The sequence below is a fragment of the Triticum aestivum genome, chromosome 7D (assembly GCF_018294505.1).
Source record: "Triticum aestivum cultivar Chinese Spring chromosome 7D, IWGSC CS RefSeq v2.1, whole genome shotgun sequence".
Classification (NCBI taxonomy): Eukaryota; Viridiplantae; Streptophyta; class Magnoliopsida; order Poales; family Poaceae; genus Triticum; species Triticum aestivum.
Genome location: NC_057814.1, coordinates 10,157,726 through 10,301,904, shown reverse-complemented (window position 1 = coordinate 10,301,904; position 144,179 = coordinate 10,157,726). Strand labels below are relative to the sequence as shown.

At 44.9% G+C, this 144,179-nt stretch overlaps 1 protein-coding gene, 2 long non-coding RNA genes and 2 pseudogenes across 3 annotated transcripts; 3 read left to right on the top strand and 2 right to left on the bottom strand.

Annotated features, from left to right (window-relative positions):
* Positions 1 to 6,834: 6,834 nt before the first annotated feature.
* LOC123166365 (uncharacterized) lies at positions 6,835 to 7,561 on the top strand. The gene is made up of 2 exons (XR_006483454.1): positions 6,835 to 7,170; positions 7,269 to 7,561. It is a non-coding gene; the product is annotated as an uncharacterized lncRNA (long non-coding RNA).
* A 4,248-nt stretch (positions 7,562 to 11,809) lies between these two features.
* On the top strand, positions 11,810 to 12,626 carry LOC123166485 (uncharacterized). The gene is made up of 2 exons (XR_006483564.1): positions 11,810 to 12,235; positions 12,334 to 12,626. It is a non-coding gene; the product is annotated as an uncharacterized lncRNA (long non-coding RNA).
* Positions 12,627 to 49,437: 36,811 nt separating this feature from the next.
* LOC123170604 (brassinosteroid-responsive RING protein 1-like) lies at positions 49,438 to 49,924 on the bottom strand (annotated as a pseudogene).
* Positions 49,925 to 55,243: 5,319 nt separating this feature from the next.
* On the bottom strand, positions 55,244 to 112,662 carry LOC123170603 (F-box/kelch-repeat protein SKIP11-like). The gene is made up of 3 exons (XM_044588445.1): positions 112,585 to 112,662; positions 112,219 to 112,489; positions 55,244 to 56,451 (listed from the first exon to the last, which is right to left on the bottom strand). The coding sequence occupies exons 1-3, from the start codon at positions 112,660 to 112,662 to the stop codon at positions 55,244 to 55,246; spliced, it is 1,557 nt and encodes a 518-aa protein (XP_044444380.1).
* Positions 112,663 to 115,056: 2,394 nt separating this feature from the next.
* On the top strand, positions 115,057 to 116,456 carry LOC123164037 (tryptamine hydroxycinnamoyltransferase 1-like; annotated as a pseudogene).
* The last annotated feature ends 27,723 nt before the right edge of the window (positions 116,457 to 144,179 follow it).

Sequence of the window (144,179 nt, the reverse complement as noted above, 5' to 3'; positions counted from 1 at the left end):
TCCTATTTCAGATCTGGAAGCAAAAGTAATTGCTTCTAGAAACGAGTCCTTTCTCGAGGAAAAGTTTCTCTCGAAAGAATTGAGTGGGAGGATGGTGGAGACTTGATAAGGTTATTGAACCGTCGCTTCAACTAGTGTGTAGCAGGGCACAGGAAGTTGTTCCTGTGGCACCTACACCAATTGAAGTGGAAGCTTATGATAGTGATCATGAAACTTCGGATCAAGTCACTACCAAACCTCGTAGGATGACGAGGATGCGCACTACTTCAGAGTAATGCGTGATCCTGTCTTGGAAGTCATGTTGCTAGACAACAATGAACCTACGAGCTATGGAGAAGCGATGGTAGGCCCATATTCCGACGAATGGCTCGAGGCCATGAAATCCGAGATAGAATCCATGTATCAGAACAAAGCATGGACTTTGGTGAACTTGCCCGATGATCGGCAAGCCATTGAGATAAATGGATCTTTAAGAAGAAGACGGACATGGACGGTAATGTTACCGTCTATGAAGCTCGACTTGTGGCAAAGAGTATTTTCACAAGTTCAAGGAGTTGACTACGATGAGTTTTTCTCATCCGTAGCGATGCTTAGGTCCGTCGGAATCATGTTAGCATTAGCTACATTTATGAAATCTGGCAGATGGATGTCAAAACAAGTTTCCTTACCAGTTTTCGTAAGGAAAGGTTGTATGTGATACAATCAGAAAGGTTTTGTCGATCCTAAGGATGCTAAAAGGTATGCTAGCTCCAGCGATCCTTCCATGGATTAGAGCAAGCATCTCGGAGTCAGAATATACGCTTTGATGGGGTGATCAAAGTTTTTGGGTTTATACAAAGTTTGTTAGAAACTTGTATTTACAATAAAGTGAGTGGGAGCGCTACAACATTTCTGATAAGTATATGTGAATGACATATTGATGATCCGAAATGATGTAAAATTTCTGGAAAGCATAAAGGGTTGTTTGAAAGGAGTTTTTCAAAGGAAGACCTGGATAAAGCTGCTTACATATTGGGCATCAAGATCCATAGAGATAGATCAAGACGCCTGATGATACTTTCAAAAGACAGCACACCTTGACATGATTTTGAAAGAGTTCAAAATAGATCAGCAAAGAAGGAGTTCTTGGCTGTGTTACAAGGTGTGAGTATTGAGTGAGACTCAAGACCTGACCACAGCAGAAGATAGAGAAAGGACGAAGGTCGTCCCCTATGCTTTAGACATAGGCTCTATAGTATGCTATGCTGTGTACCGCACATGTAGTGTGCCTTGCCATGAGTTGGTCAAGAGGGTACAATGGTGATCCGGGAAAGGATCTCATGACAGCGGTCGAACTTATCCTTAGCACCTAGTGGATTAAGGAATTTTCTCGATTATGGAGGTGGAAAGGAGTTCGTCGTAAAGGGTTACGTCGATGCGAACTTTGACACTAATCCGGATGACTCTGAGTAGTAAACCGGATTCGTATAGTAGAGCAATTATTTGAAATGGCTCCAAATAGCGCGTGGTAGCATCCACAAGATGACATAGATATTCGTAAAGCACACGGTTCTGAAAGGTTCAGACCCGTTGACTAATAACCTCTCTCACAAGCATAACATGACCAAACCAGAACACATTGAGTGATAATCACATAGTGATGTGAACTAGATCGTTGACTCTAGTAAACTCTTTAGATGTTGGTCACATGGTGATGTGACCAGTGAGTGTTAATCACATGGTGATGTGAACTAGATTATTGACTCTAGTGCAAGTGGGAGACTGTTGGAAATATGCCCTAGAGGCAATAATAAATGGTTATTATTATATTTCTTTGTTCATGGTAATTGTCTATTATTCATGCTATAATTGTATTGTCCGGAAATCGTAATACATGTGTGAATACATAGACCACAACCTGTCCCTAGTAAGCCTCTAGTTGACTAGCTCGTTGATCAACAGATAGTCATGGTTTCCTGACTATGGACATTGGATGTCATTGATAACGGGATCACATCATTAGGAGAATGATGTGATGGACAAGACCCAACTTAAGCATAGCATAAAAGATCGTGTAGTTTCGTTTGCTAGAGCTTTTCCAATGTCAAGTATCTTTTCCTTAGACCATGAGATCGTGCAACTCCCGGATACCGTAGGAGTGCTTTGGGTGTGCCAAACGTCACAACGTAACTGGGTGACTATAAAGGTGCATTACGGGTATCTCCGAAAGTGTCTGTTGGGTTGGCACGGATCGAGACTGGGATTTGTCACTCCGTGTGACGGAGAGGTATCTCTGGGCCCACTCGGTAATGCATCATCATAATGAGCTCAATGTGACTAAGGCGTTAGTCACGGGATCATGCATTGCGGTACGAGTAAAGAGACTTGCCGGTAACGAGATTGAACAAGGTATTGGGATACCGACGATCGAATCTCGGGCAAGTAACATACCGATTGACAAAGGGAATTGCATACGGATTGATTGAATCCTCGACACCGTGGTTCATCCGATGATATCATCGTGGAACATGTGGGAGCCAACATGGGTATCCAGATCCCGCTGTTGGTTATTGACCGGAGAGGCGTCTCGGTCATGTCTGCATGTCTCCCGAACCCGTAGGGTCTACACACTTAAGGTCCGGTGACGCTAGGGTTGTAGAGATATATGTATGCGGAAACCCGAAAGTTGTTCGGAGTCCCGGATGAGATCCCGGACGTCACGAGAGGTTCCGGAATGGTCCGGAGGTAAAGATTTATATATGGGAAGTCTTATTTTGGTCGCCGGAAAAGTTTCGCACTTTATCGGTATTGTACCGGGAGTGCCGAAAGGGGTCCGGGGGTCCACCAAGGGGGTCCACCAGCCCCGGGGGGCCACATGGGCTGTAAGGGGTGCGCCTTGGCCTATATGGGCCAAGGGCACCAGCCCCAAGAGGCCCATGCGCAAGAGATAAGAAAAAAGGGAGAGTCCTAAAGGGGGAAGGCACCTCCGAGGTGCCTTGGGGGGGAAGGACTCCCCCCTGGCCGCACCCTTCCTTGGAGGGGCGGGCAAGGCTGCGCCCCCCCTCTCCCTTGGCCCTATATATAGTGGGGGGAAGGGAGGGCAGAAACATCTAAGCCTTGGGCGCCTCCCTCCTCCCCTGCAACACCTCTCTCTCTCTCGCAGAAGCTTGGCGAAGCCCTGCTGGAGACCCGCTACATCCACCACCACGCCGTCGTGCTGTTGGATCTCCATCAACCTCTCCTTCCCCCTTGCTGGATCAAGAAGGAGGAGACGTCGCTGCACCGTACGTGTGTTGAACGCGGAGGTGCCGTCCGTTCGGCACTCGGTCATCGGTGATTTGGATCACGGCGAGTACGACTCCGTCATCCACGTTCATTGGAACGCTTCCGCTCGCGATCTACAAGGGTATGTAGATCCACTCCTTTCCCCTCGTTGCTAGTAGACTCCATAGATGCATCTTGGTGAGCGTAGGAAAATTTTAAATTATGCTACGATTCCCAACAGACACGAGATGTCACATGTGCTACTCGTCCTCGCCGGAGTCCACTGTGTGGACATCGCCGGTTGAGGTGAGGTTCACGAACGGCACGTGCAGGGCGAACAAAGTGGTACTGCTGTCGTTCTTGTCGGCGATCACCTTCGTGTCCACCACTGCCTCGATCACGTTGTCGCCGACACGAACACTGTGTGCGGCCTCGTAGAGCGCCCCTGCTGGTCAACGAAGTTCGGGTCCTCCGTGCCCCTAGCCAACACGGCCTCCTCGCTCACGAACTCGCCGTAGATTTGGCTCTCCACCAACCGGTGATGCATGAGGAGGGTGAGGTTTGTAGCGTTGGTCCTCCTGCGCTAGCCGAAACGCCAACACCGGTGGTGCCAGCTGCTCCTTCGCCATGACGACGTTGAAGTGTGAACTACGCCCACTCCATGGTGAAGACGGCATGGACCGGCGTGGGCCCAGGCACCGGCTCATCGTCGGACGCCTTCTCCATCATAGGGTCATTGCCGCTCACCTCAGACGAACTCGCCGGCAAGACGGCTGCAAGACCAGCTAACTCGTACTTCTGCTCTGTAGAGCTCACCGTCATGGCGGAGGTGGTGCACAGAGGAGGAACAAAAGCGACCGTGGAGTGCGCGATCACGTCCAGGGTGTTGTTTCAATGTGGGCGTCAGAGTGGGTTTCCCAATCTCCGCGACAGTTTAATGTCGGTGGGCCACTACAAGAAAATTGAGATACTGTGACGAAAATCCTCATGACGGTGGTTGACAATGTCATGTATGTATCTAATGTGTGACGGTCTAGAGGTTGTGTCACTGATTTTTGTAAATTAGTGACGATTAATGTCATTGAATCGACTCGAACGCTGAGCACCACCTAGCTACCAATTTCTATGACGTTTTGGTAATTTTCATGACGAACTTGCTACAGCACAGACTTACAAATGTAACTGCTAGTAGCGGGACCTGCCATATCTGCTTCACTGGTTATTGAGTGGTAGAACCAACACGTCGTGTTTTTTATGGGACCCATGTGTCAATTTTGGTAGTTGAACGCACCATAATTTCTTCATAGGTTATTGTGTGATGCTATTATTTTGTTCAATCTAATATAAATATGTGGTGGCCAGAAAAAAGTTCATTAGTGGGGTCGTGAGCTAATGAATATGACGTTGCAGTTGTTTCGCTCCATCTCAAAAAGGTAAATACGAGATTGGCTGGGAAAGATTTGGTAGGAGGATTTTTCTACGGGACCTATGCTTCAGTGTTTCTCTATGGGGTCCACACGTAGGACCCATGAGAATTTCTTTACGGCGTATTGAGTAGTGTAAATATTTTCGGAGTCTAATATAAATAAGTAGTGGCCGAAAAAAAATGCTCATTGGTTGCGCTGGTGAGCTGATGGGTATGGCAGTATAGTGCAACAGTTATTTCGTCCTAACCAAAAAAAAGCACTCCTTCCCACATGGTCTTTCCTGTAGGGATTTCCAACAGGGTAGAGTTCATGCGAAACTATGCGAATATATCTTTATCATGTCATTGTACTACACGACCTATCCCCTGGTGCCTTTTTACTTTTTTTATTAGCAGATTATACACAAACATGGTACGTGCCTTTCTAATTTTTCTGATCAAATTATAGACGTTCATGGTACGTGTCAAACCCTCATTTTTTACCTCTAAAAAAACCCACATTTTTTCACGTGAGCATGTCAAACCCACAATTTTTTCTAGTTTAAGCATATAATTTATTCGCCCCTGCGCGCCGAGAATTAAAATTTTAAGTTAATTAGGCTCGATGGCAAAAGTTTCTCAATGAAGCCCATTTAACTACCCACAGTTCCACCCTAATCCCCATTATCTCATCTGGCGTCGCCCCGATCCAATCTTGCGCCGTCTCCTTCCTTTCACCGTCTCGATCCAATCTGCTAGCATCCCCCCTCCGCCGCTCCTCTCCAGCAGCCCCCACGCTCCCACTCCCGCCCCGTCCACCTCCGCCGCCCCCACCATCGACGCAACAACCACCGCCACCGCCGCCATCGAGACCGCGGAGGAAGCCGTTGCAGCACCGGTGGTGGAAGAGGCGCCGCCGACGCCGCAGGCAGCCGCGCTCGGTAGGAGCAGCCTCTGCACGGGACAATTCTCCACATGATCTGGTGACGCAAGCCGTCGACCCCTCGGAAGTACTCCGTGTCGTGCGGCTGCTCTTCTGGACGCTCTCGGCGCTGCTCGTCCATGGCGTGATCTCCGCTACCGCTGCCTCCAACCACGCTGACCTCTTGCTCCAGTTCTTCCACTTGGCTTACAGCTGGGCGGGTTCTGGGCTTCTGGCCGGAGCCAGCCACCGTGGCGCTCCTCTAGCACGCCCGCTGCATCCTCCTCAAGACCATGCCGCCCTTCTCTGTTTCCCTGACGAGGCCACTGTCGCAGGCATTTTGCAGCGCTGCTCCCATCCAGATGCTTTGTTGTGGCGCTCCTCCTGTCATTCTCTCCATTTAAATGTTTGAGCGAGAAATCAATGGCGCTTTCTGGCTGTGCGGGAGTGGACATGTTCAGCGTGTGTGGGATTTCTCAAGTTCAAAGCTGACATCGTCGATGAGAAGACTGAACCCAAGGTGAGCAAAATGTTTCTTCTTGTATTTTTGACGTGTTTACCCATGCTTCTATTAGTATGTGTATACTCTGGAAATAATGGCTAACGTTGGCACCTGCAGCTTATCAACACTTAGATAGCAATTGATGTTTTTCAACTGAAATATGCAATCGCTAGGAGTTTTATACTTTTAATTTTCAATTACATGAGTGCAGCGAGCATGAGCAGGACGGACTATTGGGGATATGATAGGCAAACAATTTGCTAACACAGAACATATATCTGAACAATGATAGCCTGATTAGCTGAAATCTTTTTGAGCAGGCTGAAGGTGGAGGAGGGCATGGACGGGATTTGGTCCCAGCATTGCACTCAGAGATGCTCTAATATTTAAGGAGTCCTTGTTTCTTATATTATATTTTATCACATTGCCATCAAATTAAATTGCTTGATTGAGTAAATAGCTTCATAATGTACTAGTAAATCTTTGCTACCATTATTGGCAAGTTTTTGTAAGTAATCTTTCTAGTCAAGCACTTATGTATCATCTATAGTAATCTTAAGTTTTTCCATTTTTCTCTTCTAAATTTTCTCATCTTGTTTTCATAGGCTTACTGGCTGCGTCTTCTATGCTACTTGGTACACTCGTTAGACCCCAAAGCGATGAAATATTCATTTTTTGTTAATACAATATTACGTGAAATGCTTATTAATAGTGCTGCTTATTTAAAGTACTATGTTACAGAATCTGTTTTGTTAATTTTACCATCAATGCAAAGACAAACATGTATTTGCGTGCTAATTTTGCTACTTTATTACATTCATGTTTGTTTTAGGAAAGTACATATGCGCATGAAAAATTGTTGCATTGTCTAAGGTCCAATTCCAAACTAGTTGAAGTGGAATTCATTTAGTTAGTTTTATGACACATGCTAGTAAGTATTTTGCAATTCATTTAGTTCCACTCTTTTTCATCTTGCATGTTCTGGTACTACAATCATGCCACTAGTTCGGGAGAGTGAGAGGGAAAGGAGGGCATTCCTCGCGGAACATAAACGCATGGGTGATGTGTATGCTAAGCTAAGGGGTGCATTGATTACATGTACTTTAACCATTATACCTCTAGCTCAAGGTTATGCATGTTATCTTGTCAATTTTCATCTCATTATGATGCAACGTTGTTGTGTTTGTCATTTATAGGCATCGGGAGGAGTTAGCCGCAAGACTTGAAGCACAAGAGAGAGCATTTGAAGAGATACAAAAGAAGCAGCAAGAAGAATTGGAAGCTCTAAAGAAGATCCAACAAGAGAAGAATGAAGCCTAGGCAAAGAAGCAAAAGGAGATGGATAATCTGCTTGATTTTCTCTTGAGGGCTCAAGCAACTTAGCAAGCAACCCTGTAGTCCCAGTCCAAACCAGATGGTTCATGAAAGCCATCCTTACATTGCAATCATCAGGACAACATATGTGGTCTTTAGTTAATATTAGTTTTCATCTTGTCTATTGTCTATGTCAAACTTGAGTCAGTTTTTACCGTCATTTTTGTTTACAGAATGATTTGGCTGATACAATCTCATATATGATATGATTTGTCTTACATATCAATTTATGATGTGATTTTTCTCTACAACTTTTTTATATAATATGATGTGATGTGATGTGAAGTAAATACTTATTTTCATCGCAATTTAGATTCGAAAAAAAGTAAATATATTTTGACGACTTCATCTACATCCATAATAAAAGTAGTGGCACTAGTAGTGGCATAGCCGCTCGGGTGATGATCTGGCATAATGTTAGTGACGTTGCCTTGTCATCGAATATGGTACAATATGGCATATTTTCTCCTAATATGTGACATTAATTGACCGTCATGGAAATAGGAAGTCGATGACGTTCTATATAACGTCACCGAAGGTCCCAATTTCGATGATGTTTTTGTGCGTGCGCCGTCACTAGGAGTAATCTGTGACGGGGATTTCGTGACGATGCTTGTGACGCCTGTAAAATGTCACTAGGGGGTAATTTGTGACGTTATTAGCTATTCGATGACATTTTTTAGCTCGTCATAGTAGGCCCTATCTCTTGTAGTGTATTTTGGATTGGAAGCATATAAGGGCATCTCCAACACCCTCCCCTAAAATGGACATAGTATTCATCCGTGGACTGTCCGGGCTCGTCCACGAATACTGATGCGGGAGCCGACAATCCAATCATATCCATCAAATGAACGCAGTTTGAACAAACTTGAGATATTTTGTGCAAACCATACAATTTTCATTTAAACCGCACTAAATTCATGACATTCGACATATTTCATTAAATAAAAGCGAACATGACATTCTTTTTAACATAGCAAAAGTTAACCTAGCCTAAATCTTCACCGCCCGTTCCTGTTCTTTCCCTCATCTAGTGAGATCAACAGTCATGCTCCCCGGGAAGTGAAGTTGTGGGTCACATGATCAGGAAGAGGCCAACATGGGACACGAGATGTCACATGTGCTACTCGTCCTCGCCGGAGTCCACTGTGTGGACATCGCCGGTTGAGGTGAGGTTCACGAACGGCACGTGCAGGGCGAACAAAGTGGTACTGCTGTCGTTCTTGTCGGCGATCACCTTCGTGTCCACCACTGCCTCGATCACGTTGTCGCCGACACGAACACTGTGTGCGGCCTCGTAGAGCGCCCCTGCTGGTCAACGAAGTTCGGGTCCTCCGTGCCCCTAGCCAACACGGCCTCCTCGCTCACGAACTCGCCGTAGATTTGGCTCTCCACCAACCGGTGATGCATGAGGAGGGTGAGGTTTGTAGCGTTGGTCCTCCTGCGCTAGCCGAAACGCCAACACCGGTGGTGCCAGCTGCTCCTTCGCCATGACGACGTTGAAGTGTGAACTACGCCCACTCCATGGTGAAGACGGCATGGACTGGCGTGGGCCCAGGCACCGGCTCATCGTCGGACGCCTTCTCCATCATAGGGTCATTGCCGCTCACCTCAGACGAACTCGCCGGCAAGCCGGCTGCAAGACCAGCTAACTCGTACTTCTGCTCCGTAGAGCTCACCGTCATGGCGGAGGTGGTGCACAGAGGAGGAACAAAAGCGACCGTGGAGTGCGCGATCACGTCCAGGGTGTTGTTTCAATGTGGGCGTCAGAGTGGGTTTCCCAATCTCCGCGACAGTTTAATGTCGGTGGGCCACTACAAGAAAATTGAGATACTGTGACGAAAATCCTCATGACGGTGGTTGACAATGTCATGTATGTATCTAATGTGTGACGGTCTAGAGGCTGTGTCACTGATTTTTGTAAATCAGTGACGATTAATGTCATTGAATCGACTCGAACGCTGAGCACCACCTAGCTACCAATTTCTATGACGTTTTGGTAATTTTCATGACGAACTTGCTACAGCACAGACTTACAAATGTAACTGCTAGTAGCGGGACCTGCCATATCTGCTTCACTGGTTATTGAGTGGTAGAACCAACACGTCGTGTTTTTTATGGGACCCATGTGTCAATTTTGGTAGTTGAACGCACCATAATTTCTTCATAGGTTATTGTGTGATGCCATTATTTTGTTCAATCTAATATAAATATGTGGTGGCCAGAAAAAAGTTCATTAGTGGGGTCGTGAGCTAATGAATATGACGTTGCAGTTGTTTCGCTCCATCTCAAAAAGGTAAATACGAGATTGGCTGGGAAAGATTTGGTAGGAGGATTTTTCTACGGGACCTATGCTTCAGTGTTTCTCTATGGGGTCCACACGTAGGACCCATGAGAATTTCTTTACGGCGTATTGAGTAGTGTAAATATTTTCTGAGTCTAATATAAATAAGTAGTGGCCGAAAAAAATGCTCATTGGTTGCGCTGGTGAGCTGATGGGTATGGCAGTATAGTGCAACAGTTATTTCGTCCTAACAAAAAAAAGCACTCCTTCCCACATGGTCTTTCCTGTAGGGATTTCCAACAGGGTAGAGTTCATGCGAAACTATGCGAATATATCTTTATCATGTCATTGTACTACACGACCTATCCCCTGGTGCCTTTTTACTTTTTTTATTAGCAGATTATACACAAACATGGTACGTGCCTTTCTAATTTTTCTGATCAAATTATAGACGTTCATGGTACGTGTCAAACCCTCATTTTTTACCTCTAAAAAAACCCACATTTTTTAACGTGAGCGTGTCAAACCCATAATTTTTTCTAGTTTAAGCATATAATTTATTCGCCCCTGCGCGCCGAGAATTAAAATTTTAAGTTAATTAGGCTCGATGGCAAAAGTTTCTCAACGAAGCCCATTTAACTACCCACAGTTCCACCCTAATCCCCATTATCTCATCTGGCGTCGCCCCGATCCAATCTTGCGCCGTCTCCTTCCTTTCACCGTCTCGATCCAATCTGCTAGCATCCCCCCTCCGCCGCTCCTCTCCAGCAGCCCCCACGCTCCCACTCCCGCCCCGTCCACCTCCGCCGCCCCCACCATCGACGCAACAACCACCGCCACCGCCGCCATCGAGACCGCGGAGGAAGCCGTTGCAGCACCGGTGGTGGAAGAGGCGCCGCCGACGCCGCAGGCAGCCGCGCTCGGTAGGAGCAGCCTCTGCACGGGACAATTCTCCACATGATCTGGTGACGCAAGCTGTCGACCCACCGGAAGTACTCCGTGTCGTGCGGCTGCTCTTCTGGACGCTCTCGGCGCTGCTCGTCCATGGCGTGATCTCCGCTACCGCTGCCTCCAACCACGCTGACCCCTTGCTCCAGTTCTTCCACTTGGCTTACAGCTGGGCGGGTTCTGGGCTTCTGGCCGGAGCCAGCCACCGTGGCGCTCCTCTACCACGCCCGCTGCATCCTCCTCGAGACCATGCCGCCCTTCTTTGTTTCCCTGACGAGGCCACTGTCGCAGGCATTTTGCAGCGCTGCTCCCATCCAGATGCTTTGTTGTGGCGCTCCTCCTGTCATTCTCTCCATTTAAATGTTTGAGCGAGAAATCAATGGCGCTTTCTGGCTGTGCGGGAGTGGACATGTTCAGCGTGTGTGGGATTTCTCAAGTTCAAAGCTGACATCGTCGATGAGAAGACTGAACCCAAGGTGAGCAAAATGTTTCTTCTTGTATTTTTGACGTGTTTACCCATGCTTCTATTAGTATGTGTATACTCTGGAGATAATGACTAACGTTGGCACCTGCAGCTTATCAACACTTAGATAGCAATTGATATTTTTCAACTGAAATATGCAATCGCTAGGAGTTTTATACTTTTAATTTTCAATTACATGAGTGCAGCAAGCATGAGCAGGACGGACTATTGGGGATATGATAGGCAAACAATTTGCTAACACAGAACATATATCTGAACAATGATAGCCTGATTAGCTGAAATCTTTTTGAGCAGGTTGAAGGTGGAGGAGGGCATGGACGGGATTTGGTCCCAGCATTGCACTCAGAGATGCTCTAATATTTAAGGAGTCCTTGTTTCTTATATTATATTTTATCACATTGCCATCAAATTAAATTGCTTGATTGAGTAAATAGCTTCATAATGTACTAGTAAATCTTTGCTACCATTATTGGCAAGTTTTTGTAAGTAATCTTTCTAGTCAAGCACTTATGTATCATCTATAGTAATCTTAAGTTTTTCCATTTTTCTCTTCTGAATTTTCTCATCTTGTTTTCATAGGCTTACTGGCTGCGTCTTCTATGCTACTTGGTACACTCGTTAGACCCCAAAGCGATGAAATATTCATTTTTTGTTAATACAATATTACGTGAAATGCTTATTAATAGTGCTGCTTATTTAAAGTACTACGTTACAGAATCTGTTTTGTTAATTTTTACCATCAATGCAAAGACAAACATGTATTTGCGTGCTAATTTTGCTACTTTATTACATTCATGTTTGTTTTAGGAAAGTACATATGCGCATGAAAAATTGTTGCATTGTCTAAGGTCCAATTCCAAACTAGTTGAAGTGGAATTCATTTAGTTAGTTTTATGACACATGCTAGTAAGTATTTTGCAATTCATTTAGTTCCACTCTTTTTCATCTTGCATGTTCTGGTACTACAATCATGCCACTAGTTCGGGAGAGTGAGAGGGAAAGGAGGGCATTCCTCGCGGAACATAAACGCATGGGTGATGTGTATGCTAAGCTAAGGGGTGCATTGATTACATGTACTTTAACCATTATACCTCTAGCTCAAGGTTATGCATGTTATCTTGTCAATTTTCATCTCATTATGATGCAACGTTGTTGTGTTTGTCATTTATAGGCATCGGGAGGAGTTAGCCGCAAGACTTGAAGCACAAGAGAGAGCATTTGAAGAGATACAAAAGAAGCAGCAAGAAGAATTGGAAGCTCTAAAGAAGATCCAACAAGAGAAGAATGAAGCCTAGGAAAAGAAGCAAAAGGAGATGGATAATCTTCTTGATTTTCTCTTGAGGGCTCAAGCAACTTAGCAAGCAACCCTGTAGTCCTAGTCCAAACCAGATGGTTCATGAAAGCCATCCTTACATTGCAATCATCAGGACAACATATGTGGTCTTTAGTTAATATTAGTTTTCATCTTGTCTATTGTCTATGTCAAACTTGAGTCAGCTTTTACCGTCATTTTTGTTTACAGAATGATTTTGCTGATACAATCTCATATATGATATGATTTGTCTTACATATCAATTTATGATGTGATTTTTCTCTACAACTTTTTTATACAATATGATGTGATGTGATGTGATGTGAACTAAATACTTATTTTCATCACAATTTAGATTCGAAAGAAAGTAAATATATTTTGACGACTTCATCTACATCCATAGTAAAAGTAGTGGCACTAGTAGTGGAATAGCCGCTCGGGTGATGATCTGGCATAATGTTAGTGACGTTGCCTTGTCATCGAATATGGTACAATATGGCATATTTTCTCCTAATATGTGACATTAATTGACCGTCATGGAAATAGGAAGTCGATGACGTTCTATATAACGTCACCGAAGGTCCCAATTTCGATGACGTTTTTGTGCGTGCGCCGTCACTAGGAGTAATCTGTGACGGGGATTTCGTGACGATGCTTGTGACGCCTGTAAAATGTCACTAGGGGGTAATTTGTGACGTTATTAGCTATTCGATGACATTTTTTAGCTCGTCATAGTAGGCCCTATCTCTTGTAGTGGGCGGATGGGCGGGCAGCCGACTTCAATGCGTTAGAGAGTCGTCTCGTCGCCCCTTGCGATCATGTTCCTCCGGCATGGTACATGCGCGGAGGCCGGGACGCAACGCTGGCATCGCTCTCGGCTGGTGTGGCACTTCAATTCCGGCTCCAGTGACAGGTCGTGTCCGCGCTTGTGGCACGACTAGCGGAGGGCAGTTACGTGTGAGAGGGCAAGGGCGCCAGAATTATTTTTCGGTAAGACCGGGGTGTCAGATGCGTATGTGGCATCAGTCAGGACGCCCACAAACGATCAACTTTGCGGAAAATGGACATGCGGACGTGCCCACATACAAATAGGGGTTCATATTAGATGAAAAATTACATCCGGACATTATGGTTCGGTTGTGCATTTTAAGGGTCTGTCTTTGAAGATACCCTAAATAATTACTTCCTCTATATCTAAATATAAGACGGTTTTGTAGTTCGAAACTTAAAAACGTCTTATACGGACAGTATTTTGTTAAAGTTGATGAGATGAACAAAGTAAGTGGTATGTCTAAGAATTTTCGAGCCAACCAGATTAGTCAAAACTAATAATAATAATGTAACGTGGCAACCCAATAGAGGGAAACATCGTGCAATATATCAAAAAAATAAGCGCACGATGCGAGATGTTTTTGGACATGCGTAGCGGGATCTAGGAAATTTCTGGTGACCATATATTATTACTCTAGCTCTAAAAGAAATTTTATCTCCCTCGAACCCACTACCGCAATGCCTCCGCAACGCTACCGGCTCTCTCGCTGCAACCACCCCCTATACTAGCGCCGCCGCTCTCATCTGACCCGGCGCTGCTCGCGCCTTCACGGCTCGCCTCCCCGCCGGATCTAGCCCCTCTTGTGTTTTCCCTATCCATCTGGTTAACCCCTCCCCGTCGTTCTCTCGCCGCTCGTTTACCTCGCGCCGCCGAGACAAAGAGGAGCACCGTGGGGAAGTCGGTCGCCACCCATTCCCTCACTGCCTTCGTCGTTCTCATCCATCCCCCTCCTTTCTCCTGGATCATGCGGCAACGGCAAGGTCCACGGCGCTGGGCCACCTCCGATGTGTGACGGCGTAAGTTCGGGCTCCATCCGCATCGCCTCCTCAATGGTCTCCGGCTAGCAGCCCCGCTTGTGGCACGTCCATTAGAGCATCTCCAACCACTGGCCGAACCCGGTGCACTGGGGGGCGATCGGGGGCTCCGGCGCAAGGGAAAAGCGCTGCTGGCCCACACCCTCAGGTGAAAAATCAAGATTTTCTTCCCCGACTCGCCTTCCCGCCCCCGCGCCCTCGGCGGCCACTAGCTATATCCCGGCGCCGGCCGCCGCCTTTCACCGCTAGATAGCCATTCCCCGCCGGAAAAATAGCAGAGGTTCGCCGAGGCAGCCCCTCCAACAGCAGCTGGGCGTTTCCGGCCGCGGAGGGGCAGTTTAGCGGCGGGTGCACGCCCACCGGGCGCAAGGTGTTCGGCGATTTGCCTGCATCGGCGATGGACTCGGATGACGAGGAAGTGCTCACCGCGCTGCTGGAGGAGGAAGCCGAGGCCGACGTCCAGGAAGAAGAGCATCTAATGGTGCTCGCCGCCCTCGCCCAGCTGCTGGCGAGCACTGAAAAGCCGCGGCGAGGTGGCTCGGCTTTTGGGCGGGTGAAAGCAAAAAACCGGCATCGTCTCGAAGGCTACTCCATGCTCTACTCCGACTACTTCGCCGATGCTCCACTTCATGGCGACAAAACATTTCGGCGCCGTTATCGGATTAGCCGAAAGCTCTTCCTCAGAATTGTGAATTCCATCCGGGAGTTCGACAACTTCTTCAAGTGCAAGATGGATTGCACCGGCAAACTTGGATTCACCTCGATCCAGAAGTGCACGACAGCGATGAGGATGCTTGCATACGGAGCTCCCGGTGATTCACTCGACGACTATGGGCGCATGGCCGAGTCCACCAGCATAGAGTGTTTCTACAAGTTTTGTCGGGCAGTGGTGGCAGTGTTTGGACCGCAATACTTGAGAACACCCAATGCGGAAGACACTGCTCGGATCCTAGCACAGAATGCAGCATGAGGATTTCCTGGAATGCTTGGAAGCATCGACTGCATGCATTGGAAATGGAAGAATTGCCCATTTGCTTGGCAGGGGATGTACAAAGGCGCCAAAGGCGGTTGTAGTGTGGTACTTGAAGCGGTGGCCACACAGGACCTCTGGATTTGGCACTCCTTCTTTGGTATGCCGGGAACTCACAATGACATCAACGTGCTGCAGTGCTCTCCTGTCTTTGCCAAGCTTGTTGAAGGTCATTCTCCTTCGGTGAACTTCGAGATCAATGGGCGGCACTACAACAAGGGATACTATCTAGCTGATGGCATCTATCCGAGATGGTCGACATTTGTGAAGACGATCTCAAACCCTGTGCCAGGAGGCAAGAACGCCTGGTTTGCGAAGATTCAGGAGGCTTGCAGGAAGGATGTCGAGCGAGCATTTGGTGTGCTCCAATCTCGATTTGCTGTTGTCTGGTACCCCGCTCAGACCTGGTCCAAAGATCAAATGTGGGAGATTATGACTTGCTGTGTCATCTTGCACAACATGATCATCGAGAGCGAGCAAGAAGACCCAGTGTTTGACATTGAACCATACTACAGGCAGGGTCCTCTAGCCGAAGTTGATCACCAGGTACCGGCAACCTGGACTGCCTATCTCAGTATGCGTCAGGAGATCCGAGACCCACAGGTGCATCATCAACTGCAGAAAGATCTGATTGAGCACCTATGGAGGCTCAAGGGGGACGCCGGGCGCGACGTGTGATGAAATATGAGTTTTTATTTGTTGAACTATATAATTTGTATTGAACTATTTGTTGTTGTACTATTTTGTTGAAGTATTTGATTTTTCTGTGATGAAATATGTGATAAGAAAAAAATTATGTTGATAATTGAACGCCGAGACATGGCGAACCACGCCGAATATGGGGCTATTCTCGCCCATATGGGCCCTTTATTCGCCGAAATGGGGCTGAAAAGTGAGCCAATTTCGGCGCCGGGGGGCGACGACTGGGCGCAAAACCGCCCCCAGCGCCGATTGTATCGCCGGCTCGCCCCGAGGGGGCGATTTTTATGCGTCCTGGGGGGTGGGGGGGGGGGCAACGGCTGGAGATGCTCTTAGCCTCAGGTATCTCCACATTCGCCTAGTTCCCGTCGCGGCAGCACCGCCGGCATGGTACATGCACCTTCGAGGCCGCTGTATGGCTCAACCCGTAGTAGTCCAGATGCTTACTACCCCCCGTCGCCCGCTTGTTTGATTGCTTGTTAACAACTTAAACTAATTCACCAATGGATTTTGAACTCACCTTTGTTAACTTTTTTTAGGCTAACTCACCTTTGTTAACTGCTCCACACTGATATGCAATTTCCTCGTCCATATATACCTAGCGTCCTCATACTTTTGCTAACTTCATGGATCTGCTTAATTGCCAACTCAATTACTACTAATAGGCATCCCCTGCGGCAGTACTGTCCTCTACTCAAGTAGCAACTAATTAGTACTGATTCCAAGCAAGCTTGCAGTTCACTAACCATTTTATGTGATCTAATCTGCTCTGTTCTCCTTCGCAGGGTAAATGAGGTGTGAGATCCATAATGCTAGCTTCATCAAAGGTCATCCAAATTTGGCCAGAGGAACCGCTCAGGATATTTTACAAATTACTATTGCAGTTCCACTCCGGTGAGATGGCTGAATTCTTGTACTCGCAGGATACTCACCAGGTACTAATAAGTAGCAGTACTTCTCCACAAGTATATGTCGTAGTCTCTAGCTAGTCTGTCTGATTGATTTCTGCGCGTCAAATCCTAGCTAGGGACAAGGTGCATACATATCTGATTAATTTCACAATGGCAAATGTAAGTGTCGAAATATGTATTATTCTCCCAACTATGCTACCCAACCCACCAGGGAATCCCCAGCTAATCTGGTTAATTTCTAAATGTATACATGTCCAGTTTAGCATATTTTCAAGTAGTAGCTTTGGATCACCATTCAGAGCTAACAGGTTACGAACTGATTAGTTACTACAGCAGCAACACTGCATTATACATGACAAAGGCGCCATTGATACAATTGCAGATTATGGAGCATGAGCTGTTATCTCCAGAGGCAGCAAAAAAAAACCTTGTGACAAGATGACATAATAAATCACACAATATTGAGTGTGCAAGGACAGGGGAAGAGTCAATTACAGCGAAAACTACGACGATGGCAGAATTCATTATAGAACTCAATCAACAATGATCACCTCATTTGCAACAATAATGAATTTGTTGTCTTTACTATATATGTGTGTATTAGAGTTCAGACAAAACATAGACTGCCTTTCTGTCATGATGACCATATTCTTAACATACACATGTTGATAAATCTTTTGGTTGATCTTTGGGGGGAGAGGGGGGGCAAGCTATGGTTATCGAGGCATAGTGATGCTTGCTTTGGAAATTTGGTGCCTGATTTGACAAGCAGATCCCTGATGGTAATGATCTTGGTGGTTTGTGTGAGGAAGATCATGGCTTCTTTTGTTCTGATTAGCTGATAAAGTGATATCTCGAGCCACTAACTTTATTTATCATTTTCATTTGGATATGGTTCTCTTATCAGCATATGTAAAATGTCATCATGAACATTATGAAAAGTAGTATTTTGTTAGGTAATATTTATATAAGCTACAGTAATGAGAACATGGTTAATTCCAAACTCAGATTTTTTTTGCAATGGTAGATATATTTTTGTAACTCATGCTTACTGATATGTTTACATCTTTGTTGCAGATTCTAGCCCTATTCTTTTGATGGGATGATATGCAACTCATCTTTCAAGAAGTTGGGATGGACAAATAAAGACCAAAGCAATCCTAGCTGCCTTCAAGATGCCATGAGAAAGGGCCTCCAGCAAATGTAACTTTGAAGAGGAGAGCTATACAATTGTGTTTGAGAGTTAAGAGAACACTCATTTGTTAATATATTTCTTAGTGTCTGTTGATGCTACATGTTGTATCAGGTTGATATCACTAGTAGAAAAAGGGGCTTTCGTTCGGGCCTGGCCAGCCCATTAGTCCCGGTTCTGCCACGAACCGGGACCAATGGAGGCATTTGTCCCGGTTCGTGAGCCCAGGGGGCCGGCCGGGGCCTCGTGGGCATTGGTCACGGTTCGTCTGGGCCCATTTGTCCCGGTTCTTGGCACGAACCGGGACCAATGGACCTCGCTCCTGGCCCATAACCATTGGTCCCGGTTTGTGGCAGGAACTGGGACAGAAGGATGGCCTTTAGTCCCGGTTCCACCCACGAACCGGGACAAATGAGTTGCCTATATATACCCCATCGCCGGTGAGCAGAGCACTCCACAGTGCTCTGTTTTTTGCTGGCCGGCGAGGAAGGGCATTTGCGTGCTCTAGCTCACCTCTTATGCTTGTGAGGTGTTCGATGAAATGCCCGAGCCACACTAGTTAAGCTTTCTCCACTCAAAGCTCGACCTCCGAGCTCCATTTTTTCCGAGATTTGTCTAGGTTTAGCGGTCTGTCACGCCCCGTCCTTGTCTTCACCGCCGTCGATCGCCCGCGCCGATCTCGTCGCCGGCACCACTGTTGTGAGCCTCTTGTTCTTATCTTCTTTCTGAAAGAAAAAAAATCTTACTTTAGATAGATACTTGTCTAATTTTCTTACTTTTGACACACATAATTATATATAATGCACACAGATGAACCGGCAATGGATGTACGGTGACAGACACACCTCCGAGTACATTAAGGGCGTGCATAAATTTCTCGAAGTGGCTGAGGCAAACAAGCAGAGTGGTTTTATGTGTTGTCCATGCCCTGATTGTGGGAATACGAGGTCTTACTCTGACAAGAAAATCCCTCACACCCACCTGCTTTATAAGGGTTTCATGCCACACTATAATGTTTGGACGAAGCATGGAGAAATAGGGGTTATGATGGAAGACAGCGAAGAAGAAAAGGATGATGACAACTATGTGCCCCCTGAATATGGTGATGCTGCAATGGGGGAAGCTGAATATCAAGAGGAAGCTGAAGATCATGTGGAACCAGACGATGTGCCCGATGATGATCTCCGCCGGGTCATTGTTGATGCAAGGGAAAAGTGCGAAAGTGAAAAGGAGAAGCTGAAGTTCGATCGCATGTTAGAGGATCACAAAAAAGGGTTGTACCCCAATTGCGAAGATGGCAACACAAAGCTCGGTACCGTACTGGAATTGCTGCAGTGGAAGGTAGAGAATGCTGTGCCTGACAAAGGATTTGAGAAGCTACTGAAAATATTGAAGAAGAAGCTTCCAAAGGATAACGAATTGCCCGATAGTACGTACGCAGCAAAGAAGGTCGTATGCCCTCTAGGATTGGAGGTGGAGAAGATACATGAATGCCCTAATGACTGCATAATATAAAACACAGACGGCAAAGATCTTTGCCGTCTGCTTTTTTGTTACAGACGGCAAAGAGCATGTTTTGCCATCTATAATATAAAACACAGACGGCAAAGATATTATAGACAGCAAAATATGCTCTTTGCCGTCTGTAATAGAAAACACAGATGGCAAAGAAGAAACACACCTCGCGGATCGATCTCATGGATCGATGAGGTGGCATGATCCTTACCACTCGCTGTATCCCGCATCTCTTGCACGCCCCCACGTCCTCTCTCTCTCCCCACGTTCTCTTTCTCTGTCCACCCACAGACACAACCGGATGGCCCCACCCAGCTCGCCCGTCCTCTCACCCACGACGGCCACAAATCCCACCGAGTGGCCCGCGCCCGTGCTCCCCCCGAGAGGCCCCCGCCCGTGCTCCCTCCGGCCGGCGCATCGCCGTCGCCCGCCTCTGGCGCGGTCTGCTGCCTCTCGCGCACCCCCTCCCGCACGCATGCCTCTGCGCCGCCCGAGCTCTCACCTCCTCCCCGGACTCCCCTCGTCCAGGCGGGCACCAGCGCCGGCGGGCATCACGCGCCGGCCAGGCGACCAGTGCGGCAGGTCAACCGCCGCCGCCAGAGACGGGCGCCTCCTCGTACGCATGTGGCTGACCCTCGCCAAACTACTCTGCGGCTGCCCCACGCCGGAGCCCGCTGCGCTCGAGACTCCCCACCCTCTTTCTTTCCGCCCCTCGCCGGACCCAGCCACGGCCATCCCTCACCGGACCCCGCCACGGCCGCCCCTCGCCGGACCCAGCCACGGCCATCCCTCACCGGACTCCACCACGGCCGCCCCTCGCCGGACCACACCGCAGCTGTCACTCATCGGACCCCGCCGCGGCCGTCCCTCACCAGACCTCACCGGAGACCGGACGCTGCCGTGGCCGCCCCTCGCCAGACCACGCCGCGCCGGAGACTCCCCAGCCTCCTCATCTCTGCCCCAAGCGCCAGAGCTCCTCCAGTAGTGGCAGAAGTTGCCGGAGTTGGCAACTCCGGTGACCACGGAAGCAGCAGCCACCCTGTGAACGATTTGACTGGCGTATTTTTTTTTAATAAAATACAATCTTCGCCGTCTGTATTTTGGTCCGGATGATGGCAAGAAGACGTTTTGCCTCACGGCAAAGAGTGCATACTTTGCCATCTGTTATTTTTGCGGCAGACGGCAAATCTGTAGTTGGTTGTCGGCAAATTCTTTGCCGTCTGCCCGATGAAAAGCTGACGGCAAAGCAGCCTTTGCCGCGACCCTCTTCGCCGTCTATGTTTGCCGTCAGCCGGCTGACGGCAAACTCTTTGCCGTCTGTATTTCGCTCTTTGCCGTCTGTACTCGCCAGATGGCAAATTAACTGTTTCCCGTAGTGCATTCCTGGCCTTTAGAAGATAGGTCTCCCTAAATCGCGGTATGATGGGAGACTGACTGGAAAAGGCATGCTAGGAGCGGACTCGATAATATGCAGGGACGGGCATTCTTGGTCTCAAGCACACTACACAGTTCTACAGAACTCTACCTTGGTGACCCCGTATGTCGGTGAACACAAGAACAGTCTGCGCTCCAAACACCCGGAGCAGTGTGACGACTGGATTACATGTGAACACATCAGGACTTTCAGCAGTTGGTCGGAAACACGTCTCATAGGTGACAACACTGTTTGTGATGAGCTGTACTCGTTGTCCAGGGGACCATCTTCGACTGTATGGACTTACAAAGGATACGAGATAAATGGGAATACATTTTACACGATCGTCCAAGATCAAAAGAGCACCAACCAAAACAACGGTGTCCGCTTTGATGCAGCAACCGAGAGGGGAAAGGACACATATTATGGTTACATAGTGGACATATGGGAACTTGACTACAAACATGATTTTAAGGTCCCTTTGTTTCAGTGCAAATGGGTCAATCTGTCAGGAGGCGGGGTACAGGTAGACCCACAGTACGGAATGACAACAATGGATCTGAACAATCTTGGGTACACTGACGAACCGTTCGTCCTAGCCAATGATGTGGCACAGGTTATCTATGTGAAGGACATGTCTACCAAACCGAGAAAAAGAAAAGATAAGGAAGCGAATACATCATACGATGAGCCAAAGCGCCACATAGTTCTTTCAGGAAAAAGGGACATCGTGGGAGTGGAGGGCAAGACAGACATGTCTGAAGATTATGAAAAGTTTCATGAAATTCCTCCCTTCAAAGTCAAGGCTGACCCAAGCATCCTGATAAACGATGAAGATTATCCATGGTTACGGCGCAATAAGCAAAGCACACAATCGAAAAAAAGTGAAGACTTTCTCTCACAACTATTATGATGATACCATGCCAACTTTCAACCTTTTCATAGTTCATTTGAAATTCCTGTTGTAACAGACGAGTTTCCGTATGAATTCCTGATACTTCGAATCAGATCGTCCGTTTTGTACACGAAGTGCGTCCATTTTTTGCCGTAACCCTCTCTACTTTCTTGCACATGCTATGTGGGTGAAATGATGATACCATGCCAACTTTCAACCTTTTCAGAGTTCATTTGTAGTGCTTTTCAATTTCATGGTCTTATAGCTCAAAATAATCAGTAAATGCATGGAAAATAACAAATGAAGTCAGAAAGGGTTGAAAATTGATGATGTGGCTTTGAATGGTGCATGTTGAACACAGAAAAACTATGGAGTTCAAATAAGTTCTAAAAAATGAAATCCCTTTGTAACAGACGAGTTTCCGTATGAAACCCTGATACTTCGAAAGAGATTGTCCGTTTTGTACACGAAGTGCATCCAATTTTTGCCGTAACCCTCTTTACTTTCTTGCACATGCTATGTGGATGAAATGATGATACCATACCAACTTTCAACCTTTCCAGAGTTCATTTGTACTGCTTTTCAATTTCAGGGTCTTATAGCTCAAAATAATCAGTAAATGCATAGAAAATAACAAATATCATAAAATAAAATAAATAAGTAATTAGAAACAGAATAAAATAAATTTTAATAAAATATATAAGTAGAAACAAAATAAAATAAAATAAAATAAACTTTAATAACATAAATAAAATTTATGAAACTAAAATTATCAATGTATTTTCTATTCAAAACATTATAAGCAACCTCTAGTATTATAGAAGCTAAAATTATATAAAATTGATGCAACTAAAATTATCAAAGTTTTTTCTGTTCAAAATCATTAAAAGCAAAAAAAAATCCATAAAGAACTTTTTTTGTTAGAAACTTTAATAGCAAAAAGAATTATCATAAAATAAAATAAATAAGTAATTAGAAATAAAATAAAATAAAATAAATAAGTATTTTGTTGTAAGTAGAAACAAAATAAAATAAATAAAGAAAAAAATAAAAGAAATAAACTAGGAAAAAATAAAAAAAGCCACCTACTGGGCCACATGGCCTGAATACGACTAGAAACCCATCCATGGTCCAGGATTCAGGCCCGCAGAAGGCCCAGCAGGCCCACAGGCATAGCAGTGCGAGATTAGGCCCAGAGGCCTGTAATTCAGATGAGTTCAATGGAGATGGCAGGGTAGGGCTTATAAACAGGTCCTGCCGCTCCTCGGCTAGCGAGGTGGGACTAAACATCCCACCGCACCGCGGCTTTGGCAGGCGCAGGCCTTTGGTCCCGGTTGGTAGCAGCAACCGCGACTAAAGTGGGGCATTGGTCCGGGTTGGCGCCACGAACCGGTACCAAAGCCCCCCTTTAGTCCCGGTTGGTGCCTCCAACCGGGACCAAAGGCCTCTGCTTCCCGCCCTTTGGGCTGCTGAAAAGAGGCCTTTGGTCCCGGTTGGTGGCACAAACCAGGACTAAAGGGGGGCTTTGGTCCCGGTTGTTGCCACGAACCGGGACTAAAGCCTTTCCTATATAAGCCAGCACTTAGCATTTTTTCACATTCCATCGCTAGTTGCCGCCCGACGACGCCGACCTCCTCGACGCCGCCAGGCTGCCCCGTCGCCGTCGCCCGTGCCCCCGAGCCCACGTCGACGCCGTCCTCCGCCCCCGAGCCCACGCCGTCGCCCTCCGCCGCCCCCGAGCATGCCCGACCGCGCCCCTGCGCCACGACCCGCCCCCACCGTCGCCGTCGCCACCGGCCACACCCCTGCCCCGGCCCGCGCCACCCACCGTGGCCGTCGCCGACGCCCTCGCCGCCCCCGCGAGTCGCCGACACCATCGCCGCCCCCGCCGTCGCCCTCGCCGGCCGCCCCCGATGTGAGCTGCCGCCGCCACAGCTCTGTTTTTCAGTGCTTTTTTTCATATACTGTGTATTATTTTTTTGTTCATTACATTTTTTTCATATATATAATGTATATATGTATGTGGTAGCTATATGATGAATGGACGTGGCTATGTATGTATGAATATAATGTTCATAGCATTTTTTGTTTATATTTTTTTCATATATGTATTAATTTTTTATTAGGTTATTGTTAGTAGATATCGATTTTAGGTTAGTGCATTTTAGGTTAGTGTAGAGGAAAAAGTAAAATTAAGTGCTTAGTAGTTGAACTAGTTGATTTAATAAAACTACTTTATTTTACTATATATAGAAGTTGTTTATTTTTAGTAAGTACTACTTTATTTTATTTATAGTAAGTGCTTAGTAGTTGAACTAGTTGATTTAATAAAACTACTTTATTTTACTATATATTGAAGTAGTTTATTTTTAGCAAGAAAATTAATAGAACTAGTTTATTTTTTTTAGTTCAAGCAATTATTCCCTCATCGACATCGACGATGCCTATCCCACATCCTCGTCGTCGACTCGGCGGAGGAGGCCGGCTTGATCAGAGGGGCCATGTCCGGGACTGGGCTCCGCCGGGCTGGTATTGGGAGGTGCTTCCTTCCGGGGGGCGTAGGTTTGTGAGGAGCCAGCCCATCGTTGACCCGATCCTAGTTTGGTGGCGGTCGCGTGGGCCAGTGACGGTGCCTAGGCTTCCGGACACCGCGGAGGTGGTACGTCACCGTGTCAGCGAGGAGGACGAACATGTCCGTCGCTACATGGTTGCGTTGGAGGGCAGGTTCGACAATACCTGGCAGGTTCTTCAGGGATCTTACTGGAGCTATGATCATGTGATGGTTCCTTCCCTTTGGGTGTCCACCGCCCGCGCCGATACCCGTCGGGCGCTACGGTTCTAGCTGTACTAGCGATGCTATATGTATGATAGTATTCGAGGTGTATTAGTGATAATATTCGACGATGTACGGACGCAAGAGATGATGTAGTTTTGCTTATAATTGAATGCATGCTAATTTGAATACTACTTAATTTTATGATTTGGTTTTGCTTATTGAATACTCAAATTGGAAAACTACTCCTACTTTGAATGCTAAAATTGGAGAGCACTATGCAAGGCGTATGCATATGATTAGTTGATAGCTTATAGGGTTTTTGTTGTCGCGGAAATCTAGGAGCCCCCCTCCATCATCCCCGCCGTCGTCCCTGTCACCGACCCCCTCCGACCTCGAGGTGAGACCAGCCAAATCCTTTTTTAGAAAGATAATTAAACGATATTTCGGGTTCACTTTAAGTCTGTCGAGTCTCCACCATATATGAGAGGACGAAGAATCCCGGCTGTTGTCGTGGGGTAGCTTCTCCATCGTTCCCGTGTGCTAGACAATTTGGTGTAATGCACTCAGGAACGAAAGGAGGAGCTACCATCACCGACGGTCACAAATGTCAGAGAGGAATCAGTGAGGGAGAGTTCCACCATATATATATGAGAGGACGAAGAATCCCGACTGTTGTCGTGGGGGTCGCTTCTCCTTCGTTACCGTGTGCTAGACATTTTGGTGTAATGCACTCGGGGAAGAATGGAGGAGCGACCATCACCAACGGTCGAATGTATACACCACATGAGCTGAGAGTTTTCAAGAAAAGACTCGACAGACCGATAGTCAACCCGTGATGAATAATAATGATCTAATTTAGTCTTTGTAGTACATATATTTAATTGTACAAGTTTAATATTTGAATTATGAACGTAGGAAATGTCGTCATCGGACGACGAAAGTCTCTCGGGGGAGTGCAGCTGGTGCCACGACGATCGAGGTCTGTGCGACATGCCTCACCTGGACGATGATCGGTGCTTCAGCATTAAGCTCGAGGAGACCTTCGAAGTTGAAACGGTACGCAACGACGACAAGTGTTTTTTCTCGTAATTAAGCATGACTTCAACTATTTCAACTTGTAATTTTCATCTTTTACAATTCGAGTAGCTTATCCCATGCCATGCAAGACGCTATGTCCTATAGAGGATGGATTTTGAAGACCATGAAAATTATGAAACAAAGAAAATTCACCTAAGAACTCATCATGATGTGGATTTTGAAGTAAATCTGTATAATTCTGAGAGCGTAACCCATTTTGGTTGCAAAAATTGGGAAGCACTTTGCAAGATGTATGGTTTTCATGAGGGTATGCTTATCACCATTGATCTTGGTGATCCTGACATCGACCAAGACAATATGGACATTTGGGTCCTTGTTGATACGCCTCCATTTCTACCGCTATGTGAGTTTCTCAAACATAGTTAATTATTATATATCTGTGGGTGAAATGAACATGGATTGGATTGAAGTGAAGGCAACATGCATGTGGTGCATGTCGAAAGTAGTACAATCCAAACTTGATCAAGTTAGGATTAGTATTACTTTCGACATGCACCACATGTTGCCTCACTTCAATCTAAGTCATGTTTCGGCATAGCAGTAGCAGTAGCACGGAGATAAGAGAGGACACATCTCTCTATTAGCTACCCATACCAACCTAAGTTAACCCCCAAAACCCCTAAACCACCTCCTTTCAAAAAAACCAGCCCCTGAAATGCTGACGCGTGGAAGCTTATTGGTCCCGGTTGGTGCTACCAACCAGGACCAAAGGCCCTCGTGCCTGGGCTCGCCGTAGCGGCCACGTGGAGGCCCATCTGTCCCGGTTAGTATAAGAACCGGACTAAAGGCCAAGGGCATTAGTAACGACCCTTTAGTCCCGGTTCCCCAACCGGGACAGATGGGCCTTATGAACCGGGACAAATGGCCCTTTTTCTACTAGTGTATATAGCTTGTGTTATTTTGGCTAATGGGGAATGTGAACTATGAAACGTGATGTGGAATTGGCATTGATAGTTATAGAGTAATTATTTGTCATGTGATGTGAAAATACCCTGTGTTGGGTAATTGACTTGGTCAATGAAAAAAGTAGCCTCTATGGAATTGAGCCAGCAAATAATTGTAGAGATTTTTTCCAACAGAAAATAGAAATGTTGACCGATCAACCCATATTGGGCTAGATGGCAATATTATATATATGCCCATTTGAAAAGCCCAATCCATATTGGGCTGGATTGGGTTGGATATCCATTTGAAAAGCCTTTGTGCACGGTGACCAACAACGCATATGTAGTGTTGTTAGACTCTAACCCTATACGTTGCTAGGTAGCAACGTTTCTAGACGTTGTTTACCAACGGATGCATATATGTTGTTGTAGTCCCTTGCAACGCCACCAATGGAAATGCATATTAATCCGTTGGTGTAGACCATTGCAACACTTATACGGGCATACAACAATGCATCGATGCGTTGCTGTAGGGGGGTTCCTGTTGTAGTTGGAGTACCGGGATATGAAATGAATCAAGAGTGACATGTATGAAAGAATTATGAAGGTGGCTATGCCACAAATACGATGTCAACTACATGATCATGCAAAGCAATATGACAATGATGGAGCGTGTCATAGTAAACGGAACGGTGGTAAGTTGCATGGCAATATATCTCGGAATGGCTATGGAAATGCCATAATAGGTAGCTTTGGTGGCTGTTTTGAGGAAGGTAATGGTGGGTGTATGATACCGGCGAAAAGTGTGCGGTATTAGAGAGGCTAGCAATGGTGGAAGGGTGAGAGTCCGTATAATCCATGCACTCAACATTAGTCATAAAGAACTCACATACTTGTTGCAAAAATCTATTAGTTATCGAAACGAAGTATTACGCGCATGCTCCTAGGGGGATAGATTGGTAGGAAAAGACCATCGCTCGTCCCTGATTGCCACTCGTAAGGAAGACAATCAATAGATAAATCATGCTCCGACTTCATCGCATAATGGTTCACCATACATGCATGCTACGGGAATCACAAACTTTAACACAAGTATTTCTCAAATTCACAACTACCCAACTAGCACGACGACTCTAATATCATCATCTTCATATGTCAAAACAATTATCAAGCATCAAACTTCTCTTAGTATTCAATGCACTTATAAGAAAGTTTTTACTAATCTTGGATGCCTATCATATTAGGACTAATTTCACAATTTAAGCAAATTACCATGCTGTTTTGTAGGACTCTCAAAATAATATAAGTTAAGCATGGGAGATCAATAATTTCAATAAAACAAAACCACCACCGTGCTCTAAAAGATATAAGTGAAGCACTAGAGCAAAAACTATATAGCTCAAAAGATATAAGTGAAGCACATAGAGTATTCTAACAAATTCCGAATCATGTGTGTCTCTCTCAAAAGGTGTGTACAGGAAGGATGATTGTGGTAAACTAAAAAGCAAAGACTCAAATCATACAAGATGCTCCAAGCAAAACACATATCATGTGATGAATAAAAATATAGCCCCAAGTAAAGTTACCGATAGACGAAGAGGAAAGAGGGGATGCCTTCCGGGGCATCCCCAAGCTTAGGCTTTTGGTTGTCCTTGGATTTTACCTTGGGGTTCCTTGGGCATCACCAAGATTAGGCTCTTGCCAATCCTTGTTCCATAATCCATCAAATCTTTACCCAAAACTTGAAAACTTCACAACACAAAACTGAACAGAAAATCTAGTGAGCTCCGTTAGCGAAAGAAAACAAAACACCACTTCAAGGTACTGTAATGAACTCTTTATTTATTTATATTGGTGTTAAACCTACTTTATTCCAACTTCTCTATGGTTTATAAGCTCTTTTACTAGCCATAGATTCATCAAAATAAGCAAACAACACGCGAAAAACAGAATCTGTCAAAAACAGAACAGTCTTTAGTAATCTGTAACTAACGCAAACTTCTGGAACTCAGAAAAATCTACAAAAGTAGGAACACCTAGATAATTTGTTTATTGATGTACTGCAATTGGAATCAGTATTTTATCACGTTCTGGTGATTTTTAACAATTGTTTTCGTGAACAGAAAGTTTCTGGAATTTTTAGCAAGATCAAATAACTATCATCCAAGAAGATCCTATACGTTTAACTTGGCACAAACACTAATTAAAACACACACAAAAATCTAACCAGAGGCTAGATGGACTATTTATTCGTAAACAGAACCAAAAAGCAAAAAAATAAAATAAAATTGGGTTGCCTCCCAACAAGCGCTATCGTTTAACGCCCCTAGCTAGGTATAAAAACAAGGATAGATCTAGGTATTGCCATCTTTGGTAGGCAATCCATAAGTGGTTCTCATAATAGATTCATATGGTAATTTAACTTTCTTTCTAGTGAAGTGTTCCATGCCTTTCCTTAGCAGAAATTGGAATCTAATATTCCCTTCCTTCATATCAATAATTGCACCAATCGTTCTAAGGAAAGGTCTACCAAGAATAATAGGACATGAAGGATTGCAATCTATATCAAGAACAATGAAATCTACGGGCACATAGTTCCTATTTGCAACAATAAGAACATCATTAATTCTTCCCATAGGTTTTTTAATGGTGGAATCCGCAAGGTGCAAGTTTAAAGAACAATCATCAAATTCACGGAAACCTAACAAATCACACAAAGTTTTTGGAATCGTGGAAACACTAGCACCCAAATCACACAAAGCATAGCATTCATGATCTTTAATTTTAATTTTAACAGTAGGTTCCCGCTCATCATAAAGTTTTCTAGGGATAGAAACTTCCAATTCAAGCTTTTCTTCATAAGATTGCATCAAAGCATCAACGATATGTTTAGTAAAAGCTTTATTTTGACTATAAGCATGAGGAGAATATAGTACGGATTGCAACAAGGAAATACAATCTATCAAAGAGCAATTATCATAATTAAATTCCTTGAAATCCAAGATAGTGGGATCATTGCTATGTAAAATTTGAACCTCTTCACTCCCACTTTTATCAATTTTCGCATCAAGATCTAAAAACTCCGAATTTTTGGGATGCCTTCTAACTAAAGTTGACTCATCTCCAGTCCCGTCATTATCAAGATTCATATTGCAAAACAAAGATTTAATAGGAGACACATCAATAACTTTTGGATCTTCATCTTTATTCTCGTAAAAACTAGAAGAACATGTCTTCACAAAGCAATCTTTCTTAGCACGCATCCTAGCGGTTCTTTCTTTGCACTCATCAATAGAAATTCTCATAGCTTTGAGAGACTCATTGATATCATGCTTAGGTGGAATAGATCTAAGTTTCAAAGAATCAACATCAAGAGAAATTCTATCCACGTTCCTAGCCAATTCGTCAACCTTAAGCAATTTTTCTTCAAGCAAAGCATTGAAATTCTTTTGCGAATTCGTAAACTCTTTAACACTAGTCTCAAAATCAGAGGGCAACTTATTAAAATTTCCATAAGAGTTGTTGTAGGAATTACCATAATTATTAGAGGAATTACTAGGGAACGGCCTAGGATTAAAGTTTCCTCTATACGCGTTGTTACCCAAATTATTCCTACCAACAGAATTTAAATCCATAGATTCACTATTATTCTCAATCAAAGTAGACAAAGGCATATCATTAGGATCAGAAGAAACACTCTTATTAGCAAACAATTTCATAAGTTCATCCATCTTTCCACTCAAAACATTAATTTCTTCTATCGCATGCACATTTTTACTAGTAGATCTTTCAGTGTGCCATTGAGAATAATTAACCATAATATTATCTAGGAGTTTAGTAGCTTCTCCTAAAGTGATTTCCATAAAAGTGCCCCTCGCGGCCGAATCTAACAGATTTCTAGAAGCAAAATTCAATCCGGCATAAAATTTTTGTATAATCATCCACAAATTCAAACCATGAATAGGGCAATTACGTATCATTAGTTTCATCCTTTCCCAAGCTTGTGCAACATGTTCATGATCAAGTTGCTTAAAATTCATAATATCGTTTCTAAGAGAGATGATCTTAGCGGGAGGAAAATACTTAGAGATAAAAGCATCTTTGCACTTATTCCATGAATCAATACTATTTTTAGGCAAAGACGAAAACCAAGTTTTAGCACGATCTCTAAGCGAAAAAGGAAATAGCTTCAATTTAACAATATCATTGTCCACATCTTTCTTCTTTTGCATATCACACAAATCAACAAAGCTATTTAGATGGGTAGCGGCATCTTCACTAGGAAGGCCGGCGAATTGATCTTTCATGACAAGATTCAGCAAAGCAGCATTAACTTCACAAGATTCAGCATCAGGAAGAGGAGCAATCGGAGTGCTAAGAAAATCATTGTTGTTGGTATTGGTAAAGTCACACAATTTGGTATTGTCTTGAGCCATCGTGACAAGCAAGCAATTCAACACAGAAGCAAACAAGAGGCAAGCGAAAAAGAGGCGAACGGAAAAAGAGGGCGAATAAAACGGCAAGGGTGAAGTGGGGGAGAGGAAAACGAGAGGCAAATGGCAAATAATGTAATGCGAGGGATAAGAGTTTGTGATGGGTACTTGGTATGTCTTGACTTGTGAGTAGACTCCCCGGCAACGGCGCCAGAAATATTTCTTACTACCTCTTGAGCACTGCGTTGGTTTTCCCGTGAAGAGGAAAGGGTGATGCAGTAAAGTACCGTAAGTATTTCTCTCAGTTTTTGAGAACCAAGGTATCAATCCAGTAGGAGGCTACGCTCGAGTCCCACGCACCTACACAAACAAATAAGAACCTCGCAACCAACGCGATAAAGGCGTTGTCAATCCCTCTGTGATCAATGCCCCCTCCGGCGGAGCGCCGGAAAAGGCCCCAAGATGGGATCTCACGGGTACAGAAGGTTGCGGCGGTGGAATTAGGTTTTCGTGGTGCTCTTCGATGGTTTGGGGGTACGTAGGTATATATAGGAGGAAGAAGTAGGTCGGTGGAGCCACGACGGCCCACGAGGGTGGAGGGCGCGCCTCCCTGCCTCGTGGCCTCCTCGTCGGTTCCTTGACGTCCACTCCAAGTCCTCTAGATCACGTTTGTTCCAAAAATCATGTTCCTGAAGGTATCATTCCGTTTGGACTCAGTTTGATATTTTTTTTCTACGAAACACTGAAATAGGCAAAAAAAAAACAGCAATTTGGGCTGGGCCTTCGGTTAATAGATTAGTCCCAAAAATAATATAAAAGTGTATAAATAAGCCCATTAAACATCCAAAACAGAATATATAATAGCATGGAACAATCAAAAATTATAGATTCTTTGGAGACGTATCAACCGATCCTAGCACCGAATGTACGGCACCACCGCGATCTGCACACGTTCGGCTCGGTGAGGTCCCACGAACTCACGATCCAGCAGAGTGTCGAGGGAGAGCTTTGTCAGCACGATGGCGTGATGATGGTGATGATGAAGCTACCGGCGCAGGGCTTCGCCCAAGCACTGCAACGATATGACCGAGGTGGATTATGGTGGAGGGGGGCACCGCACACGGCTAAGAGATCAATGATCAACTTGTGTGTCTCTATGGGGTGCCCCCTACCCCATATATAAAGGAGAGGAGGAGGAGGCCGGCCGGCCCTAGGGGCGCGCCAAGGGAGGGGAGGAGTCCTCCTCCTAGTAGGAGTAGGACTCCACCTTTCCTAGTCCAACTAGGAGGAGGAAGGGGGAAGGAAGGAGAGGGAGAGAGGGAGGGAAAGAGGGGGCGCCGCCCCCCTCCTTGTCCAATTCAGACTCCTCAAGGGGGGGGGCGCGGCTAGCCCTCAGGCCCCCTCTCTCTCACAAGGCCCATGTTGGCTCATTAGTTCCCCCGGGGTTTCCGATAACCCCCCGGCACTCTGATAATTATCCGGTGACCCCCGGAACTCATCCGGTGTCCGAATATAGTCATCCAATATATCAAGCTTTATGTCTCCACCATTTCGAGACTCCTCGTCATGTCCGTGATCACATCCGGGACTCCGAACTATCTTTGGTACATCAAAACACATAGACTCATAATACCGATCGTCACCGAACGTTAAGCATGCGGACCCTACGGGTTCGAGAACTATGTAGACATGACCGAGACGCATCTCCGGTCAATAACCAATAGCGGAACCTGGATGTTCATATTGGCTCCCACATATTCTACGAAGATCTTTATCGGTCAAACCGTATAACAACATACATTGTTCCCTTTGTCATCGGTATGTTACTTGCCCGAGATTCGATCGTCGGTATCTCAATACCTTGTTCAATCTCGTTACCGGCAAGTCTCTTTACTCGTTCCATAATGCATCATCCCCCAACTAACTCATTAGTTACATTGCTTGCAAGGCTTATAGTGATGTGCATTACTTAGAGGGCCCAGAGATACCTCTCCGACAATCGGAGTGACAAATCCTAATCTCGATCTATGCCAACTCAACAAACATCATCGGAGACACCTGTAGAGCACCTTTATAATCACCCAGTTACGTTGTGACGTTTGGTAGCACACAAAATGTTCCTCCGGTCTTTGGGAGTTGCATAATCTCATAGTCATAGGAACATGTATAAGTCATGAAGAAAGCAATAGCAATATACTAAACGATCAAGTGCTAAGCTAACGGAATGGGTCAAGTCAATCACATCATTCTCTAATGATGTGATCCCGTTAATCAAATGACAACTCATATCTATGGCTAGGAAACTTAACAATCTTTGATTCAATGAGCTAGTTAAGTAGAGGCATACTAGTGACACTGTTTGTCTATGTATTCACACATGTACTAAGTTTCCGGTTAATACAATTCTAGCATGAATAATAAACATTTATCATGCATGAATAATAAACATTTATCATGATATAAGGAAATATAAATAACAACTTTATTATTGCCTCTAGGGCATATTTCCTTCATGTACACCGACCCGAAGCCACCTCCTCTGAGTTTTTGGTCCTCGGAGAAGTTTTTGGTCACAACGGCTAGTTCGCCATGGAGAAATTGCCTCGGGTCGGCGCCATTCTCGAACTTGAACTTATTCTGACACCGTATGCAAGTTGCAACACGTCCAACTATTCATTGGCCATTTTTCATGGAGATAACTTGAAAAATGCAAGAATTATTGACAACTAAAAACATTTGGCATGATGCCTTGAATAGGTCATATAATTTAGTGGAAGCAATTTGGGGGGTCATTTGATAGATGCCAAAAAGCAAGCTCTCAAACAAAGCCTTCTAGCCTATATGAACACCCTACGTTGAACAAGGTGTTCTTTTGGACTTCCTAGAAATGAACCCAACTTTGCAAGCAGGTGGGCATGCCCATAGTAGGCAACCATGCTAGCTTTGAGCAAATTCCGACACGTATGCAAGTGGCGTCATGTTCAGCCATTTATCAAGCTTTTTTCACTAAGAAAACTCCAGAAAATGCAAAACTTTTCAAAGACCAAAACAACTTGGCATAGTGGCTTGAATTGGTGATACAAGAACAGGAAAAAATTGGGCCCTTTCAAGGATGTCGAGAAACTGCGTGCTCTCACACGGAACATTCCCGCCTACCCGGACATACTTTGTTTAAACTGGTCTAGTTTTGGACATTCTTGAAATGATGCCAACTTTTGCAAGCATGTGGGTATGCCCATAGTAGGCATCCATGCTTGCTTTAAACAATTTCCGACATGCTATGCAAGTTGCAACATGTCTGGCCATTTATTGGCCTTTTTTGTTTGCTTCTTTTAAAAAATGCCCATGTTTTGACACTATCGGCAATTTTGGAAGGCACGAATAATTTTTTTAAATTCTGTACAATTTTGTAACATATGAATATTTGTATTTTATGAAATTTGAAGAGGCGACCTTTTTTAAAATTATATCAAATTAGTAGAAGCGCGGGCATTTTTTGAAAAAAGAGAAAGAAAACAAAAAGTAAAACAAAAAAAGAATAGGAAAAAAAGATAAATAAATAGTGGGAAGAAGACTGGTTCACTACAGTACCGGTCGCTAAGGGATAGTTCTAGACTTCTAGTAGTGTGTGTTTTTGTAGTTAGACACTACTAAAGTACCGGTCGCTAAGGGATAGTTCTAGTAGTGTGCGTTTTTGTAGTTAAACACTAAAGCTAGCAACGAGAATGAGGGGTCAACAACAGGAGTTAGAGAGTTTGGTCCCTCGCTCTGCCATTTCTTTTATGATGAAATTTTCCCTATTTGCTCGTGCAACAATGGGCCGGACCAGTCGGTCGGTCTCCTGTGTGTGGTGCTGTCTATATGACTCTATTCCCCGAACGATGAACCCTATTTGCAGCCCGTGAGCGTTAAACCATCGTGGCGTCGTTGAAGCGAAGCGACCAACCAACATGGGCCAGCCCACCTCGAGCGAGCAACCGGTTTTGGGAACCTTTTAGAAGGTTCCCTAAGTGTTTTTTGCTGTTTTGTTTTTCTTCATAGGTTTTGTTTAGTTTTCTTCATGTTTTTATTTTCTGTTATCCTGCTTATTTCTTTGTTTTATTTTCTTTTTTACCTTATTCTATTTCTTTTTGCTATTTCCTTTTGGTTTTCCATAAATTAAAAACTTGCACAAATTGTTCAGAATTTTCAATATTTGTTTGATTTTTAAAAAATCTTTGAAATACCAAATTTTTTTCACATTTTCAAACATAGTTCACATTTTGTAGATTTATTGACGTTCAAAAAAAGTTTGGAATCCTAAATACCAATAAAAGTTGAAATTCCAAGTTTGTTCATTTTCCAAAATGTGTTCATGTTTTTTTAATCATCTAATTAAAAAAACTATTAATCATACATTGAAAAAATGTTCAATGTATAAGTAATGTTTATTTTAGTCAGTGCCCATTAGCAAAAGTTTCACTGTATATTTGAAAAAGGTATTTAGTGTGTATTTGAATAAAGTTCACCGTAGACTAAAAAAAAGGTATAAGTTCACCGTACTTTACATTCATTTTTATAAAACTTGTTCAGATTTCGATTTGTTCACTATTAAAAGAAAATGCTCATGATAAAAAAATATTATATTTTTTTAAGATTTCTTAACATTATTCACATTTTTAAGAAATTTGTTTTTCAAAAAATATTGAAAAAAAGAGATTACAATTTAATTAATACTTTAAGGTCAGCGCTATGTTTAAATCGTGATCTGTTGCTAACTTCGTTGGCTAGCATCGGTAGCATGCATCGCGAGATTAAGGTTCGACTTATATATATGAAAATATATATAAATTTTTAATAGTATATATTCCCCTTTATACACTTAGTGAGGCGGGTTGTATCGAAGCGGGACTCTTGTACTAAACATTTTTATTTCATACATCTCATTATCACAAAATTTAATTTGTATTTTAATTATATTTGATAATATTTAACACATGTTCACATGACAATACTTAAAAAATTAAGACATTTCTAGGAAACAACACAAACTTCCATCCTGAAAATTATATTATAATTTTCAAAAAGTATTCCATGTTGTTTTGTTGGAAGAAATTATATCGATCCAAATCTAAAGAAACCAAACAAAAAAATCACATGCATTCGTCAGTGGAGTATTTTATTCCATTTGTTTTGAGATAAGAGAAGCAGGACATATGTTGGATTTAGTTTGGATGGCCTGCACACGCAGTGTGCCTGACGTTTCTATATATATTATAGTGCATTTGTACATGTGTTATCTATAAATATCTTGATAGAGGATCCTACACAATGCATGAGTATAAGAAATATGTTGTGATTATTTCGTCACCAATTTCAATATTAGCCTATTTATTAGTTCGGTCATCTTCGCTTCTATTCTTGAACAGGGAGGATGTTTGGTAATGTTTCATTGACATCTGCTTACATTCTACTTTATGCATCTGTCAGTGAAGAAGATATTAGTGGACAGGTTTTTCTATATACAAGAAGAAAAATTGGCATGTCGTGGTAGGTATACAGCCGCTATAACATCGGAGTTTAGACTTTATAGTTGACATATGGGATTAAATAAGGCAATCCAGTCGAATCCAAATGCAGTTTCAAGAGAGCATGTAAATACACAAAATATGTTCAAACTCTAAAGAAGAGTTAGCCCCAAGTTGCTGGTGGTAGTATAAAAGATGAAATAAATGGTACTGCTAAAGTCTAGGGAAGAACTAAAGGAAACTAATGCTACCTCTTGAGCATGCGTTGGTTTTCCCTTCAGGAGGAAAGGGTGATGCAGCAAAGTAGCGTAAGTATTTCCCTCGGTTTTCGAAAACCAAGGTATCAATCCAGTAGGAGATAACACACAAGTCACCTCGTACCTGCACAAACAATCAAGAACCTTGCAACCAATGCGATATAGGGGTTGTCAATCCCTTCACGGTCACTCGCAAAAGTGAGATCTAATAAAGATAGTAAGATAAATATTTTTGGTATTTTTGTTGTATAGATTGGAAAATAAAGATTGCAAAATAGTAAATGAGACGTGATGTAAATAAAAGAGATGCAATATAATAAGAAAGAGACCCAGGGGCCATAGGTTTCACTAGTGGTTTCTCTCAAGATAACATATATTATGGTGGGTGAACAAATTACTGCCGAGCAATTGATAGAAAAGCACATAATTATGAGAATATCTAGGCAATGATCATGAATATAGGCATCACGTCCCTGTCAAGTAAACCGAAACGATTCTACATCTACTACTATTACTCCACACATCGACCGCTATCCAGCATGCATCTAGAGTATTAAGTTCATAAGAACAGAGTAACGCATTAAGCAAGATGATATGATGTAGAGGGATAAACTCAAGCAATATGATATAAACCCCATCTTTTATCCTCGATGGCAACAATACAATACGTGCCTTGCTGCCCCTACTGTCACTGGGAAAGGACACCGCAAGATTGAACCCAAAGCTAAGCACTTCTCTCATTGCAAGAAAGATCAATCTAGTAGGCCAAACTAAACCGATAATTCAAAGAGACTTGCAAAGATATCAAATCATGCATATAAGAATTCAGAGAGGAACCAAATATTATTCATAGATAAACTTGATCATAAATCCACAATTCATCGGATCTCGGCAAACACACCACAAAAGAGTATTATATCGAATAGATCTCCAAGAACATCGAGGAGAACTTTGTATTGAGAACCAAACAGAGAGAAGAAGCCATCTAGCTAATAACTATGGACCCGAAGGTCTGCGGTAAACTACTCACACATCATCGGAGAAGCTATGGTGTTGATGTAGAAGCCCTGCGTGATCGATTCCCCCTCCAGCAGAGCACCGGAAAAGGTCCCAAGATGGGATCTCACGGGTACAGAAGGTTGCGGTGGTGGAAAAGTGGTTTCGTGGCTCCCTCTGATGTTTTTAGGGTTTAAGGGTATATATAGGCGAAATAAGTACGTCGGTGGAGCTCCGTGGGGCCATGAGGGTGGGGGCCGCGCCTACCCCCCTGGGCGCGCCCTGCCTCGTGGCCGCCTCGCGGAATTCCAGACTTCAACTCCAAGTCTTCTGGATTGCTTTCGTTCCAAGAAAGATCATCGCGAAGGTTTCATTCCGTTTGGATTCCGCTTGGTATTCCTTTTCTGCAAAACACTGAAATAGGCAACAACAAAAAAGAAACTGACACTGGCCCTTTGGTTAATAGGTTAGTCCCAAAAATACTATAAAAGAGCATATTAAAGCCCATTAAACATCCAAAACAGATAATATAATAGCATGGAACAATCAAAAATTATAAATACGTTGGAGACATATCAACTAACGGTGAGCAGAGCAAAAACCTTTGTCAATGCATATATACAGATTCACCCCTGTACCTACTTCCTATAATCTAACCTATTTTACTGTGGGGACCAAATCCATTATAGTGAAATCCAAATTAACTAAAGCTTGAACAAGGAACTAAGGCCCATCCCTGGAGACGGCATAGTGATAATCTTTACCTAATAATAAAGGATGGAGGCTTTCATAGTTCTCCATACATCATCGCTTTATAACCATTGATTTTGTATAAACTTGAAAGATTAGCGGCTGAAATTTAATAGATCTGCATAAGGCCATGTTGGCAATAAGCCATGCTCGCAGGCGGTGGCGACCGGTGTGAGCGCTTCTAGATCGAGTCCGTGGCAGACGTGGACGCGTGTGTGCCATCGGGCCGGTTGGTGATGGCCGAGTCGTCCGCGAGAAGCTGGCAATGAGCAGCAGCGTCAGGCATGCAGTAGTTGGGCAGCCGTGCAGTGCAGACGTATGGATGTGCATGTTGTTAGTTAGTTAGCTAGCTGGGTGGACAGCCCGATCATGTGGCCGTTGTGGGAATAGCTGATGGATTAGTGGGCATGCGTGTACGCAGTGGCGCCGAGTTGTGTGGCTGGCTCGTGTGTGTGCTGCCTGTGTGCTGAATATAAAGGAGACGTTTGGGCGCCGGGGCGTTGGTCGCCGGGGAAAAAGTGTGCTCCTTCTTCCATCTCCGTCCGGTGTGAGACAGAGAACGGCAACAACAGGCCAAAACGTGTCTAATATGTCGCATAGCTGGGCCTCCGCTTCTATTTTGGTACATCACCCATGGACCGTTCCAGGGTAGGTGGAATTTGTTACGCCTCGGATTTCTCCACCGAGTAAGATTCCTTTCAAACCTCTCTGACCTATATCTACGCTGCGGGCCATGGTTGTGTACGTGCCACACACAGGGCTGGAGCATCAGCGGAAGAAGCAAGAGATGGAGTTGCTGGAGGCCGTGACCAGCAAAGACGGTGAAGAGGATAAGGAGCCCGGGGAGGAGAGGGTGGACGGACGGACGTGGGAGTCAAGCAGCCATGAACGACGAGTCAACGAACATGTGCGGCACACGCACCCCACCACCATGTCCTTCCTCAGTTGATCCCGTCGATTTGGTCTCACCCGAAACGGGATGACCACAGTCACTGAAGATGGCGTGTCCATGTGTTGTGCTCGTGGTCATTACTGGAATTTTCCTCTTTGCCGAGTGTTAGGCTCTTTGCCAAGTGCATTATGTCGGACACTAGGCAATAGTATCTTTGCCGAGTGCTTAACTCGGCAAAAACGCAAAACTCGGCAAATAGGCACCTTGCCGACTGTCGTTGACAAAACACTCGGTAAAATAACAAAACTCGGCAAACAGGGCTTTGCCGAGTGCTACACTCGGCAAAAGGGGGTCTTTACCGAGTGTCACACTCGGCAAAAGGGTGTCTTTGCTAAACTGCACGGTTTTGGTTGTAGAGGTTGCATACGACCTCGGATGAAGATGGTCCAAAAATCAAATTTGTTTATTTTGACGAGACGGACAATTTCCGTGTTGAAAACTTTTTTCATTTCAGGCCATATTAATTAAACTTTTTGGCTTGCCAAGTATTTATATAGTCTCAAATGACCACGGTTATGGCCATATTAATTGGATAGTTTATGATAATGTTCCCAAATTAGACATATAGGCGCATCTTGACATTACAAACAAGGTTGCCAAATAGAGTTTCCTTCTTTTTTTTAATAAAAAATCAATTTCCATTTTCTAAGTGTCAAAAATGGGTGTTTTTTGTGAAGCAAGTACAAAAATCGGGGTGCAAAATGGCATCACTCCAATTACCACAGTGAGTAGACCATATTTTATGCACAATTCCCAAGTTTCATGGATTTTTTAGTTTTCTAGCTACTTTCGCACATTTAAATGACTTTATGTCAATTTCCCGAAAGTAATTCAAATTTGAACTGCAAGTATGTGATAGCTTAGTCATAAAAATTAGCAAAAAATGTTTTTAGGTACACAAATAGTCACTATATGGGAGAACCACTTGATTTTTGAGAGATTCTACCATTTTATCCCTGTTTTGGGAAAATGAAAGAAAAAGAATACAAATTCAAAAAATGCTATCCTTTCACGTGGAGTGCTTTTATGTGTATTACTTGCGAGGAAAAATACCAAACTTTCAATATAACATATTTGAAAAAAATTCCTTCACAAAACGGACTATCATGTATGAACATTAATGGCTTTCAACTTAAAGGACCAAGGTGATGGTCATATTCATTGCATAGATTATTATAATGTTCCCAAATTAGACACATAGGCTCATATTGACATTACAAAAAATGTTTCCAAATAGAGTTTCCTACTTTTTTGTATAAAAAATTAATTTTCATTTTCTAAGTGTCAAAAATGGGTGTTTTTTGTGAAACAAGTACAAAAATGGGGGTGCAAAATGGCACCACTCCAATTATCACGGTAAGTAGACCATATTTTAGGCACAATTCTCAAGTTTCATGGATTTTCTAGTTTTCTAGCTACTTCCGCACATTTAAATGACTTTACATCAATTTCACGAAAGTGATTCAAATTTGAACTGCAAGTGTGTGATAGCTCTGTCATAAAAATTAGCAAAAAATATTTTTAGATACACAAATAGTCATTATATGGGAGAACCACTTAGAGTTTTGAGAGATTCCATCCCTTGTGATGAATAGCCATGCCATTCATTTTGACCCCATTTTGAAAAAAATGAAAGAAAATGAATACAACTTCAAAAAATATAATCCTTTCGCATGGAGTCCTTTTAAGTGTACTAGTTGTGAGGAAAAATACCAAACTTTTCATATGACTAATTTGGAAAAAAATCCTTCACAAAACGGGCTATGTCTATGAACATCCATGGATTTCAAGTCAAATGACTAAGTGATGGCCATATTCATTGCATAGTTTAATATAATGTGCCCAAACTTGGTGCCCAAATGCATCTTGTCATTACAAACAATGTTGCAAAATAGAGTTTCTAACTTTTTTGTAAAATAAGTCATTTTCCATTTTCTAAGTATAAAAATTGGGTACTTTTTATAAAGCAAGCACAAAAAACAAAGTGTAAAATGGCACCACTTCAATTTTCACAGAAAATATACCATATTTGATGGACCATTCCCAAGTTTTATGAACTTTCTAGTTTTTTTCTGATTGGTCGAGAGAAAGCACACTCTCAACCAATCTCAGAACAACACACGGATCGATGACATGGCGTGGTGGCGTGATGGCTTTTCCGAGTGTTGCTCTCGGTAAAAATGAAAAGCCCTAGATCTAGTTACCACGATCTCAGAGGAGGAGCCTTGGGAGCAAAATAAAAAAAAAACAAAGTCAAAAAAACTGAAAATTAGCATGATGTATTCTTTATACACCATTGCATGACACATGTCAATTTTTTGATATAATTAAAGGTTCAATTGTTATATTTAATCAACTTTTTGTCGAGTGCCTTTTAGACAACTCTCGGTAAAACCATGAGCCAAAGAAACACAAAATCCCCGTCCCTGATTGGCCGAGGAGTGGATGGTTTGGATCGATGATGTGGCTTCCCTTCACACAACATGCTATCTCTCTTTATCTCTTCACGGACGCACACCTCTCCTGTCTCTTCACTCTTCACGCACACACATCTCTCTCCTGGTCTCTTCTTCACGCCGGCGCAGATGAGGGGAAGGGCTACGAGCTCAAGAACCGGGAAGATGGCTGGCTGGACAGCGACCCTGAGCTCCGCCGCCGGTGACGCCGCTCCGCCCTGCTCGCTCGCGGTGGCCATGGGGTGCCTGGCGAACCTGAAGTCCTGAACGGGCCATGCCCGACGGCGGCCATGGAGCCCATCGAGGGCGGCAGTAGGGCATCCTCCTCAGCAGAGGAGCGGCACCGCGTGGCGTACGCGGCCCCTGCCTTGCCGGCCTCCTCCCGTCTCGCCTGGCGCGTGAGGTGCGACACGATGGTGTGACACGTACGCGGCCCCTGCCTCGTCGGCCTTTTCCTGTCTCGCAGCGGCTCGAGGTCCCAGCTGTGCGACGGCGACGGCGACGGCTACAACCGGTGCCCTCGTCGGCGCCTTTTTTTTTTTATTTGCTCGCAAGGCTTTGCCGAGTACCTCTTGTGCACACTCGGTAAATCCCATGAAGACGTGGCAGCTGCCTTTTCCGGTGACCGTCAGACACTTTATTTTACCGAGTGGCACTATTCGACACTCGGTAAACTTTTTGCCGAGTGTTCGGTGATTGGCTCTCGGTAAATTTCTGTTTGCCGAAGACCTCTACGCCGGGTGGCCTTTGCGAGTGCAACTCTCGGCAAAGGCTTTGCCGGCGGTATTTGATTCTTTGCCGAGTGTCCGTGGCACCCGGTGTATAGGTCGATTCCAGTAGTGGGTGGAGGAGGACCGAACTCGAGGCGGTTCATCCTAGACAGGTTATCGATCAGTCGTCGGGGTCGGCGACAGGGGGCTGTCGACCACCGGCGTCGGTGGCACGTTAGGTTACCGTGGAGGCGGCATGCGGCGTCTGGACGAAGAGCATGGCGGACGCGTCGTCTCAGGCGACTTCATGCATGAAGAGGCCGATAGATATAAACGCCGTGTCTCGGGTGGGGAGGAGCAAGGAGGGGGTCGCTGCCCTCTAGCGTTGGTTCTGGACTCTGGAGGATTGGCCATTTTCCGTAGCGGGGGGTGTGATGTGGAGGAGAGGACCGGTGTGGTGTGGAGGAGCTATGGCATGCCAGTGTTGTTCGGAGGAGAGGTGTGATAGAGGAGCCAGCGCTTCGTCTCGTAGGTTGTGTCTCGCTAGATATCAGAAGGAGTCCAATAGCTGGAGGAGAAAAAAAGGAGGCCCGCGGCTCGGTGGAATAGAGGAGGGGGATTTGGGATTTCATTGTATGCGCTAATTAAATAGATAAATGAATGATTTCAAAGCGTGGATCAAGTTGTGTCAAGATGCATGTGTTCCCAACTTTTAATCCCCACTGCTCTTCTTCCTTCAGACCAAATCAGTAACACTTCCTTCAGATTCAGACCATCAAAGCTTTGGATGTTGCTCTAATTTGAAAATTTTGCACGGACGAGAGAATGAGCTGGAGGTCCATGATGCATCCAAGGCCCTTGGTGAGAGGCCTCTGCGATGTTATTCTTTCAGGTTATCTTTACTCAAGTTGCTACTCATGTCACAGTGTCCATAATGCAGAACACATAAGCCAACGATTTTGTTGTTTTAGCCAGAGTCAGGTTCAGAGTTGTTCAATCTGAATTTTGGGCACAGCCATCAAGCAAGCTAGCACCTATTATTTAACTGAAGCAAAGGGCAGCTAAGCTATGAATGCTACATTCTTTGTTCTGAACAAATGCGGCTACTACATTGTATTTCATCTGGGTTAAGTGCAACCAATTGAAGTTATTATGAAGAACCTGCGCCTAAGTATATATGTTCTGTTATATACCCTGCAGATTCTGTACAGTAAAGTTTCTACATTTTCTGAATTGTTTTCTTGTAGTTTCCCTTAGTATCCAGACTACCTGTTCAAAAAAAAAAAGGTTTACAGTCTATACTTTTCTTTTATGTGCAGATTTGCTTTTGCAATTGCCGATCATGTGCTTCTTTCTGTGCTAGGAAGCATAGTTTCATCGTATCCCCTAGATCAGTATAAGTATATTTAGCTCACGTACACTTGGCATTTGTTCTTTAAAAGACGCCACTCCGTGTCCTCTCGCCCTGCACCCTGCACGATCTGCCCTGAAGACCATGTGACCAACATATTTATTGATCCTTAATGTTTCTTTTTCAGTGATCTATCGTTATTTAGAAGAGACACTGCATGTTCCTAGATGCACTGGATTACTAAATCTGGTGTGAGTTTGCCTTTGTCTTTCACTTCACTGGAACTATCAATAATGTACACCAGATCAAAGACTACAAATGCAATGTTAGTGTTGTAATTTTTTATCAAACTTGGTACCTGTTTCCTTAATCTAATTGCACAGCTGAATGGGAAGGCTCGGTTTGTCTGAAGCTTGACTTTCTTGCCTACGGGGCAACGGTGGTTGGGGGTCAGTGAATGGTGTTTTTTTAAGATAAATGGTACTGTGCACTTACACTGCAATGTGATGATCGTTCTTATTTTTTATTATGGGTACCGTTCTTGGTTATTTTACCGGCTATAAGAACTAAGTTATGGCTTTAGTGTTATATACCAGTGTAGTCGGTGGAATAGAATAGTCATCTAGATGATAATTGACAAAAACAAAATTAGGGAATAGTTGTTTACAATATGGTTTACTCCAGTAGTATTAGCTCTTGACCGTTTGGCATGCTTACTAATTTGTGATATTGAGTGTTGTTTCACATATACATAAGTGGAAATGTGCCTTGCATCAGGTTAAAAGTTGTTTGATCATGCTCATGCCATCAATTTGTTCATCATTTTTTCAATAACAATAAAAGGAGGAAATTCTCCCTGTGTTCCATCATCCCTTACCCCTCACAAGGTTGACCTATCAAGGCAACCAGTATTTTCTCTGTGTGAAGCACGGTCATTATGCTAATAGATGGTAACAGATTAAGCATTTTTACTACATCGAGTTACTTTTGTTAATCACCTATGTAGTTATTCTAATATGCATGTCTATAATTGTCCAGTATGACTTTTCTAGGTATATATAATTAACTACATTACCGGTGTCAGACGGTCGGGTGTATGGAAATTTCTCACCTTGCAACGCAGGGACACATTCACTATAGGGAAAACCCTAGCAGTAGCGCGGGTATTTTGCCTATCAGTAGCGCGGGTGGATGCGCTACTGATAAGGCGCTACAGCTATTCCTTAGCAGTAGCGCGTGCTACACGCGGTGCTGCTAAGACATATAGCAGCAGTGTTTGTTCACTCCAGCGCTACTGCTAATATAGCTAGTAGTAGAGTGTTTACTCTCCATCGCTACTATTATTCTTTTTCTATTTTTTTAATTTTTAGTGTATTTATACGCTGTTATACAAATTTTGGTACAATACCAATTATGAGGTTGTTATATCAATATGTCCATAACAGTGTGTCAAATGAAGGTGGATTAGGTTCAAGTGGAGGGAACATGTGGTGCATGTCAAAAGTACTACTAATCCAAACTTGATCTAGTTTGGACTAGTAGTACTTTCGATGTGCACCACATGTTGCCTCCACTTGAATCTAATCCGCCAGCACAAGCTATTTAATCATCATCATAGTCATTACCACCAACAGTATTTATTTAATTACCATAGTCATAGTGTAGCACATCATCATCTTCAAACTCATTCTAGCTAGCTAATCACCACCAACACTAGATGCGGTAGCTATCTAATCACCACCAACACTAGCTAATAATAATCATCATAGTCATTACCACCAACACTAGCTATTTAATCATCATAGTCATAGTGTAGCACATCATCATCTTCAAACTCATTTCTAGCTAGCTAATCACTCCTGCTGCTCTCTCTCAGGTAAAATAACATAAAACATGTGTAGCTCTCCTCCTTCATCAAGTTGGAGCATGCAGATGAATCTGTCTCCTAATCGTGGGCTGCGCTCCTCATTGCTGCCCCCTAGTACTTCTCTGCGGTCCTCCATCACAAATTTGGTCCAGTCTTTCACTATTAAGACTTCCTCGCTCTTAGAAATCCTGAATGCACTAAAGTGCATTGTAGGATATCTTGGCCGTAAGCTAACAATACTTATGGTAACATTAGTCTCGATCCCATGAGGCACAACATTCATCGGGAGTCCCTGTTGAAGAACATCGTATAGTAACATACTTAGCAATGAAGTTTAGCTTAAAAAATAATGTATGCAAAAGATGCACTGAGGATAAATAGTAAAAATCTTACCATCTTTCCTAAATAGATGTGACCGTAGTTCATTACGAACACTATTGATCGCACGTTTTCAGTACTAACATTTCTAAGTGCAGGAAGAAAATTTGTCTTGACAGTATCAAGATCCTCAAGCCATGAAACATAATGACTTAGCTCCTCGCAGTTTAGTTCAGCCCCGGGACAGTAGTAGGTCCTGTCTACCAAGCCCTGGACATGTTTGCTTGAACCGAAATAAGCTGACAATAGAAATTAGTTGTCAACTATTTTTGAATAAACAATATCAAAGACATAAATATGGTTGAGAAACTCTCATAATGGTATAACTGGAGGCGTCTGCACATCGACCCAGATGTCGGTATTACCTTCAATATCATCTTCCGGACGAATATTAAAGGTGATAACCATATCAGGCTCAAATGCATAAGTCTTGCACAGTGCTCGCCAAGTTTTGCATCCAAAATAGGTGTAGTCGTCTGCGTTGTATAATTTTGCGTGGAAAATATAACCATGCTCGGTCTTCAAGTAAACTTTCTTTACCTCTATAGTACGACTGAAACCTATCTTATCCAAGACAAAAACTCTTGCATGGCCGGGGATACTCTAGTAGAATAGTAAAAAAATAAATTATAAGTTGAAGCAAATGAAGCAGATGTCATGCTTAATTACGAAAAAAGACTTGTCGTTGTGACTTACTGTATCCACTTCGAAGTTCACGTCCAGCTTGATGCTGAAGCGCCTATCATCATCTAGGAAGATTCCGTCGCACAGGCCGCGCTCGTCTTCGCAGTATTTGCAAATACCGAAATCCTTTTCGTTGTCAGACATTTCCTATGTTCATAGTTGAAACATTAATTGAAAATCGATCGAAGACAACTCCAGGATACTCAAAATATCTTATAGGACTCATATTGACATGAGCATTCAATAAGCAAAACCAAATCATAAAATAAATAAGTATTCAAATTAGCATGCATTCAATAAGCAAAAGTAAATCATCTCATGCGTCCGTACATCGTCGAATATTATCACTAATACATCCCGAATAGTATCATACATATAACATCACTAATACAACTAAAACCCTAGCGCACGACGGGTATCGGCGCGGGCGGTGGACACCCAAAGAGAAGGAACCATCACAGGATCATAGCTCCAGTGAGATCCCTGGAGAACCTGCCAGGTATTGGAGAACCTGTGCTCCAACGCAAACAAGTAGCGACGGACGTGCGCGTCCTCCTCACTGACACGGTGACGCACCACCTCCGCGGGGTCCTCGAGCCTCTGGACCGTCACTGGCCCACGCGACCGCCACCAAAGAAGGTTCGGGTCAACGACAGGCTGGCTCCTCACCAACCTGCGCCCCCCCTCCCGTAGGAAGCGCCTTCCAGTACCACCCCGGCGGAGCCCAGTCCCGGACATGGCCCATCTGGTGACGCAGGTGTCCTCCGCCGACTCGACGACGAGGATGCGGGATAGGCATCGTCGACGTCGATGCGCGAAAAATTGCTTTAACTAAAAAATAACAACAAATGTGACATGTTCAACTAGTTCTAATAATTCAACTAGTTCTTACGATTAAATATAGTCAATTAATTCTATACCTAATAAAATGAATAATGACATAAAAAAGGCCTATGCTTTGCAGGAACGTTGACTCCTTCCCGGTGCAGCAAATCCCGGGCACTCGATATGTCCTAGTTTGTAGCACAGGTCATGCCGAAATTCACGAAAATTTTCGGCATGACTTTTGCTAAAAGGTGGACAAATCGAGAACCTGAAATTTGCCAGAACGGAAATGAATCAACATTCCGGCAAAACATAGGCCACTCGGCTTCATTTCCTGGAAACAACAAAGCCACTTGGGCACAATCGAACCACTTCAATAATGGAATATGCAAACGAACATCAATGACATATATCATATAACAATAATATGCAAATGAAATTACTGTTTAGGCATTTTCATAAAAAATTGCCCTAGCTAATTTTCTAAAAAAATTGCTAATCATTTTTTCTAAATGCTAAAAAATGCCTACTACCCTAAACAAATCTAGGGTTCATATGAACACCTAGGGTTCATATGAACACCTAGGGTTCATATGAACATCAACACATATATAAATTGCCCTAGCAGAGAGAGAGAGGAGGGTAGGGGAGAGGAGAGGCAGAGCCTTACGGTGACTGCGGCAAGGGAGGGGCAGGCGGCGTCGAGGTCGGGGTCGGGGCTCGGGCGCGCGGCGGAGCGCGGCGTTGAGGTCGGGGTCGGGGGCGGTGTCGAGGTCGGGGTCGGGGGCGGCGTCGAATCTGGGTTCGGGGGCGGTGTTGAGGCGGGAGAGCGACGGGAGAGCGTACGGCGGCGACAGCGGAGGAGTTGCGATTTGGGGGAAGTGGCCGTTGGGAAGAACGAATCGAGCGGTTTAGTCAGAAGTAGCAGTAGCGCGTTCCAGGAAGTGCGCTACTGCTAACATAGCTACAACGCGTTCCTGGATACGCGCTACTGCTGTACCATTCTCTTTTTTCCACTTTTTTATTTATTTTTCTTTACATTTTATTTTTTTTCCTTTCACCTTTTTGTATTTCTTTCATTTTCATTTACTTTTCTATTTGCTTTCCATTTAATTTTATTTACTTTAGCAGTAGCGCCTCTCAGTGCAAACACGCTGCTACAAAGCAAATAGCGGTAGCGCGGTTCGGCGAAGAATGTTACTACTATGTGCAGCCTATCGGCTAAGCCGTGGGAATTTTAGTAGTATCACTTTTGTACTCGGGCGCGCTACTGCTATAACTGTATCTGTAGCGCCATTTACAACACCGCGCTGCTGCTAATTAGCAGTAGCACCCGCGTGCGTTTTTAGCCCGTGCTACTGCTAATGTTCTGTATATAAGGTTTTTCCTAGTAGTGATTTGCTAGTCTCTCCAAAGAAGGCCCCCCGGAAAATATTTCAACACTTCTCTGCCATGGCCTCCATAGCCCATGTTGTGGGTTGGGTTTGATTCATAAAAGTCTAACAGGAAGCGAGAATTCAGAGCTTGTCATCCAGGAGGACAGTCGCCAAATTATGCAAACAAGTCCCCGTGGGAATCATGACGCCGGCCGGGGGCGGCACGATCAGGAGGAACGGAGCCCGGCAGAGCGGGCAGGTGCGGTGGCCGTGAGCGACCCAGCGGTCGAGGCAGCCAAAGTGGAAGACGTGCTGGCACCCCCGCGGCCGGCGCACACGCGCCGCACCGTGGAAGTCACTGAGGCACACCACGCATCCCTCTGGGAGGATGGGCGTCCCGGCGCTGGTGCCGGCGTTGGATATGGAGAGCTCGTCGAAGCGCACGGCCGGGCAGTTCTCCTCCAGCTCCTTGAGGCCGTGGACGTCGTGGTACTGCCCCTGGTGGTGGTGGTGGTCGGCGAAGTCCGAGTTGTTTGGGTGGTCGCAGCCAGGAGGAGAGGCGGTGGAGGTGGGCAAGGAGGAAGAGGAGGTTGGGCAGCAGCCTGGGCACCGCCGCCGGGAACCCCATTAGGTTGCTGGTCTCGATCGTGCAATCGACCTAGATAGAGAGAGGAGGAGCAGACTCGCATGCTTGGCAGTGGCCTTTATGGAGAAGCAGAGCGAGCAGCTAGACATGGACGGGTGTACGTGCTTACTTAATCAACTGTTGCGTACAATGTGTCAACGATCGAGAGATTAATGCATGGTTAGGTTAATCATCGGTCGGGTGGGGTGGGTCGATGAATGATGATCGTGCATGTGTTGCCACTGTGTCGGTAGTCGATGCAGTGCCTGTCCATCGACGACTGAGGCCGGCCGGCCCAGCTCAGCAACACCTTCAAGCGCCTGGCACATGTCGGGTGGGGTGGGTCTTGTTTAGCTGCCAGTGTCTCGTGTTCCTTAGTAGTACGAAAAAGATGAACAAGCCCTGCACATGTGTACATGTTGGAAGCAACCAGCTTGGACATAAACTAGCTAGTCACCGACTAGGAATAGGATATGTACCTGTTGCCATCAAATCTAGTGTCTCGTGTTCGATCGGGTGCGTCTGTTTTACCCTCGCCTGATGCGCAACCAGCCTGCTTGATTGATTTTATGATTTATATCCAGCTGCCTGGTTGGCTTCGTACGTGGCGGAATCACAGCCGTCCGGCCGATAGCATTCCCAGAGGGAGCCGAGCACTGTGACATAGAAACGGAGAATATCGAAGACATTATCAGCAGAGCGAACGATCCGCCACGCGAAGAGACAGGACGGAGCTTAGCTAAGGTAGACTGTTTGGGCACTCAAACTGACTGCAGTTGGAATGAACATGCCCTGTTCAGTAGAGCTCGGAAAGAGGAATTAAACACTAGGAAAAATATGGAGGAAGAGCCCAGGAGATGCTACCTATTGAAGGATAAAGAGGACCACACAGTGGAAGATATTGCAAAGGAGAGAGTTGCAGCTAAGAATGATTACGGTGAGTCTCACATTCCTAAAATTGTGACATCCTCCAATAATAATAGTCTTGCTAATAAGGCTGCATGTGTGGGGGTAGATTTGAGAGGGGTGCTCTCTAGATATGATTGACTACAATATAAACCTTATTAAACCTATAGAACAAACTAGACTTGATCTTGGGATACAAGCTAGTATGCAACAACTGTTAAATGCAGTAGTAATATAATCGAAACAGGAGAACATGCCTTAGAGGATTTGCTGACCAATTATAAAAATAGTGATGTTGATACTTTCTTTTTTGGGACAAGTGGTGGCGCCAGAGGCGCCTTCTATTAATTTCAGATACAGGTTACATAAAGGATTTGGCAGACCTTAATACATAAGTTGCCTAGCTTTGCAAGGACATTGACCTCCTGCATGTTCTACTTTACAACATACAAACTTATTGTTCAGGGGATGATCTTCTCTATTGGAAAAAGCTGCACAATTGTGAGCGTTTACATTAAGTTTCCTAGGAATATGAAAAACATGTGCTTGAATGTCCATTGTTGCACCAATAAAGTTTGCTAGGTGGCTTCTAATTTCCCAGTGCCCAGGGACTTGAAGAAGATTCCTTGACGCCGCTGCCTGAGTTAGTGTCAAATTGTCCACTAAGAAAGTAACTTTGTTGTTAGTGATATGGGAAGCAATTTGTGCGGCAACTTGTAGAGCTGTAGCCTCTGCCTGTAATGGAGATTCAATACTTCCGCAAGCTGCAGAGATTAAGATACCTGTTCCTTGCTCATTCTCACCGGTCTAAATGACAATTCCTATTCCTGCTTTGCTTGAGTCGTTCTTGGAGCCAGTAGTGTTCTTCTTCCATGCAGCATCTGCATAAACCTTGCAACCTGTAATCCAAGCATCTGTTTCTAATGAACATCCTTGCTTTGGCTTGTGTGCATAATCTGCCATCTTTTTCTGTATTATTTCTGTTGGTGAACCTGCATATTTGCACAAGATACTAATTCTTGGCTTTTTATTATTGCTTGCATAGCTGGGTATACCTGCATAGGAGAGTTTGATTTTCTGCCAAAAAGGTTATCATTCCTGAACTTCCAAATACAACAAAGAAGGTTATAATGTTATTGAGAGAGGCATGAGGGTGATTGGAAGTTAACAAGGCCTGTATAATAGCAGGTATCGAACCAAAATTTTGCACAAAGAATTCAGACCTAATATTCCAAGGTTCCAAGAACCAAGCAGCTTTACTAAAAGGACATGTGAAGAATAGGTGTATATCATTCTTTTTTCTTGATCACATCTAGCACACTGTTTTATAATATGAGAAGAAAATCTACTTCCCTCACACCTGTGGGAATTTCCCTCCTAAGAAGCCTCCATGCGAAGGTTTGTACTCTGGGTATCAACATCAACATCGCAAGTACCTACATGTGTGATGTTGATACTGAGGGTGATAGTTGGGATCACCTCAGACAGGATCTTTTTCTGACAAAAAAAGAAGAACATATCACCGCAGAATTCTGGTCAGAGAGATGTTTTCTTTTTCTTTTTTCGGGAAAACTTCTGATCTATTCATCTTCAATCATGGTAGACCAAAAATAAAAATTACATTCAGATCTGTAGACCACCTGCAACGACTACAAGCACTGAAACGAGCGGAAGGCGCGCCACCGTCATCGCCCCTCCATCGTCGGAGTCGGGCACAACTTGTTGCAGTAGGCGGTCAGGAAGTCATCGTGCTAAGGCCCCATAGGACCAGCGCACCAGAACATCAACCGCTGCCACTGAAGAATAATGTAAATAGGAAGGTGTTGGGGAACGAAGCATGCAATTTCAAAAAATTTCCTACGGTCACGCAAGATCTATCTAGGAGATGCATAGCAACGAGAGGGGGAGAGTGTGTCCACGTACCCTCGTAGACCGAAAGCGGAAGCGTTAGTTTAACGCGGTTGATGTAGTCGAACGTCTTCGCGATCCAACCGATCAAGTACCTAACGTATGGCACCTCTGAGTTCAGCACACGTTCAGCTCGATGACGTCCCTCGAACTCTTGATCCAGCAAAGTGTCGAGGGAGAATTTCGTCAGCACGACGGCGTGATGACGGTGATGGTGAAATAATCCGCGCAGGGCTTCGCCTAAGCAATACGACAATATGACCGGAGGAGTAAACGGTGGAGGGGGGCACCGCACACGGCTAAGAAACAATTGATTGATTGGAGGTGCCCCCCTGCCCCCGTATATAAATGAGGGAGAGGAGAGGAGGTCGGCCTAGGGGGCGCGCCAAGTGGGGGGAAACCCACTTGGACTCCTAGTCCTATTCGGCCCCCCTTCCTTCTATCGGAGGGGGAAAGGGGGAAGGAGAGGGAGAGGGAGAAGGAAAGGGTGGCCGCGCCCCCTCCCCTTGTCCAATTCGGACTCCCCATGGGGGGGCACCCCCTTGTGGGCTGCCTTGCCTCTCCCCAATGGCCCATGTGGCCCATTACTTCCCCTGAGGGGTTCTGATAACCTCCCGATACTCCGATAAATAACTGAAACACTCCGGAACCATTCCGGTGTCCGAATACTATCGTCCAATATAACAATCTTTAACTCTCGACCATTTCGAGACTTCTCGTCATGTCTGTGATCTCATCCGGGACTCTGAATAATCTTCGGCCACCAAAACACATAACTCATAATATAATCGTCATCGAACATTAAGCGTGCGAACCCTACGGGTTCGAGAACTATGTAGACATGACCGAGACACATCTCCGACCAATAACCAATAGCGGAACCAGGATGCTCATATTGGTTCCTACATATTCTACAGAGATCTTTATCGGAAAAACCGCAATGATAACATACGTAATTCCCTTTGTCATCGGTATGTTACTTGCCCGAGATTCGATCGTCGGTATCTTCATACCTAATTCAATCTCGTTACCGGCAAGTCTCTTTACTCGTTCTGTAATGCATCATCACGCAACTCACTCATTAGTCACATTGCTTGCAAGGCTTATCATGATGTGCATTACCGAGAGGGCCCAGAGATACGTCTCTGATACTCGGAGTGACAAATTCTAATCTTGATCTATGCCAACCCAACAAACACCTTCAGAGACACCTGTAGAGCATCTTTATAATCACCCAGTTATATTGTGACGTTTGATAGCACATAAGGTGTTCCTCCGGTTTTCGGGAGTTGTGTAATCTCATAGTCAAAGGAATATATATATATATATATATATATATATATATATATATATATATATATATATATATATATATATATATATATATAAAAGTCATGAAGAAAGCAATAGCAATAAAACTTAACTATCATTATGCTAAGCTAACGGATGGGTCTTGTCCATCACATCATTCTTCTAATGATGTGATCTCGTTCATCAAATGACAACACATGTCTATAGTCAGGAAACTTAACCATCTTTAATTAATGAGCTAGTCTAGTAGAGGTATACTAGGGACACTATGTTTTGTCTATGTATTCGCAAATGTATCAAGTTTCCGGTTAATACAATTCTAGCATTAATAATAAACATTTATCATGATATAAGGAAATATAAAATAACAATTTTATTATTGCCTCTAGGGCATATTTTCTCCAGAAGGATCCAACCCGAAGACACACGAACGTAGACGAACAACGACGAGATCCGAGCAAATCCACCAAAGATAGATCCACTGGAGACATATCTTCACACGCCCACCAACGATGCTAGACGCACCGCCGGAATGAGGGCTAGGCAGGGAGACCTTTATTCCATGTTCAGGGAGCCGCCACCGCCTCACCTTCCTGAGCAGGACACAAACCCTAACAAAACTAAAAGGAAAGACTAAAAACGGAGCCCTCCAACCGGCCCTTACCGAGATCCACCGCGCCCCCACGGCCCTAAGGCCACTGGAGAGGAGGCGAACCCACGGCGGCGCCCACGAGAGATAGGAACCCTAGCTTTTTTGGATCCAGTTTTCTCGTTGGGTGGCGGAAGGGCCGGTTTTCCAGTGGATTCCGAAAATCTCGGGTGGATAAAAAACCATGGTCGCAAACGCGTCCACCTTAAAATTCAATTTTCTGATGAAGTAGCATTTGCTTTCTACCCTCCATCATACTACTAACATAGGAGGTCTTCTAGGTGATGGAATAGCAACAACAGAAGGACGATGCAAAATCAACCTTATCAATCAGATGCATATATTCATAGTTTTCACCTTACAGGGGGTTGGTTCGATGATACAAAGAAACTTGCGAGAAAACATAGCGCTAGACATACACATACTACACAAGAGACGGCTGCTGCCGCCCATCAGGTGCCCAATTGATAAGGTCTGAAACTGGGCAGAATCTTTATTCATAAGCATCCACTGCATGCGTTCAATCTTTATTCAGTGGATTGACTATCTCAGCAACCCATGACGGCACAGTCAAACACCAAGCTCTCGGACCGCCGTGTGGCGACCAGATTCCACACAGGCGGTTGCTGACCCGGGACCCATGAATGAAACTCGACCATGTCGGCAGTAGAAGTCCTTGCACCATGAACAACAATCAGCCGATGGCCACACGCCCGGAAAGCAAGGTCCCGACCATTCACCACCACCGCGGATGGTTGAGGCAATTTTCCAAGAGTGATCCACTTATTGTTCATCTTATCATACCTCTTCACATCACCCGCTCTGTAATCAGCTGCATAAAGCTCATTGTTGACAACTGCAAAGAGCGGAGGAGCACCAGTAAGCACATCAGTGTTGAGTCCCTCACAGAAGTTCTCGATGACCGTCCAAGACTGCCGGTTCAAGTCATATTCCTCACCGCATGTCAATCCCTTGTTATAATTGGTAACGCCACCAATCACATAGAACTTGCCATCCATGAAAACCCCAGAACACAAGTGCCTTTCCCTATTCATGCTGGGAAGGGGTGTCCAAGTATGTGTCTCGGAGTTATACATCTCTGCGGAGCTCAGTATCCTTCCAGAAGAATCGATGCCCCCCGCGACATATGCCTTCTCACCGACACTTGCTGACCCAAACAGGGACCGCGGCGAGTTCATTGGAACAGCTGACCCCCATGAATTGGTTAGGATGCTATATCTGTACATACCATTCCCATACACCAGTAGCTCGGTTCCTACAGCGAGCGACTCCTTGTGAGAGGACATGAAGCATTCATCCGGTGGCATCTTGGGCACCTTGATCCAGCGCTCGCGGTACAGATCATAAGCACCCCACTCCATAGCATTCAGAGAGAAGTAGATCCAATGCTCCACCACCCCATTATGCCGCCGCTGGCGGTAGATCTCCCCAGTGCGCACCAGCGAATTGAACTCACGGTTCAGGGAGGCCACGGAGCCATAGTCCGACCTGGACAGATGGAGGATGCAGCTAATGGAGAGTTCACGACCAATCTCACCTATAAGGTTGCTCCGGCCGACATACTGCTCTATGAGGTTGCTCCCTGCGCCATGCTGCTCTATAAGATTGCTCCCGATGCTATGCTGCTCTATGAGATTGCTCCCAGCACCATGCTGCTCTCCACCAACCCGAAAATCAAAGCCTGATCCACGGAGCCTCTTAAATGCCCTGCCTGCTCTGACTCGACCCTCTATATCTGGAAAGTCAACAGTTAAAGAGAATTAATTGTCTGCAAATCAAAGCCTGATCCACGGAGCCTCTTAAATGCCCTGCCTGCCCTTCCCATTTAGAGAGAGGTTTTCCTGCAAAAAATCTTAAACGTGAGTTGTATAGCAACACATAATCACCTACATTAAACTCATGCTTTTGTATCCTTTTGTCATGCGATCTTTTAACTTTTTTTTTAAACAGTTTGGCATTCTCATAGGCCTGGGTTCTTCATTCATCAAGTGAGCTAATGTCAAATAACCTTTTCTCACCGGCAAGTTTGAAATTATAATTGAGCTTTTTAATGGCCCAATATGCCTTATGTTCTAGTTCGAGAGGTAAGTGACATGCTTTTCCATAAACCATTTTATATGGAGACATACCCATATGATTCTTATATGCAGTTCTATAAGCCCATAATGCATCATCAAGTTTCTTGGACTAATTCTTTCTAGATCTATTAACAGTCTTTTGCAAAATTAATTTGAGCTCTCTATTACTCAATTCTACTTGACCGCTAGACTGTGGGCGATATGAAGATGCAATTCTATGATTAACATCATACTTAGCAAGCATTTTACGGAAAGCACCATGAATGAAATGTGAAACACCATCAGTCATTAAATATCTAGGGACTCCAAACCTCGGAAAAATAACTTCTTTAAGCATCTTAATAGAGGTGTTATGATCAGCACTACTAGTTGGAATAGCTTCTACCCACACTTAGTAACGTAATCAACAGCAACTAAAATATGTGTATACCCATTAGAGGCAGGAAAAGGTCCCATATAATCAAAGCCCCAAACATCAAATGGTTCAATAACAAGAGAATAATTCATATGCATTTCTTGACGTCTACTAATATTACCAATTCTTTGACATTCATCACAAGACAAGACAAACTTACGAGCATCTTTGAAGAGAGTAGGCCAATAAAAAACCGGATTGTAATACCTTGTGTGCAGTTCTATCTCCAGCATGGTGTCCTCCATATGCCTCCGAGTGACACTTGCGTAGGATCTGTTCCTGTTCATGCTCAGGTACACAACGTCTAATAACACCACCTACTCCATCTTTATAAAGGTGTGGGTCATCCCAGAAGTAACGTCTTAAATCATAAAAGAACTTTTTCTTTTGCTGGTATGTGAAACTAGGTGGTATAAATTTAGCAACAATGTAATTAGCATAATCACCATACCATGGAGCAGTACGAGAAGCATTTATGACAGCTAATTGTTCATCAGGAAAGCTATCATCAATAGGTAGTGGGTCATCAAGAACATTCTCTAACCTAGACAAGTTGTCTGCAGCGGGTTCTCAGCTCCTTTTCTATCAATAATATGCAAATCAAATTCTTGTAGCAAGAGAACCCATCTAATAAGTCTAGGTTTAGCAACCTTCTTTTCCATAAGATATTTAATAGCAGCATGACCAGTGTGAACAGTTACTTTAGAATCAACAATATAAGGTCTAAACTTATCACAATCAAATACAACTGCTAAGAATTCTTTTTCAGTAGTAGCATAATTTCTCTGGGCAGTGTCTAGAGTTTTACTAGCATATTGAATAACATTTAATTTCTTATCAACTCTTTGTCCTAGGACAACACCTACAGCATAATCGCTAGCATCACACATAATTTCAAAGGGTAATTCCAATCAGGTGGCTGAACAATAGGTGCAGAAATCAAAGCTTTCTTAAGTATTTCAAATGCTTCGACACAATCATCATCAAAGACAAAAGGAATATCTTTTTGCAATAAATTAGTCAGAGGCCTACAGATTTTAGAAAAGTCCTTAATGAACCTCCTATAAAAACCGACATGACCAAGGAAACTTCTTATACCTTTAATGTCCTTGTGACATGGCATCTTTCCAATAGCATCAACCTTAGCTTTATCAACTTCAATACCTCTTTCAGAAATTTTATGCCCCAAGACAATGCCTTCATTAACCATAAAGTGGCACTTTTCCCAATTCAAGACGAGACTAGTATCTTCACATCTCTACAAAACGCGATCTAGGTTTCTCAAGCAATCATCAAAAGAGGATCCATAAACGGAGAAATCATCCATGAATACCTCACAAATCTTTTCACAAAAGTCAAAGAATATAGCCATCATGCATCTTTGAAAGGTAGCAGGTGCATTTCATAAGCCAAAAGGCATACGTCTATAAGCAAAGGTACCGAAAGGGCAAGTAAAAGTGGTATTTTCTTGATCCTCTGCTGACACAGGTATTTGAGAGAAACCAGAGTAACCATCTAGAAAGCAAAAATGTGTGTGTTTGGATAGTCTTTCTAGCATTTGATCAATAAAAGGTAAAGGGTAATGATCTTTCTTAGTAGCTTTATTTAATGTGTGGAAATCAATTACCATCCTATAGCCTGTAATAATTCTTTGTGGGATCAATTCATCTTTATCATTAGGAACGACAGTAATTCCTCCCTTCTTAGGGACACAATGGACAGGACTTACCCACTGACTATCAGCAACGGGATAAATTATACCTGCCTCGAGGAGCTTTAGTATTTCCTTTCTTATCACTTCTTTCATCTTAGGATTTAACCGTCGTTGGTGATCAATAACTGGTTTGGCGTCTTCTTCCAATTTTATTTTGTGTTGGCATAGAGTGCGACTAATACCCTTAAGATCATCAAGAGTATATCCAATAGCAGCACGGTGCTTCTTCAGAGTTTTCAATAATCTTTTCTCTTCCTGCTCTGAAAGGTTAGCACTAATAATAACATGATATATCTTCTTTCATCAAGATAAGCATATTTAAGAGTATCAGGTAATGGTTTAAGCTCAAACACGGGATCACCCTTGGGTGGTGGAGGATCCCCTAGGATTTCAACAGGCAAGTTGTGTTTCAAAATAGGACCCAGTTTAAAGAATAATTCATCTATCTTCCTTCTTTCATTCATATACATATCATTTTCATGGTCTAGCAAATATTGTTCTAAAGGATCAGTAGGAGGTACGGCAATAGAAGCAAGACCAATAATTTCATCCTTACTAGGCAATTCTTTATCATGGGGTTGTCTTTGAAATTTAGCAAAATTAAACTCATGAGACATATCCCCTAACCCAATAGTAACAACATCCTTTTCGCAATCAATCTTAGCATTAACGGTGTTCAAGAAGGGTCTACCAAATATGATGGGACAAAAGTCATCTTGTGGGGAACCAAGAACAAGAAAATCAGCAGGATATTTAACTTTCCCACACAAGACTTCATCATCTCTAACAATCCCAATTGGTGAAATAGTATCTCTATTGGCAAGCTTAATTGTAACATCAATAACTTCTATCTCAGCAGGTCCAATGTCATGCATAATTTCTTCATATAAAGAATGAGGTATTGCACTAGAACTAGCACACATATCACATAAGCCATGATAACAATGATCTATTTTAACAGAAATAACAGGCATGCCTACAACAGGTCTATGTTTCTTAGCACCGGGTCTAGCAATTCTAGCAGCTGCATCACAGAAATAAATAACATGTCCATCAATATTATCAGCCAAGAGATCTTTAACCATAGCAATACTAGGTTCAACTTTAATTTGCTCAGGAGGTGTATATGTTCTAGTATTACTCTTACGAACCACAGTTGAAGCTTTAGCATGATCCTTTATCCTAACAGGGAAAGGTGGTTTCTCAATATAAGCAGCATGAACAATAGGATCATTATAAGTGATAGTCTTTTCTTCAACTTTAATAGGTGCTACTACTTTTACTTCAGTGGGAGGATTATATTTGAACCACTTCTCCTTAGGGAGATCAACATGAGTAGCAAATGATTCACAGAAGGAAGCTACTATCTCAGAGTCAAGTCCATATTTAGTGCTAAATCCAGAAAAAGCATCGGTATCCATAAAAGATTTAACACAATCAAACTTAAGTGTCATACCTGACTCCTTACCATCGCTGGAATCCCAATCTTCAGAGTTGCATTTAATTCTTTCCAATAAATCCCATTTGAATTCAATAGTCTTCATCATAAAAGACCCAGCACAAGAAGTATCAAGCATGGTGCGATTGTTGAGAGAAAGCCGAGCATAAAAGTTTTGAATAATCATTTCTCTTTAGAGCTCATGATTGGGGCATGAATATAACATTGACTTAAGAGTCCCCCATGCTTGAGCGATGCTTTCTCCTTCGCGAGGCCAGAAATTATATATATAATTACGATCACGATGAACAAGATGCATAGGATAAAACTTCTGGTGAAATTCCAATTTCAACCGTTTATGGTCCCAAGATCCCATATCATCACATAGCCTATACCATGTCAATGCGTCTCCCTTCAAAGATAAAGGGAAAACCTTCTTCTTAATAACATCATCGGGCATACCCGCAAGCTTAAATAATCCACAAACTTCATCTACATAGATAAGGTGTAAATCGGGATGCAATGTTCCATCTCCTGCAAAGGGAATAGCTAGCAGTTTCTCTACCATACCCGAAGGAATTTCAAAGTAAACATTTTCAGTAGGTTCAGTAGGTTGAGGAGCAAATCTTTGCTCTACTGGTTGGGGTGAAGATACCCCGAACAAGCCCCTCAAAGGATTAGTTTCCATAGTAACAAGTGACAGTAAATTTCAGCACACTATATAAATGTTTCCTTACCAAGTTTCACTTACCAAAGGCGCTTCACTCCCCGGCAACGGTGCCAGAAAAGAGTCTTGATGACCCACAAGTGTAGGGGATCTATCGTAGTCCTTTCGATAAGTAAGAGTGTCGAACCCAACGAGGAGCAGAAGGAAATGACAAGCGGTTTTCAGTAAGGTATTCTCTGCAAGCATTGAAATTATAGGTAACAGATAGTTTTGTGATAAGGTAATTTGTAACGGGTAACAAGAAATGAAAGTAAATAAGGTGCAGCAAGGTGGCCCAATCCTTTTTGTCGAAAAGGACAAGCCTGGACAAGTTCTTATAATGAGAAAAGCGCTCCCGAGGACACATGAGAATTATCGTCAAGCTAGTTTTCATCACGCTCATATGATTCGCGTTCGTTACTTTGATAATTTGATCTGTGGGTGGACCGGTGCTTGGGTACTGCCCTTTCTTGGACAAGTATCCCACTTATGATTAACCCCTATTGCAAGCATCCGCAACTACAAAAGAAGTATTAAGTTAAACCTAACCATAGCATGAAACATATGGATCCAAATCAGCCCCTTACGAAGCAACTCATAAACTAGGGTTTGAGCTTCTGTCACTCTAGCAACCCATCATCTACTTATTACTTCCCAATGCCTTCCTCTAGGCCCAAATAATGGTGAAGTGTCATGTAGTCGACGTTCACATAACACCACTAGAGGAGAGACAACATACATCTCATCAAAATATTGAACGAATACCAAATTCACATGACTACTAATAGCAAGACTTCACCATGTCCTCAGGAACAAACGTAACTACTCACAAGGCATATTCATGTTCATAATCAGAGGAGTATTAATATGCATTAAGGATCTGAACATATGATCTTCCACCAAAAAAACCAACTAGCATCAACTAAAAGGAGTAATCAATACTATTAGCAACCCACAGGTACCAATCAGAGGTTTTGGTACAAAGATTGGATACAAGAGATGAACTAGGGTTTGAGAGGAGATGGTGTTGGTGAAGATGTTGATGGAGATTGACCCCCTCACGATGAGAGGATCGTTGGTGATGACAATGGTGATGATTTCCCCCTCCCGGAGGGAAGTTTCCCCGGCAGAACATCTCCGCCGGAGCCCTAGATTGGTTCCGCCTCATGGCGGCGGAGTCTCGTCCCGTGAGCTTGCTCATGTTTTTTTCCAGGGGAAAAGACTTCATATAGTAGAAGATGGGCACCGGAGGGCTGCCAGGTGGCCCACGAGGTAGGGGGGCGCGCCCAGGGGGTAGGGCGTGCCCCCCACCATCGTGGATGGTGGGTGGCCCCCCTCAGGTATTTCTCCCGCTGAATATTTATCATTAATTCCAAAAATGACTTTCGTGGAGTTTCAGGAATTTTGGAGCTGTGCAGAATAGGTCTCCAATATTTGCTCCTTTTCCAGCCCAGAATCGATCCTAGCTGCAGGCATTCTCCCTCTTCATGTAAACCTTGTAAAATAAGAGAGAACAGCCATAAGTATTGTGACATAACGTGTAATAACATCCCATAATGCAATAAATATTGATATAAAAACATGATGCAAAATGGACGTATCATTGATGAAACACACAAAATAAATAGAATAAAATATTGCGATAGTATTATAGTATGCCATGCTGCGAGGGCGAGATGGGCCCTCCGACGCCTCATACGGTATGCCTCATACTGGAAATCGTCCCAAGTCTCCCAGATACACGTTCTGCCAGTGATGAACATCAGTGTACAGCGGTAGTACAAGGTGGCGCCTTGAGACATTCAAATCTCCATTTTTGTACATATCAACTAAAATTAAGCACCCCAGTTTGCAGAAACGCTTAAACATCAACAATGGGACTAGTTGATGAAACATACATTAACAAAGAGAAGCACTTTCTTTATCTACATTGGAAATGAAATGATAGAGAGGACACTCGCTCTATTTTAACTGCATTATTACTTCATTTTATCAATGACACTAGGGTCGAGCAGGTGGCAAACAAGGTGTACCATGCGTCGCAAGGATGGAGGCCGGGGCTGCTGAGATTGGGATGCTGAAGCTGGCTATTTCAGTCACCAACATGGATGATCAATTCATGGGACCTTTTGGTGCAGTTCACCTAAAATGAAGCAATGTCTCGTGAGCTAGCAGCTTCTTCTTCATTTTTTAAGAAAAGGGCTCCAGCCCCGGTTCCATTTCCATCAGAAAACGAAACCCACAGAGCTTCTTCTTCATTAGTTGCAAAAAAATTGAGCAACATCAAGGTTGGTTGTGGAGCTCCTGGAATGTTCAACTATAATTTGGATATCATTTGTGCAGTTCAACTAAGATCGAGCGTGAAATGTATATCTCTATTTGCACAAAAAGGTGGAAAGGAGGGTGAGTAACAAGTGATGAAACATGCATCAAATGAAAAGAAGCATGTTCCTTATCTGAATGGAAATCCTACAAGGACAGTAGCAATTTCTAAAGCAGTGGCATTGCTAGATATTAGTGTGGGCATTAGGATTAACTATGAAAACTGTTAAATACGACATTACTTTGGGCACGGGAGAGTAGGCGGACCAGGATAGTTGCATTTCTAACGAAAAGAACCAACTTATCTTAATGGAAAATTTAGCAGGACATGTAAAAAAGTGCGATTGATTCATATTACTGGAGGCATTACATTGAAAACAACATTGGTTTAACGTCTCCTTACTTTTAATAGTGCGACTGCTACATTTTACCAGTGGCATTGCATAAGAGTGGCTCGGGGCAACAAACATCAGAACAGGATATCTGCGTTGGTCCAATTTTTGTTCGGTGTAGCCACCTTATACTGTGTGATTCTAGCAAATCTAGTGTTGGACTTACTCTGTTGACTTTTCCCCCAGTCCCCACTTTCTTTCCTTTTTCAACCAATAGATCGGGTTTATATTGAGTTTGTACTGCGTTTCCCTTTATTTCCCTATTAGACCTAGAGACTAGTTGGATAGCCAGTCTCTGCTGCTTTTCGCCCCCATTATTTCCTCTTTCGATCAAGTCCTAGATTCAGGTAACAAATCTTCCCCCACCCCACCCCCTTTCTTCATTGTTTGAACCAAGTAGTATTAGATTTGAGTGCATGAACTAGTTTTACCTCTTAACCGTAAAAATTTAGGTGGTTTTCGAAAAGCCGATCGATCCTATCTACGAGGGGGCGTGAGAAATAGTAAAAGATACAAATGCAGCAACGTCAGGAGCTCGGGAAGTAGAGCAAGGCCGGTTTCGAAGGAAGTTAGACCTGATGGTCGCCGGGATGTCGCTAGGTGGGCGGCGGGAGGCCGGATCTGCCCACACTACGGCAGCGAGGAAGAAGGGGTCAGAGCCCCTCCCTAGCCAGCGGTGCTTGGGAGAGAACGACAAGGCAGGCTGACCGGGACGCGCCGACAGTGGGTAAGAGCCGTCGCCGAGGACGACCGCGTGAACGTTGCACCTTCTCACCTTCCCCGACGGAGAGGATCCGGCTGGATCTGTGACCAGCGGTGAGCAGAGAGAGAGAGAGAGAGAGAGTGTGGCCACCGCTGTCGTGTTTAGATCTGGAGAGGACGAGACAGTGTGAAGAGAGCAACACTAGCAAGCAAGCGCGGAGGCTCCTGCCTATATAGTGGAGTACTAGTTTTCTTTTGTCTACTGGAGCCGGCTTGACCTCGTCAATGACTGTCGAGAAGTCTTCATGCACGTGGCCCGGAGGCGCAGTTGTCGTCATTTTGATCTGAATCACCGGATTATAACATATAACACGTAAAAATGCCACATGACAAAAAATCATAACCTCACCGCCCAAAGGAGACACCATGTATCCCGACGGACAAACTAGACGAGGATCAAAGCTCAAATTAAAGATAAACTCGTAGAAAAGGGGTCTGTCGATAGATGTCCTAATTAACATAGCCGGCTTGACCTAGATGGCAGTCGAGTAGTCTTCGTGCATGTGCCTCCAATGACTAGCCCAACTCAGTTGTCGCTGTTTAACCCTCGCAGTCATCTGAAGCACATCACACCTAATTTTGCGAGATGACAAGAAACCATTTTTAGATTTATCACCAGAACTACAACCCCGTACAACACAGCCTGCACGATATGTAGATGATAGACAATCCAGGCGTGTCTGCTGGAGTCTGGTCACATGCATGGACGAACTGATCTTCCGTGTCTTGCAGGGATCGTCCAGGCACCAACGTAGTACAACAATTCTCTAGTACTATCACTCGTCTCCCTCTTCTATTAAGTCATCCGACTTGCGGGGCCGGGGAGTGTGCATATGGTCGGTTCTCAATTGTGGTCCCACATGTGTGTGCAAACGCAATATGACGCGCGTTCCATTCGGAGAGCAGCATGCCAGACCGACCGACCGTCTGGGGTGCGACGCGAATGCGACGGGCGTGCTTTATACTCCGTACATGTGTACCGCCGTTTTCTAGAGGCTTTGCTCCATGGCGCAATCCATGGATACAAAATTAGTATACTGTACTATTTAAAAGTCGAGGGCGGGGCTTTTCCTGCGCGGTAGGCGGGGCAGTTCCGCCTAGTCGGTTCGACAGAGATGCGAGAAGATGAGGGAGTAGGTTGCTGCAAACGTAGGGCTGTCTGATTTGACAGCGAGTTAATGCTGGACAGGTGGGGCCCCGTGATTTGACTTGCCATTATCATTTTAACTGCGGCGCTACGACCGGCATGAGTCTCCCGATTCCTGACCACCTCCAGACAAGTGCGTCTCCCAATGCTCCACCATGTAGTAGAGGCTGGCTCTTGCATGAGAGCCCACTTCTCCACTTTTTCCTTGCCTCTCTTTCCTCCACATACACAAAAATGCCATGTAAAGCGCACTATTGTACTTACTTGCTCCTACAGGTGATAAGCTTGCCACATAGGCATAAAGTCTGATGTGGCAAGTTAATTAAGAAGAGAGAGACTAGTTTGGTGACCCAAGGAAGAAACGGTGCTAAGCGCGTGTACCTAGGTGAAAAGACAATTTTGAGTCTATAGCTAATTAAATGAAGCAAACTTAGCAACAAAAAACTAATAAGCACCTGCGCATTGGGGACTTGATTGCTAAGCCATTTAATGCCCTTAGCACCTCATCTAAAGCACCATTTCATTGGAAGAGGTCACTCCTTGGAAAATGCAATAAATACTATTCCCCATGTCCCATAATATAAGAACGTTTTTGGCACTACACTAGTGTCAAAAACGTTCTTATATTATGGGACGGAGGGAGTACGAAGAGAGAGATAGAGAGAAGTAAAAAAATACACTTATAGCCAACCTTATAGCTAACCTTGTTGTAGTATGAGTGACTAAGTGATGACATGCCAACATCAGATAGCCTAACGCACCGTGTTAAATCTCCAAGGGCGCGACCGCGCGAGCGACGCGACGGTCGTGGTAGGCGCGACCATGATACGGGCTGCTAGCAGCCCTTGGATCTGAGATCGAACGGTCGCACGCTAAGTTGCTGAAAATTTGCAGAATAAGCCTCCAGGATAGGATATTCACCCATAGGTCTAGAACCACGCCATGCAACCGTTCGATCTCAGATCAAAGGGCTCTCGGAAGCCTGTATCATGGGAGAATGGAAAGCCACTACCCTGCCGTTCGCACTTTGGCAGTTCGCTCCTACTCGTCCCCGCACATCCTTTAATATTACGGTGGTTCGCTCCTAGTCGTCCTGTCCTTTCACATTAAGGCAGTTCCACTAATCCTAACCCTCCTCCCAAATCCATGGCGTCCCAAATCTCCATGATCGGCGGTGAGTACAAGGTTAGAACCATCACCAGCGATGAGTTTGACGTCATCTACACCCGTTCTTCCGCGACGGTGAAAGGATGCCTTGCTCGCTTCAGAGGCATGTTCGAGAACTCAGATGATGAGTGGGTCACTGGGCTAGATGTTGAGTACACCACAGTCCTGGGACGAGAGGAGGATCTAAAGGAGGAAGAGAGGAAGAAGCCCGCCGTGATCCAGGTTTGCGTGCATGACTTATGCTTGGTCTACCACATATGCCATGCCGACGTTGAATGCCTGGATTTTATGAACTTCCTCAAGAGCAACCTAGTCAAATTCGTTACGGTAAACTTTACGAACGACAAAAGAGTCCTGGGTCAGATAGGCCTCCTTGTAGGCAACCCCTTCGACCTCCAGAAGAATCGGCTGCTGCCCTCCAGTGGTCAGCCTTCAATGCTGACCCTGGCAGGAGCCATGGTTCATCCTTCGTACGGTAAACTGGAGAAACCTCATTACACGTTTCATCGTCATGCATGGCAGAGGAATGTACTAGATATAGACCACATCTACTACGCTGCAATGGATGGCTACCTTTGTTTCAATATCTACAAGGGTTGGATGAAGAGTAAGAGCCAAGTGTGCGGTGCAAGCAAAGAAGTATCGGCCAAGAGGAAGAGGGACAGGGACGAAGTCGAGGACGTGGACGAGGACTCTGAGTAAGGTGGCAGTGTCATTGCTCATGGAGGTTCTAATGGAGTGTCTACCGGATTAGTTGCATAGTTTAATTTCAGGTGTGCTTAGTTTAACTTGAGGGGTGTGTTGTGCTGAGCCCCCAGCAGAACTATGTTATGTTTTTTCTCGTTACTTTAACTCTTCAGTACGTACATACTAGTATTTCTTACATTTCATCTTTTAGTTGGTATAGTACTACCACTCGTTTCTTCACATTATATATGTACAATATATATGGCCAACATCATATAGCCAGCAGTTTAGTTGTGAAAGAATTTCAGGGTGCTTAGTTTTGTCAAAGAATTCCAGGGTGCTTAGTTTTATTTGAGGGGTGGGTTGTGCTGGACACCATTATTGTGACTAGCCCTTTTAATAGTACTATATGCATAATTTGGCGATGAGCGCTCTCTATATGTACCACCTTTTTTTTAAGTTTTGCTCCATGGCGCAATCCATCAATACTACTATTGTACAAAAGTATACATTTTTTAAAAGGCTAGAGGGCGGGGCAGTCTAGCTTGGTCGATTTCACAAGAGGCGAGGGCCTTTGTGATTTCATGGCTCATTACTGCTGGAAGGCAGGGCCTTGTGATTTGACTTCTCGTATAAATGTGCCGACGACCTGAAGAGGAGCAAAGAACCGTGCGGTATACTCAAGTTTTCCACTGGAGTAGTACTACGACGGAGGAGCACGAAACACGGCAGCCCAGTGCCATATGGGGATAAAAAATGATCTAATTGGCTAGTCATCTCATTGTTAGCATTGTTCTATTCATGCCTCGCAGAGAACGTGACACGTTCGGCGAAACACCCAAAGCAAAAGATGAAACACATGAGCAAAAGAAGAAGGAAGATTATCACCCCAAATGATCTAATTCGCTGCGGAGTCGTAACTGCTTCTTCATCACCTCCACGACCTCCATCTCCTTGCGCATCTCCTCTGCCATCTTCTTCATTCTGTCCATGACGCGGGATTTCTCGACACGAGCCTTCATCATCTGTTCCACGACCACATTACATACCTTGACAGCAGCCGGGTGCTCGATGCGGAGCTTCGCCAACTCCTCCTTCTGTTCCATGACGAGGGCCTGCATCATCTTCATCGAGGAACTACTATTCCCATGCAGCTTCTTCCAGCCGACGTTCTTCTCCTTTAACAGGTCGAGCTCGTGGCAGAGCTTCGCCTTCTCCTCCTGAAGTTGCAGGATTTCGCCGGTCGCCTTCTTCTCCGAGGCAATGCTCTTCCTCAGCAACATCACCAAGCCGGCGGTCAACTCCCCCTGCTTATTGAGCTCAGCGGGCATGTCGTCGAGGCTCTCCTTCAGCAGCTCCACCAAGCCGTGGATGAACTCCTTCTGCTTATTGAGGTGCTTGTTGAGCTGATCGGGCATGCCATCGAGGGATAACGACTCCAGCGCCCCCGGCTCGGCTAGTTCGCCTCCGCGGCTAGGGTAAGTAAAAGTGGTACTTTCTTGATCCTGCGCTGACACAGGCATTTGAGAGAAACCAGAGTAACCATCTAGAAAGCAAAAATGTGTGTGTTTGGATAGTCTTTCTAGCATTTGATCAATAAAAGGTAAAGGGTAATGATCTTTCTTAGTAGCTTTATTTAATTTGTGGAAATCAATTACCATCCTATAGCCTGTAATAATTCTTTGTGGGATCAATTCATCTTTATCATTAGGAACGACAGTAATTCCTCCCTTCTTAGGGACACAATGGACAGGACTTACCCACTGACTATCAGCAACGCGATAAATTATACCTGCCTCGAGGAGCTTTAGTATTTCCTTTCTTATCACTTGTTTCATCTTAGGATTTAACCGTCGTTGGTGATCAATAATTGGTTTGGCGTCTTCTTCCAATTTTATTTTGTGTTGGCATAGAGTGCGACTAATACCCTTAAGATCATCAAGAGTATATCCAATAGCAGCACGGTGCTTCTTCAGAGTTTTCAATAATCTTTCCTCTTCCTGCTCTGAAAGGTTAGCACTAATAATAACAGGATATATCTTCTTTCATCAAGATAAGCATATTTAAGAGTATCAGGTAATGGTTTAAGCTCAAACACGGGATCACCCTTGGGTGGTGGAGGATCGCCTAGGATTTCAACAGGCAAGTTGTGTTTCAAAATAGGACCCAGTTTAAAGAATACTTCATCTATCTCCCTTCTTTCATTCATCTACATATCATTTTCATGGTCTAGCAAATATTGTTCTAAAGGATCAGTAGACAAATAATTTCATCCTTACTAGGCAATTCTTTATCATGGGGTTGTCTACAAAATTTAGCAATATTAAACTCATGAGACATATCCCCTAACCCAATAGTAACAACATCCTTTTCGCAATCAATCTTAGCATTAACGGTGTTCAAGAAGGGTCTACCAAATATGATGGGACAAAATTCATCTTGTGGGGAACCAAGAACAAGAAAATCAGCAGGATATTTAACTTTCCCACACAAGACTTCATCATCTCTAACAATCCCAATTGGTGAAATAGTATCTCTATTGGCAAGATTAATTGTAACATCAATAACTTCTATCTCAGCAGGTGCAATGTCATGCATAATTTCTTCATATAAAGAATGAGGTATTGCACTAGAACTAGCACACATATCACATAAGCCATGATAACAATGATCTATTTTAACAGAAATAACAGGCATGCCTACAACAGGTCTATGTTTCTTAGCACCGGGTCTAGCAATTCTAGTAGCTGCATCACAGAAATAAATAACATGTCCATCAATATTATCAGCCAAGAGATCGTTAACCATAGCAATACTAGGATCAACTTTAATTTGCTCAGGAGGTGTATATGTTCTAGTATTACTCTTACGAACCACAGTTGAAGCTTTAGCATGATCCTTTATCCTAACAGGGAAAGGTGGTTTCTCAATATAAGCAGCATGAACAATAGGATCATTATAAGTAATAGTCTTTTCTTCAACTTTAATAGGTGCTACTACTTTTACTTCAGTGGGAGGATTATATTTGAACCACTTCTCCTTAGGGAGATCAACATGAGTAGCAAATTATTCACAGAAGGAAGCTACTATCTCAGAGTCAAGTCCATATTTAGTGCTAAATCCAGAAAAAGCATCGGTATCCATAAAAGATTTAACACAATCAAACTTAAGTGTCATACCTGACTCCTTACCATCGCTGGAATCCCAATCTTCAGAGTTGCATTTAATTCTTTCCAATAAATCCCATTTGAATTCAATAGTCTTCATCATAAAAGACCCAGCACAAGAAGTATCAAGCATGGTGCGATTGTTGAGAGAAAGCCGAGCATAAAAGTTTTGAATAATCATTTCTCTTTAGAGCTCATGATTGGGGCATGAATATAACATTGACTTAAGCCTCCCCCAAGCTTGAGCGATGCTTTCTCTTCGCGAGGCCAGAAATTATATATATAATTACGATCACGATGAACAAGATGCATAGGATAAAACTTCTGGTGAAATTCCAATTTCAACCGTTTATGGTCCCAAGATCCCATATCATCACATAGCCTATACCATGTCAATGCGTCTCCCTTCAAAGATAAAGGGAAAACCTTCTTCTTAATAACATCATCGGGCATACCCGCAAGCTTAAATAATCCACAAACTTCATCTACATAGATAAGGTGTAAATCGGGATGCAATGTTCCATCTCCTGCAAAGGGATTAGCTAGCAGTTTCTCTACCATACCTGAAGGAATTTCAAAGTAAACATTTTCACTAGGTTCAGTAGGTTGAGGAGCAAATCTTTGCTCTACTGGTCGGGGTGAAGATACCCCGAACAAGCCCCTCAAAGGATTAGTTTCCATAGTAACAAGTGACAGTAAATTTCAGCACACTATATAAATGTTTGCTTACCAAGTTTCACTTACCAAAGGCGCTTCACTCCCCGGCAACGGTGCCAGAAAAGAGTCTTGATGACCCACAAGTGTAGGGGATCTATCGTAGTCCTTTCGATAAGTAAGAGTGTCAAACCCAACGAGGAGCAGAAGGAAATGACAAGCGGTTTTCAGTAAGGTATTCTCTGCAAGCATTGAAATTATAGGTAACAGATAGTTTTGTGATAAGGTAATTTGTAACGGATAACAAGAAATGAAAGTAAATAAGGTGCAGCAAGGTGGCCCAATCCTTTTTGTCGAAAAGGACAAGCCTGGACAAGTTCTTATAATGAGAAAAGCGCTCCCGAGGACACATGAGAATTATCGTCAAGCTAGTTTTCATCACGCTCATATGATTCGCGTTCGTTACTTTGATAATTTGATCTGTGGGTGGACCGGTGCTTGGGTACTGCCCTTTCTTGGACAAGTATCCCACTTAGGATTAACCCCTATTGCAAGCATCCGCAACTACAAAAGAAGTATTAAGTTAAACCTAACCATAGCATGAAACATATGGATCCAAATCAGCCCCTTACGAAGCAACTCATAAACTAGGGTTTGAGCTTCTGTCACTCTAGCAACCCATCATCTACTTATTACTTCCCAATGCCTTCCTCTAGGCCCAAATAATGGTGAAGTGTCATGTAGTCGACGTTCAAATAACACCACTAGAGGAGAGACAACATACATCTCATCAAAATATCGAACGAATACCAAATTCACATGACTACTAATAGCAAGACTTCACCATGTCCTCAGGAACAAACGTAACTACTCACAAGGCATATTCATGTTCATAATCAGAGGAGTATTAATATGCATTAAGGATCTGAACATATGATCTTCCACCAAATAAACCAACTAGCATCAACTAAAAGGAGTAATCAACACTATTAGCAACCCACAGGTACCAATCAGAGGTTTTGGTACAAAGATTGGATACAAGAGATGAACTAGGGTTTGAGAGGAGATGGTGTTGGTGAAGATGTTGATGGAGATTGACCCCCTCACGATGAGAGGATCGTTGGTGATGACAATGGTGATGATTTCCCCCTCCCGGAGGGAAGTTTCCCCGGCAGAACATCTCCGCCGGAGCCCTAGATTGGTTCCGCCTCATGGCAGCGGAGTCTCGTCCCGTGAGCTTGCTCATGTTTTTTTCCAGGGGAAAAGACTTCATATAGTAGAAGATGGGCACCGGAGGGCTGCCAGGTGGCCCACGAGGTAGGGGGGCGCGCCCAGGGGGTAGGGCGTGCCCCCCACCATCGTGGATGGTGGGTGGCCCCCCTCAGGTATTTCTCCCGCTGAATATTTATCATTAATTCCAAAAATGACTTTCGTGGAGTTTCAGGAATTTTGGAGCTGTGCAGAATAGGTCTCCAATATTTGCTCCTTTTCCAGCCCGGAATCGATCCTAGCTGCAGGCATTCTCCCTCTTCATGTAAACCTTGTAAAATAAGAGAGAACAGCCATAAGTATTGTGACATAACGTGTAATAACATCCCATAATGAAATAAATATTGATATAAAAACATGATGCAAAATGGACGTATCATTGATGAAACACACAAAATAAATAGAATAAAATATTGCGATAGTATCATAGTATGCCATGCTGCGAGGGCGAGATGGGCCCTCCGACGCCTCATACGGTATGCCTCATACTGGAAATCGTCCCAAGTCTCCCAGATACACGTTCTGCCAGTGATGAACATCAGTGTACAGCGGTAGTACAAGGTGGCGCCTTGAGACATTCAAATCTCCATTTTTGTACATATCAACTAAAATTAAGCACCCCAGTTTGCAGAAACGCTTAAACATCAACAATGGGACTAGTTGATGAAACATACATTAACAAAGAGAAGCACTTTCTTTATCTACATTGGAAATGAAATGATAGAGAGGACACTCGCTCTATTTTAACTGCATTATTACTTCATTTTATCAGTGACACTAGGGTCGAGCAGGTGGCAAACAAGGTGTACCATGCGTCGCAAGGATGAAGGTCGGGGCTGCTGAGATTGGGATGCTGAAGCTGGCTATTTCAGTCACCAACATGGATGATCAATTCATGGGACCTTTTGGTGCAGTTCACCTAAAATGAAGCAATGTCTCATGAGCTAGCAGCTTCTTCTTCATTTTTTAAGAAAAGGGCTCCAGCCCCGGTTCCATTTCCATCAGAAAACGAAACCCACAGAGCTTCTTCTTCATTAGTTGCAAAAAAATTGAGCAACATCAAGGTTGGTTGTGGAGCTTCTGGAATGTTCAACTATAATTTGGATATCATTTGTGCAGTTCAACTAAGATCGAGCGTGAAATGTATATCTCTATTTGCACAAAAAGGTGGAAAGGAGGGTGAGTAACAAGTGATGAAACATGCATCAAATGAAAAGAAGCATGTTCCTTATCTGAATGGAAATCCTACAAGGACAGTAGCAATTTCTAAAGCAGTGGCATTGCTAGATATTAGTGTGGGCATTAGGATTAACTATGACAACCGTTAAATACGACATTACTTTGGGCACGGGAGAGTAGGCGGACCAGGATAGTTGCATTTCTAACGAAAAGAACCAACTTATCTTAATGGAAAATTTAGCAGGACATGTAAAAAAGTGCCATTGATTCATATTACTGGAGGCATTACATTGAAAACAACATTGGTTTAACGTGTCCTTACTTTTAACAGTGCGACTGCTACATTTTACCAGTGGCATTGCATAAGAGTGGCTCGGGGCAACAAACATCAGAACAGGATATCTGGGTTGGTCCAATTTTTGTTCGGTGTAGCCACCTTATACTGTGTGATTCTAGCAAATCTAGTGTTGGACTTACTCTGTTGACTTTTCCCCCAGTCCCCACTTTCTTTCCTTTTTCAACCAATAGATCGGGTTTATATTGAGTTTGTACTGCGTTTCCCTTTATTTCCCTATTAGACCTAGAGACTAGTTGGATAGCCAGTCTCTGCTGCTTTTCGCCCCCATTATTTCCTCTTTCGATCAAGTCCTAGATTCAGGTAACAAATCTTCCCCCACCCCACCCCCTTTCTTCATTGTTTGAACCAAGTAGTATTAGATTTGAGTGCATGAACTAGTTTTACCTCTTAACCATAAAAATTTAGGTGGTTTTCGAAAAGCCGATCGATCCTATCTACGAGGGGCCTGAGAAATAGTAAAAGATACAAATGCAGTGACGTCAGGAGCTCGGGAAGTAGAGCAAGGCCAGTTTCGAAGGAAGTTAGACCTGATGGTCGCCGGGATGTCGCTAGGTGGGCGGCAGGAGGCCGGATCTGCCCACACTACGGCAGCGAGGAAGAAGGGGTCAGAGGCCCTCCCTAGCAAGCAGTGCTTGGGAGAGAACGGCAAGGCAGGCTGACCGGGACGCGCTGACAGTGGGTAAGAGCCGTCGCCGAGGACGACCGCGTGAACGTTGCACCTTCTCACCTTCCCCGGCGGAGAGGATCCGGCTGGATCTATGACCAGCGGTGAGCAGAGAGAGAGAGAGAGAGAGTGTGTGTGGCCACCGCTGTCGTGTTTAGATCTGGAGAGGACGAGACAGTGTGAAGAGAGCAACACTAGCAAGCAAGCGCGGAGGCTCCTGCCTATATAGTGGAGTACTAGTTTTCTTTTGTCTACTGGAGCCGGCTTGACCTCGTCAATGACTGTCGAGAAGTCTTCATGCACGTGGCCCGGAGGTGCAGTTGTCGTCATTTTGATCTGAAGCACCGGATTATAACATATAACACGAAAAAATGCCACATGACAAAAAATCATAACCTCACTGCCCAAAGGAGACACCATGTATCCCGACGGACAAACTAGACGAGGATCAAAGCTCAAATTAAAGATAAACTCGTAGAAAAGGGGTCCGTCGATAGATGTCCTAATTAACATAGCCGGCTTGACCTAGATGGCAGCCGAGTAGTCTTCGTGCATGTGCCTCCAATGACTAGCCCAACTCAGTTGTCGCTGTTTAACCCTCGCAGTCATCTGAAGCACATGACACCTAATTTTGCGAGATGACAAGAAACCATTTTTAGATTTATCACCAGAACTACAACCCCGTACAACACAGCCTGCACGATATGTAGACGATAGCCAATCCAGGCGTGTCCGCTGGAGCCTGGTCACATGCATGGACGAACTGATCTTCCGTGTCTTGCAGGGATCGTCCAGGCACCAACGTAGTACAACAATTCTCTAGTACTATCACTCGTCTCCCTCTTCTATTAAGTCACCCGACTTGCGGGGCCGGGGAGTGTGCATATGGTCGGTTCTCAATTGCGGTCCCACATGTGTGTGCAAACGCAATATGACGCGCGTTCCATTCGGAGAGCAGCATGCCAGACCGACCGACCGTCTGGGGTGCGACGCGAACGCGACGGGCATGATTTATACTCCGTACATGTGTACCGCCGTTTTCTAGAGGCTTTGCTCCATGGCGCAATCCATGGATACAAAATTAGTATACTGTACTATTTAAAAGTCGAGGGCGGGGCTTTTCCTGCGCGGTAGGCGGGGCAGTTCCGCCTAGTCGGTTCGACAGAGACGCGAGAAGATGAGGGAGTAGGCTGCTGCAAACGTAGGGCTGTCTGATTTGACAGCGAGTTAATGCTAGACAGGTGGGGCCTCGTGATTTGACTTGCCATTATCATTTTAACTGCGGCGCTACGACCGGCGTGAGTCTCCCGATTCCTGACCACCTCCAGACAAGTGCGTCTCCCAATGCTCCACCATGTAGTAGAGGCTGGCTCTTGCATGAGAGCCCACTTCTCCACTTTTTCCTTGCCTCTCTTTCCTCCACATACGCAAAAATGCCATGTAAAGCGCACTATTGTACTTACTTGCTCCTACAGGTGATAAGCTTGCCACATAGGCATAAAGTCTGATGTGGCAAGTTAATTAAGAAGAGAGAGACTAGTTTGGTGACCCAAGGAAGAAACGGTGCTAAGCGCGTGTACCTAGGTGAAAAGACAATTTTGAGTCTATAGCTAATTAAATGAAGAAAACTTAGCAACAAAAAACTAATAAGCACCTACGCATTGGGGACTTGATTGCTAAGCCATTTAATGCCCTTAGCACCTCATCTAAAGCACCATTTCATTGGAAGAGGCCACTCCTTGGAAAATGCAATAAATACTATTCCCCATGTCCCATAATATAAGAATGTTTTTGGCACTACACTAGTGTCAAAAACGTTCTTATATTATGGGACGGAGGGAGTACGAAGAGAGAGATAGAGAGAAGTAAAAAATACACTTATAGCCAACCTTATAGCTAACCTTGTTGTAGTATGAGTGACTAAGTCATGACATGCCAACATCAGATAGCCTAACGCACCGTGTTAAATCTCCAAGGGCACGACCGCGCGAGCGACGCGACGGTCGTGGTAGGCGCGACCATGATACGGGCTGCTAGCAGCCCTTGGATCTGAGATCGAACGGTCGCATGCTAAGTTGCTGAAAATTTGCAGAATAACCCTCCAGGATAGGATATTCACCCATAGGTCTAGAATCACGCCATGCAACCGTTCGATCTCAGATCAAAGGGCTCTCGGAAGCCCGTATCATGGGAGAATGGAAAGCCACTACCCTGCCGTTCGCACGCTGGCAGTTCGCTCCTACTCGTCCCCGCACATCCTTTAATATTACGGTGGTTCGCTCCTAGTCGTCCTGTCCTTTCACATTAAGGCAGTTCCACTAATCCTAACCCTCCTCCCAAATCCCTGGCGTCCCAAATCTCCATGATCGGCGGTGAGTACAAGGTTAGAACCATCACTAGCGATGAGTTCGACGTCATCTACACCCGTTCTTCCGCGACGGTGAAAGGATGCCTTGCTCGCTTCAGAGGCATGTTCGAGAACTCAGATGATGAGTGGGTCGCTGGGCTAGATGTTGAGTACACCACAGTGCTGGGACGAGAGAAGGATCTAGAGGAGGAAGAGAGGAAGAAGCCCGCCGTGATCCAGGTTTGCGTGCATGACTTATGCTTGGTCTACCACATATGCCATGCCGACGTTGAATGCCTGGATTTTATGAACTTCCTCAAGAGCAACCTAGTCAAATTCGTTACTGTAGACTTTACGAACGACAAAAGAGTCCTGGGTCAGATAGGCCTCCTTGTAGGCAACCCCTTCGACCTCCAGAAGAATCGGCTGCTGCCCTCCAGTGGTCAGCCTTCAATGCTGACCCTGGCAGGAGCCATGGTTCATTCTTCGTACGGTAAACTGGAGAAACCTCATTACACGTTTCATCGTCATGCATGGCAGCGGAATGTACTAGATATAGACCACATCCACTACACTGCAATGGATGGCTACCTTTGTTTCAATATCTACAAGGGTTGGATGAAGAGCAAGAGCCAAGTGTGCGGTGCAAGCAAAGAAGTATCGGCCAAGAGGAAGAGGTACAGGGACGAAGTCGAGGACGTGGACGAGGACTCCGAGTAAGGTGGCAGTGTCGTTGCTCATGGAGGTTCTAATGCAGTGTCTACCGGATTAGTTGCATAGTTTAATTTCAGGTGTTCTTAGTTTAATTTGAGGGGTGTGTTGTGCTGAGCCCCCAGCAAAACTATGTTATGTTTTTTCTCGTTACTTTAACTCTTCAGTACGTACATACTAGTATTTCTTACATTTCATCTTTTAGTTGGTATAGTACTACCACTCGTTTCTTCACATTATATACGTACAATATATATGGCCAACATCATATAGCCAGCGAGGGCCTTTGTGATTTGGCGGCTCATCACTGCTGGAAGGCGGGGCCTTGTGATTTGACTTCTCATATAAATGTGCCGACGACCTGAAGAGGAGCAAAGAACCGTGCGGTATACTCAAGTTTTCCACTGGAGTAGTACTACGACGGAGGAGCACGAAACACGGCAGCCCAGTGCCATATGGGGATAAAACACGCCATTGTTCTATTCATGCCTCGCAGAGAACGTGACACATGTGGCGAAACACCCAAAGCAAAAGATGAAACACATGAGCAAAAGGAGAAGGAAGATTATCACCCCAAATGATCTAATTCGCTGCGGAGTCGTAACTGCTTCTTCATCAACTCCACGACCTCCATCTCCTTGCGCATCTCCTCCGCCATCTTCTTCATTCCGTCCATGACGCGGGATTTCTCGACGCGAGCCTTCATCATCTGTTCCACGACCACATTACATACCTTGACAGCAGCCGGGTGCTCGATGCGAAGCGTCGCCAACTCCTCCTTCTGTTCCATGACGAGGGCCCGCAGCATCTTCATCGGGGAACTACTATTCTCATGCAGCTTCTTCCAGCCGACGTTCTTCTCCTTCAACAGGCCGAGCTCGTGGCAGAGCTTCGCCTTGTCCTCCTGAAGTTGCAGGATTTCGCCGGTCGCCTTCTTCTCCGAGGTAATGCTCTTCTTCAGCAGCACCACCAAGCCGGCGGTCAACTCCCCCTGCTTATTGAGCTCAGCGGGCATGTCGTCGAGGCTCTCCTTTAGCAGCTCCACCAAGCCGTGGATGAACTCCTTCTGCTTATTGAGGTGCTTGTTGAGCAGATCGGGCATGCCATCGAGGGATAACGACTCCAGCGCCGCCGGCTCGGCTTGTTCGCCTCCGCGGCTAGGGCGCTCCTGGGAGCCATCGCCTGCCCATGAGAGATCTTTCGAGGTCTCTGCGTGGTGGTGAGCCCTCTTTTTTTTCCGCAGCGTTGGTTGCCGCTCCCTTGTTACGAGTAGTTCTCGACCTAGAGCTCTGCTCACCGGCCATGGCAAGGACGGACGAAGAAGAAGCACTTATGCGGAGGAAAGGTAGAGTAATTTTCGGTTAGGTAGTTCCCGTTTTTGCAACCTAAGTACTAGCGCTAGTACTAATACCTGCATAGTGGGAACACGTTCAGGTTTGGTACGTACTAGTAGGTGTGAGCAGGCTTTCGAATGGGATGGGAACAAGGTAAAGATTAATTGATGGTTTTGGTTTCGAGTCCCGAAACGGCTCCCGATGAGTTTAGTGGAACATAAATTTCAAGTAGACTACACTGCTCAAATGCGTAAATATTATGTTACTGTCAAAAATTGGCACAAAATACGAAGGAGACCAATGGAAGTACTACTAGCAACCCATGATTTAACTACTCGCATGCGCGTAGTGGAGTAGTAATGTCTTTCTTCCGCCCTCACGTCCACTCAATTTGCATGCGCTGTATTAATTGACCATCAATGAAGTGAACGACTCTACACGCATCAAATTATCACACGGGGTGGATCTTGGTACAAAATTGGGTCCGCCCGTGTACCCGCGTGTGTGTGCGAGGGAATAAGTGCGTGCGCGCACATCTTCGCTTCGTGCATGTACCGACAGTACGGCTCAGGGAGGACGAGTACATTCTTCTGGAACCAGCAGCACGTCACTGTGATCAATCCACAGAAGGAGGTCGCGACAACGCCTCCACATGTGCCACGTGGCTTCATGAACTGTAAGAGAGACACTGTGTAGCGTGCCATTGGAATTCTAATTTACTTGTTTTGCACATACTCGAAGTACTAGTAAGGTACGCGTGCATTGCATGTATCAGATTTTGCAACCAAATTATGAATAAATACCACACTATAGCATATAAGCTCTGAGTCATATATGCCTGATGTAGACCTTCGTTTAATCCTTATAGTTCATCTCATTCAAAATCAATTAGTTTTTATAAAAAAGCTAGGGCCTCTTGGACTCGTAGGATTTCCAAAAGGCGGGAATAGGAAAAACATGGGATTATAGTGAAATGTCGTCTTGAATCCTACTGGATTGTACGAGTGTTTCATTGTGCATAGAAAAAACGCAGAATTCTTTCAAAGAGGTTTGAGTGGATGGGAAGTTTCCTATGAAATCTAGTGCAAATGAATCATAAGGAAAATTCCTATGGTTTACAATCCTATGAATCAAACAACCAAGATAGGAAAAATTCCTAAGGATTAGAATCCTCCAAAATTCCTTTGAGAATCCTTTGAATCAAAGAAGCCCTTAATCTATTTTATGATTCATGGAATTGTGCGCTGTAAAGCATAAAGTAAAAACAAATAATGTCAATTCAACTAGAAAAAATGTTTGGGCAGTTATGATACGGAAGATTCTAGAACAAAGGAGAACCACTGTTGTTTTGAGGTTTGTGCATTATGCTTAAGTTCAACCATGGAGTCTGCTAGATTGTACATGTGGCAAAATTCGTTGGGGGGGGGGGGGGCTAGAAGATGGTGTGAGGGGCCGAGTGGAGGGAGACTATGAAGGAGTGCACAAGTGCGAGATCAATATTTAGAGAGAGGGGGCAAGAACGTGCGCTGTTGTGCGCAGTGGCGGAGCCATGAAAAATAAATGAGCTAGGGGGCCAAGCATTGCTAATCCTTTACGCGGAGGGCCAATTGATGAACTTAAACAATTTTTAGCAGCAATTGTCTAATGATCACATTCATATTAGCGTCGATATATAGTGATGTTGGGGGGGGGGCCCTTGCTGCCCCCTATCTTCGCCATTGTGCGCGCGTCTGAGAGATGAAGCGGAAGGCATGGATGATGAGAAGGGGACGTTGGATATATAATTAATGTGGGTGTATTAGCTATATATGTAGGGGTTGTTTGGTTCTAGGCCTAGGAGTGCCACACTTTGCCATACAATGTTGCCAAACTTTCCTAAGGTTAGTTCTTCAAAATGAGAGCCACAAGTTGGGAAGCCTAAGGGAATCTTGCCCACTTGTTGTGTGTATGTGATGTGGGGCCATAGTGTGGCTTGCCTAAGATATGGCTTGAACCAAACACACACCTAAGTTGGTCAAATTTGCCTAACCTTAGGTGTGGCAAGCTTTGGCAAACTTAGTCTCTAACCTAACAACACCGTAATCCTATATAGAGAGGTATAGATTGATCGATGTGGACGTGGGAAAGATGGTGAGGACCTCACTGGATATATCGATTGATCGGTTTGTGTGGAAAACTATGAAAGACCTAGCTATATACACACAGACATAGAGGAACATCGATCAGTGTGCATGCACGCATGAGAGATAAAGAATGCCCGATATGATGGAGAGGGGGATGTGTGTGGGTGTAGGATCGAAAGAATGTCTAGAAGGGCGGGGGGTGATTAGACTACTTGACCAAATAAAAATCTAGCCTTTTCCCAATTTTAGGTCTTGGAAGATTTTAGAAACTTAGCACAAGTCAAGCAACCAACCTACACATGCAATTCTAAGAGTATAGCAGTGGAATGTAAAACAATTGCATATGAAGGTAAAGGGGAGGAGTTTGAGGGAGCAAACACACTATTGACACAGAGATTTTTTTTACCCGTGGTTCCGATAGGTGGTGCTATCGTACATCCATGTTGATGGAGACTTCAACCCACGAAGGGTAACGGTTGCGCGAGTCCACGGAGGGCTCCACCCATGAAGGGTCCACGAAGAAGCAACCTTGTCTATCCCACCATGGTCATCGCCCATGAAGGACTTGCCTCACTAGGGTAGATCTTCACGAAGTAGGCGATCTCCTTGCCCTTACAAACTCCTTGGTTCAACTCCACAATCTTGTCGGAGGCTCCCAAGTGACACCTAGTCAATCTAGGAGACACCACTCTCCAAGAAGTAACAAATGGTGTGTTGATGATGAACTCCTTGCTCTTGTGCTTCAAACGATAGTCTCCCCAACACTCAACTCTCTCTCACAGGATTTGGATTTGGTGGAAAGAAGATTTGAGTGAAAAGCATCTTGGGGAAGGCTAGAGATCAAGATTCATATGGTAGGAATGGAATATCTTGACCTCAGCACAAGTGTAGGTGGTTCTCTCTCAGAAAATATATGTTGGAAGTGTAGGCATGTTCTGATGGCTCTCTCCATGAATGAAGAGTGGGTGGAGGGGTATATATAGCCTCCACACAAAATCTAACCGTTACACACAACTTACCAATCTCGGTGGGACCGAATCATGAAACTCGGTAGGACTGATTTAGCAAATAATGTGACCGTTAGGATTTTCGGTGGGACCGACATGTCAACTCGGTAGGACCGATATGGTTAGGGTTAGGGCATAACGTAATCTCGGTGAGACCGATTACACAAACTCGGTGAGACCGATTTTGGTAATAAGCCAACTAGAGAGTTGGTCAGGCAAACTCGGTGGGACCGATTCGCTCATCTCGATGAGACCGAAACGTTACGAAAGGGAAACAGAGAGTTTGCATTGCAATCTTGGTGGGACCGATCGCTCATCTCGGTTTGACCGAAACATTACGAAGCGAAACAGAGAGATTACAATCCCATCTCGGCGAGACCGATATCCCTATCGGTGAGACCGATTTGACTAGGGTTTGTGGCAGTGGCTATGACATCTGAACTCGGTGGCGCCGGATAGAAAGAATCAGTGGGGCCGAGTTGGACTTTTGGTTTGGGTCATATGTGGATGTGAGAAAGTAGTTGAGGGCTTTGGAGCATATCACTAAGCATTTTGAGCAAGAAAGCCATTAAGCAACACCTCATCCCTCCTTGATAGTATTGGCTTTTCCTATAGACTCAATGTGATCTTGGATCACTAAAATAGAAAATGTAGAGTCTTGTGCTTTGAGCTTGTGCCAATCCTTTTGTCCTTAGCATTTCGAGGGATCCACTTTTCTCATCCATGCCATGCCAATCATTGAGCTTTCCTGAAATATTTATCTTGAAATAGCATTAGCTCAATGAGATATTTGTTGTTAGGAATTACCAAAACCACCCAGGGATAGTTGCACTTTCAATCTCCCCCTTTTTGGTAATTGATGACAACATATATATCAAAGCTTCGACAAATGATAATAAGGTTGAAAAACATCGTCGCTTTGAGAAGTATGTGAAAAGTAAGAGCTCCCCCTAAACTTGTGCATTATTTAAAATTTGCTTTGGACTGCAAATTCACAATGAGTTAGGATCATGGGTTACTCTTCCATGTCACATACATCTTGGTGGAGCGCTCAAAATGATAATAATTAAACACATGCACTCATCACCAAGCAATGTGAATGATCATATGAGGACATAAGATATAATATCATCCAATCAAGCAATAATGTAGCATAGCATATGATCAAACACATGATCATCCAAGTATCTCACAAAAGGCATAAAGTATCAAGCAAACACACAAATAACAAAGTTCAACCACCAAAAAGACAAGAGAGATCAAAAGCAACACTCTCTCTCTCTCGAAGCCTATGATCTATACATTTTTCTCCCCCTTTGGCAACAAGTTACCAAAAAGTTCACAAAAATGCATAGTACTAAATGACTCTTAGGCTTGGTCTTCATGTGATGGTGTAGAGATGACTCCAAGGACGAAGGCTTCAGATGAAGTAGCTGGAGCTGGTGGAGTAGGTGCTGGAGGTGGAACTAGAGCTGTTGCTGCTGGTTCTGATGGTGTAGCTCTGGTGTCTGGAACAGGCACTGCAGCAAATCTCTGACCTCTGGGCACTATAGTAAAAGCATCTGTGGTAGACTTGCCCTTCTTCTCCTCCACTTCCTCCTGAAGTTGCTCAACTGTAGTTTGGATCTCAATAACTTTGACATCAAGAGCATAAAACTTCTGCTCCATGATTCTCTCCAAGCTTTCCTGGTTTTGAGTCAGGGTGGCCAAGCCCTTCTCAATCCTCAAGGTGGAGGCAATCAAGTAGCTAAGCGGGTCTTGCTTGCTCTTCAGAAGCACTTGAGATGCATCTTCAGCAGTTGGCATCTTTGCAGCTTTCTCAGCCCTTGCCTTCTCTTTCTTCTCTTATGCTTGCACAGATGATGGTTCATTTCAATCCATCACAATGGTGTTGTCTTCAAAATCAGGGTAGATGGGCAGGTGCTCCTTGTCTAAATGATATGTGCCTGAGCCCATCTTTGAGTTTATGAGCTCCTGAATTTGTGGGGCATACCCACAACTCCTCTTCTGATCAGCAGTAGTCCTTTAGATTGTTTCCACAATCAGGCTCATGACTTTGAATTTCTAAGGCACATCAAATATATGCAGCAAGTTGATTGCATGGCCTCTGATCATCTTGTGATCACCTGACTTGGGCAGCAAGGTGTGCCTTAAGATCCAGTTGATAGTAGGCAATCCTGACAACAGATAATGTACATATCCAAACTTATGTCTCTCTAGTGCAGCATCTGGGATCTCTCATTACATGTGAGCCATAGAGTTGTGGTCTTTCTTCTTCTTGGCATAGACATCCAAGTCATCCTAATTATCTTTTGGAGCATTAATCAACTCGGACCATTATTCAACTGTTGATTGGTACCTTGTACCCTCTGACATCCAGACTATTCCCCCATCTGGGTAGAAATGAGCTGTGGAGTAAAACTGCATAATGGGCTCATCATTCCACTTGGTGAGCTTCTGACCAACAAAGTCATGTACTCCACAAGCATGGAAGCTGTCATATACTCCTGGATAGTGCTCTTCATTCTTCCTGATGTACTCCCAGTCAACCCATCTCATGTCACATACTATGGGCTTCTTGTCAAGCAACACTGTCTCATAGAAATCTTGCTGTTCCTTAGTGTGGAACCTGTAGTCCACTGCAGTTCTTCTTCATCTTCTTCAGCAGCTTCAGGCACTGGGGCCTTGTTCTTCTCTGCAGCTGGATTATTCCTGGTGTTCCTCTTAGGAGCAGACTTGGGTTTAGGAGCAACAGCCTTGGGAGCATCTTTGGGCTTAGATGGAGCAGCCCCTGACCTTATAGCATCTCCCATCAGCTTATGAGCTTTAGGAGCTGGTGCAGCAACCTCTTCCTCTTCTTCTTCCATCATTGAAGGCTTTCCAATAACTCTGGCCATGGTCTTCTTGGCCCTTTCTTTCCTTTTCTTTTCAGCCACAACTGGTTCTTTGGGTTCAGATCCCAAAGTTGCTTGAGTGGAGGCTCTGGCCTTTAACATTGGAACTCTTCTTGCTGGAGCCTTTGTTTTTAGTCCAGGCTTTGTTGCACCAGCTGTGCCATATTCCTTCTTCAGCACGTTCTTCTTGGAAGTGGCCTCATCCTCAACAGCAATGTAGTCCTCATCCTCTGAATCAGATGTTCTCTTCTTCCTTGCCCTGGTGGCTGCCTTTGGCAAGTTGCTGGGTGTGCTTCTGCTACCCTCATCAGAACTGCTAGAGGGACTAGTGCCCTCACTCATATGAACTTGCTCCTCAAACTTATTCTGACTGTCACTCTGATATGACATGATGCAAACTCTGACAGCAGACCCTGTGAATAGATGTAGATGAGGTAGAGTAGATGAGAATCACAAAGCACAGAGGTTTTTGCAAAAGATTGAGTCAAAACCTTAGTTTTAGTTTTCCACAGAAAGCATTTCGGAGCTACCGATTTGTAAACTCGGTGATACCGAAGCAGCTTTTGGAACCTAAACTAGTGAACTCGGTCAGACCGAGTCACAGCTCGGTGGCACCGAGACTGCTAGGGTTTCACAAAGAACAGAACTCGGTCACACCAATTTGCAATTCTCGGTCAGACCGAAAATCGCTTGTGCAATGGCCTAAGCCAAATCGGTGAGACCGATTTCAACAACTCGGTCGGTCCGAGATGAATTCGGCGGAAACCTAACCCTAAATTTTCAATCCAAGACTAATCTACGGAGTAGTTTTGCTGGATAGGAAGATTTCAAACGTGGCAAGATTCATGGAAATGCAATATGCTAGGAATCGGAGTTAAGAATTGCACAAAGTTCAAATCCATACCCTAATGCGGCGATGGATTTGCTACGGCGACAATGGCGGCAGAGACCAGCGGCGGGAGGTCGCTGGCAATGAGGAGGACAATCCGGAGACCTGAGGAGGCAGAGCAGGCTGTGCGCGGGCGAAGGGTTTCAGAAAAATTTCCAAATTTTGGCCCGGGGATATATATAGCCTGACCCTGTCGGTGTGACCGAGTGGAACAACTCGGTGGCACCGAGATGCATTCCTGCAAGCAGTTACTGCAACTCGATGTGACCAAAAAGTTCAAATCGGTTGCACCAAGATTGAAAACCTAGATCACCTTAGTGATCTTAGTATGACCGAAAAGTTCAAATCGGTCAGACCGAAACAGACAAAGAGGTTTTGGAAGTTTAAGTCTATGACGAATCGGGGACTCCGAGTGCTCCTCACATAGAGTGGTTCGAATCTGACTTGATCAAACTTTGTGATGTAGCATAAATAGAGTTTGAGACAAGAAAATCATAGATAGCTTGAGAAGGTTCTTAGGCATTCTTGTCCATCCACTTGGCAAAAGAAAATAAACCAAACAATCAAAGCTACAAGTGGATGTCCTCGAATGAGTAAATTATGCAACCAACATGCTCACACAATAAAATGGCAAATGAAATATGTGACAAAGCAATCACAAACACTTCTAGCATCTATCAAGAAATTGGCGATGACTAGGTCATCTATATATGAGTATATTGACACAGGAGTCAAATGAGAACATTTGATCATAGGTCATACTCATCGTTTAAGCACAAGTGGGGTTACCACTTTTACATAAAGCATTGTTGTGTTCACACCATTAGAGTTGCTTTGGCTCAATTCTTTGAGTAAAGCTCCCCTAGATATGAGATCCCCCCTAAGAGGGATAAACTAACCTTGGGTTTTGTCGATGATGACTTCACGTAGGTGTTGAAGAAGTGGATGCTCTATGTTGATGTAGATCATTTGGAGCAATCCATTGGAGTGAGTTGCACTTTCAATACCTCACGGGTTAGTCCCACAAGGAACAAACAAGGATATCCATAGACATAGAGTGATGCATACACATGGTGATGTCTATGAAAGCATTAGGTTACCTTGTCCCTTGTCTTACCAACAAGAGGGTTTGTGACTCGTTGAACTAGTGCAAGATGTGGAAGTTGATCGCACTTGTCCTTGCCAAAATGATAAGAGTGAAGTATGTTGGCAGAGTCACCCTCAAGAACTCTCTAGTTCTTCTTCTTCGGGATCCACATCATTTTGATGGGAATCCTTGGAGTTGTAGTTGTAGTTGATGAAGTACAACTTGATGTAGTCTTGGGAACCGACTTGACCAAGGCCTTAGGAGCTTCTTCAAATGCATCAATCTCCTCTTGAAGCTTATCCTTGCCTTTTTGCTTGTTGTCTTGTGGTGGAAGATCATCTTGAGCTTGTGTCCCTTTGAAAGAAGTAGGATCATACTTCTCTTGTTGAGGAACAAACATCGTCTTGGGGTATTGATCTTCTTCCCACTCAACTCCATTGGCATTGAACTTTCGTTCAAAACCAACACCTTGGTTCTTCCGGTGCCTTCCTTGCTTGCGTACAATTTCCTCGAATTGCTTACTCCCGGCAAGGCTCTTGTAAACACATTTCTCTATAATTCCCTTCAATAAGCTATTTTCTTGCTCATGTGTAACTTGGCTAAGAGAATCACTAGTGGAATCAAGAGAACTACTAGAAGCAACAACATTTGATTTTGCATGATTATTGTTACTACTAGAGGAAGAATCTTTCTTGTTCTTGTTACTATACTTAACTTGAGGCATGTAAGTAGATAAGAGTAAACGCTTGGCAATGTAAGAAGAACTTTTCTTGCGAAGATCATCATTGATTGCTTTTAAAAACTCATGTTCTAGCTCAAGGTTGAGCTTTTCAAAGCGTAACTTCTCATGAGTCCTTAAAAGTTCTCGATGATCTCCTAAGATAATTTCATGAGCTAACTTAAGAGTGTTTAGTTCTTTAGTTAGGAGCTCAATCTTCTCCTTATCATTCTCATTCGTTTTATCTTGATTAGCATGATTAATTGACGTTTCATCATATTATTCATCACTAGAGTTGTCAACGAGTAAATCATCATCACCTAACAAGTCATCTTCATCACTATTGAAATCAACATACTCGGGGTGTGATACCTTTGGGCCTTTAGCCATGAAGCATCTTCCAAGTCCTTCATTTGGTGAGTCAAATATGTCATAGGAGTTGGTAGACACAAGTGCTAGACTGGCAACACCTTCATCTTGAGTATATTCGGAGTCCGAGTGATAGCTTCTCTCGGAGTGATTGTCGGAGTCGAAGCCGGATACCCATTCACCAACATGAGCTTGATGTCTTCGTTTTGTGTAGCTCCTTGATGACTTGTCCTTCCTTTCCGAATCCTTGCTTCTCCGGGATGTTCTTCGTTCGTAACGATCATCTCTACTCCTTCTTTCTCTTGATGGTGATTCTTCTCTTCTACTTCTTCATTTTGGAGAATCTTCTCTTCTTTTGTATGGTGCCGTAGACTCATTGGAATAGTGTCCGGGTCTTCCACAATTTTTTGCAATTACGCTCATGACTAGAAGATCTTTTGTCATTGTAGGACCTTGACTTGGAACTTCTTTCCTTGCTCCTACTCTTGTAGAACTTGTTGAAGTTCTTCACCATTAGGCTCAATTCTTCATTGAAGGTCTGTTTCTCACTTGATGATGTGGGAGCTTCACATGAGGCTTTGTAAGCACCACTTGACTTGTTGTGGAGCTCCTCCTTATCCTTGAGTGACATCTCATGAGCAACAATTCTTCCAATGACTTCCGGTGGCTTGAGATCTTTGTAATTGGGCATCATTTGGATCAATGTGCACACGGTATCATATTTTCCATCCAAAGCTCTTAGGATCTTCTTGATGATGAATTTATCGGTCATCTCTTCACTTCCTAAGCCGGCAATCTCATTTGTGATAAGAGCAAGCCTAGAGAATATTTCAGCGACACCTTCACCGTCCTTCATTTTGAACTTGTCAAGTTGACTTTGAAGCACATCCAATTTGGATTCCTTGACGGAGTCGGTATCTTCGTGCATACCAATCAAAGTATCCCAAATTTCCTCTGCATTCTCAAGACGGCTGATTTTTTTGAATTCTTCGGGGCATAATCTGTTGAAGAGGATATCACAAGCTTGAGCATTGTATTGCAGCATCTTCAACTCTTCCGCGGTAGCTTCACGGTTCGGTTCTCTCCCATCAAAGAATTCACCTTGCAAGCCAATACACATAATAGCCCAAACGGCGGGGTTATGTCCAAGAATATGCATTTTCATCTTATGTTTCCAACTAGCAAAATTAGTACCATCAAAGTAAGGACTTCTACGGTGGTAATTTCCCTCGCTAGACGCCATACTCTCCTAGGTTGTGAAACCAAGGCTATTACTACCAAAAGCTATGGAAATCAAAGCAAATGGAGACCAAAGCTCTGATACCACTTGTAGGATCGAAAGTATGTCTAGAGGGGGGTGATTAGACTACTTGACCAAATAAAAATCTAGCCTTTTCCCAATTTTAGTTGTTGGCAGATTTTAGCAACTTAGCACAAGTCAAGCAACCAACCTACACATGCAATTCTAAGAGTATAGCAGCGGAATGTAAAACAATTGCATATGAAGGTAAAGGGGAGGAGTTTGAGGGAGCAAACGCAATATTGACACGTAGATTTTTTTACCCGTGGTTTCGATAGGTGGTGCTATCGTACATCCATATTCATGGTGAGTTCAACCCACGAAGGGTAACGGTTGCGCGAGTCCACGGAGGGCTCCACCCACAAAGGGTCCACGAAGAAGCAACCTTGTCTATCCCACCATGGCCGTCGCCCACGAAGGACTTGCCTCACTAGGGTAGATCTTCACGAAGTAGGCGATCTCCTTGCCCTTACAAACTCCTTGGTTCAACTCCACAATCTTGTCGGAGGCTCCCAAGTGACACCTAGCCAATCTAGGAGACACCACTCTCCAAGAAGTAACAAATGGTGTGTTGATGATGAACTCCTTGCTCTTGTGCTTCAAATGATAGTCTCCCCAACACTCAACTCTCTCTCACAGGATTTGGATTTGGTGGAAAGAAGATTTGAGTGGAAAGCAACTTGGGGAAGGCTAGAGATCAAGATTCATATGGTAGGAATGGAATATCTTGACCTCAACACAAGTGTAGGTGGTTCTCTCTCAGAAAATATATGTTGGAAGTGTAGGCATGTTCTGATGGCTCTCTCCATGAATGAAGAGTGGGTGGAGGGGTATATATAGCCTCCACACAAAATCTAACCGTTACACACAACTTACCAATCTCGGTGGGACCGAATCATGAAACTCGGTAGGACCGATTTAGCAAATAATGTGACCGTTAGGATTTTCGGTGGGACTGACATGTCAACTCGGTAGGACCGATATGGTTAGGGTTAGGACATAACGTAATCTCGATGAGACCGATTACACAAACTCGTGAGACCGATTTTGGTAATAAGCTAACCAGAGAGTTGGTCAGGCAAACTCGGTGGTACCGATTTGCTCATCTCGGTGAGACCGAAACGTTACGAAAGGGAAACAGAGAGTTTGCATTGCAATCTCGGTGGGACCGATCGCTCATCTCGGTTTGACCGAAACGTTACGAAGGGAAACAGAGAGATTACAATCCCATCTCTGTGAGACCGAGATCCCTATCGGTGAGACTGATTTGACTAGGATATGTGGCAGTGGCTATGACATCTGAACTCGGTGGCGCTGGATAGAAAGAATCGGTGGGGCCGAGTTGGACTTTTGGTTTGGGTCCACTAGTAGACCATTTTTCCCGGTTCTAGGAACGAACCGGGACCAATGGGCCTCGCTCCTGGCCCACAACCATTGGTCCCGGTTCTTGGCTAGAACCAGGACAGAAGGTGGAGCTTTAGTCCCGGTTATAGCCACGAACCGGGACAAATGAGTTGCCTATATATACCCCATCGCCACGGCAGAGCACTCCACAGCCGGCGAGGGGAGGGAATTTGGGTGCTCTCTAGCTCACCTCCTACGCACATGAGGTGTTCGATGAAATGTCTGAGCCACACTAGTTAATCTCTCTCCTCCCGAAACTCGACCTCCGACCTCCATTTTCCCCGAGATTTGTCTAGGTTTAGCGGTCCGTCCCGTCCCGTCCCCGTCTTCACCGCCGTCGATCGCCCGCGCCGATCTCGTCGCCGACACCACCGTGGTGAACCTCTTGTTCTTATCTTCTTTCTGAAAGAAAAAAAATTCTTACTTCAGATAGATACTTGTCTAATTTTCTTACTTTTATTATTCCATGTTATTATATAGTGCGATGGTTTTGGTATCCGCCCCCCGTCGGCCCTCGTCCTGTCTATGATTCGGATGTGGTATATATTATCTTTTGAAAACTATTTGGTTCATTTATTGTTTATGACAATTATGCCGACCAACGTGACATTGATTTTATTTATCTAGGAGGTGGTTAAACCGGAAATTCCAACCGACCCTATTGTCGAGAGGTTAAATTTATTTGAACAAGAAAACAATTACTTGAAGGAAAAAATAAAAAAATTGAGGAGGAGAAGATGATATTGGAGTTGCATGTTGCGGATGTCGTCGATGATCACAAGATCAGAAAAACAAACATATAAGAAAAAACAAAGGAAAAATGAAGAAGGAAAAGAAAACCGCCCAGCCCGGGCACCACCGCATTTTCATAAAGTGTTTCCACCGAGTACGTCGCACCGATCGAGCACCCGCGGCGAAGCAAGTGTTTTTTTAAGGTAGTTCTTTGTTAAAGTGTGGGGGGACATCGGACATTACATGAGGTGGGGGGAGGGGGCGTCGGACATGACATGAGGGGGGACGTCGGAAAAAATAAGAAGAGGAAGAAGAAGAAAAAAAGAGGAGAAGAAGAAGGAATAGAGGAGTGAATCCACTCCTCTATTCCTTCTTCTTCTCCTCTTTTTTTCTTCTTCTTTTTTATCGGGAATGAGGGTGTCGAGGATCGCTGAGCTGTCGAGGGTCAGGAACTAGGGCGGAGGGTCGAGGGTCACCGAGGGGTCGAGGGTCGTCGAGGGATCGAGGGGCGAGGGTCATCGAGGGGTCGAGGGTCGAGGAACGCCGAGGGGTTTTGTTGAATCCTTTGACACTAGCTAGACAAATGTGAAGCGTTGCCGAGGCCACCCCAAACCCGAGAGAAGCTAGGTCTACGTTTGCCACTAATATATCCACCTGCTTCATATTTAGAAAAGTGTATATATGTATGTATGTTCTCTATGTATATATGTTCATATAAGCAAAAGTTAGATTTTTAGAAAAGTGAGCACCCCCTCTCGACCGTGATAACTTATACCACGGGAGCACCCCCCCCCGGCCCTCTCGCTCGACCAAAACTCTCGAGGACACCCAAACCCTAGAAAAAAAGGATGTCGGTCTCATACCCCCTCCCGCCGCGCCCCTACACGACAAACTGTCTCGAGGCCACCCAAATTTACCAAGTTAAAAGAGCGTTATCGTTGAGGCCACCCCAAACCCTTGAAGCGTTGTCGAGGCCACCCCAAACCCTTGAAGCGTTGCCGAGGCCACCCCAAGCCCTAGAGAAGCAGCGTCGAGGCCACTAATTAATATGATTCCTTATTGTGATTAGCTAGCTAGTTCTACGTTTGCCACTAATATATCCATCTGTCATGTTTGAATAATAATTTCCATGTTGTAAATATTTGCAGAAATTAGGGACCCTCGAGACGAAGCAACAGAAGCGTTGTTGGGGGACATAATCGCAAAAGGAAGTGATGCCGTCTTGTCGTATCTCAACGACACTGATGGTCTGGAAGGACAGGGTGAAGAAGAAGACTAGGATTATGGTGGCTACGGTGACCCAATGCCGGTACAAGAAGGAGACCATGATGACGGCTCCGGTGACCCAATGCCGATACAAGAAGGAGACCGTGATGACGGCTCCGGTGACCGAACCGACTCCGGCCAGGTATATATATTAGTTAAGCCTGTGCTGACTAGCTAATTGATGCATTCATTGTTTTCGTATGTACACATATTAATTAACTCTCATATTTCTTCTTTTTTCTAGCCCTCCGGATCGAGCACAACTTCGGTAAGGAGACGAGGCCCAAAGAAAACGTTGCGCTCGGATGAAAGGTTTGAGATCACAGAAATCGCGCGCGATGGCCAGCCGATTGAACCCATCCGGACAAAGGATGCATTTGCTGCTCAGTGCGGGGTTCTTGTTAGGGACAAGATCCCGATCAGTATCCACCAATGGTTAAAGCCTAAGAATGAAGACCCTGAGGTGTCTTATGTCTCCGATATGCAGAAAGAAGATCTTTGGAAAACGCTTAAGGAAAATTTCACCCTATCGCCAGAGGAGGATCCGGAGAAGCCAGTTAAAGAGCAATTGATGAAGTCTCATGCTCTTAAGAAGATGGCAGAACTATTAAGGAGGTGGAAGAATGAGCTGAAAACATCGTTTGTCGACCAAGAAAAGACACCAGAATTCAAAGGAAAGTATGAGAACATCAGAGATCACTGGCCCGCATATGTGGCCCATAAGACATCAGACAAGAGTAAGAAGATGTCAGCAACAAACAAGAAAAATTCTGCGAAGAAGAAGCATCACCATCGTACGGGGTCAGGTGGCTACCTCAAAGCCTGACCTTTGTGGGACAAGGCTGAGAATGACCTGATTGCTAAAGGGGTCGAACCAGAGACATTGAACTGGCCAGACCGTTGCCAGACTTGGTTCTTCGGGGTTGGCGGAACCTTGGACCCTGTAACAGGGAAGTGTGTTTGGACGGACGAGCAACTGCGAATACCCGTCACGAAGCTTCAGCACTATATTAACGCAGCGCAACAAGGGACGTTCGTTCCAGACAGAGAGAAGGACGAGCTCACAATGGCCCTCGGGAATCCTGAGCACCCTAGACGGACACAAGGCACGCCAGGCTCCGTCCCGTGGAAGGCTGGGTTTCCGGACGCAGGGGGTTACAAATGCCAGGAGAGGAGGAAGAAAGTTGAGCATAGCCAACTGCAGGCGCTGCACACAAGGGTACAAGGGCTAGAGGAACGAGAAGCAAATCGCAGCAAACGACCTGCCGAAGCTTCCCCTGAAGCTACCCCGCCATCTCAGCAGAGAAGCAGTGTGGCTTCCACCGAGCAGCTTCAGCTGGAGCCTGTCTTCACGGCTCCTGCTAGCTACCCCATGGATGCTATCAAAGAGTCTCAACACTGCCACCTTATGGCGCAATGGATGAATTTGAAAGTCAAGGCTGCTGTTGGCTCTATTTTACCTACTGAACCTGGCGCAACCTACCACTGCCGGTCGATTCCAGAAGGATATGCTAGGGTGATGGTGGATGAAATAACGGACGGATTTGAGGACCTCCAGCTTGACCACCCTACGGGTGAAGGGGAGATTCGGCTGGGTTCGGCTCTGAAGACTCCATGCCTACGGCGGAAGGAGCTCATCAACCTTCTGAACTGGACGCCTCCGCCTCCTCCTCCGGCGAGTCAGGGCACTCCGCCTCCTCCTCCGGCGAGTGATCAGGGCACTCAGCCTCCTTCTCCGGCGCGTGGCGGCACTGCGCCTCCTTCTCCACCTGTGCCGGCGCGCCCGAGCAGCCAGCCTCCTCCTTCTCCGCTTCTTAAGAAGGGCGGAAGAGACCCGCCGCCGCTCTGGCTGCTCCGGCGCGTCGTCCTTCTCCTCCGCCTCGTAAGAAAGGAAAGACAGCCGCAGCCGCTGCATCTGCTCCTTCGTCTAGCAGTACAGCCAGAGGCGGGAGGCAATACAGATTCGGTCCTTCTTTGAAGACTCCAGAGAAGTTACCATACGAGAGGAGCCTGGAGGAAAACACGAACATCGTGCGAGCCGAAGTGAAGAACTTCTTTGAAGGGGTGAAAGCATAGAAACATCCACCTCCGGAGGAGAATATAGATCCGGTGAAAGTGAAGCATACTCTGGCTGCCCTGAGGAAACCACCAAAGTCTCCGCCGAAAGGCAACTATGAGCGCATCCTTGAAAAGTCATTTATTGAAGCGGAGCGATCGGGAAGTACTGTCAGTGATCAAAGGTTAGTAGAACGACGAGCTGGGAAAAAATTGCCCAGCTCGGCGAACAAGCGAACCAATCGTTCCCCCCGCTCCAGGTGTCTAGCGATATCGTCGCTAATGATCCGGGCGGGATGGTGCCCGGTTATAACAATCCTGGAGATTACCTGCCCGACGATGTAAATTATGATTTCTTGGAGGTGGACGAACACAAATACGTGTACGGGAAGCCTCTCGTCAAAGATGAAAGATCTGTAACAACGATCATGCGAAGATTCCATGATTGGTACATGAAAACCTGCAGAGAGTCTAAGGGGAGGAATATTTTGACGCTGAGAGTTAGAGAGGAGCATGACCTCGTTGGAATTGAACTGTTGAATGTTCCATTTGAGGAGTTCTTCGCGTTTATCAATCTAAAGGCCCTCGATAAATTAATGGTCACTTGGTACTACCTGTAAGTAGTACTACTTCTGTCATTAATTAAGTCTTTATATATAGGTCAGCTCTTTCATTGCATGTATTTTTAATTATCCTCACTATATTATGCAGATTGAAGATCGCCGAATTGAAGAAAAGACAAGTCGGTGATATTGGGTTCATTAACACAAATCTCATAGATGCATATATCGTTAAATTTCAGGCCAGAGATATCGAGGCCAAGCCGCTACAATCGTTTGTATTAAATCAAGCTATAATACTCTTCCCTTACGAAGTCAAGTGAGTGTTACTGTCTTGTGCATCTCTTATTAGTCGAGGTTATAGTAATGTAATTGATGAGTTATGCATGCTTGCGCAGGTACCACTATATTCTCCTCGAGATTAAGCTTGAGCAGGGACTAGTAACCGTCTTAGACTCGAGACAAAAAGATCCCAAGGAGTATGCGGACTTGACTAAAATTCTAGAGAAGTAAGTTAAACCGATCATTATCGCACCATATCGGCAACTTTGTTCATTTCCTGATGTCAAGTAATTGTTTTCTTTGTCTGGCAGGGTTTGGAAAAAATTCACCTCAAAAACTCCGGGACTGCCGAAGAAGCTGCGATTTACATACCCGAAAGTAAGTACTATAGTAGCATGTTCCACGCATCTCCTAGTGATTCAAGCGCTAGTTTCATCAATACCATTTAGCATGCTTGCTAATTATCAGTTTGATTGACCTCTATTCCTTGTAAAGTGGTTGTGGCAGGAACAAGGGAATGATTACTGTGGATACTACATTTGTGAGTCCATCCGCCACACGACCTGTGAGCGGGGCTACTCCGACAAACAATATGAAGTGCGTAAATAATAATATTCACAATTTTATTTTATTACCATCATTTGTGTTCAGTTTCATTTATTCATATATATGTATTGACCCCCTTCTTCAAATTAGATATTTCGGATGCGGGATGAACTGGCGGCATTCTTTCTTGACCACGTGATCCCTAAAGACGGAGAATACCATGTGGACCCTGAGTTCACTTGGAATTAGGAGATTATATTGTAAGAGATAATTATATTGTATATATGTAGCCAGTAGCGTCGGATAGGTATACGAGAACTTGTTGTTCGACCAATCTCTGAGAGAAGGAGAGGTGGTCGATATCACTTCTCTCTGTATGCATATGTTCATGATGATCTTCTGTTTCCTTCATTTGCTTACTAGCTAGCTAGCGTGTCTAGTCCTCTCTATACGTATAGTACGTAGCGTCGACCAAGCACGGAGATAAGAGACGACACTTCTCTCTATTAATTAGCTAGCTAACACAAACACCTAAATTAACCTGCCAAAACCCCCTAAACCCCCACCCCCTTAAAAAAACCCAGCCCCTGAAATGCTGACGCGTGGATGCCTATTGCTCCCAGTTGGTGTCACCAACCGGGACCAAAGGCCCCCCTGCCTGGGCTGGCCGGAGCGGCCACGTGGAGGACCATCTGTCCTGGATCATGTAAGAACTAGAACTAAAGGCCAAGGGCATTAGTAACGACCTTTTAGTCCCGGTTCGTAAACCGAGACAGAAGGCCCTCACGAACCGGGACAATTAATAGGCCCTTTTTCTACTAGTGGTCATATGTGGATGTGAGAAAGTAGTTGAGGGCTTTGGAGCATATCACTAAGCATTTTGAGCAAGAAAGCCATTAAGCAACACCTCATCCCTCCTTGATAGTATTGGCTTTTCCTATAGACTCAATGTGATCTTGGATCACTAAAATAGAAAATGTAGAGTCTTGTGCTTTGAGCTTGTGCCAATCCTTTTGTCCTTAGCATTTTGAGGGATCCACTTTTCTCATCCATGCCATGCCAATCATTGAGCTTTCCTGAAATATTTATCTTGAAATAGCATTAGCTCAATGAGATATATGTTTTTAGGAATTACCAAAACCACCCAGGGATAGTTGCACTTTCAGTGGATGTGTGCCTTCATGGGAGACCGACCTGAAGAAAAAGATTGCATGTGTGCGATGGATAATGCCGACTGGTAGTGTGTGTGCATGCATGCACGGGAGAAAGTTAGTGGTACAACTATAAAGAGAAGACGACTGTGTGGGTGTAAAAGACTAGGTGAGGTCATAATCAATGTAAAGTTGAATTCAAATATTTGAATAAGAGATCCTGATGTTTGAAACCCATGCATGGATGAATATAACGGAGATCTGCGCGGTGTGGTTTGGAAACGAGCATGTTGTAATGTATACACATTGAACAAGGTCAGACTGATTTGAATTTGAGATACCGATGGCAGACATCGTTTGGCCACATTGCATCCGTGCATGGACACACTATTCTAATTGGAGATGATGGGTGGCTTTCGCATCACATATCTGTATCTATACCCCTATATATGCTATATTTTATATTTTTTATATTGTGTGTAGGTAAGTTTAGCTTTGAAAGATGGTCGTTGGATGAGGCGAATCTGATGGTGTAGAGATGGCAAATTTGAGCGCTACTGGCCGTTGGATATCATCTAGATTCCACCAGATTTCACCACATGTACAATCTAGAAGACTCCATGGTTGAACTTAAGCATAATGCACAAACCTCAAAACACAAGCACTTCTTCTTTGTTCTAGAATCTTCCGTATCAGAATTGCCCAAATGTTTTTCTACATGATTTGCCATTATTTGTTTTTTTACTTTATGTCTTACAACGCACACTTCCATGAATCTTAAAATAGATTAGCTTTCTTATAAAAACTAGATGATTTTGAATGAAATGAACTATAAGAATTAAACGAACATCTAGATAATGCATATATGGCTCAAAGCTTACATGCTATAATGTGGTATTTATTCATAATTTGGTTGCCAAATCTCATGCGTGCAATGCACGCGTACCTTACTGTAGTCTAAATGGTGTTTGTGTGTGTGTTGTGCATGCTGAGGTGCAAATTATGTTTTTTGGGTACACATTAAGTTTGTTCTCCCTAAATTTCAAGCCGCGCCTTGTTATGCCGAAATTTCAAGCTAGCGTCTCTGTCTATCGTGCTGCGAAATTCCTGCCTCTTCAACCCGCGCCTTCTTACCCCGAAATATTTAAGATATACCTTTTTCTCGTTGTGCTCCGACAACTCCCTCCATCTCAACCCGCGCCTTGCTATTCCAAAATTACAATGCACGCGAAAACTCCCACCTCCTGTGAAATCCCGACACACGAAATGCCCGTGGTACCCCTGAACCGAAAGAACTGCCTCAAATCGGTGGGGGTACTTTCATAACTTACCCCAAATTTCGTACAAGCGCGTCCCTAAGCCATGGTTCCCCACTCCCATCCCATCCGCCCACCCATTCGTACACCGAGGCCGCGAAAACCCGCGACGAAGCCCCACACCCTCCTCCGTCCGCCACCCAGCCGGAGCCTCTTCCCCGACGACGTCATCCACAGCAACACCTCGACGTCCCTCATCCACCGTACCGGATGAGGATCCATCGTCGATCTCGTCGTCCCACCGGTTCAGCCACCCCGTCCTCCACCTCCAAGGAGCTGCCCCGATGTTCCCCTCGTCTTTCGCGCCACCTCCATTCCCACACCGCCGTCTTCACCTGCACCACCGGAAGAGCATCATCATCACCGTTTTCTCTGATGAAGCCGCGGCCTAATCGGCGCCACCAAAGAGGTTGTACACTAACCACCGCATTTTCTTCTTGATTCGATCTCACGTGCTGCCGGCGCTCGGTCCTGAGCCGACACGGCGCGCTCCATCCATGGCGGCGTCGCTGGCCACTTCCTCCACGGCGTCGCTCCCTCGATGGCGACATCCACATCAGTGGGAGTTGCTGCTGCTTTAGCTCTCGCTCGCGTTGCTGCTCTGCTCTTGCTCTCAGTCCCCTGCCTGGTCTGCTCTTGCTATTGCTCTTGCTCGCGCTGCTGCTCTCGCTCTTGCTCTTGCTTGCGATGCTGCTCCGATTTAGCTACACTTCAGTCGACTGAATCGACTTTTGGGTCAGTCGATTTTCAGGGGGTGGGGGGACTCGCCGGAGTGAAGGAAGAACCAGCCGCAGCGGGGAGGTGGGCTCGCCGGAGAGGTACCCCACTATCTATCTTAGGGTTTAGGGTGGGGGCGGTGGTGGGGCGGTGGCGTGGGGATCGCTGGACAAAAAGCTCGGCATGGGGGGGGCCTAGAGGGATGGCCGGGGCGGCGGCGGACCGGCGGTGGGGAGTGTTTTCGGGGCGGGCGTGGCGGCGCACCACCGGCCGCGGACGGCCGGGGGCTGCTGTTTGGCCGGTGGTGGCTGGCGGCTCAGGAGGGTGGAGGTTGAAGATGAACTGTAGGCCCTTGATTTCGTATCCAACGGCTGCAAAATCGACTGACCAGAGATGAAAAAGTCAGTCGACTGACGTGTAGCCTCACCTTGCTAGTGCGTTCAGTTTCGACAGTAAAATTCAGTTTCGACAGCAAAATTCAGTTTCGATAGTTAAGTTCAGTTTCGACAGTTAAATTCAGTTTCGAGAGTTAAGTTCAGAGATGAGCGGCTGATGTATTTTACATCTAGCACTTTGTGGTTATGTATTTTACGTCATCTATTGGAGATGCTATTAGAATTCCACTCAGGCTAACGTTGTCCCTCTTGTCCTGGTTCAGCCTCGGCGTCGTACAACTCACCAGAGCTGCTCCAACGACGAAACCCTCCATCATAGCGGAGCAGTACCTCGCGCTCCATCTCCAGACGCCTAAGATCTTCTTCCCCTCCTCCGATAGCCAAGTCAGCCGGAGCATCCTCACCGGCCAACCCAATCACGCTGAGATTAACATGGCTTCGCCAAAGAGGTTGTACTCTTGTTGCATCTCTTTTTTACTCTACATGTTATATATATTGTCCACTGAGCACACGTAGTAACGTGAAATACGATTATTTTATCCTACTATATGACAAGCAGTGAGGTACCAGGCAACTTAGCTATCCATGATGGACTCTCTTGAACGCCATCATTATTTATCTCTGCGCGTTTGAGCTGTGCATTTGTCGATGGGCCTGGGAGTTGAGCTATTAGGGCAGTGGCCTGCGTCCAAAGTAATAGAAGTAGCACAAAAACATTTTTTAGTATAGGATTTTCCTTGCTCAAGCCTGCCTACTAGAATCGCCGGTGCTTGAAAGGAAAAGTGAATGAAAAACATAGGAATTGGAAAGCTTCCTATGGTACTACTTTTCATGAATTTGGTGCAAAGGAATGGAGCAAAGGAAAACTTTAGGATTTGTTCCTTTAGTGTCTCCTTGAATGAAAAGTTGTAGGAATTCTAATTTCCACTTGTCCTCCTTTTCATATTCCTATTCATCAAGCACAAGACTAAGAGATAGTAGCATAATAGCATTATAACCGTACATTTTCTTGTGGTTTGAGTTAATCTCGCCATGCTTTTTTGCATCCTGTGATCTTCCAATTCTTGTGAATCAAACACCCAGATTGGCAGAAATCCTGTGTTTTTAAATTATCTGTTTTGCACGTGCATTCCTATCCTATTCCTGTCTATTTCCTATCCCTGCATTGTTAGAATCCTCAAATTCAAACAAGCCCTTACACAATTACTTCTCTTACAGATATGTGTCAAAGAAAACCTTGTGTGGTTTGTCCTGCTCCTGCGGCGCTGTGTTCCACCCCAGCTCAGCTGCTCTAACGACGGAAGGGTTCACCACAGCAGGGATCCGCTCTCTAGACTGTCTTTCACCAGCTCAGATCTTCTTCCCCGCCGTCGGCAGCCACGACAACTGCATTACCATCATCAACTGAGTAGATGACCTTGAGGACTACACGGGTCCGCAAGAGAGGTCGCACTCTTCCGTGTCTGCTTGTTATGCATCGCTTAATATGATGACATGCTACATTATCGTCGTGTTCACCTATTAGACTCCGAGTCAGGTCCAAACTAATGCTGAAACTTGAGTTTTTAAATGGTTGTGGGTTACATATTGGGGCAGCAATTAGTACTATCTGTCTACTATCTGGTTAATCTCGGGTGTCTAATATGAGTTTCATGTTGGGTGCAAACAAACATTAAAGAAGCCATTATCTGTATTTTTTAACTAAAGCTATTATCTGCCTGCTATAATTGGTTTTGGGTTTATGCATGCACTCCTTACATAATTTCACTATGTTTTATTCCTATGCATGCCAGTTATTGTACACAATGGAACTGATCATGTAGAGCAAAAGAGACGAGCCTTGCGTGGCAATAAAATTTCATGCAGATGACGCTCCATGGTGGGCGCAAAGGCAGCCCCCCTCCACCCATTTCGGATCGTAATCAAGAGGAAGATAACTGTTCTGAGGGGGATTCAGAAGGAGAAGACCACTCCTACCCATGAGGTCTTCGCTCTAACTTGGCATGCTGATGTAGGTAATATCATGCATATGGTGCCTTGCATTGCTTACTGTATACATCAAAGATGTCATCTGCTTAGTTTACACATGCTTTCTGTCAATGCCATCTGTTTAGTTTCTTTATCGTATATGTGAATCATGCAATGCCATCTTGTTTAGCCAGGCATCATATATGTGAATTTTGCAATGCCACCCTGGTTAGCCAGTCATCTTATATGTGAATTATATCATGCCATCATTTTTTTTACGTGTTAAATTTGTCAACAATTTTACTACATTCAATTACTCTTCCTGTGCATAAGCCATTCGGCACGGTCATGGAAGAATCTGGAGTGGAAACAAGGTCTTCAGAGCAGAAAATGCTATCTGACGAAGCGCATGTCTTGCTGGTTACCGATAGCTCCTGAGAGGAGGATTCAGAGACAGATGACCAGTCATATCCCCCCCCCCCGAGGTGCGTGCTCTAACTTGGCAGGGTTATGTTGCTCATATCGTGCGTATGGTATCTTGCATTGCTATGTCATTTGCTTATTTTAGACATGCTTTGTGTGAATGCCACTTGTTTAGTGTCTAATTACCATATATGTAAATTATGCAATGCCATCTTGTTGCAAGACATTATGTATGTGAATTATGCAATGTTATCTTGTTGCAAGGCATTATATATGTGAATTATGCAATGCCATGCTCTTTAGGCAAGCGTCATATATGTGATTTATATCATGTCGTCCTTTTTTTGTATTTCTCATTGCTTTTGTCGACAATGTTTGTATATTAAACTGCTCTTCCTGTGCATCAGCCATTTGAATTGGTGACGGAGAAATCTGGAGTGAAACAAGGTCTTCAGAGCAGACAATGCTACCTGCTGAAGCAGATATCTTGCTGGTTACAGATAGCACTTCAGAGGAGGATTCAGAGGCAGATGACCAGTCCTATTATCCCCCTGAGGTGTATGCTCAAACTTGGCAGGGTTATATTACTCACATCATGCATATGTTGTATTGCAATGCTTAGTTTTTACATCATATACACAATATTGAATGCCATCTCCTTAGTTGACACATCATATATGCGATTGCCCTCTGCTCACTTCCTTAGTATATAAATCATATATTTAAATTATGTCATGCCATGATGTTTACATAGACAGCATGTATCTGAACTATGGCATGCCAACCCATTTTCTAAAGACATAATATAATTATATCATCTCATCCTGTTTACATAGTCATCATATTTTAAATTATGTCATTCTATCCGTGAATTATATCATGCCATCATGTTTCCATCGACAGCATATTTGTGATTTATGGCATGCCAACCACTTTAATAGACACATTGTATAGTTATATCATGTCATCCTGTTTACATAGTCATCATATTTTGAAGTGTGTCAATCTATCATGTTTAGTTAGCCATCATACATGTGAAATTGTGTCATTCTATCCTGTTTAATTAGCCATCATATATGTGAAATTATGTCTTGCTATTCTGTTTGGTTAGACAACATAAATGTGAATTATTTCATGCCCTGTTTTCTTCCCTACTATCCATTGCACCTGTCTATCTTACAATGTCTGTACATTCAATTACTTTTCTTATTTATCAGGCATTTCAATTGGAGGGGGTGATGGCAGTATCTGTGGGAGTAAAAACACGGTCTTCAGAAAAGATCGTGCTACCTGTCGATGCAGATAGAACCACGGCTGTACTTGCCCAAGAACCAGCCCCACCACACATAACCCAGACTCATGCAGATTGTACCCCTACCTAGTTGGACAGGGAACTAGCTACACCCTTCTAACCCCAACCCCAGCAGATAGTAACCCAGTTCCCGTTGACACAGCACCGTCTCCACCACAGAGCACCCAAACACGAGCAGTTAGTAAGGCAACTGTAGCGCCCAACGCACGAGGACCACCACTCCGAACCTCAAGTCAACGCTTAAAGCAGAAGAAGAGTTGTTCTCAAGTTAGGTTCCGTAGCTATAGTTCATACTACTTTGCTCTTGCATCATTGTATTTACTCATACCCACTAATTTCAAATTTGAAGGATGCAATTGAAACTCCAATGGCGCAACTGGTATGTTTTAAACCTGTTTCTTTAACGTGTTTGCTGTTGTAACTTGCGCTATGTTGATTTCAGTTTCAATTGAATAAATAGTTATGTTCTCATGCCATGCACATTACAAGTGTTGTTATTGCAGTGTAGTTTCCCACACTTATATTCTGTCTATGTTGCTTTGTCTTAAATAGATATGATTTGAACTGTATCTATCTTGATTTGGCAACATAAACTAGAATGATATAGAGCATACAGTGACCATACTACATAGATATATGTTTGTTTCATGTTTTTATCCTGTCGACTTTACTACTGAACTGGTTTACCAAAATGAGTTTCATATACTACATTGTAAACCTGTGATGTGTTTGTTTGTTTCTCTTTTAGAACGCGGATAAAATATTGGAGAAGAGTACCCCGTTATGCAATGGTAAAGGAAGTAAGGCAGATAAGGTTCAAGATAGTGAGACATCCTTGTTGGTCTCCAAGAAAGCTGATAAAAACTATATAGAAGACACTGAGACAACCCTAAAGTCCTGTCTTGATGTAGTGTTCAAGTTACTCGCTACTACTGCTGGCACCAGCTCTTCGAACTCGTTGCCTGAATCAGCTCGACTTCTTGAGTCTCAACTTCAAGTTGAAAGACATCGATCAGATGTTATGAGATAGGAAGTCGAAGGACTGAGGAAGTCCCTGCAGAATTCAGATGCATACTTTCTGGTGCAACAGCAAGTGCTGGAGGATTTAAGCGCCAAACAAGAGAAAGTTAATAAGCTTGCTAAGCATCTTGCCAGCATTATGGGTACCCAGGATATTGTTTCTTGAGCTCTTCTGAAGTGGTTTCAGTTATGGACTTGTTTTGCTGCGGCGTTTATATGCTGTTGTGTCCCCTATATTTGCACTGGTGGCGAACTTTGATGCCCAGTGGATGTAATATGTGTAATAGCCGTGATAGCCTAGAGTAAGTTGCTTGCTTATTTATTTCCTTATTGTCTTGTTTATTTCTTTGCTTGTAGTCAGTTCAGTTCTTTTTCCGCGGTTTGCTAGTGGCCGCAATAACCTATTTTTTAGAACTAGGCCACAATAACCATGGGCTACATATTTACTGTAGTTACTATTTCCCTCCGACGGGCCAAAGAAACAATGGGCCTTCTACGGTTCGTAGAAACAATGGGCCTTATACGGGTCGTATACACAATGGGCCTTCTACGGGCCGTATCATCAATGGGCGTTCTACAGGCCGTATGATCGGTTGGCCAAACATGGGCCAATAACAGACCGCATTATGGCCGTAAACGGGCTAGAGTTGGAATCGTCTGTTCATGGGCCGACCTTAACGGACCGTCGTTAATCGGCCGTATTTGATGACGCTCTGAAAACGGCCTAACGTATTAACGGGCCACAAACGGGCCGACTATAACCTCGGGCTGAATTTAGCCCACAAGCTGAAAATGACAATAACGGGCCGTAAGTAAACAGATGCTGGAAATGAGCCCAAGAATAAATGGGCTCTGAGAAGGCCGAAACATAACATGGCCTGGAAACGGCCCAACGGAATAATGGGCCGTTAATGGGTATAAAGTGATACATTGTTCATTACGGGCCAGTTTCACCACAGGCCGTTAATGGGTATAAAGTGATACACTGTTCATTACGGGCCAGTTTCACCATGGGCCGTTAATGGGCCAAGAGTTACAAAGGGCCTCATATGGGCCGAAAGACGTCATGGGCCATACATGGGCCAGAAGTGAAAACGGGTTGGAATCATATTGGATGGCCCAGATGACGCTACTGGGCCTAATTCGGATAGGCCGTAACGGGCCCTGGGTGAGCAGGTTGTAAATGGGCTATATGCGAACAGGCCGTTAACACGCTTTCCATGGGCTGGCCCGCCACCTTTTGACCAAGTCAAACGGGCTGGCCTTTTCACAGGAATGGGCCTCTGTTGGGCCGTGCCACGTGTCGACGTATCATAGGCGCCTTCTGTCCAATGAGTGGATGACATCTGTCCCAACGGTGAGCCGACACGTGTTTCCTCTAGCCAGTGATGATTTTACACGTGGAAAATCCCCATTGGTCGGGGCTGTTAACGGGTTATCGGATGCAAAACCGGACCCGATAGCTTAACGGCATTCCGTTACGGTGGATGCCACGTGTCGGTCACCCTTGACGAAAGCACTTCTGTGACGCGCGATTTATCGTCATGGAAGTGGACACTTCCGTGACGATAATTTTGGTAATGTCATGGAACACTTCTACGACAGCACAGGTATGACTATCTTGATTCTGTCATAAAATCGTCATGGATGTACATGCATGACAAAGAACGCGACCTACTGTGACAAACACGTATCATCACGGAACTGTATTTTTTTTGTAGTGACCTCCTTTAAGGACAAAAATTTGGAGTAAAGAGTGTTTAGATTTATCACGAACACCCTCATACTATCTATGTGGGGGCAGAAGCCGACGACTGGCCAACTCTCAGATTTCATAAACGGCTGCACAAGAGGTAAAATTTTAAATAAACAAGCATTATATTAAATTAAGATCTTGTTTCGTATTACAGGACAGGATAACATGAATGTATTCATGGGAATATGATATCCTTGGCACATTGCTCCGCCACAAGGCGGGATCCCTCCAGGACACTGTCAAAATACAGTTCGGGTCGGCGGTGTTCCTTGCCCTCAGGCGGCCCCTCGTTCATCAGCTTCGTGGCGTCCATCTTCGCCCAATGCATCTTAGCGCGGGCAAAGCCCATCTGCGCGCCTTCGATACAGACCGACCGCTTGATGGCTTCAAGCCGTGGGCAAGCACTGACAAGCCGCTTCACAAGTCCGAAGTAGCTACTGGGCATGGGCTCGGCAGGCCATAGCCGGATTATTAAGTCCTTCATGGCTAGTTCGGCCGCCTTATGCAGCTCGACTAGCTGTTTCAGCTGATCGCTAAAGGGCACTGGATGTTCTGGTCCAAAGTATTGAGACCAGAACAGCTTCTCCGTAGAGCTCCCCTCTTCGGCTCGATGGAATTCGGTAGCGTCTGATACACTGCGTGGCTGACCCGCAAACGCCCCTGGAGAACTCCAAATCCGGGTCATTAAAAGGAACCTTTCCTTCACATATTTGCTCTGCATTATAAAATCCTTACCCGCCGCGATTTTCTTGGCCGCCAGGATCTCCTGGAGGGCGCTCTAGGCTTTGGCTCGGGCATCTTGTGCGCTCTGGCGGGCCTTTGCAAGTCCGGACTCTCGATCCTTAAAATCGCGCTCCAAGGACTCGTACTTCTTGACGGCGTCCTGAAGCTCTTGCTGGACCTCGCTGACCCGGGCCTTCTACTTCTCGCGTGCGGCGCATTCCTTGGCCGCTTTGTCCTCGGCCTCGGCCAACGCCTTCTTGAGGGCCGCTACTTCGGTCGTGGCCCCTTATAAAGTTCATGACACTTTAGTCAGCACGAACCATTCATCCTTCCTAAATATACGCACAGGTTACTGCATACCTTGGCTGTCCTTCAGCTGCTTCTTCACATGGCCGAGCTCTTCCTTGGCCCGCTCCAGATTCTGCTTCAGTCCGGAGACTTCCGCAGTGTGAGCGGTCGCAGCCAGTAGCGAAGCCTGCTTATTCACATAGACATATCAGATTAGACTCCTGCGAAAATTATTTGATCCTCTGTTCGGCTTCTCTTTCCGAACACCGGACAGAGCATCACGGGCTACTATCTATACTGTGAAATTCTTTTTCTAATTACGTTGCTTACCTCAATCCTGTTAGAAGGCTAGTGCAGGCTTCGGTCAATCCGCTTTTCGCGGACTGGACCTTCCCAATCACCGTACCCATCAGGGTACGGTGTTCGTCAACAATGGAAGCGCCTTTCAGCGCTTCCAGCAACCTGTCCGGTGCCTCTGGTTGGACAGAAGTCACCGGCGGGATAGGCGCGCCCTTTCCCTTCGAAGGGGGCTGCTCACCTGATTCCGGAACCGTCGGTGTCTCCGGAATTATATTCGGATGAGTGATGAATTGAATACGGCCCCCATCATCAGTATCCATGGGGGTCTACTCCCTCATGTGTTTGGCAGCCGAGGCTTCACCCTCTGGCACCTCCCGGACGGCCGCCGGATTCTCTCCTGGGACGGGGATCCTTCGGGACGACGCTTCGACGCCATCCAGGTCCCGGGGAGTGGTGGCCAACGGAACGGTCCCGCTGTCCATCGCTGCTCGGTCCAGCGAATCCTCTGATAAGGACCGCTCAAGGTGGGACTGAGCCGGACTGCGAATGCATAATTTAAGCATATTAAAACAATAAAGTAAATAATTCGGATACAAATACGTGTCCGGACACTTACGATTCGGCCAGGGGCTTCTCCCTGGGCTTCCACTCCCAGCTGCTGTTGGTGGCCGCTGTGGAGCTGTCCGGAAAGGAAGCTTTCCCTTTCTTGGACGCCTCGGTCTCCAGATGCGTGGAGGTCGTCCTTTTCTTTTTCCCCCTGCCGGGGGAGAGTGGGTTTATTCCTCTTCCTCGTCGTCTTCGGCGGAGGAGTGCGTCTCGGCGTCTTCAGACGTCACGTTCGAAGTGCCCTTGCGACGGGGACCACTTCTGGTCCCCTTGGCCTTCTTCTCCGGCTCCTCGTAAGGCGCCGAAAACAACATCTTCGTCAGGAGCGGAGTGTCTAGGCCTTCGGGCAGCGGAGCCGGGCAGTCAATCCGCTCCGCTATCTTTGTCCAGTCCTGAAATAATTTATAGGGAGACTTAGATGCCTTCCTATAATATGCAAGTAAAGGGTACACCTTGAAAACATGAAAGAACTTACCGGATTAGCTGGGTGAGTTAGGTCGTGCCCACGATCCTCGTCCGTGGCCGGCGGCACCTCGTTGGCCTTGAAGAGCACCTTCCAGATTTCTTCGTGCGTCATGCCGAAGAGCTCTAGTAGGGTCTGGTGCTTGTCCGGATCAAACTCCCACAGATAGCAAGTTCGGCGTTGGCACGGAAGAATCCGGCGAACGAGCATAACCTGGATCACGTAGACAAGCTTGACTTTCTTGATTATCATGCTCTGGACACGCGTCTGGAGCGCTGTCAGCTGATAACCCACAAGTATAGGGGATCGCAACAGTTTTCGAGGGTAGAGTATTCAACCCAAATTTATTGATTCGACACAAGGGGAGCCAAAGAATATTCTCAAGTATTAGCAGTTGAGTTGTCAATTCAACCACACCTGGATAACTTAGTATCTGCAGCAAAGTATTTAGTAGGAAAGTAGTATGATAGTAATGGTAACAGTGGCAAAAGTAACGATAGCAGTTTTGTAGTAATTGTAACAGTAGCAACGAAAAAGTAAATAAGCAAAGCACAATATGTGAAAAGCTCGTAGGCATTGGATCAGTGATGGATAATTATGTCGGATGCGATTCCTCATGTAATATTTATAACATACGGTGACACAGAACTAGCTCCAGTTCATCAATGTAATGTAGGCATGTATTCCGAATATAGTCATACGTGCTTATGGAAAAGAACTTGCATGACATCTTTTGTCCTACCCTCCCATAGCAGCGGGGTCCTAATGGAAACTAAGGGATATTAAGGACTCCTTTTAATAGAGAACCAGCCCAAAGCATTAGCACTTAGTGAATACATGAACTCCTCAAACTACGGTCATCACCGAGAAGTATCCCGATTATTGTCACTTCAGGGTTGTCGGATCATAACACATAATAGGTGACTATAGACTTGCAAGATAGGATCAAGAACTCACATATATTCATGAAAACATAATAGGTTCAGATCTGAAATCATGGCACTCGGGCCCTAGTGACAAGCATTAAGCATAGCAAAGTCATAGCAACATCAATCTCATAACATAGTGGATACTAGGGATCAAACCCTAACAAAACTAACTTGATTACATGGTAAATCTCATCCAACCCATCACCGTCCAGCAAGCCTACGATGGAATTACTCACGCACGGCGGTGAGCATCATGAAATTGGTGATGGAGGATGGTTGATGATGATGACAGCGACGAATCCCCCTCTCCGGAGCCCCGAACGGACTCCAGATCAGCCCTCCCAAGAGATATTAGGGCTTGGCGGCGGCTCCGTATCGTAAAACACGATGAAACTTTATCTCTGATTTTTTTCTCCGTGAAGGGGAATATATAGAGTTGGAGTTGAGGTCGGTGGAGCTCCAGGGGCCCATGAGACAGGGTGGCATGCCCAGGGGGAGGGGGCGCGCCCCCCACCCTCATGGACAGGGTGTGGGCCCCCTGGCCTTGATTCTTTCGCCAGTATTTTCCATATTTTCCAAAAGTTATCTCCGTGGATTTTCAGGTCATTCCGAGAAATTTTGTTTTCTGCACAATAAATAACATCATGGCAGTTCTGCTAAAAACAGCGTCAGTCCGGGTCAGTTTCATTCAAATCATGCAAGTTAGAGTCCAAAACAAGGGCAAAAGTGTTTGGAAAAGTAGATACATTGGAGACGTATCATCAGCTCGTCCGGAGAGCCCTAGGACAGGCCCTTCTCTTGACAGGAGGTGAGCCGCATCGGGACTCCGGATCGGAACGTGGGGGCCGCCGCCCAATTGGTGTCGCGTGGCTCGGTGATGTAGAACCACCCCGACTGCCACCCTTTGATAGTCTCCACAAAGGAGCCTTCGGGCCAGGTGACATTGGGCATCTTGCCCACCATGGCGCCTCCGCACTCTGCTTGTTGGCCGCTCACCACCTTCGGCTTCACATTGAAGGTCTTCAGCCATAGGCCGAAGTGAGGTGGAATGCGGAGGACGGCCTCGCACATGACAATAAATGCCGAGATGTTGAGGATAGAGTTGGGGGTCAAATCATGGAAGTCCAGCCCGTAGTAGTACATTAGTCCGTGGACGAACAGGTGGAGGGGGAATCCCAGCCCGCGGAAGAAGTGTGTGAGAAACACCACCCTTTCGTGGGGCTCCCGGGTGGGGACGATCTATCCCTTGGCTGGTAGTCGATGAGCGATGTCATTGACCAGGTACCCGGCCTCCCGGAGCTTCTTGATGTCCTCCTTCTTGACGGAGGAGGCCATCCACTTGCCTCCTGCTCCGAATCCGGACATCATTGGAGTGCTTTTTAGGGCGGAGAAGGCGAGAGCTTGGGAGCTGGAGCTCAAGAACGGATGGGCAGAGGAAGGAGAAGGCGTGGGTGAACAAGGATGAATCCTTATCCCATTATAAAGGCAGTAAAAGTCATGCGCCTCCCTGCTCGCCTTAAAATTCGCCTATTCCCCAAGCATCGTATAGATGACACGATTGGGTTACCCATGCCCGTATTGATGAGAATCCCATGATAAGGGGACATGATCTCTGCTTCGACAAGACGTGCCAGTGAAACCGCACCTGGAAATACGGAGCGGCAGGCTAAAAACGGTTCGAATATTGACCGAGCAGTGGCGTGATGTCAAGCTACAAAAAGTTGTCAGCGTATTGGACTCGTGAAATATTATACTCTCTACGGTTGTGTGTGGTACTTGTTTTGCAGAGCCGGACACGTTTTCTATGTTCGGAAGGCTATGTTGGAGTATTCGGAGAAGGAACCCGCCTTGCAATGCCGAAGACAATCTGCGTGCCGGACTCATCGTCACTGAAGCCTGGTTCAGGGGCCACTGAGGGAGTCCCGGATTAAGGGGTCCTCGGACAGCCGGACTGTATACTTGGACCGGACTGTTGGACTATGAAGATACAAGATAGAAGACTTCGTCCCGTGTCCGGATGGGACTCTCCTTCGCGTGGAAGGCAAGCTTGGCGATTTGGATATGTAGATTCCTTTCTTTGTAACCGACTTTGTACAACCCTAGCCCCTCCCGGTGTCTATATAAACCGGAGGGTTTAGACTTCTAGGGTTTAGCCACAACAATCATAACCTCGTAGGCTAGGCTTCTAGGGTTTAGCCATTACGATCTCGTGGTAGATCAACTCTTGTAATACTCATATTCGTCAAGATCAATCAAGTAGGAAGTAGGGTATTACCTCCATAGAGAGGGCCCGAACTTGGGTAAACATTGTGTCCCCCGCCTCCTGTTACCATTAGCCTTAGACGCACAGTTCGGGACCCCCTACCCGAGATCCGACGGTTTTGACACCGACAGAGCCCTTTTTCATTCCGCTCCGCCTTCTTTCCGCCGACTGCTATCGGTGGCCTTCTCCTAACGCCGCTGCCTTCTTTTGCGCAGAGTTCCTCCCGGGCTACTCCGTTGCCGTCTGCATGGCCATCAAGGCTGAGGGCGAGACGAACCGGCGTGAGGGCAAGGAGATTCCTTAGAACCGGCCTCGGACCATGGGCGAGCAGCTCACGGCCACCAGGATGTGCTTGGAGGCGACGCGCCGCCTTCTCCGCCGGCTTCAGCGCGCCGGGGATCTGGTCTTGAAGGCCTTATGGCCAGTTAGTCCGATTCCATAGACTCCCAGTCAGACGGCCGACTGGCTGGAGGTGGCGGTCTAGCGACTTGATGCCTGGAGGATCTCCGCCGCACGAGCCGGTGCCGCCAAGGCGCTGGAGTTCGTCAGGGTCTGGTACCCCGGCATGCGCATGTCGCAGCTGACGACGTTCTGCTAGGAGGCGCTGCCTGAGCTGGCGGCGGAGAGCCAGAACGTCCCCATCCGGGCGTCTGCCATTGCCGCTTAACCGACGTCAATGCCTTCTTCCCGGAGCGGGCAGACGACGGCGCTGTCGTTCCCCCTTCCTAGTTCAGTCTTGACCCGACGGACGGGGAGGACTCAGCCTAGGAAATCGCCTCTAGCGACGAAGGCGACGAGAGCGTCGATGGCGAGGACGGAGGCTACGTTGCTCCTGATGGCGGAGCGACTAGCCGGAACCAGCCTGACCCAGCGCAGACTACCGACCTGCCGGAGACTTTGCCAGCCAGCGCCGACAGCCAAGAAAAGCCCCACCAGCCGGAAGTCCCACCAGCCGGAGCCACGCCTGCCACCGACCAGCCCGCTCCGCCCGAGGAGCCATCTACCTAAGCGGCCTGCTTATCTTCTTTTCGAGTTTTCAGTCTTTATGCTTGAAGAACAATGTTATTTATGCGCAGTTCCTCCCACTGGGGGTGTATGTTTAAATTTAATGAATGCTGGCCTTGGGCCTTTTGCAATGTATATATAAGTTTAAATCCCCACATCATTGCATCTGTTGCCGGGTTCTTGTTCGAATTTGCTTTTCTCTCTTTGGCTTTTTTTATCTGCCGTGTTCTCTTAGCCGCCTCCCTGCCAGCCGGACAGCCGCTCTGCGGTCTGTAACTGGGTCAGGGACTTGGTCGTTCTTCAGAACGGGCAAGTTACTGCAGCCGCGTAGAGTATAGCTTAATCGAGCGAGAAGTCGGCTAGGCCTAAGTTGGCGTTTTCCTTAGTCGGATTTTGTGTGACAGCGTTTCTGGCCTTTAGCTCTTCGCCATTCGGACAGTCACGCCGCGAGTTGTGACTTGGAGCGGAGAGTGGGCTTTGGCATCGGCACACTACTAGTCGGCTCTGGCTGGTGCAAACTTAGGCGAAGGTGGTGAGCCCCCGGGCCGGCTGACCGGAACCCGGACGGGGCAGGAATAGAAAAAACTCAAATCATGGCATAAGCTAATACTACAATTATAAACAAAGAATTGTCACTTAGCATTTGACTTGTAAACAATATATCGTAGATAATTCAGTATCACATTGGTCCACAATTGATTTGGGATTTAACATCTTGAAAAAAATTCCAGAATTAATAATATATATGAAAACCATAAATGTGATTATACATAACACATGTAGTCATGCCAATGGGCGGTTTACTTCGGTAGTTCGTATTTTAGTTTGAAACTGAACAATTTTATTTTCACATAAGACATTATTTACAATTAGAAAATCTCAAATTTGCAGAATTATCACATGGACATTTGATATGTATGCATATTCAATTTTTATGGTGCTATAAATTTGAAAGTTATGTCAACATTTGTTTTTGCTTGGTATGTCAAAATTATTTTATCTGGATTATCGCTATGAACCGACGTATTACAACAAATATATGTATATTAATTATTCAAATTCTTTTAAGTGAAAAATCGAAAAATCACAGAATAATTTCTAGTTATGTAATTCAATCCGTGCATCCATCTTGCCAAGAACTAACATATCGGCAAATAAATAAGTTAGTTTGCTCTGCTCGTTCCAAGCGAAGGTGCAGCTGCACCTCACGGGATTAGCAAGGGTGTATATGGTGGCTTTTGTTTTTTTATCCTTTTCGCTTTCCAATCGAAGCAGCTCACACGTATATTGGACTCATATTCGGTTTTGCTTTTACGTCTGGATAGCTAGGAGATTACACGTATCTTGGACTCATGTAGATTGCCTAATATGGGCCCTTCCGTTTTGCATAGCTAACCTGGCTGCACGTGTCCCTTATAGCAACGTGGCAGTTTTTTTATGTTGATACGGACATGAAGCCTGGTTTTTTTTTTTTTGAGCAACGTGGCAGTTCTTTATGTTGATACAGACATGTTAAATATGTTACGTAAAAACTTTAAATCCTAGCCATTATTATTTTGATCAAACGGTGCAGATATTTTTAACATATGCGGACGAACCTAATGGCTTGTTTGACTCTTGTTTTAAGTATATAATATTTTAAGTATATAATAGATAATAGATAGATAGATAGATAGATAGATAGATAGAAAGATAGAAGGCAGGTAGGCCACTGAAACTAAAAAAAACATAGCTTAATAACCAAGTCATAAAAGGAAAAAAAAAAGACTACAAGATAAACTTTGGTTTCGAAGTTGAAAGTCGCTAATTAAAGTACAGTAGTAGTTACGATGTACACTTCTCTCCTCTACATACATACGCAAGCACACGCCAATATATGGACCGGCAATCTCACAAAGGAACGGGGATCACATCGAATGCCATGCCAATATGATTCTTGGTCATCTAGCAAGCTTTGAACCCATGGCAGTGAATGTGGAGATCACACCGAAGGCAGTGCTGAGGCCTTCACCGGAGTCAGCATGGGGCGGCGCCATAAAGGTTCCCATCACCCTTTAGTCCCGGTTCATACCACAAACCGGGCCTCCACCGATGGGTACATCCCGACGGTCTTCGCGCGGAGCTCGCCGGCGCCTACCAACGGCGCGGTCAAGGACGGCCTCCTCGCAACCGTCGCAAGATTCCCGCACCTGGCAGGGAGGTTCGCCGTCGATGACCACGGAAGGAAGTGCCTCCACCTCAACAACGCCGGGGTGCTCGTCATTGAGGCTACTGCCGGGGCGGACCTAGCAACGGCATTGGCGCACGACGCCTCCGCCCATATCGGCGAGCTATACCCAAAAGCGAAGAAGGTACGTACGTCCGTAGTAGTAGATGGAGGCGAGGCATACAGAGTGTTCTCCTTTTCCAAAGGTGCAGTTCTTGGTCGTGTGCAGGAACATGCGGACGAGGCTGTCTTCCAGGTGCAGCTGACGCGGTACACGTGCGGCGGGCCTGTCATCGGCATGGCCAGCCATCACCAGGTCGCCGATGGCCAGTCCATGAGCGGCTTCTCCGCGTCCTGGGCCACCGCCGTCCGCACTAACTCCGCTGCCCTGCCATCGCCGTTCCTCGACCGTGGGGCCACCGACAACCCCCGCAGCCCATCGTTGCCGGCGTTCGACCACGGAAGCATCGAGTTCAAGGGCGAGCACAACTCCAGCCGCTCCTACAGAGTGCTCCCCTTGGACAGGATCAAGAACCTGGCGGTGCACTTCCCGGCCGAGTTCATCGCCCAGCTCAAGGCCCGTGTGGGCGCGCCATGCAGCACGTTCCAGTGCCTCCTTGCGCACGCATGGAAGAAGGTCACGGCGGCGCGCGACCTGGCCCCCGATGATTTCACGCAGGTGAGGGTCGCGGTAAACTGCCGAGGGCGGGCGAAGCCTCCGGTGCCCATGGACTTCTTCGGAAACATGGTCCTCTGGGCGTTCCCGAGGATGCGGGTCCGGGATCTCCTGTCCTCCAGCTACCCCGCCGTGGTCAGCGTTATCCGCGACGCCGTTGCGCGCGTGGATGAGGAGTACATCCAGTCGTTCGTGGACTTCGGGGAGGCGAAGCGCGACATGAAACTAGCGTCCACGGCAGCAACGCCGGGCATGGCGTTCTGCCCTGACCTGGAGGTGGATAGCTGGCTCGGGTTTGGCTTTCACAACCTTGACTTTGGTGGTGGGCCGCCGTGCGCGTTCCTGCCGCCGGACCTTCCCATCGATGGAGTAATGATCTTGGTGCCGTCGTGCGCTGCCAAGGGTGGCGCCCATCTGTTCGTGGCTCTTGACAACGAGCACGTACAAGCCTTCGAGCAGATTTGCTATTCCATAGAGTGATGAGATGACCGCAAATTATAGCGTCCGTTTTTCTCAGCTGAATGAGATCTAACAAAGTCTCGGTCAAGAAGTTCAAAAAAAGAGTCTCGGTCAAGTCCTCAGCCATTATATTCTTATAGGCGCTTCAATATTATTTTTTGTTTGGACTGTAACAACCGCCGGAAGTTCGGTTTCCGGAATGGTTATCGAACACTTCGACAGAACACGTGCCCAACAAACATGCATGCCGAACGCTTCATGTGTATATGTTGAAGTATGTATGCATGCGAACCAACCTGTGGTTTGATGATTAGAGGGATTGTGGTATCTTCTACCCACCAGGGTTCAAGTCTTGGTGCTCGCATAGACTTACAGAAGAAATTGCATTAGTAATAAATTCATATGAATTTACAAAAAAATTAGAACTTTCCTCGGTAAAGTTTATTGAGGGAGTTAACCACATTGATAATATGGTTAACTCTGCTATTCCATTACCAATTCCTCCATTATTAAAACAGATTCATATGGATCCAATGAACAAAGTGAAAAGTAGTAATATAAGAAGAGGAAATAACATAGTATTTCCCATTTCATGCGGATAGGAAAAAGTGTTTTTAGCCCCAAAAGACATAGTAAAGGATCCTATCCTATTTCTTGTATTACCTTGAATTTTTGGTATATTTTGTGAAAAAAAAAGAACTCAACTCTTTGTTGTTGATTAAACGAAATCCCTTTCACTCCTTTGGGTATCCCTTTTCCCTGTAAGGATATTGAATACAAGAAACTCTCTTTAGTGCTATTGTAATTTTGAAAATGAACATGCAAATACCCATTAAATGTAAGTAAATATATCCGAAACATATAAAAGGCAGTTAATCCTACAGTAAAGGAGGCTATTACACTAGTAGAAAACTGGGCTTTGGTCATAGGGCAATATCCACATTAGTCCCGGTTCAGTCACGAACCGGGACTAATGCGAGCATTGGTCCCGGTTCGTGCGGCCAGGGGCCTACCGGGCCTCGTGGGGACATTGGTCCCGGTTCGTCCGGCCCCTTTGGTCCCGGTTGGTGGGACAAACCGGGACCAATGGGCCACGCTCCTGGCCCACCACCCTTTAGTCCCGGTTCATACCACAAACCGGGACTAAAGGGCTGGTCCTAGTTGCGGCCAGGGTTTAGTCCCACCTCGCCAACCGAAGGGCGCTCACACCAGTTTATAAGCCCGTCCCTCTCTGCCCTGTTGAGCTCCTCTCAAAGTGAAAATAGATGCCCTTATACAGGGAATTTGACCTAAATTCACAGTAAATTTCTTTGAATTTCATAAATATTTATTATGAATTTAGGTTGAATTTTCTGTATCGGCGCATCTATGTTCATTTTTATAGTAAATAAAATAAATAAACCATAATAAAATAAATAAACCTTAATAAAATAAAATAAAATAAAATAAACTATAGTAACTAAAATAAATAAACCTTAATAAATTAAATAAAAATAGCAGCAGTAAAATAGATAAAAATAGAGCAGTAAACTAAATAAAAATAAAATAATTAAAGTAAAATACATAAGTAATTAGAAATAAAATAAATAAGTTTTTTGTTGTAAGTAGAAAAAAACAAAACAAATAAAGCAAAAGAGAAAACAAAAAACAGAGAAAAAAATTATGCCATCTACTTGGCCACCACGGCTTGAATACGACTTGAAACCCATCCATGGGCCAGGATTCAGGCCCGCAGAAGGCCCAGTAGGCCCCACAGGCAAAGAGAACGCTTAGGCCCGAAATCCTGCAGTTGAGAGGAGCTCGAGAGGGTGGGCGCAGCAGCGGTTATAAACCACTCTCGAGCCCTCTCAACTACCGAGGTGGGACTAAACTTTTGACGCGGGGCAGCACAAGGCCTTTGGTCCCGGTTGGTGCCACCAACCGGGACTAAAGGGGGCATTGGTCCCGGTTCGTGGCACCAACCGGGACCAAAGGCCGTTAGTCCCGGTTGGTGCCACGAACGGGGACCAATGGGTTGCCTATATATACCCCATCACCACAGCAGCGCACTCCACGGTGCTCTGTTTTTTCTGTCCGGCGAGGGGAGGGCATTTGGGTGCTCTAGCTCACCTCCTATGCACATGAGGTGTTTGATGAAATGTCTGAGCCACACTAGTTAATCTTTCTCCTCTCGAAACTCGACATCCGAGCTCCATTTTCCCCGAGATTTGTCTAGGTTTAGCGGTCCGTCACGTCCCGTCCCCGTCTTCACCGCCGTCGATCGCCCGCGCCGATCTCGTCGCCAGCACCACCGTGGTGAGCCTCTTGTTCTTATCTTCTTTCTGAAAGGAAAAAAATTCTTACTTTAGATAGATACTTGTCTAATTTTGTTACTTTTATTATTCCTTCTTATTACATAGTGCGATGGTTTTGGTATCCGCCCCCGTCGGCCCTCGTCCTGTCTATGATTCGGATGTGGTATATATTATCTTTTTATAACTATTTGGTTCATTTATTGTTTATGAAAAATATGCCGACCAACGTGACATAGATTTTATTTATCTAGGAGGTGGTTGAACCGGAAATTCTAACTGACCCTATTGTCGAGAGGTTAAATTTAGTTGAAGAAGAAAACAATTACTTGAAGGAAAAAATAAAAAAATTGAGGAGGAGAAGATGATATTGGAGTTGCATGTTGCGGATGTCGTCGATGATCACAAGATCAAGATGGATGCAATGCGCTTGAAGATTAGAAAGATTAGAAAATATGCCATTCATACCGAGGCTTGGTATCATTATGCCGTTGGATCAATTGTTACCTTGGTTGCGATTATGATCGCATTTGTTTTCGCATTGAAATGTTTTACATAGTTTCAATGTATGGTTAAATTAATTAGCTGCTCTGGAGAGCTATATATATGTTGTTAGATGAGAACTATGTATGTACTTTGGTTTTAATGTGATGATGAACTTCTACTAATTTGTTCACTTAATTATCTATTCATGATGCTCTGTAATGGTTTTTGACACACTTAATTATATATAATGCACGCAGATGAACCGGCAATGGATGTATGGTGACAGACACACCTCCGAGTACATTAAGGGTGTGCATGATTTTCTCGAAGTGGCTGAGGCAAACAAGCAGAATGGTTTTATGTGTTGCCCATGCCCTATATGTGGGAATACGAAGTCTTACTCTGACCGGAAAATCCTTCACACCCACCTGCTTTACAAGGGTTTCATGCCACACTATAATGTTTGGACGAGGCATGGAGAAATAGGGGTTTTGATGGAAGACGGCGAAGAAGAAGAGGACGATGACAACTATGTGCCCCCTGAATACGGTGATGCTGCAACGGGGGAAGCTGCTGAAGATCAAGAGGAACCAGACGATGTGCCCAATGATGCTGCAAGGGGGGAAGTTGCTGAAGATCAAGAGGAACCAGTGCCCGATGATGATGATCTCCGCCGGGTCATTGTCGATGCAAGGACGCAATGCGAAAGTCAAAAGGAGAAGCTGAAGTTCGATCGCATGTTAGAGGATCACAAAAAAGGGTTGTACCCCAATTGCGAAGATGGCAACACAAAGCTCGGTACCGTACTGGAATTGCTGCAGTGGAAGGCAGAGAATGTTGTGCCTGACAAAGGATTTGAGAAGCTATTAAAAATATTGAAGAAGAAGCTTCCAAAGGATAACGAATTGCCCGACAGTACATACGCAGCAAAGAAGGTCGTATGCCCTCTAGGATTGGAGGTGCAGAAGATACATGCATGCCCTAATGACTGCATCCTCTACCGCGGTGTGTACAAGGATCTGAACGCATGCCCGGTATGCGGTGCATTGCGGTATAAGATCAGACGAGATGACCCTGGTGATGTTGACGGCCAGCCCCCCAGGAAGAGGGTTCCTGCGAAGGTGATGTTGTATGCTCCTATAATACCACGGTTGAAACGTCTGTTCAGAAACGAAGAGCATGCCAAGTTGATGCGATGGGAGCACCGGCTGACGGGTCGTAGTGGAGAAAAATCGAGAGAAAGTACTGGGCTGAGTTTGCAGCTGACCCAAGGAACGTATGGTTTGGTTTAAGCGCGGATGGCATTAATCCTTTCGGGGAGCAGAGCAGCAATCACAGCACCTGGCCTGTGACTCTATGTATGTATAACCTTCCTCCTTGGATGTGCATGAAGCCAAAGTTCATTATGATGCCAGTTCTCATCGAAGGCCCTAAGCAACCCGGCAACGACATTGATGTGTACCTAAGGCCATTAGTTGAAGAACTTTTACAGCTCTAGAATGGAAACGGTGTACGTACGTGGGATGAGCACAAACAGGAGGAATTTAACCTGCACGCGTTGTTGTTTGTAACCATCAACGATTGGCCCGCTCTCAGTAACCTTTCAGGACAGACAAACAAGGGATACCACGCATGCACGCACTGTTTAGATGACAGTAAAAGTATATACCTGGAAAAATGCAGGAAGAATGTGTACCTGGGCCATCGTCGATTTCTTCCGACCAACCATCAATGTCGAAAGAAAGGCAAGCATTTGAAAGGCGAGGCAGATCACCGGAAGAAGACCGCCATGCGTACCGGTGATCACGTACTTGCTATGGTCAATGATTTACACGTAATCTTTGGAAAGGGTCCCGGCGGACTAGCTGTTCCGAATGACGCTGAGGGACACGCACCCATGTGGAAGAAGAAATCTATATTTTGGGACCTACCCTACTGGAAAGAGCTAGAGGTCCGCTCTTCAATCGACGTGATGCACGTGACGAAGAATCTTTGCGTGAACCTGCTAGGCTTCTTGGGCGTGTATGGGAAGACAAAAGATACACCTGAGGCACGGGAGGACCTGCAATGTTTGCACGAAAAAGACGGCATGCCTCCGAAGCAGTATGAAGGTCCTGCCAGCTACGCTCTTACGAAAGAAGAGAAAGAAATCTTCTTTGAATGCATGCTGAGTATGAAGGTCCCGACTGGCTTCTCGTCGAATATAAAGGGAATAATAAATATGCCAGAGAAAAAGTTCCAGAACCTAAAGTCTCATGACTGCCACGTGATTATGACGCAACTGCTTCCGGTTGCATTGAGGGGGCTTCTACCGGAAAACGTCCGATTAGCCATTGTGAAGCTATGTGCATTCCTCAATGCAATCTCTCAGAAGGTGATCGATCCAGAAATCATACCAAGGCTAAGGAGTGATGTGGCGCAATGTCTTGTCAGTTTTGAGCTGGTGTTCCCACCATCCTTCTTCAATATCATGACGCACGTCCTAGTTCATCTAGTCGACGAGATTGTCATTCTAGGGCCCGTATTTCTACACAATATGTTCCCCTTTGAGAGGTTCATGGGATTCCTAAAGAAATATGTTCGTAACCGCGCTAGGCCAGAAGGAAGCATCTCCATGGGCCATCAAACAGAGGATGTCATTGGGTTTTGTGTTGACTTCATTCCTGGCCTTAAGAAGATAGGTCTCCCTAAATCGCGGTATGAGGGGAGACTGACTGGAAAAGGCACGCTTGGAGGGGACTCAATAATATGCAGGGACGGATATTCTTGGTCTCAAGCACACTACACAGTTCTACAGAACTCTACCTTGGTGACCCCGTATGTCGATGAACACAAGAACAGTCTGCGCTCCAAACACCCGGAGCAGTGTGACGACTGGATTACATGTGAACACATCAGGACTTTCAGCAGTTGGTTGGAAACACGTATCCGAGGTGACACCACTGTTTGTGATGAGTTGTACTCGTTGTCCAGGGGACCATCTTCAACTGTATTGACTTACAAAGGATACGAGATAAATGGGAATACATTTTACACGATCGCCCAAGATCAAAAGAGCACCAACCCAAACAGCGGTGTCCGCTTTGATGCAGCAACCGAGAGGGGAAAGGACACATATTATGGTTACATAATGGACATATGGGAACTTGACTACGGACATGATTTTAAGGTCCCTTTGTTTAAGTGCAAATGGGTCAATCTGTCAGCAGGCGGGGTACAGGTAGACCCACAGTACGGAATGACAATAGTGGATCTGAACAATCTTGGATACACTGACGAACCGTTCGTCCTAGCCAATGATGTGGCACAGGTCATCTATGTGAAGGACATGTCTACCAGACCGAGAAAAAAAAAGATAAGGAAGCAAATACATCATACGATGAGCCAAAGCGCCACATAGTTCTTTGAGGAAAAAGGGACATTGTGGGAGTGGAGGGCAAGACAGACATGTCTGAAGATTATGAAAAGTTTCATGAAATTCCTCCCTTCAAAGTCAAGGCTGACCCAAGCATCCTGATAAACGATGAAGATTATCCATGGTTACGGCGCAATAAGCAAATGACACAAGCGAAGAAAAAGTGAAGACTTTCTCCCGCAACTATTATGATGATACCATGCCAACTTTGTAACAGACGAGTATGATACCATTGTCGGTTTTGTACACGAAGTGCATCTAGTTTTTGCCGTAACCCTCTCAACTTTCTTGCACATGCTATGTGGATGAAATGATGATACCATGCCAACTTTCAACCTTTTCAGAGTTCATTTGAAATGCTTTTCAATTTTAGGGTCTTATAGCTCAAAATAATTAGTAAATGCATGAAAAATAACAGGCCAAAAATTAAAAATTATGCCACCTACTAGGCCACCACGGCCTGAATACGATTAGAAACCCATCCATGGCCAGGATTCAGGCCCGCAGAAGGCCCAGTAGGCCCACGGGCATGTACAGAGACGTTAGGCCCGTAAGCCTGCTTTAGAGAGGAGCTCGACAGCTCAGGCGCACCGCACCTTATAAAAAGGTGCGGCTCCCTCTCAGCTAGCGAGGTGGGACTAAACTCCCACCACCACGCCGCTGTGCAAGGCCATTGGTCCTGGTTGGTGGCACGAACCAGGACCAATTCCACCCTTTGGTCCCGGTTGGTGCCACGAACCGGTACTAATGAGGCTGTGGCCCCACGAGCACCTTTAGTACCAGTTCGTGGCACGAACCGGTACTATAGTTTCTTACTAAGCAGTTTTTTAGTCCCACCTCGCTAGCTGAGAGGCACTAGGAGCGGTTTATAAGCCCTGAGTGCAGAGGCGACAGGCTTGAAGCAAATCAACGAGCATTGCGCCTCTTTTTTATTTTTAATAACTTATTACAACCCTGGACTTCTTGTGTTACGACAAAATAAAATAAACTTTAATAGAAAAAAGAATTATCATAAAGAACTTTTTTTGATAGAAACTTTAATAGCAAAAAGAATTATCATAAAGTAAAATAAATAAGTAATTAGAAACAAAATAAAATAAAATAAATAAGTTTTTTGTTGTAAGTAGAAACAAAACAAAATAAATAAAGCAAAAATGAAAACAAAAAAACTAAATACAGCAAAAAGAATTTTCATAAAGAACTTTTTTTGATAGAAACTTTAATAGCAAAAAGAATTATCATAAAGTAAAATAAATAATTAATTAGAAACAAAATAAAAAAATAAGTTTTTTGTTGTAAGTAGAAACAAAACAAAATAAATAAAGCAAAAAAGAAAACAAAAAAACTAAATACAGCAAAAAAAAATGTTGGGGCGCTGCCCGCTGGGCCTTCCAATCCTCAGGTTTGCAAATACAGGCCCAGAAGGGCTAGAAGGCTCAACGGGCAGCCCGCCAAAGTTAGGCCCAGAAGCCTGCTATAGAGAGGAGTTCGAGACAGCAGCCGCGCCGCGGCTTTTAAACTGGTGCGGGCGCCCCTCGGCTATCGAGGTGGGACTAAACTTTTGGCCGCGACGCGGGCAGCAAGAGGCCTTTGGTCCCGGTTGGTGCCACCAACCGGGACTAAAGGGGGGCATTGGTCCCGGTTGGTGCCACGAACCGGTACCAATGCACCCCTTTAGTCCCGGTTGGTGGCACCAACCGGGACCAAAGGCCGCCGCTTCCCGCCCTTTGGGCTGCTGAAAAGAGGGCTTTGGTCCCGGTTGGTGGCACCAACCGGGACTAATGCCTACCTTTAGTCCCGGTTGGTGCCATGAACCGGGACTAAAGGCTTTGCTATATAAGCAAACACTTAGGAAATTTTTCAGAGTTCATTTGCAGTTTGCCCCGACGACGCCGACGCCGCCAGGCTGCCCCGACGCCGCCCGCCGCCTCGACGCCGCCCGCCGCCCCCGCCGTCGCTGTCGCCGTCGCCCGTGCCCGTCGTCGCCGTCGCCGTTGCCCGCGCCCTCGCCGTCAGCCGCGCCCCTGCCCCGACGCGCGCCGCCCCGGCCCGTCCCCTTCGTCGCCGTCGCGCTGCCCCGCCCTTCGCCGCCGTCGCCCCTACCCCGTGCGCGCGCCCACTGCCCTGTCGCCATCCTCGCCGCCGACCCCGCGGTCCTCCTCACCTTGGTCCGGCCGGCGCCCTTTTTTCATATATATGCTTGTTTTTTTCATATATATGCTTGTATTTTCATATATATGATGATATGTTCATGTATGAGTATATGTATGTATATATGTTCTCTGTGTATATATATGTTAATATATATATGCAAAAGTTAGATTTTTAGAAAAGTTAGGATTTTTTCTGTTCATAGATTTTTTTGGTGATATTAATTATTATAGAATATGCAAATGTTTGTATATTCATATGAACAATGCATTAGGAAAAACCTTTACTTTACTTTTTTCGAAATTTTCTATTTGAACATTTTTTTATGAATGAGAGGAAAAAGGAAAATAAGAAGAGGAAGAAAGGAGAAGAAGAGGAGAGGAAGAAGAGGAGAAATAAATAAGAAGAGGGAAAAAGAAGAAAAAGAAGAGGAGGCGAAGAAAGGAATAGAAGAGAAGAAGAAAAAATAGAAAAAAATCTATTTTTTCTTCTTCTCTCCTCTATTCGTTTCTTCTTCTCCTCTTTTTTTTTCTTCTTTTTTTCTTCGATCTTCTCCTCTATTCCTTTTCTTCTTCTCCTCTTTTTATTTCTTCTTCGTTTTCTTATGTTTTATCGGGTCTGTCGTCGTCGATATACCCCTCTCCGGATAACTTCAACACGAGGGGGGTTCGATATACCCCCTCCCCGATAATATTATTTTCCCATGTACGTATGTCGTCGTTGTCGATATAACCCCCTCCCGATAACTTCAACACGTGGGGGGGGGGTCGATATACCCCCTCCCCGATAACATTATTTTCCCATGTATGTATGTCGTCGTTGTCGATATATATAACTCCCTCCCAGATAACTTCGACATGATGGACGGTCGATATTTATACCCCCTCTCGACCGTGATAACTTATACCACGGGAGCACCCCCCGGCCCTCTCGCTCGACCAAAACTCTCGAGGACACCCAAACCCTAGAAAAAACGATGTCGGTCTCCTACCCCCTCCCGCCGCGCCCCTACCCTTGAAGCGTTGCCGAGGCCACCCCAAACCCGGAATAAGCTAGGTCTACGTTTGCACTAATATATCCACCTGCTGTCATGTTTGTGTAATAATTGCCATGTTGTAATATTTGCAGAAACAATGGAGCACGGACGAGACGAGCAAGCAGAAGAGGTGTTGGGGGACATAATCTTAGCCGGAGGTGATATCTTGTCGTATCTTAACGACAATGATGGTCTGGAAGAACAGGGTGAAGAAGCAGGCTACGGTGATCGAAGAGTGGAGGAGGAAAGACATGATTATGATGGCTCCGGTGACCCAATGCTGGTGCAAGAAGGAGCCCGTGGTGACGGCTCCGGTGACCGAACAGAGTCCGGCCAGGTAAATATATTAGTTAAGCCTGTGCTGACTAGCTAATTGATGCATTCATTGTTTTGGTATGTACACATATTAATTAACACTCGTCTTTCTTCTTTTTTCTAGCCCTCCGGATCGAGCACAACTTCGGTAAAGAGACGAGGCCCGAAGAGAAAGTTGCGCTCGGATGAAAGGTTTGAGATCACAGCAATCGCGCGCGACGGCCAACCGATTGAACCCATCCGGACAAAGGATGCATTTGCTGCTCAGTGCGGGGTTCTAGTTAGGGACAAGATCCCGATCAGCATCCACCAATGGTATAAGCCTAAGAAGGAAGACCCTGAGGTGTCTTATGTCAATGATATGCAGAAAGATGATCTTTGGACTGAGCTGAAGGCAAATTTCACCCTACCGCCAGAGGAGGATCCGGAGAAGCCAGTTAAAGAGCAATTAATCAAGTCTCATGCTCTTAAGAAGATGGCAGACCTATTCAGGAGGTGGAAGAATGAGCTGAAAACGTTTGTCGACAAAGAAGAGACACCAGAATTCATCGGCCGGTATGAGAAGATCAGAGATCACTGGCCCGCATTTGTGGCCCACAAGACATCGGTAAAGAGTAAGAAGATGTCAGCGACAAACAAGAAGAATGCTGTGAAGAAGAAGCTTCACCATCGCACGGGGTCAGGTGGCTACCTCAAAGCCCGACCTAAGTGGGCGAAGGCTGAGAATGATCTGCTTGAAAAAGGGATCGAACCACAGACAATGAACTGGACAGACCGTTGCCGGACTTGGTTCTTCGGGGCTGGCGGAACCTTGGACCCTGTATCGGGGAGGTGCGTTTGGACGAACGAGCTTTTGAGAATACCAGTCAAGAAGATTCAGCAATATATGAATGCAGCACAGGAAGGGACGTTCGTTCCAGACAAAGAGAACGATGAGCTCACAATGGCCCTCGGGAATCCTAAGCACCCTGGACGGACACGAGGCACGCTAGCCTCCGTTCCGTGGAAGGTTGGTTTTCCGGACGCGGGCGGTTAAAAAAGCCAGGACAGGAGGAAAAAAGTGGAGCAGATCCAAATTCAGAAGTTGCACGAAAGGGTTCAAGCACTAGAGGAATGAGACGGCAATCGACATGCCGAAACTACCACCGAAGCTACACCGCCACCTCAGCGGAGAAGCAGCGTGGCTTCCACCGAGCTGCTTCAGCTGGAGCATGTCTTGACGGCTCCTGCTAGCTACCCCGTGGATGCTATCACGGAGTCTTAACATTGCCACCTTATGGCAGAATGGCAGAACTTCAAAGTCAAGGCGGCTGTTGGCTCTGTTTTACCTCCTGAACCCGGCGCAACCTACCACTGCCAGCCGATTCCAGAAGGATATGCTAGGGTGATGGTGGATGAAATAACGGAGGGATTTGAGGAGCTCCAGCTTGACCACCCTACCAGTGAAGGGGAGACTCGGCTGGGTTCTGCTCTGAACACTCCATGCCTATGGCGGAAGGAGCTCATCAACCTTCCGAACTGGACGGCTCCGGCGAGTAAGGGCACTCCGCCTCCTCCTCCGCCTCCTCCTCCGGCGAGTGATCAGGGCACTCAGCCTCCTTCTCCGGCGCGTGGCGGCACTCCGCCTCCTCCTCCGCCTCCTCCTCCGGCGAGTTATCAGGGCACTCAGCCTCCTTCTCCGGCGCGTGGTGGCACTCCGCCTCCTTCTCCGCCTGCGCCGGCGCGCCAGAGCAGCCAGCCTCCTCCTTCTCCGCCTCGTCAGCAAGGGCGGAAGAGACCCGCCGCCGCTCCGGCTGCTCCGGTGCGTCGTAGTCCTTCTCCTCCGCCTCGTAAGCAAGGAAAGAATACAGCCGCAGCCGCTCCGTCTGCTCTGCCGGTGTCTAGCAGTACAGCTGCCAGAGGCGGGAGGCAATACAGATTCTGTCCTTCTCTGAAGACTCCAGAGAAGTTACCATACGAGAGGACCGAGGAGGAAACCAGGAAGATCATGCGAGCCGAGGTGACAAACTTCTTTGAAGGGGTGAAAGCAAAGAAACATCCACCTCCGGAGGAGAAGGTAGATCCGGTGAAAGCAAAGTGCACTCTGGCTGCCCTGACAAAACCACCAAAGTCTCCGCCGAGAGGCAACTATGAGCGCATTCTTGCAAAGACATATGCCGAAGTGAAGCGGTCGGGAAGTACTGTCAGTGATCAAAGGTTAAAAGAACGACGAGCTGGGAAAAAATTGCCCAGCTCGGCGAACAAGCGAACCAATCGTGCCCCCCACTCAAGGTGTCAAAAGACATCGTCGCTAATGATCCGAGGATGGTGGCCGGATATAGCAATCTTGGAGATTACCTGCCCAACGATGTACATTATGAAATCATGGAGGTCGACGAACACAAATACCATTACGGGAAGCCTCTCGTCAAAGATGAAAGATCTCTAACAACGATGATGCAAAGATTACATGATTGGTACATGAAAACCTGCAGAGAGTCTGATGGGATGAATACTTTGACGCTGAGAGTTAAACCGGAGCATGACCTCGTTGGAATTGATCTTCTGAATATTCCATTTGAGGATTTCTTCCAGTTTTACAATCAAAAGGCCCTCGATAAAACAACGATCACTTGCTACTGTCTGTAAGTAGTACTACTTCTGTCATTAAGTCTCTCTATATAGGTCAGCTCTTTTATTGCATGTATTTATAATTATCCTCACTATGTTATGCAGATTGAAGAAAAGACAAATCGGTGATATTGGGTTCATTAACACAAATCTCATAGATGCATATACGGTTGAAAAACATGCCAAAGAAGCCGAGGCCAACTTGCTACGATCGTTGGTATTAAATCAAAACAAAGATATAATACTCTTTCCTTACAACTTCAAGTGAGTGTTACTGTCTTATGCATATTTGGTTTCCCTTATTAGTCCAGGTTATGGTAATGTAATTGATGACTTATGCATGCATGCGCAGCTTCCACTATATTCTCCTAGAGATTAAGCTTGAGCAGGGAGTAGTAACCATCTTAGACTCGAGACGAAAAGATCCCCAGGACTATGCGAACATGACTCAAATGCTCGAGAAGTAAGTTATATCGATCATTATCCACCATACCAGCAACTTTGTTCATTTCCTGATATCAAGTAATTGTTTTCTTTGTCTGGCAGGGTTTGGAGAAAATTCACCACAAAAGCTCCGGGACTGCCGAAGAAGCTGCAATTTAAACACCTGAAAGTAAGTACTATAGTAGCATGTTCCGCGCATCTCCTAGTGATTCAAGCGCCAGTTTCATCAATACCATTTAGCATGCTTGCTTATCAGTTTGATTGACCTCTATTTCTTGTAAAGTGGTTGTGGCAGGAAGCCGGGAATAATTACTATGGATACTACGTTTGCGAGTCCATCCGCTACACGACCTGTGAGCGGGGCTACTCTGACGAACAATATGAAGTGCGTAAGCAATAATATTCACAATTTTATTTTATTACCATCATTTCTGTTGAGTTTCATTTATTCATATATATATATGTATTGACCCCCTTCTTCAAATTAGATGTTTTGGAAGCGGGATGAACTCCTAGCACCAGATCGTATGCGAGCAATTGAAGAGGAATTGGCGGCATTCTTCCTTGACCACGTGATCGCTGAAAACGGAGAATACTATGTGGACCCTGTGTTCTTACAATTTAATTAGGAGATTGTATTGTAAGAGATAATTATTGTATATATGTAGCCGGTAGTGTCGGATAGATATACGAGAACTTGTTGTTCGACCAATCTCTCGGAGAAGGAGAGGTGGTCGATATCACTTCTCTCTGTATGCATATGTTCATGACGATCTTCTGTTTCCTTCATTTGATTACTTGCTAGCGTGTCTAGTCCTCTCCATACGTATATAGTACGTAGCGTCGACCAAGCACGGAGATAAGAGAGGACACTTCTCTCTATTAATTAGCTAGCTAACACAATATATGAAACACCTAAATTAACCCCCCAACCCCCCCCCATTCAAAAAAAACAAAAACCCCAGCCCCTAAAATGCTGACGCGTGGATGCCTATTGGTCCCGGTTGGTGACACCAACCTGGACAAAAGGCCCTGCCTATTGGTCCCGGTTGGTGGCACAAACCGGGACCAAAGGCCCCCTGCCTGGGCTGGCAGCAGCGGCCACGTGGAGGACCTTCTGTCCCGGTTCGTATAAGAACCGGGACTAAAGGGTTAGGGCTTTAGTAACGACCCTTTAGTCCCGGTTCGAAAACCGGGACAAAAGGCCCTTACAAAACGGGGTAAAAGCCCCATTTCCTACTAGTGTTATTCCAAAAAAGGGCAAATACAACCAACTATTACTAAGGATTTCATCTTTGGACCAGAAGCAAGCAAGAGGTGGAATACCACAAAGAGAAAGTGTACCCAATAAAAAAGTAGTTCCTCTGATCGGAATGTATTTTCTTAAACCGCCCATAAGAACCATATTTTGACTTTTATCTGGTGAATATCCAACAAGAGGTTCCATTGAATGAATAACGGATCCGGATCCCAAGAACAATAAAGCTTTTGAATAAGCATAAGTGATAAAATGGAATAAAGCAGCTTGATAAGCACCTATACCTAGAGCTAACATCATATAACCCAATTGAGACATTGTAGAATAGGCTAAGCTTCTTTTAATATCTATCTGGGCAAGAGCTAATGTTGCTCCTAAGAATAGTGTTATTGTACCTACTAAAGAAATAAAACTCATTATCAAAGGTAAAGATATGAAAAGACGAAGAAGTCGAGCTAGAAGAAAAATATGGTTGCTGCGTGTATAAGAGCCGAAATAGGAGTGGGTCCTTCCATAGCATCGGGTAACCATATGTGAAGAGGGAATTGTGCGGATTTCGCAACTGCACCAAGGAATAATAAAAAAGCACACAAAGTAGTAAGTAAAGAGTTAATTCCATTATTAGGAATCCAGTTATTAGCTATTTTGAACAAATCCCTAAACTCTAAACTACCTGTTATCCAAAAAAAACCTAAAATTCCTACTAATAGACCAAAATCCCCTACACGATTTGTTACAAAAGCTTTTTTACAAGCACTCACTGCGATTGGTCGTGCAAACCAAAAGCCTATCAATAAATAAGAACACATTCCCACGAGTTCCCAATTTTTTTAACGCTTCATAAATTTCAAGATGATATGCCGGCTCAGTCTTTCGGAGGTGCTCATAGGGGTCGGGTGTGCGTGTGTGCGTTCATAGGGGTGAGTGTATACGCGTGAATATGAGCGCTTGCATCTGTATTGTGTTCAAAAAGTATGTATGCATGCAAAAATGACAAGGAAGAATATGTCAGTAATGATTCTTTGCACCGGAAAATTTAAAGTGTATTAGCTTCAAATGACAAACCCAATTCAAAATTAGTTTTCACCATTAAGTTCATTGTGACAAGATCTTCAAAACTAGATTCTTGTTGGTATGTTCGACAACATTTTTTTAGATCCATAGATATCACACCTCAGCTCCATAAGTTATCACACATGGAGTACATAAGTTTTGATGGTGTTTACACTGAAATTATCAGGGGCGTAAAAAAATTCCCAACTTTCTACCCACATGCACATGTGTGCATGCGGCCAAATAACTGATGTCGTACTAGATTGTCTACATTTCAAAAATTCAAAATGTTTTGTAGATATCAAACCATCTATCTAATTCAAATTCTATTTTCATCATTAAATTCGTCACGGCCAGACTTTTGAAATTAGGTCCCTTATTTATAGGTTGTGGCGACTATTTTTGTCCAAAGTTACCACATCTAGGCTAAGTAAGTTACCACGCCGGTGGTGCATATATCACAAGCTATTTACACATATGTTATCGGAGTTATATTTTCAGCAATCTTCCCCCGGGTTAGTTATTAGGTCTACGGCGCATATATTACTATGCTATTTACACATAAATTAACGGGGGTGTTTTTTAATAATTGTTTCTCCCGGGTGAAAATTACCGCGGTGTTTATTCATAGTTATCAGGTATGTGATGTGTATATTATCATGCTATTTACACATATTTACAGGTATTTTTTCAACAACCGTTTTTCACATGTCAATAGTTACATGCATGAGTTAGCAGGTCTGTGATGCGTAAATTACCATGCTATTTACACAAAAATTACCGGTTGTATGTTTTTACGTGTATGAGTGTGAGTTATATGGTCTGTGGTGCGTCTATTATCTTGCCATTTACACAAAAGTTACCGGGGTATGCTTTCAACAACTTTTTCCCCAGGTAAAAGGTTATAGTGGTGCTTGTACATTAGTTATCAGGTCTCCGGTGCATATATTATCGTGTTATTTACACAAAAGTTACCGAGGTTTGTTTTCCACAACTTTTTTCCCAGGTCAAAAGTTATCACAGTGTTAGATCATGGGCATTTGCTGAAAATGGAGACATGCAAAGAGTTTATAAAACTGGACTAGTGAGGCTATAGCTTCAGGTTTTCACCGAGCCAACCCTTAGTTCTTTCAAGTTGAATTGCGTTTATGGTAGATATAAATATCATTTAATTTCTACATGTAGACGTAAATTACTCGGTTCAGTTGATTGTCACATACGAGTATATGGAACTATATAGAGCTGGTCGTGAGTTCGAATCCCTCTACAAGCGGCTATTTCTATCGAAATTTATGGTAGGCCTCAAGGAAATGAGTACATATCTGATGTAAACCATATATTCAGTGGAAGCATGGAAACTTGATCCTGTGCCGTTGGATAAGGAGTGTGCGGTGTGAGATGAAAAGATGTAGAAATTGCAAAAGAACCCCGAAATCTTAATGTACCGTGGTACAACATCAATTTTTCTTCCATCAAAAACTAGGGTTAGGAGATCTGGAGATTGTGGCTTCGCCAAGCAAGACTCCCTCGTTCCATCCAGGGCCGGCGACAGGCGCAGCTAATTCCTCTCCAGCGCCTACCTTCTCTCCTCTCCGACTGGTGGCCCACTGCGCCAACCTATCACGACGCCATTGTATCCATCCTCCAAATGATATTCATTCAAGGGTTAGAATAAAGACTAAAGGATATGGAGATAAGGGTGGAAAGAAAGGACAGAAAGAGAAGAACAAGAACAAGGAAGTGCAGAAGACATCATTACCGTACATTCCTTTGGACTTAGTTTAGAGAATACTTCTAAAATTTTGCTTGCAAATAAATCCAACATGCACTGATGTACCTATATTTTTAGATTAGTTTTTAATTTCGTTTCAAAAAATTAGGTATAATTTCTTGCTATATTTCCTAATGCCCTGACCAATTGAATTTTGTTGTTCCAGGTTGCTTGGTGGCACTACTGGCTTCTACAAGTTATTAGGACTAATAGTATGGCATTGTGATGTTCTTAGCTAGTGTACTAGAGGCATTAGCTATTAGCGCCAGACTTCTGCAAGTTATTAGCTAGTGTACTAGAGCTATGTGCTCAATGACTGATCGATGTATAAAGCCGTAGATTTTCCATCAGTGTTAATGATGCATCTATTTTGTAACCGTGTACTGGAGTAAAGCATTATCTTAAGTGACTGAATAAGATTGATGATGCATAATGACACTATGTGCAACTGAACTGATTGCTTTAAGTTTATTATTTAGACAATGATTTTCTTGGGAATACTTAGGCAATGGCTCAATTGCTGGAATGTTCTGTGCAAAGTGTAGTTGTTCTTGAACTAGGCAATGGTTTTGCTGGTGGTTGACCAAAATGCTCTGGGCAATGGTTTTGGCTGTTGTTTGCTCTACCTGGATTTACAAGGAACTAGGCAGACTTCAATATTATGGTATGATTCTAATCTAACCGCACTTATGAAATTGAATTAAGCTAGTTGTGGTATGTGGCTCATATATGGAGAAGTGCAGGCACATCCAACATAAATATGTGGGGACATGTGTCGAAGAGACTTGTTGTAATACGTATAAATAGTATGGGGTTATGTGTATGATATGTCCCAAACGATCTACTTTTCTAAACACTTTTGCTCTTGTTTTGGACTCTAATTTGCATGATTTGAATGAAACTAACCCAGACTAATGCTGCTTATAGTAGAGTTGCCATGATGTTGTCTTTGTGTAGAAATAAAAATTATCGGGTTGAGCTGAAAATTTACGGAGAATTATTTCAGAATATATAAAAAATACCGGCGAACAGAAATACTAGAGGGGGCCCACCAGGGCGCCACAAGTCCAGGGGCTGCACCACCACGCCCAGGGCGTGCCTACCAGGCTTGTGGGCCCCTGGCAGCTCCCTGAACCCTAACTCCAACAACACAAGTACCTATTCTCCAAGAAAAGAAATCAGAGAGAAGGAATCATCACGTTTAACGATACGGAGCCGCAGCCACCTCCTGTTCTACATCGGGAGGGCTGATCTGGAGTCCGTTCTGGGCTCCAAAGATTCCACGCCGTCATCATCATCAACCTTCCTCTATCACCAATTTCATGATGCTCACCGCCGGGAGTGAGTAATTCCTTCGTAGGCTTGCTGGACGGTGATGGGTTGGATAAGATTTATCATGTAATCGAGTTAGTTTTATTAGGGCTTGATCCCTAGTATCCACTATGTTCTGAGCTTGATGTTGCCATGACTTTGATGTGCTTAATGGTTGTCATTAGGGCCCGAGTCCATGATTTCAGATCTGAACCTTTATGTTTTCGCGAATATTTTTGCGATATTGATCCTATCTTGCAAGTTATATGTACCTATTACGTGTTATGATCCGCATACCACAAGGTGACAATAATTGGGATTCGTTCCGGTGATTACCATAGTTTGAGGAGTTCATGTATTCACTATGTGTTAATGCTTTGTTCATGTTCTCTATTAAAAGGAGGCCTTAATATCTCTTAGTTTTTTATGGGCTCCGCTGCCACAGGAGGGTAGGACAAAAGATGTCATGCAAGTACTTACCGTAAGCACGTATGACTATATATGGAATACATGCCTATATTACATTGATGAATTAGAGCTAGTTCTGTGTCGCCCTAGGTTATAACTGTTACATGATGAATGTTATCCAACATAATAATCCATCACCGATCCAATGCCTACGAACTTTTCAGATCTATGCTAAGTTACTACTATTTCTGCCGCTGTTACAATTGTTACAAAACTACTACTGTTACCATTACTGCTACAGTTGCTATTGTTACCACTGCTATCAAACTACCATATTACTGTGCTACTAATCACTTTGCCACAGATATTTAGTCTCCAGGTGTGGTTGAATTGACAACTCAACTGCTAATACCCTGTAAATATTCTTTGGCTCCCCTTGTGTCAAATCAATAAATTTAGGTTAAATAATTTACCATCGAAAACTATTGTGACCCCCTATACTTGTGGGTTATAAAGACCCTTTTCTAGCGCCGTTGCCGTGGAGCATAGCTCTATTTGTTAATTCACTTGGAATTTATATATGTTGATCACTATGAAGAATCTGAAGGATGATAGAACCAAGATTGTTCACTCTAAGATGAGCGGAGGTAAGGAACTGCCATCTAGCTCTGCACTTGATTCACCTTCTGTTTTGAATAAACTTGCAACAGCACCACCTACTATTAATTCTGATATGTCGCAACTAATTGATGATGCTACTTCTGCTATGAATGATGTTATTGACGATGCTAGTACTTCGTTTGATGATACTGTGCCACAAGGTGAGTTTCTTGATGAACAACTTGCTAGAGCTAAAGAATTGGAAAGTGCTGAAACTGAGAATGATGAAACGGATGAAATTATGGAAACTAGAAATTATGATTCACCTATTTGGCCTGGCTATCCTATAACTGAAATGCCTAAGATAACTGAGGGTTTTGTTGTGGGTGAGGAGCTAACTAGAGAACTTCTTGCTTGTAATGATAGAGATGATGTTATGAAACAACTATGTAAGCTGAAAGAAAATCTTTGAATGATAGAATGGAATATGATCCTAAGTTGGGTACTTCACCTATCTTTGTTACTGATACGGATTATGAATTCACTGTCGATCCTGAGTTAATTTCTTTAGTTGAATCTGATCCTTTCCATGGTTATGAATCTGAAACTGTTGTGGCACATCTTACTAAATTAAATGACATAGCCACCCTGTTTGCTCATGATGAAAAAATTCGTTATTACTATATTCTTAAATTGTTTCATTTCTCGCTGAAGGGTGATGCTAAGATATGGTTTAATACTCTTGCTCTTGGCTGTGTGCGTAGTCCCCAGGATATGATATATTACTTCTCTGAAAAGTATTTTTCCGCTCATAAGAAACAAGCTACCTTATAGAAAATATTTAACTTTGCCCAAAATGAAGAAGAGAATCTCCCTCAAGCTTGGGGGAGGCTTCTCCAATTACTTAATGCTTTGCCTGATCATCCTCTCAAGAAAAATGAAATACTTGATATCTTTTATAACAGACTAGTTGATGCTTCTAGGGACTACCTAGATAGTTGTGCTGGTTGTGTTTTCAAGGAACGAACTGTTGAACAAGCCGAAGAATTATTGAAAAGTATATTGAGGAATGATAATGATTGGAAACTTACTGAACCACCACATAAACCAACTCCGAAGAAGAGAGGTATTCTATTTCTCAGTCCTGAAGATATGCAAGAGGCAAAGAAATCTATTAATGAAAAGGTTATTAAAGCTGAAGATGTTAAGAATTTACCATCTATTGAAGAAATACATGGGCTCGACACCCCCGCGTCCACTCGCTCATCCCCCAACCACCACCCTAGCGCGGGTGACGGGCAGAATCCGATTCCCCCCGCTCTCCCAACCCTCCTCCGCATCGTTCCCCCTGCCACCGTCGGTGGCATCCCGTAGGTCCCCGCCCGTGCGGTGCTGGCTGCGGCAGGCTGGCTTTCCCTCGCATGCGCGTAGGGGGGCACGGGGGCCCCCTGACGACGGCGGTGTGGCTCGGCGACGGCGATCCCGTGGGCCATGGGTGTCCTTGACGTGACGGCACTACCATTGGTCGCGGGGCGCCGCGCTGGCACTGGCGGCTGGCGGTGCCCTCTCGGCCCAGATCTGGACCCCATCTAGGTTGGGGCGGGCCGGTGTCTCGTCGCACGGTGGCATTGCTCCCTGGTGGTGGTGGCAAGGTGTCGGCGGTCTACGGGCGGTGAAGGCTTCGTTGGCCGACGTGCTGCAGCGTGGGGGCAGGGACTGCCGGGCCCATTTGGGTCCGGCCGGGCCGTCAATGCCTGGCAGGTCCTTTTCGCCACGTCCTGTCGGCTTCGCAAGGCCGGTGGAGGTTGTCCCCCCCCCCCCCCCCCCCCGCATGGTCGAGTTGTGGTTGCTCCTGTGGGCGTTATCTCCTTTCTCTCCCTCCAGGTCTCGTGTTGGCGGTCCCAATGAGACGGCGAGGTTGGTTCAGTGACTGTGGTGGCACAGGCTGGTGGGCGGCAGATTGGGTGGTGCATTACGGAGTGTCCGGTGTGGTGCTGGTTGTTTGGGTCAGGAGAAATCACTGGCGGCTCGTCTGACACTGATGCGATAAAGCCTGCGGGCTCCGATGGACCTTCCTGAAGGGCATCGGGTATACCCCTTCCCCACTGCCCTCCGTGTATTGGGGGAAACCCTTGGACTTCTTCGGGCAAGAGCAGCAGCACTGTTGCATTCCTTCTTGAAGGTGTTGCTTGGTATGTGACACTTCAGAATGCTAGGTACGCGGTGGTACTTCTCCGGAGGGTGCAATGGTTGCTGGTCTTCTTCGCTTCATTGATCTGCAAGTGTCGGCATTTGTTTCTATTTCCTTTCTCTTGCTTCTCCTTTCGGGCTTGTTTGTGTTGTGGCCCTAGCGAGCAGGATGTTTTGGATGGTTGCTTTATAATATAAAGCAGGGGAAACCCTTTATCATCACGACAACACATTCAAAATAAATAGCAAAAGAAAATCTGTTTTTCTAGCATGCAAAATGTTTGGGCGTGTGTGATGTGTGCAATATTTTGTGGTGTTTGGACATTTGAGGAGCTGGTGGTAAAAAAAGAAATATGGCTTCTCAAAGAACTGAGTAGATCGAATTTGTTTTCATAACAAGCTCCCCAAATGTCCAAACCCCGCAAAATTTTGCACACACCAAAGCATATGCATGACAAAGGAAATCAGAATTTGTGATTTTGTTTATTATTTATTTCAAATTTACTGTTTATCAGGTGCCACTAAGCCTGGGCTCACATGTGTATTTCCCTTGCCCTTCTTTGATATCAATCGATTTGGATGTGAAGAGAAAAGGAGGATGCACATTGGGATGACCCTTAACTCTTTAGTGACTGTGCGAACCAACCTGTGGTTGGATTGTTAGAGGGATAGTGGTATCCCCTGTCCACCAGGGTTCAAGTCCTGGTGCTCACACTATTTCTGGATTTATTTTAGGATTTCCGGTGATGCGCTTTCAGTGGGAGGAGACGTTCCCGTCGACGACAAGGCACCTACAGTGGCTTCGGAAATCTCAGGATGATATGCCGATTCAGTCTCTCAAAGGGGCTCATATGGGTAGGATGTGCGTGTGGGCATTCATAGTGATGAGTGTATGCACATATGTATAAGCACTTGCATCTGTACTATGTTAAAAAAACTCTGTAGTAATCGTTTGGGTGGATAACGTGGACTTTGTTTCCTCCCTTTCTTGACCGAGATTTCTCTTTCCGTCCAGCGTTTTTTGGTGACGGATATACTCCCATTCATCAAGGATGTCTTCCTTATCATAGAAAGCAGATTTAAGACCTCTCACCATCTGATCAAGAGTTTACTTTGATTAATGGCCTCCGCTGCTTATAGAGTAAGTGTTAGTCATGGGAGAATGTTTGTCAATAGGTGGTAAAGCGTCTTTGGTTTGTCGGGTTTGCAGTAGGAGTGTAGGACACGGTTTTTTCCAGAAGGTTGGAGATGATAGGCGACATGATTCCATCTGCGGCGACCCATGGAACACCCTCCACCATTGAGGCTTTTCAGGCCGGAGAAGACATGGAAGATTTAGTCCATGATGTTCAGAGAACCAAACCATGATGTACGGAGGAACGATAAACCAGAGGTGAAAATGAAGATTCCAAAGAAGAAGAAAAAGGAGATAATTATGTGAAGCTGACATGTGGGACCCTGGTCTGCCCCAGCAAGTCAAATACTGACTCAAACAGTCTTCCTCGCCACATCAACCCAACAGGTAGGCTCAATCGGTCAGAACCGCCGTTTTCACGAGCTTATGGTGGGGAATGCAGTAATTTCAAAAAAAAAATCTACGCACACGCAAGATCCATCTAGGTGATGCATAGCAACGAGAGGGGAGAATGTTGTCCACGTACCCTCATAGACCGTAAGCGGAAGCGTTATGACAACGCGGTTGATGTAGTCGTACGTCTTCACGATCCGACCGATCCTAGCACCGAAGGTACGGCACCTCCGCGATCTGCACACGTTCACAAGAACTGTAGATCCAGCTGAGGTCGAGGGAGAGTTTTGTCAGCACGACGGCGTGATGACGGTGATGATGAAGCTACGGGCGCAGGGCTTCGCCTAAGCACTGCAACGATATCACCGAGGTGGAAATCAGTGGAGAGGGGCACCGCACACGGCTAAACAATCAACTTGTGTGTCTATGGGGTGCCCCCCTCCCCCGTATATAAAGAATTGGAGGAGGGAGAGGGCCGGCCCTATCATGGCGCGCCCAAGGGGGGAGTCCTACTCCCGGTGGGAGTAGGATTCCCGTTTCCCTAGTTGGAGTAGGAGAGGAAGGGAGGGGGAGAGAGAGGGAAGGAAAGGGGGGGCCGGCCCCCCACCCAATTCGGATTGGGCTTGGGGGGCACCCTCCACCAGGCCGCCTCCTCCTCTCTCCCACTAAGGCTCAATAAGGCCCATACACTCCTCGGGAGGGTTCCGTTAATCCCCCGGTACTCCGGTAAATGCCCGAACTCACCCGGAACCATTCCGACGTCCAAACATAGTCTTCCAATATATCGATATTTATGTCTCGACCATTTCGAGACTCCTCTTCATGTCCATGATCATATCCAGGACTCCGAACTACCTTCGGTACATCATAACACTCAAACTCATAATACTGATCATCACCGAACGTTAAGCGTGCGGACCCTACGGGTTCGAGAACTATGTAGACATGACCGAGACTCATCTCTGGTCAATAACCAATAGCGGAACCTAGATGCTCATATTGGTTCCTACATATTCTACGAAGATCTTTATCGGTCAAACCGCATAACAACATACGTTGTTCCCTTTGTCATCTCAATACCTAGTTCAATATCGTTACCGGTAAGTCTCTTTACTAGTTCTGTAATGCATCATCCCGTAACTAACTCATTAGTCATATTTCTTGCAAGGCTTATAGTGATGTACATTACAGAGAGGGCCTAGAGATACCTCTCCGAAACTCGGAGTGACAAATCCTAATCTCGATCTATGCCAACCCAACAAATACCTTCGGAGACACCGGTAGAGCATCCTTATAATCACCTAGTTACGTTGTGACGTTTGATAGCACACAAGGTGTTCCTCCGGTATTCGGGAGTTGCATAATCTCATAGTCAGAGGAACATGTATAAGTCATGAAGAAAGCAGTAGCAATAAAACTAAACGATCATTTATGCCAAGCAAACGGATGGGTCTTGTCCATCACATCATTCTCCTAATGATGTGATCCCGTTCATCAAATGACAACACATGTCTATGGTTAGGAAACTTAACCATCTTTGATTAACGAGCTAGTCTAGTAGAGGCATACTAGGGACACTTTGTTTTGTCTGTATTCACACATGTATCAAGTTTCCGGTTAATACAATTCTAGCATGAATAATAAACATTTACCATCATATAAGGAAAGAAATAATAACTTTATTATTGCCTCTAGGGCATATTTTCTTCAGTCTCCCACTTGCACTAGAGTCAATAATCTAGTTCACATCGCCATGTGATTTAACACCAATAGTTCACATCATTATGTGATTAACACCCATAGATCACATCGCCATGTGACCAACACGCAAAGGGTTTACTAGAGTCAATAATCTAGTTCACATTGCTATGTGGATAATACCCAAGAGCACTAACGTGTGATCATGTTTTGCTTGTGAGATAAATATTAGTCTACGGGTCTGCAACATTTAGATCCATATGTATTTTGCAAATTTTCTATGTCTACAATGCTCTGCATGGAGCTACTCTAGCTAATTGCTCCCACTTACAATATGTATCCGGATCAAGACTAAGAGTCATCCGGATCGGTGTAAAAGCTTGCATCGACGTAACTCTCTATGATGAACTGTTTATCACCTCCATAACCAAGAAATATTTCCTTATTCTTCTAAGGATAATTTTGACCGCTGTCGAGTGATCCACTCCTGGATCACTATTTACCCTCTAGCCAAACTCATGGTGAGGTACACAATAGGTCTGGTACATAGCATAGTATACTTTATAGAACCTATGACTGAGGCATAGGGAATGACTTTCATTCTCTTTCTATTTTTCTGCCGTGGTCGGGTTTTGTGTCTTACTCAACTTCACACCTTGCAACACAGGCAAGGACTCCCTCTTTGACTGTTCCATTTTGAACTACTTCAAAATTTTGTCAAGGTATGTACTCATTGAACAATCTTATCAAGCGTCTTGATCTATCTCTATAGATCTTGATGCTCAATGTGTAAGTAGCTTCACCGAGGATTTTCTTTGAAAAACTCCTTTCAAACACTCCTTTATGCTTTCTAGAAAATTCAACATCATTTTCGATCAACAATATGTCACTCACATATACTTATCAGAAAGGCTGTAGAGCTCCCACTCACTTTCTTGTAAATACAGGCTTCGCTGCAAGTCTGTATAAAACTATATGCTTTGATCAACTCATCAAAGTGTATATTCCAACTCCGAGATGCTTGCACCAGTCCATAGATGGATCGCTGGAGCTTGCACACTTTGTTAGCACCTTTAGGATTGACAAAACCTACTTGTTGTATCATATACAACTCTTCTTTAAGAAATCCATTAAGTAATGCAGTTTTGACATCCATCTGCCAGATTTCATCAAATGTGGCAATTGCTAACATGATTCGGACAGACTTTAACCATCGATACGAGTGAGAAAATCTCATTGTAGTCAACACCTTGAACTTGTCGAAAACCATTTGCGACAATTCGAGCTTTGTAGATAGTAACACTACTATCAGTGTCCGTCTTCCTCTTGAAGATCCATTTATTCTCAATGGCTCGCCGATCATTGGGCAAGTCAATCAAAGTCCATACTTTGTTCTCATACATGGATCCCATCTCAGATTTCATGGCCTCCATAATCTGGGCTCACCATCGCTTCCTCATAGTTCGTAGGTTCGTCATGGTCAAGTAACATGACCTCCAGAACAGGATTATTGTACTACTCCGGTGCGGATCTCACTCTGGTTGACCTACAAGGTTCAGTAGCAACTTGATTTGAAGCTTCCTCACTAATTGGTGTAGGAATCAGTGAAACTGATTTCTGTAATGAACTACTTTCCAATAAGGGAGCAGGTACTATTACCTCATCAAGTTCTAATTTCCTCCCACTCACTTCTTTCGAGAGAAACTCCTTCTCTAGAAAGGATCCACTCTTAGCAACAAAGATCTTGCCTTTGGATCTGTGATAGAAGGTGTACCAACAGTTTTTTTGGGTATCCTATGAAGAAACATTTCTCCGATTTGGGCTCGAGCTTATCAGGTTGATGCTTTTTCACATAAGCATCGCAGCCCCAAACTTTAAGAAACGACAGCTTAGGTTTATTGCTAAACCACAATTCATACGGTGTCGTCTCAATGGATTTAGAAGGTGCCCTACTTAACGTGAATGCAGCTGTCTCTAATGCATAATCCCAAAGCGATAGTGGTAAATCGGTAAGAGACATCATAGATCACACCATATCCAATAAAGTACGGTTACGACGTTCGGACACACCATTACGCTGTGGTGTTCCAGGTGGCGTGAGTTGTGAAACTATTCCGCATTGTTTTAAATGAAGGCCAAACTCGTAACTAAAATATTTGCCTCCCCGATCAGATTGTAGAAACTTTTTTTCTTGTTATGATGATTCTGCACTTCACTCTGAAATTCTTAGAACTTTTCAACTATTTCAGATTTGTGTTTCATTAAGTAGATATACCCATATCTGCTCAAATCATCTCTGAAGGTCAGAAAATAACGATACCCGCCGCGAGCCTTAACACTCAATGGACCGCATACATCGGTATGTATTATTTCCAATAAGTCAGTAGCTCGCTCCATTGTTCCGTAGAACGGAGTTTTAGTCATCTTGCCCATGAGGCTTGGTTCGCAAGCATCAAATGATTCATAATCAAGTGATTCCAAAAGCCCATCAGCATGGAGTTTCTTCATGCGCTTTACACCAATATGACCTAAATGGCAGTGCCACAAATAAGTTGCCCTATCATTATTAACTTTGCATCTTTTGGCTTCAATATTATGAATATGTGTATCACTACGATCGAGATCCAACAAACTATTTTCATTGGGTGTATGACCATCGAAGGTTTTATTCATGTAAACAGAACAACAATTATTCTCTGACTTAAAATGAATAAACGTATTGCAATAAACATGATCAAATCATATCCATGGTCAAGGCAAACGTCAAATAACATTTATTTAGGTTCAATACTAATCCCAAAAGTATAGGGAGTGTGCGATGATGATCATATCAATCTTGGAACCACTTCCAACACACATCGTCACTTCACCCTTAACTAGTCTCTGTTCATTCTGCAACTCCCATTTCGAGTTACTACTCTTAGCAACTGAACCAGTAGCAAATACCAAGGGGTTGCTATAAACACTAGTAAAATACACATCAATAACATGTATATCAAATATAGCTTTGTTCACTTTGCCATCCTTCTTATCCACCAAGTATCTAGGGTAGTTCCACTTCCAGCGACCATTTCCTTTGTAGTAGAAGCACTCAGTTTCAGGCTTGGGTCTAGCTTTGGGTTTCTTCATGGGAGTGGCAACTTGCTTGCCATCGCTACTAGGGAAAAGCTTATAGGCGG

What these genes read in the sequence shown, in the direction of transcription:
- LOC123170603 (XM_044588445.1), bottom strand. Translation starts at nt 112,662, where the DNA reads ATGCGCATGCCGGGGTACCAGACCCTGACGAACTCCAGCGCCTTGGCG. An exon ending in GTGCGGCGGAGATCCTCCAG is followed by an intron (nt 112,490 to 112,584) that starts GCATCAAGTCGC and finishes CTTCAAGACCAG; the next exon opens with ATCCCCGGCGCGCTGAAGCC. An exon ending in GCGGAATGAAAAAGGGCTCT is followed by an intron (nt 56,452 to 112,218) that starts GTCGGTGTCAAA and finishes TTGACTTTCCAG; the next exon opens with ATATAGAGGGTCGAGTCAGA.